Source organism: Xiphias gladius, chromosome 8 (assembly GCF_016859285.1).
Source record: "Xiphias gladius isolate SHS-SW01 ecotype Sanya breed wild chromosome 8, ASM1685928v1, whole genome shotgun sequence".
NCBI lineage: Eukaryota > Metazoa > Chordata > Actinopteri > Istiophoriformes > Xiphiidae > Xiphias > Xiphias gladius.
Genome location: NC_053407.1, coordinates 20,136,916 through 20,256,714, shown reverse-complemented (window position 1 = coordinate 20,256,714; position 119,799 = coordinate 20,136,916). Strand labels below are relative to the sequence as shown.

General features: G+C 41.5%; 3 protein-coding genes and 1 long non-coding RNA gene across 11 annotated transcripts in view; 3 read left to right on the top strand and 1 right to left on the bottom strand.

Annotated features, from left to right (window-relative positions):
- Window positions 1-15,489, top strand: part of cd82b (CD82 molecule b) — a 24,642-nt gene extending 9,153 nt beyond the window's left edge. Inside the window, exons 4-9 of the mRNA XM_040133898.1 lie at window positions 4,649-4,773; window positions 6,614-6,688; window positions 8,876-8,974; window positions 10,010-10,183; window positions 11,646-11,729; window positions 13,160-15,489. Of these exons, the coding sequence (XP_039989832.1) occupies window positions 4,649-4,773; window positions 6,614-6,688; window positions 8,876-8,974; window positions 10,010-10,183; window positions 11,646-11,729; window positions 13,160-13,237 (635 nt within the window). The 3' untranslated portion in view covers window positions 13,238-15,489. The remainder of the gene's footprint in view (window positions 1-4,648; window positions 4,774-6,613; window positions 6,689-8,875; window positions 8,975-10,009; window positions 10,184-11,645; window positions 11,730-13,159) is intronic.
- A 32,960-nt stretch (window positions 15,490-48,449) lies between these two features.
- On the top strand, window positions 48,450-81,067 carry tspan18b (tetraspanin 18b). 4 transcript variants are annotated; one of them, XM_040133928.1, is made up of 9 exons: window positions 48,450-48,772; window positions 67,389-67,472; window positions 75,406-75,501; window positions 76,670-76,864; window positions 77,138-77,212; window positions 77,780-77,878; window positions 78,114-78,290; window positions 78,975-79,058; window positions 80,109-81,067. In XM_040133928.1, exons 2-9 carry the CDS (start codon window positions 67,470-67,472, stop codon window positions 80,154-80,156), a joined length of 777 nt encoding a protein of 258 aa, XP_039989862.1. In that variant the 5' UTR covers window positions 48,450-48,772; window positions 67,389-67,469; the 3' UTR covers window positions 80,157-81,067. The 4 variants fall into 4 exon arrangements, with proteins under 4 accessions (XP_039989862.1, XP_039989863.1, XP_039989865.1 ...); XM_040133929.1 differs by lacking the exon at window positions 48,450-48,772 and adding an exon at window positions 49,305-49,603; XM_040133931.1 differs by lacking the exon at window positions 48,450-48,772 and adding an exon at window positions 58,199-58,221.
- A 1,315-nt stretch (window positions 81,068-82,382) lies between these two features.
- On the top strand, window positions 82,383-105,823 carry LOC120793732. Of its 5 annotated transcripts, none has more exons than XR_005708029.1 (5): window positions 82,383-82,467; window positions 87,640-87,771; window positions 93,345-93,550; window positions 95,728-95,810; window positions 104,336-105,823. It is a non-coding gene; the product is annotated as an uncharacterized LOC120793732 (long non-coding RNA). The 5 variants fall into 5 exon arrangements; XR_005708028.1 differs by lacking the exon at window positions 104,336-105,823 and adding an exon at window positions 96,947-98,150 and having other exon boundaries at window positions 95,731-95,810; XR_005708027.1 differs by lacking the exon at window positions 104,336-105,823 and adding an exon at window positions 97,935-98,150.
- Window positions 98,000-114,225, bottom strand: alx4b (ALX homeobox 4b). The gene is made up of 4 exons (XM_040134051.1): window positions 113,879-114,225; window positions 105,198-105,212; window positions 99,011-99,119; window positions 98,000-98,320 (listed from the first exon to the last, which is right to left on the bottom strand). Exons 1-4 carry the CDS (start codon window positions 114,223-114,225, stop codon window positions 98,000-98,002), a joined length of 792 nt encoding a protein of 263 aa, XP_039989985.1.
- Window positions 114,226-119,799: the final 5,574 nt, after the last annotated feature.

The following is a 119,799-nucleotide window of genomic DNA, read 5'->3' as shown; positions in this document are numbered from 1 at the left end:
CCCAGGTGGTCTGAGTGCAAATAGAAGTGGAAATAGAGATTGAGAGAATAGAGAGAGTATGCTTTTCAAATCCTACAACCCCTGGACTACTCTGCATGGCTTATGTGGATTTTATCCCCTAGGACTCATTCCCAAGGAACCACAAAAGGATGTTCACAACAAACCAAAAATACAACTCACAGATGAAATTTGATGACTTCCTCAGCCCATCAAAAGCTGCCCTGTAGACATAAAGACACACACTAACAGACACATCTGTTGAGCTGCAGGGGAGTATGTTAGTCAAGGGAGGTGACAGGTTCTTAATTATCAAGGTCTCATCGTATGTTAGAAAATAGCAGCTTAATTTCCTCGCAGTTTCCATAGAGTTGTGCTTTGAACTTGCATGTTCTCTCTGATCCCCAGATGTTAGAGGCACAGAGATAGAATCTCCCAGGCTCACAGATGTTGTCACAGATCTATTTGTAGACGCTGTGTACAGACACCAAGCCTCCAAATGGCATGCTGTAAAGGCAAAGTTATCAGTTTTGTGATAGATGATAACGTGTCTCACCTAGATTGTCTACTGTGAGGACACTAGAGAAAGCACAAGGAAACTCAGTTTCAGCCTTGTCAAAAAAGAACAGGGAACCAAGGACGGAAACTCTTAGTTGTCATAAATCTTGTTAAAAATGCTTTCAGTGTATTCTTCCACGATGGAGCATTGCCAAGAACAACAGTGAAGTTTTCTCCCAGTTTATAAAGAAGAATTCTTTTAGTTTATTATCTGGTAAGTTCATACTTGTTGCAAGTCAAATATAGCATTTCTTTCAATTGACTGTGATGCCCCTTTCCTATAGGAGGTGAACATTATGAAATGGGTCGCAGAGTTAGGAGTGCTAGGAGTGTTAACCGGTTCAGATCAACCTCAGATGTGCAGCATCACTGTGCCAATCTCAAAGGACTATGAGATTTACTGTTCTTATATAGACACTATTTGAACAAAACTGCATATTTTGGATTTATTTTGGATTATTGATCAGAAAAAACAAATTATCTGAAGACATCATCTCAAGCTCTTGGGTATCATTGTTGAGAGTTTTCACTATTTTCTGACAATTTATAGACAAAATGATTCATAACTAAGTAAAGTTTTTCGGAAAAAAGACCAATTTCTGGGTGCCGAACAGGGCTGAGGAAATTTATATTTAGGCTGGAGGTCTATGCTGCTTTGACTAATGAGTTGCGAAAAGGCTGGAGTTTGACGAAGACCAGTCAAAGTGAGTCCTGTCTTCCTACATCAACTCTCAATAGTCACTGCAAAGGGAGGAATAGTTCCAAGGTTATTATTGAGCTGAGTTTGCTTATCTCCAGCCAGGCATTCAGAACAAAAAGGCAGTACAGTATCCATCATCCCTGCAAGCCCCAGTCCTATTGTTATGATAATCCAGCTGTTCCTCCAGAGATAGCAGAGATCCTGCTTCACTGATACCCTTGCGAGGATATCCCTTCCTATGAGGGGCTTGATGACCTTCTCTCCTCCATGTCTTTTTGTTCCCTGTACCCAGGATGAGTCAACCTCAACTCCTCCCTGGGTCCAAGGACTTCTAACCTGACTGGAAATCTCTTACCACTCTGTAAAGGAACAAATACCAAAGCTTCAGACAGCTCTGTTTATTGACTCTATGTGTTCCCCTCAAAAGTTGTACCATTCCCTGACCATAAACAGGATCTCTGTGTTTTCAGTTTCCATTCTTTATGAGTGATATTAATAGAGGCCTCTGAAGTTGTCCCCATGATTCAAAGCAGGGGAACTTGGGAGAATGTTATGGTGTGAGACCTTCTATTTTTCAGCTAAAAGGCCATCTTCGCCTAAATGTATATCCCCCTCTACATCAATAAAAGTGCTGTTAATAGTTTGCCCTAGTGATATGCTGTCTTGAGATTATCTTGCTGGCACTTGCCAAAACACATCTTGCCTTGTTTAAACAAAAGCCAGCCTTGGAAAGGAGGTCTGTGAGCCAGAGAGTGTGCCAAAGCACAGTTTGGAAATATGCTGCAGATTAAGTCAGAAACTTTCCATAGTCCTGAACAGAGAAAAGTGACTTTGGTTGGAAAATTATTTTTCCTCAGACCTCTCAAACTCTAGAAATTCAGCACAGAGTCGATCCTCCTATGTTTACATTGTAAATCTGTACATAATGTAAACCGAGACTTTTTTCCAGCTGTATACAAGCTGAATATGTGTCTCTGGTCATGTTTAGAGACAACAGTCCTCCCTCCACCCTCAGCAGCTCTCTTGAAGGGACTCTTGCCTCTTTAAATGGGAAGTTCCATGGAAACCACCCGAGGAACTATTTTAGAATATGTAGCAGAGACCTACATGGAAACTATATGACATGTACATGACAGAACAGCCAGGCAACCACATGCTGACACCAGGAGAATTGTGTTTTAGTATTAGGGCAGAAGAACACAGATGTTAGCTTTACAGCTGGAAATTTGTCAAGTACAGTATCTATGCCCCTGCAACTTTAATACAGCTGGAAGTGGGCCTGAGAGGAAACACTTTTTGGAGTTTCCAAAGAGTGTCATTTTAAGAGTGTAGGATAGAAACTGTAGCTGAAATGCAAAAGTGCTGCCAAGAATATCAGAAAACTGCTCAGATGAAAACTTTAGAAGTCGTCACAGCAGAGAATTGTTTTGAGGTTGCATTAGTGTTGCATGACGTTCTCTCTAATTCCAGGGTGTATGTTTATACTGGAACAGGTGTTCATTGGGTTGCAGGGAAACCACACACAAACATCTGTCTCAGTTTTAGTTCCCACATTTACTAATCATAGAATACTGGCTTATGATCTACATGGAAGAAAATATGTTGATGGTCCACATTAGCTAGGTAAATATTTGTTTCATTGATTTAATGTTCCACAAGTGCATTGAAATAGCTCTTATCTTTTCACCAACCATTAAGCCTAACAATTTTAATGAAAATCATATTATCTAGCAGAAAGAACAATTAATTATGTATAATGCAGTGCCAGTTCAGCACTGAAACGTTGATGTCACTGTTCTCGCTGTTCTGTCTCAGCTATAGATATTGATCTTTTATGCCACAGCAGTCTCTTGCAAAAGTTTGGTTTGCTTTGTTTTGGTTTGGCAACACTCAACACGGTTAGTGTAGTTCAAAGTTTTCCCTCAGTTTCTTGACTGTTAGCAGTCACTGATAATTGTTTTTAAAGAATTTGATGCGTCCCCCCAAATTCTACAGGTAATTTATTTTCTTAAGGAATCTGTGGACAATTACACACACCACCTTTACACTCATTTGTTGCTTTTGCAGACACTGGTTGTGTGTATGTGGGCGGGTGTGTGTGTATAAGAGAGAGACTCGAATAACATGCTTCAACAGGGTGCTGGATGTAGAACATACAGTATGCTTGTCTGCTTCCCTTCAAATAATACCCTATAGCTACATAAACGCTGTGCATGTGTTGACCCAAGTACTTTTAGCTTTCAGTTATGCTCAAACCACCACAACTCTGGTAACCCACTTACAGTCAGACATGTACAATGCAATGTGCAAGCGTTTGTGCAAATTTATGTCAAGTACAGTCTTTCAGTAGTCTTACACTGCAACGTCTATACAAAATATGACATTCATGAAATTTGTTTTTCTTTGTATTAGGGCAAAATTGTTTTATGTCTTTGGAATAATTAATTTTCATTGTGCATCTGCCAGGTCGTATACTGTATATGATGGTTTCTACGTGAAGCATCAGCATCTACGATGAGAAGGGAAATTGGAATAACTATTCGTAACTATTTAGAGTCTTAGCAGACAAGCCAAGGAGCATCATAACATATTCATAGAGCAGTGGTGGAAGAGCTGTTGAGTCTGTCGTCTTCTTCATTATATTGATGGGACAGAGTTATCTGAAAGCTTTGGGAACCCAGGAATCTTTAGGAGCTGAAGCCATTTCACAACACTCAGATTCTGGTTTCATCTGCAGACTGAGCTCTGACTCTCTGGAGCTCCTCCAGCCCAGATAACACAGCCACATAATGGCTCCAGTTTATCTCCTCACCAGCCTTTCGATCTTCCATTTCAGTGCCAGCACCTCCTCCTCCTTATGGATCCCTCCCACTCTACATAGCAAAGAAGGAACTCAATTAATCTTGCTACATATTGGCTTTTCTTTGTCCAACTCTCTCTGATGGCCTATTTAAACATTTTTTTGTGGGAGAATACACGTAAGCAAAACTTAAACTTTTGCAACGATTAGACAATTAATCAATTAACAGAAAATTAATCTGCAACTTTGTTGATTATTGTTTCAGCCATTTAGCAAAAGTCCAACCACTCTCATTTGTTTGCAAGCACACACTGTGGTCAAAGCAGAAAAACAAGAGGAGAGATCAGGAGCCTGTTGCTTTTAATTTATCATGAAAAACCATATGGGTGTATTTTGTATGCTGAGTGGTTTTGTTTTTTGTTTTACAAAAAGATGTTAAGTTTAAAGGAAGAGCTGAATTGAACCACAAACTCTTGGTATAAAACTGTTGTAGCAGATGTGCAGTTTGCATTACCCATATAGGTTTCAGTACTTCTGTGTAAGTTGAACTGTTCCTGTGTTTCTTTTGTCTGTTTACATCGGTTTTCAACCAGAGGAATCATCAGACACGGTGAAAGTGGCTTCATACATCCTCATCGGAGTGGGTGCACTGTCAATGGCCATGGGCTTCTTCGGCTGCATAGGTGCCATCTACGAAATCCGTTGTCTGCTGGGTCTGGTGAGGAATCACATTCACTTTGAGCTCTAATGCTAACATGCTACAGCCTGGTTTCATTCTTTTAAAGGGGCAATTTGTAAGAATTTCAGTTGAAAACATTGAAAAATTAACGAAGGTTATCAACAGAATTTGAAGAAATAACAGTTTTGACGTTATGTCAAAGACGTCTGTGTATTGTGTTGCAGAGATAGCCACTGAAATTAGCATGCTAACCAGCTAGCCCCAACCTGTAATACCACTTCGTACCTCAAGAGGCAATAGTGAGTCAGTGTAGCGTCCAGTCTACCCTCTGTCCAACATGAGAGTGTATTTCCTTGTTTCTTATGATAGGGGTGGACACCCCCAACTTTCTGGTAATATCCTGCCCCCTATTTGTTTGGAGAATGAATTTGACAGTTGGCCAGTTCTTACATATTGCCCCTTTAAGAGGTAGACGTACTGTTAACACCCTCACCATGGAAGTTAAAAACTAAATGTGAGTCAAAAAAACATGTAAGATCACATAACCAGAGTTCATTCATGACCACACAGAAAACCCAATATTGTGTTACATGACAGAGAAAATAAATAGGTTTTAAACGTCAGTCTCAACCTCAACCTCATCTCTCTACAATTGAGTCAATAATAAAAACATAAAATACCCAAAAATAATACATTAAAAAATCCCAGTAATGTTTGCCTCTCTCATCAGGTGCGTATTAGTGTAATTGTACCTACAGGACCTCCCAATTGTGTATTAAAGAGCTAAATGCACCTGCTTGAAATGTCAAGCTTGACTAAGAACACCTGATGGATTCCTGTTGACCGTAAAGCCCTTCCACATTTCTGCTTATGTGTGGGCAGAGGGTTCGCAGCATGTGTGGATTTACAAAGAGGAGGAGACATGACGGGGATAAAGCCAGTGAGATGTAGGGGGTACAACAGGAGTGGGGATGGGTGAATGACCTCTACAGTGTTAAACCCGCTAGGTGTTAGCTGAAGAACTGATGTGACCTACTTCTCCCAGTGACAGTGACCAGCTGGCAGTAGACCCCCCATCACACACACACACACACACACACACACACACACACACACACACACACACACACAGACACAGACACACAGACACGCACATGCACACACACACCACCTTTACACGCAGAGAGGACATACATAAAGCTGTGGAAGGATCTTTAATGGCTTACAGTATTATTGCTGAAGGCTTCAGAGACTATGTTAAAGATGTACAGTATGTATCTGTAAACACAGTTGAAAATGAAAAAGTTAAAAAAAAAAGTAAAAATGTCTGCAGAAGAATGTTTTTCTTTTCTTGTTGTTTTATGCACTCTCTTCTCTTTTAGCTCTGTTTTTTGTCTCTACCAGCTCCTGGGGGAAATAGCTGGCTCTTTAGCTGCTAAACGCACCACTATGTTCACCAGCTAATTGCTAACTGTGTCTGTCTGTTGTTTGGTGCTGGGCAGCCAGTGTTCAGAGACTTTTTTTTTGCTGAAAACAGCTGCCTGCCGCAGCCAAACCTTCATTATGAGAGCAGTGAGAGTGAACCAGAACAGTACAGTTGTGGCCTGAGCAGCTAAACAATGGGCTGAAACTTGCTGTAAAGCTGCGCAGAGCCAAAGGGAGCTGCATACGGCCCCGTTCACCGTGTGACATTGTTTTCACATTGTCATTTGATACATTGTTATTATAAAAATAGTGATTACAGCTTCAAGAAATCTTTTCTTTTTTTAATTTTCCATAACTTGTAATAGGAGATTGTTGATTTCATGCAGTTTTGTCAGTGTTTTAAAAGTTTGGATTACAAATGTTGCTATTCTGACATTCCCCTTATCCCCCACAGTATTTCACCTGCCTCCTGCTCATCCTCATCGCCCAGGTCACTGCTGGAGTCCTCATTTACTTCCAAAGAGAGCCGGTAAACACCAGCGTACTTAATCAATCTACTTTTCTCCGTTCCTTTCTTTCTAAATGTCATGTCTTTATAACCTATCCTCCTGTTTCTAGTCTTTTTAGTGTTTCCCTTTTTATTCTCTCACCTAATTTAGCCTTCCTTCGCCCTTCTGTCCCTCCCACCACCCTTCCTCCCGCCGGTATAGCTGAAGCCTAATGGGTATTTGTGCCTCCACCCTTCTCAGCTGTGTCTGGGTACGTTTAGGTCTTAGCAAAACCTGTTAGTAAGCCCCGATGACACACAGTTTCATAGCACAACGAATGGAAAGTGACGGGGTGTCTGTTTCTGAGCAATGTGACGTTGGATGCTGGTAGAAAGCAGGTGGACTGTACGAGATGTGTGACAACTGCAGAGGAAGTAGCAAGCAGGCTCTTGCACTGAATGTCTCCATTGTCGTCTCATTTCCCCATCTGGGTTGTTGCTGTGTGTTGTGGTGTTGGGAGATAGGGCAAACAAATTCATGATGATTGTGCATCGCTAAAGCTGCAGTCATTTGCTGACTTATAAAATTGGTATGACTAACGTTGCCCCATCTAAGACAGTTAATAATCACTCGATGGACAGAAGCCACTTTCTACTGAAGTCTCTGATTATACAGTGCCCCCTATAGGCGGGATCACCATATCACCAGAGTTGATTGAATATGTTTCAGCCTTTGCTTTGAGTTGAGTGTAAGCCTGTTTTGAAAAAACAAACCAAACTGGATTAATGTTTAAAGCCTTTAACAGATGATAAATAAGACAAGGGGGGAATTTAGTCACCAATACTCATGAAAGGACAAATTACAAAACAAGTCATACAAGTCACAACAAGCCAACTATCATCAATGCTCAGTGAAAATCATGTGTCTCATAAATGGACAGAAGGCTGAAGTGTTCCTTTATGGGTTGAGGTTAAGATAAATAAAACCTGTTGGATTATATTTAATTTGTTATTTATTAATATTTTCAAAAGAAAATGGGTATTTTCTGAACTTGTGCGAAGTTTATGTTTTGATTATTCGCATGACAGCAGTATGACGTGTACTGACCCTACAACACTAACGCATTTCTAGAGGAAAGTTTTGCTCTTTTAACCAGTAAGTTAAAAGATATTTCACAAGTGATGCACCTATAGGAGTACCAATAAAATATGAAACAAAACCTTAGAAGAATTAAAAAGAAAAAGCATTAGAGTCAGATGCAGGTGGATGTCAAAAATACACCCATTACTACAGAATACATTCAAATATCACATGTCGTTTGTGATTTAATGGGTCACTCAGCACAATTTTTAAGTTACCAAATACACCATAAATGGTGGTGATAATCTGAACATTCCTCCTGTTTTTTTTTCTCTAAAATCTCTTCTATCAAACTGGCGATCAAACCAGTACTACATCCATCCTTAAATAATAGTACCAGCCTTGTGTGTCTTCACTGTGTGTTTGAAGGGAGTGTTGTGTTTGAACACACCAACCTCCGGGACCAGTTTCGTACTCTAACATAAAAAGCCTTTCCCTTGATACAACTCACCCCTGTAGGGCTCAGGATAGGTGGAGGCTGTTGTTGCCCTTTCAGCTGTTAGCCCTCCAGCATGTATGTATGTGTGCACGTGTGTGTTTGTGTGTATCTCTTACAGCATGTGTGTGTCTGTAGTCTAAGACTTGCTCCATGTGTTTAAGGCTCACCACAGGGCAGGGTGGTGCCCTTTCCCAGAATAGGATGAGGTTCTCGCTCATCTCCAGAAGAGCTCTGAAGTTACATCGCTGCCAGTTTTCTGTGGTCTTGCACACATAAACACAGAGTCATGCTCCTGCTTAGCTTTATTTGTGCAATTTCTCAGCCCAGCACAGGACTTCACAGGGCAAAACCACCTGAGGTGTTACCCGAAGAGACATTAAGTTCAGATGTTGCTCTATAATTTTAGAAAGAGATTTAGAGTGGGTGTGTTTGCTTCCTTTTCTTCAACACTGTCTCTCTGCTATGCACCAAAGATGATTTCTCTGTGGACATTCTGATGACTCTTTTTATGGCTTATAAACAAACATGCACACAAATTCCCTTTATGTACAGTTATCTATAGTATTTGTATCAACTATGACAAGCGATCAGTAACGGTGTGACGCTTAAACTTTGCATTGCTGATGATGTATTGTCATCTCATTTCTAGTTGAAATATGAGATGTCCAACATCATAAAGGGCATGATAATCAACTACACCGGCGAGAACAGGACCACAGAGCACACATGGGACTTCATTCAGAGGACGGTGAGTTGACTCTTTAACCAGCTGCAAATGCAACTCATAACCTTTGCAGTGCTAGTGTTAAAGAACCACTTGAAAAACGTAAAACTACTTGCTTAGTTTAGTTACTCTGGAGGTTTTAGGTATTTCAAGCGGTTCTTTAACAAATGACACCAGATACAAACTATATATAGCCCTTTTTAAATGAACTGAATCTCTTGAATTAGTGTTGGTGGTAGTTCTTGTCACCTAGTGGGAGGTTTCGTAGCTGTCAGCAATTCCTGATATCTCTGACTAGGAATCATAACTCAGGCCGAAGTTAAGTTTTTCCAACTTGCTTGCTTCTTATAACATCTAAAAGAAAAGATGTGAACTCGGCATAATGCGCAGGGCCATGCTACAGTGTCACTTCACCAAAGTTACAAGATGTTGAATCTTTTTACATATCCCTGGTGGTATTTAGCCATGCAAACAGTTTTGGTTTTATTTGCCTGGGTTCTGAAATCAGTCTTTAAATAGCTCAACAGTTACTTGTCAACTGACCTCACAATGAACACTTTTCATTGAAACTATTTTCTTTTGAAGCAATAGTCCCTATGAAACCTTTTGACTGCAAGGTCTTTGCATTATCCTGAATAACTGAGACATTGTTCAACAAAAGAAGTTGCTGTCGTGTTTTCAGATTTAAAGTGTTATTGCTTTGAGGAGCACAAACAAAATTCTATCATTTTGGTCTGACTTTTCTCGACACCATTAGGGATAAGTGAGAAAAAATAAAAAAACAAAAACGGGTCGGAAGCAAGCAGAAATCAGATTGCTTCACAGTGGGATAAAGTGTTTGCATTGTCTTCACTATCTCCTCACAGCCTCTCTCTCTCTTTCCTGCCAAATGTCTTTCCCCCTCATCTTCTGAGAACAGCAGCCAAGAAGAGACTGATCTCAAACACCACAATAGAAATGCTCATTCCCCGAGACAATCGAGACAATCCCGTTAGTTTCTGTCTCTGCTCTTTTTCATGTTTCCTTGTCTCACATCGTGCCTCTCTTTCATATCACCAGATGAAGTGCTGTGGATGGACTGGTCCAGGAAACTGGTCCGAGAACCTTTTGATCAAGAACAGCTCCAAGAACCTCTACCCATGTTCCTGTCGCAATGGGGAACTGCCTGGCACGGCCATCCAAGAAGTAGGCCTGTGTGAGCACACGTCCACAGAACCACCTGTCTATGAAACGGTACGTAACACTTCTGAAATCTGTCGTGCTGTTTCTGCACTAAGGATGAAAATCCTTTTGTAAAATCAGAAATCTGAATTCACTGATGAAGCCAACAGCTGTTTATCCAGTTTGTTCCACGTCATTTCTGTCATCTCAGTTCAGTATCAAGGCCAGAATGGCCAACATGAGTCAAGCAGTACGTGTTAATACATTTTAGTTATAGAGCAGCATAATTCTTCGATTGGTTGTAAAATTAAGTCGTTATGAAAGGGTTTGGTAAATAGGACAGTTAGTGAGTGCTCGAACATTTTGACAGTCAAAGGAAGTCTTTGAAAGTACGTTTAATACTTTTATATTCACCTTGCAGTGGTGAAAGAAGTAACAAGATCTTTAACTTGTGTACATTTTGCATAACCACAATATAAAAATACTTTGTTACAAGTATTTAAAAGTAATTAAAAGTCCAAAATATACTTAAAGTATCAAAAGTAAAAGTACTTATTATGCTAAATGGCCCCATGCAGAGTGTTACATTTATCATATAGGTATATATCATTGGAATATTATTACTTATCCATTGGTATATAAATGTAAAAAGCATTTAAATGTTGTTAAGGGACTGAGAGTTTTAACAACTATTTATACAGTTGGGTAGTTTCATCTATAACAATGCATATTATATAAACTGATCATATGTACAGTGCAAGATTATGATTTGAAAAGTAAATAGTAACTAATAGCTGTAGAATACATGTTGTAAGTTATACAGTTAAAGTATAAAGTTTTGTAAAATTGAGCTACTCCAAGTATAAAAACCTCAAAATTGTACTTAAATACAGTAAATGCACTTAGTTACTGCAGTATCATCTTGACATTTTCCTGAGACAATCCGAATTGTCGTCCGTGATAAATGCTACCCAGCCTTGCTGAAGTCTACGTGAAATGAAACATTTTATCTTTAGGTCCAGACCACGGTCAGTGTTACTTGGTGTTCCTTCAGCCGGGTGAAAAATGCTACAGCACGCCCGCATTGTTCTGATAGACCTCACACCTTTACTCATTACATAAATCAGTTAGACTTATGTTGTGTAACTCCGGGTGCCAGCTCAGCGTGGCACTGCGGTTGCTCTTAATCAGCACAGTGAATACTGAAAGCTGCGGCGTGTTGTTTGTGCTGTGTGATATGTTCAAATACCAGGAAAGCTCTACTGTTCTGTTGTTTGGTCTGCGTGTTTCAGGAACTTTACTCTCTCTCTACTGTTTTCCTCAGCTCGGCTAAGCTGTGTTATTCTTCCCCTCACTGACTCAGTCCAAAGCCAAAAGTTGTGTTTTGAAAAGGCTCTGGTCATGTCCGGCTGGGATCACGTAGTCATTCATCTCTTCTCTGCACGTCAGCTCACCGTACCCCCCCCCCTCCTTCCATGTCTTTCTCAGCCTCACTCTCTCTCTCTCCTTCTCCCTTTCTTGTTCTCTCCTTCAGGGCTGTATAGCCAGCGTGGAGAAATGGCTCCTGGACAACTGTGGGGTTATTCTGGGAATGTGTATCGGTGTGGCAGTCGTGGAGGTACAGTATTTATCCCTCCCTCACAATAGTCGTAAAGGATTAAGTTCAGATTTTTGTCGCGACTATCCTGATACCGTGCTCACATGCCATATGCATCAGTTGGGACATTGTTCCTCCCGTCCAAACTGATTGTGAATCTATTCCTGCCTGACACAACTCCATCGTAAAAGATGGAGGACAAAATCCCAAGTCACTATTCAAAAACTGCATTCTTATCGGTCTGAGTTAAAGGAACAGTTCACCATTTTGGAAAATGGTGAACTGTTCCTGTTGGCTTTCTTGATGAGAGTTAGATTAGAAGATTGATGCCACTCTCAACTACCCTATCTCTGTACATAAGCCCCTGTCAAACCACACTTTGAAGTTTTTAAACTTTGGTATTTGTATGGATTAAATGACAAAGATATAAGGTGTTAATTAGTGAGGTTTAGAGGGTACTGGTAGGCAGATTCCAGTCTTTATGCTAAGCTACACTAACTTCCTCCTGGCTCCATCTTCATTTTTAATGGAAAGACATGAGATTGGTTTCATTTTAGCAAAAATGCAAATAAGCAAATTACCCAAATGCCAAACTATTCATTTGACCAAATCAAAAGGGTATCTTCCAAAGCTGTTCTTTTAGAAGGAAATTTCCTCTCAGAGTTTACTAAGACAGTTTCTCCTTGCCGAGTCACTGTGAAAGGATATTTTATGGTAGTTGCATGTAGGTTTTGTTCACAGTACAAAATAGCGGCCGTAAACCTAAAACTACTAGGACCAAAAATACCAACGAGGTTTGTCGAAAATCTGACTCGTGCCACTCGTGTTGGCTTCGGCTGACCTTTGGAATGCATTTCTATACCGAACGAGTGTGGGTTTTTGTCCCCCATCTTTTACAGTGGAGTCATGTTAGGACGGGATCACTTCATTGCCAGTATGGAGAGGAGAGATCACAGCAGCCAATAACTCCTATGACTAGAGCTCAAACGATTACTTGATGAAATGATTAGTCGGTCAACAGCAAAATAATGAGCACCTATTTTAATTATCGAGTAATAGTTAAGTCTTTTTTCGAGCAAAAATGCTAAATATTCTCTTCTTCCTTGTTGCTTCCAAGATGTGAGGGTTTGCTGCTTTTCTATGTCTTATGTAATTGTAAACTGTATATATTTAGGTTTTGGAGTGGTCAGACTAAACAAGCAATTTGAGAACATCTAACTGGATCTTAGGAAATTGTGACGGGTATTTTTGATTATCTTCTGGCATTTAATAGACCAAGCAATTAGTCGAGAAAAACAATTGTCCGATTAATTGGTTGCAGCCCTACTTTCAACATGCAAAAATCGGTATATGTGATTTCATTCTTTGGTTCCGACACATGTATGTTTGAGTGATGCTCCGCTGGTCAGTTTCAACTCTGGTAACTAAGGTGACAACTTCACTTCCTCCAGCTCCTCGGGATGATTCTCTCCATGTGTCTGTGCAAGAGTGTCGTCCAGGAGGATTATACCAAAGTACCGAAGTACTGAGCTGAAGACAGAGCTTCACACCACACACAGATGGATGGACTCTTTCCCCCTCCCTCTCTCTCCCCAGTCTCACGTTCTTATGTACACACACACTTAAAATAAGACAGCTGTCGCCACCATTTGAGCTTCGGCTGCCTTGACAGCTGTGCAGATTTCTCACGCCCCACATGTCCCACACACACACACGCACCTCTCAGTCAAAGTTGACACACTTGTTGGACATCAGTTCAACAAGTGACCAGTGTTGTGTTGTCATTTGTGTTTTTTCTAAGGAGACATTTGTGATATTTTTTGGTGGAAGCCTGAGAATTTTGCCGTTTGATACGATGCAAATGTCCATTTATGTGTTGTTTTGTTTTCCTTGGCTGACCTCAAAGAAGCGCTTAATTAACGTAGTAGTAGAGAGAGCACTTTAGTGTCATTTGGTGAGCTGAGAGCCGGAGCATCTTCTGACTCCGGGGCAGGAGATGAGGGGGAGTCGGGAGGATGTGGGCGTGTGCGTGGTAGATGCTCTGAAGGATTAATGCCTCTCTGTGACCCTGCAGCTGGTATTTTTGGTGCAGAGGGTGGTGGAGAGGCCCAGGACAGGGGTGCTTTGGTGGAGGTTTTGGCTTCTGTCATCAGCTCCTTGTACCCAGTAGCCCTAATATTAACCTTCGTTTACACCCACCACCACCACCTCCTCCTTCTCCCTCCCAGTATCCATCATCTGTTAGCATCTCTAAATCACATCTCTGTCTTCCTCTCGGGTGTGGCTGACTGGTAACCAGTAGCTTTCCAAAATGACTAGTTTTGCATGAAGTAAGTGTGTGTATGATGTGTTGAGTGAGTATTTTATTTCCTTTTGTTCTTTTTTTATATTCTTGTGTCATCTCTGTTTTTCTTTTTTACAACTGTACATATGACTTTGGTAAGGCATTATGGCACTTCAGTGCTTGGTCAGCGTTTTATATGGGAAAGCTGTCACCCACATGCTCTTGTTTTTAGGGTCCTGTTCTTTGTTCTTTGTTCTTTGTTGCTGATGATGTACAGAATGTGGCTGCCACAGCAGCTCGTCATAACTATTTTGGTCTGAATCAGAGAAATTGGAACCCTTAGAGTGAGTCTGTCATCACTCTTGAAGCTATATTTTCATTTCTTTAGCATAGCATGAGTTGGTGAACAGACAGTCTGCCATAGCGCCTGCCCTGAAAAATCTTGTTTTTTACCATTGTAGCAGAAAACTAAAAACAGCAGCTGTGTGACCACAATGTATTTTCCCCCCTCTGCATGATTTCTTTCCGAGAAGTCATTTTGACTGGTTTATATTATCAGTAACAAGAGCAGAGAAAAAAGTTGGAAGCTAGCAGTGATTGCATATTTTCAGAGGCTGCTATGACCAGAAAATGACTGTTCATCAGCTCGTACTATCTTTGCTAAAAATGATTTACAAAAGTGAGTTTCCTCATCCTACTTATCCATGTCTTCATCTTTCGTCCTTCCACTTCATTTTGAACACAATATTATGGCAAAATTTCTGGTTAATTTAGGGGATAGACTGCACTTCTGTGTGGCTTGGGGTTTTTCATGCCATCTCATGAGTTGTTCCAAATCCTGTTCATCATGCTGTAATTTCATGAGAGAGAGGAAACTGGCCATTGTATAAAAAGAACAGCTGTGTCTTTCACAATTACAGTCAACCAGTCAATTGAAACATTAATTTAACTTAAGGAGAGATGAAGGCTTTTTATTGTGTTTTTAAGATATTTTTACACTTTTACAAATAATGAATGATTTTGTTTGGTAGAAAAAATATTTGTGGACCTGTAAGCCATGTTTAAAACATATTGTGCATTTTTATTATTATTATTATTATTATTGAGAACTATTAAACTTAAATTCACTAGACTCTGTCGAACACTGCTTTAATTTCATCTTATTTAAAAGCTAGTTTAACAGTGGTAACTGAATTTATATACATATAGACTGATATTTTGTCAGGCAGAGTACTATTTGATCTTTCAGATGTCAGGTTTTGTACCTAAAGCAACCAGAAGATGGCAGTATATACTGAACAGTGTAAGTGGCTCAGGCAGAAATCTATTTGAACAAGATGAGCAAAATTAGTGGGTTGATGTTTTAAGTGTAAAATGAAAGATGCTTCATCAGTGGATTAATTATGTTTTAAAATCCTGCTTTGTAAAAGCTGCAGGTTTGGTATGGGCCCTATGCAGATTCTTAAGAAATGAGTTATTTCACTACATTCCTATTTCTACACCTCAAAGCTAATTTCTTTTTTTTTTTTTTTTTTTTTTTTTGATTTCTCCCTAATTTCGTCTTTGTATTGTTTTGTTAATTTAGTCTGACTACCCTGTGGCTGAACAGAACAAAGAGCTCCACATCCATTCATTTCACTGCGATAACAGGATTTGTCCTCCCCAATAAATAAAAAAGAGCTCCTCTCACAAGATTTCAGTGCAATGACTCTTATCAAGGAAAGGGAGCCTCATGATGTAATACTGTGCCAGAAGCTAATAGCTCACCACTGACTCACCAGCACTGCTTTTAAACAAAGCAACACAATCAGAGCATGGACCTTGCTGCTCTAATCCACTATTGTCTAAGACACTTAACCTTAGTATAATGAGTACAGCTTAGTGTTCTCTCAGGAGACTGTTTTCAAGTAGCTGAGCAGAACCACATCTCCTCAGGGAGCTCTGTCCATGCTAATTAACATGTAATTTAAAATGGGATATTGAACTTAAGGTAACATTTCAACTCTACTGGATCTTCACCAGGCAAATGTCCAACATGACAAAGGAGCGGGTTTGTATAGGCACAAAACTGATTACATCCCGTCGACATCATAGTCCAGTGATCAAAACAGAAAATATGCAACAGTGGAGCGCCTTAGTAGCCGAATGGTTACGGTGTCCCTGGTTGGAGTCTGGCCTGGGACCTTTGTTGCATGTCATACCTGTCTCTCTCTCTGCAGAGGATTTGCTTCTTGTCTCTGCGTTAAATCGGCATAAATTGAATACCTTGGAGTTTGGATTGTTGATAGAACAAAGCAAACTGAAGACGCCACCTTGATATGATAGGTACTGTTTTTTTTTTAAATTTCCATTTTGAATGGATTATAGAGCTGCAACAATTACTCTATTAATCGATCTAGTTATTTGATTAATATAATTAATTGGCAACTATTTTGATAATGGAATAATAAACTCAGTCATTTCTTTTAAACAAAAATGCGAAACATTTGCTCTTTCCAGCCTCTCAAATGTGAGGACTGCTTTTCTTTGTCACACGACAGTCGACGGAACATGTTTGGGTGTTTGACTGTTGGTCGGTCAAAACAAGACATCTGAAGACGTCACCTTGGACTCAAAGATATTGTGATGGTAATTTTTCACGATTTTCTGACATTTCATTGACAAAAAAATGAATCGAGATAATAATTGGCAGATTAATCGATAATGAAAATAATCATTAAATGCAGCCCAAAGGGATTAACCAAAAAAACAAATCACAGGATTAATTGATAATGAAAAAAAAAAGTTGCAACTGTAGAGCACATGAGCTGGATTTTTATTCTTTGTATGTAGGCTGTGGAAAACTAAATGGGCCTATAGCCAAGATAGTCTGCTGGTGCTGCTGAACTCATCAGAGCATACACGCGCATGCACACACACACACACACACACACACACACACACAGGCCAGGCCAAACACAATGAGGAAGGAAAGCTTCCTCTGTCTTTTTCCACATAACTGTCAGTCAGTGAGTCCAGGGCAGAGGAAGTGAGACAGATGATGATCCCACTGAGACCGAATGAAATAAAAGGATGAATAATGAAGATGTCAAGTCCACGTGTTCAGTAAGCACAGAAGAACCTGGAGTGATTTAAAAGAATATACATATCTGAGAAACATCTCTCCTGAGCATGTGTGATAGGCAGGTAAAACTTTAGTAATACTGTTTGCGTTTTATGCAATTGCACTGAGCTCACGGTGTATGTTTACCAGGACGTTTGCTCTGTGTTACTATTTGTCTCCCTATCATTGTGTGTTTTGGGTCAGCTCTCCGCTCCATCGGTGCTCATCCAACATGTGAGGGGCTCTCTGTGGCCGCCCCCACTGCCCCCTGTGCCCTTCCCCTCAGCATCCTCTTCACACTGTGTCATGGACATGTTCAGATGGCACCCCCACATGCCCCTCAGTCACCCCTACAATGGACCCCATCTCCACCTGCAGACTGACCCCCCAGCCTTGTCCCTTCCTCCTGCTCTGGCTTTCCTGTTTTTAATTCCTCTGAGGGACCATACATAAACAAGCAGCGTGTACTCAGTCTGTTACACGTATCCGTCTGGTAGATATGTATAATAACATAACTAGCTGGGTCTATCCCCTGTCTGGTGCAGATTACTTTTAAGCCTGAGGAGCTCTAATCAGAAATGAGCAGTATGAGTCACAGTGCCCCTGTATTAGATGGAGAGAGGATCAGCCTAGTTCCATTAGCTGTTTAAATTGTTTCTGTGATAGGCTGAGAGGCAGCAAGTGGTTGCAGGTCAGTGGGTGTCCTCCGCCTCATTTCCTGCCCAGCGGCTTGTAGGATCCAGCTCCCGAGAAGAATAATACACTGACTCCCACTCAGAGCCACCTTCCTTTCCCTCTTCCTCTTTACCTCTCTCTCTCTTTCCTCTTGCGAGCTAATCCAGTTTGATAAGGGCAAGCTCTCCTCTCCATGCGGCCTCTGTGGCCCGCGGAGAGCGAAAGACCTCTGAAAACACTCTGGCGCAGCTCCACTGCCTTGCCAAACACCGGTGAACATCAGCAATATGATTCTGTGAAAACACACCGTTGCCACTCCAGTCCAGTGAGGTGGAGGCGAGAGAGAGAGAGAGAGAGAGAGAGAGGGAGCTGGACATAAAGACTGACAGAGATAGAAACTACAGCTGGGCGCCACAGACGCAGCAGGCTGCAAAGACCTGTTTTCAGTTGTAGAAAGTAACTGAGTACATTTATCCAGGTACTGTACTTAAGTACCATATTAAGGAACTTAATACCAGAACTTAGTACCTCAGTTGACTATTTCCATTTGATACAACTTTATACTGCATTTCAGAGGGACTTTCCCTATCTCTAATTTTGGACTTCACATTACATTTATCTGGCAGCATTACTAGTTACTATGCAAAAACATACGCTCTTATAATAATTAAGGCTGAGTATTGCATGTCAATACTTCGTGTCATTAGCATCAAGTATCAAAAACTGTCAAGTACCAACAACAGGAGTTGAATGCTTGGTCAGGTTTCTTGTTTACTCATTCTTAGATCAGATATTTCTTTATTCAAATTCCATTTTTTTTTTTTTGTTCATTTCAGAAACAGTTAGCCAGCTGGTGAGGTTACAGACAGCAGTGTATGTTGTGCTGTTTGCTAAGGATTGGTAGCTATGGAGACTCGGGTGGTTTGTGTTGCGGGCCAGGCTGCATGCTGCCGGGCCCCGCAAGACGCTAGTTAGCGAAACAGATTTAGCTGGTCGCTGGTAGCTAGCATTCACGCGAAAATATCTGCAGAATGGGGGGAACATGGAAACCTCATCTTATTCCTGTAGAAGTGTTCACGCATTATTCTATGACATTTATTAGCCTTGTAATCACATCATTTAAATAGCCTAAATTATTGTTAACGTTTGCAGTGTTATGTATTTGGAGTTTTTTTAACATATGAAGTCAGATACAAACAAATTATGTATTACTCTTTATAAATTAGCCGAATCCATTGTATGATAGATAGTGTGACACCATTCTTCCAACATTTTTTTTTTGACACTTCCTGTAGTTATTTTCACCGAGTGGGAGAAATTGTTGCATTCACAACATTTCCAACATGGAATTCCGATTCGGAGGCTAACTTGAACGGTTTTTCCAAATTGGTTGCTCAAAAATATGGTCGAAATGATATTAACGCTGCAGTATGATAGACAGAAATGTATGTTAACTGGCTGCTGGTAGCTAGCATGTTCCTAGGATGTTTGTAGCTGAATATGTTATCTGGTGATGTTATTGACAAGTGTATGTTTTGTTGCTTTCAAAGATAGATAGATAGATAGATAGAGTAGTTCATTATGAAAACCTTAAACTTAAACTTCATGTCTGACAAATCATATTTTGGCAGAGCAGATGGGTCTAAATACTACAATACCCATGAGCCGGGGTGCAGTTGCAAAGGCACGAATCGGAACGGTAGCGGATTCAACGCTTTGTCGTCGCAGTTGTTAACAAAATGTGGTGCCAAAGCTGCTATCAAGACTGACCCAGGATTGATGTTTCAGTTTCCTCAACAGCGTAATTTTTAGCTCTCATTCACCGTTAGCAACAGAATTCTAAGCTCTGTGATTGGATGTTTTTCTTGCTGAAATCCAGTCTCTGATAAAATTTTATGTACATAGCATTGTACCTTCAGCTTTTTTATCGTAGAGCCTGATATTTTGTAAAACAGTTTTTGAGCATTCGGACTGATGATTCAACCAGGACAGTTTCATGCTGAACCAAGCTGTCAAAGTGCTCCAACATGCAACACTGTCTATGGGAAAATAGCAACTAAACCAGTGAGAAGCCACAAAAACACAAATATCTCAAGCAAAAACTGAATTTGTTTGATGGAAATAGTTTATTTGTGTCCGACCCTGTAGCCGATAATAAACTGATTAGAAACAAATGTTTTCAGAGCCTTTAAGTAAATAATCTGAATACTTTTTCTCACCACTGTCTATTTCTACGGAGATCATAGACTCCAGTACCAGCTGTAGTCAACATCATTTTATGATCACAACTGAAGGCTGTGCTTGAGGTGCCAATTATCTCTCATTGTGCCCATAAATATCTCATAATCACACTGTAATCTTTTGTTCAAAATTGTGGCAACAATATTGTTGTATCACTGTACTCCACAAGCTATAATGAGCTCTGCAGTTAATACTTGAGGGTGTTTGTATGTGCGCCTGTGTTGGTATACTGTCTATACCAATGTGTGTTTGTTAGTTTGCTTGAGTGGGAGTTTATGTCGGATCTGATTGATGGTGGTGGTAGTGTAGACAGCACTCCCCTGATTGCAGCTACAGGCAGTAGTAGTCTTCTCATTAACCTATGATAATGCACCTGTCACCCTGATACGAAAGCCTCGCAACACATTTGTTGCGGTTGGCTGTTCTCGCTTCTTCTTCGGTCTCTCTTTTTTTTTTGTCGCCCGACTTCCCTCCCTGTTCCATCCATCTCCTTCTGTCTCTCTTTTCTCTCTAAATTTCTTCTGCACTTTTGTACATTAACACACACAAAGTAAGCTCTGCCATTTGGAGAGACTTGCTGACTCTGTGCCAAACCTGACCACAGCAGATGGAGGTTAGTGCATGTTTGCCCCCCTCCTCCTCTACTGAATGCAGCAGCAGCTACAGTATTTAATAGGATCTGTGTTCACTAACCCACTGGGACCAGCGTTGATATGGGATAAACTGTTCCAGTGTGCACGGCTGCATTTCTGTATGGACTACAAATGCGGCGCCCTCTCCAAAAGTGGCTAACAGTATGTGCTATCACACAACATAAGGCCTCTGAGATGACTCATTTGCTGGCTAACAAAGTGATCTCTCCTTCTGGTCAGTGGTTCATTTCAGCCTACTGTTTCAGCTTTTCGTTCCACGGCGAGCTTAGCATTTTGAAATAACTGGAAGTGTACCAACTGATCACTCTATTTTACCTAAAATTAATACATACAGTATGCAGGAAACGAACCGGAATTGCAGACCCTTAAAGTAAACATTACCGTAAATCCATTACTAAGTCAGTGTCCCTCCTAAGTTCTTAGTAATACTAACTAATTTCAAACAAGTGATTTACTAAATTGGGTTGTATTGTAATAGCTTAAGAAAAGTCTTAGCTAGTAAAGACTTCAGAAATGATAAAATGGTTGCTGCCTGTAATCTAATATGAAATTAGCTAAACAGTTACTGTAGCATAACTTCGAAAACCTGATTTTAGGATGGCAACTGATATATTAAACATAACCAATCTTTTGTAAATGTTGGTATGAGTTTGTTATATTTACATATACACAAACATAAAGAAATGTGTGTGTTATAAATGTGTAGTTAGTAGTATTGAAGCAGTTTCAAAAGAGTGTCAAATATGAGATTATGCTAACCTATCTGATGCTATTAGTTAGGGCATTTAGCAAAATGTCACTGATGTAACCTTTTGTAATTTGAGGTCTACTCTGTTATTTTTGTGAAAATCTCACTAGTTTACATTATCATTGATCACCATTTTATCAAGTGTTGGGTCAGATGTAGTGAGCATATTTCATATTCTTTTACACTACACTCTAAACGCAGTTAGCAGTTGCACCTGGCGGCAAGTATGCAGATAATTTACTCAAGTAAATTGTCAGTACCACAATGGGAAAATACTGCATCACAAGTAAAAATCCTGCATTGAAAATATTACTCAAGTAAAAGTAGGTAAATATTAGCAAAATGTACTCAAAATATCAAAAGCAAAAGTACTCAGGACGGATAAAAACTACCCATCTGAGTGTGTAATACAATAAATTCTATTCCACTACTATTTTATACATTATATTAATGGATTGTTATTACTGATGCATTCATGTATAAGTAGCATTTTATATTTCTAGCTTGTTCTGGTTTCTAGGTCAAGGTTGTTCTAATTTTAACTGTTGTAGATACTATCTAAATATTTTAAAATGCATCATATTTTCTAAGATGATCATATGTTTTGCACATAAATCTCAATCTGTAAACTAACTAGTAACTAAAGCTGTGAAATAAATGCAGTGGAGTAAGAAGTATAGCATTTGTCTACTAGATTTACAAAATTGGGTTGCATTGCATCGGCTTGTATTGTATTTCTGTTGTATTCTATTGTATTTCTTGTAAATCTAGGAATGCCAAATGACAGTACTTGAGTAAATCTAGCACAGTACATTACTTGAGTAAATTATGTACTTACTTACATTCCACCACCGGCAGGTATTGGGGGTAAATATGTAGTGACAACTAATTTAAGCAAACCTGTTATAACAGCTAAGGTTAAACTTATGAGGAGCTGGTGGAACTGGCTCCAGTAATCAGTGTCCTAACAGTGTCTTTCTATAACTCATTTCCTCCTCACCAGAAAGGCTCCAGCTCCTCCGCCAGATGTCTTCTTCATTCCCTGTAGCCCATTCCAGTAAGTTTCTCTGCTCTCCGGAGGGTCTGTAGGTGATTTATTTATCCTATCTGCTCATTCAGTGCCAGGAACACACCCTGAGAGCACACGGGGCTATGGGAAAGCTGCCTTGAGCTGCTGGAGAGTGTCGAGAAAGGGAGAAGACTTAGAGGACAGATAGTAAATCAGTCTGGACCTAAGGATTTGTGTCAGAACTGTGGTGTGTAAAGTCAAGGCTGTTTCAGAAGCGATAAAGGGAGAGACTCAGGGTCTATGTGTGTGTTGAGGGTGTTTAGGTTTGGGGTTTTGGGGGAGTGAAGCTTCAGTAGCTCCCATTAGTCACTCTGTCAGATGTTAGAGAGAGAGCGAGAGAGACAAAGCTGTGTTGGTCTCATTTGATGCCGTGCAGCTTTTGGAATTTAAATTTTCCAATACTGGCAGGAGTGGATCATGATTTAAGAATGAGCATTTGTGGTGTTGGGAATATTTCTCGCATCACTCTTCGCTTCCAACCTCTAATCTCCTCTGTTTCATCTTATGCCATGCAAATCTCTCTAAGGACAAAGGAATCAAATATTACTGTTTTGATGTCTCTGGACAATAGCTGGAGTTTGTTTGCACTCGATACCAGCTGCTCTCATTAACGAAAAGCAGAGGGCAAGTTAAAAAGAGAAACACAGCTTCATGGGGTCAGACCTTCCTGTTTAACAACCAGCCAGCTTCCTGTGGGGAATGACAGAGCAGGATGAGTGACACCTCGTTGTCCCTTTCAGGGGTAAAACCTGCACGACATTTTGGAAATGCAAACATTCTGCCATCCGTTTTCGGTTCGTCCACACATATACAGATCAAAAAAGCATCATAGAATTAAAAGCAATGCCATTAAGTGGTGTCAAAAAATTTGAAGAGATAAAAAGCAAGACAACTTTTGTCACAAAAAATTACTGTTACCCATATTTTTGCTATCACCACAAGCAACGTTTGGAAGTAATCTGGCTGCATTTATCCAGTAAGCTGTCATTCGGAAAAGGCAAGCTTTCAGCATGAGTGCCCACTTACTGAGTGGAGCTGAAGCTGAGCTGGTGGAAAACAAGCCTCTCCCGATGTGACGGGGGCAGAGCAGATATCTTTAATATGGCAACCTGCTGTGTTTCACATGTAAAGACCTTGTGGAGGCCACTGGACACAATGGAAGCAGAGAACAACATAGGAGTTTAAATTGGAACCCTTTAATAAAAAGAGAATAAAAGTAACGATAAATTTATGTATCAGTATAATCAAAATGAGAGGAAGGGGGTGGGGAGCAGAGCCGATGGCCTTCAGTGGAATATTCTCAAATGCTGATTAGAGAAGCCACGTTAATGAGATTCATTGACAGTCTAATACAGAGAACAGCATGCCCCCTGCTGTGGCTGTCTGTGCAGTCCCTTTCTCTCAGTCCCCTTCCTCATCTCATATTTTGCTCTTTTCCTCACTTTCTTCGGGAAACTATGTTTACACTGGACTAAGACAGCGGGGGATCTTTTCCGCTAAACTCTGTAATAATCGCAGTCGAGGAGTCCTACCTTTAACATCACATGCTTCTCATAGCCCTCCTGTCTCCTCTTCCTGAGGGGCTTTAAGCAAGAGGAGTAGCCTGCCAAGACAGACGTGCACACACACACACACACACACACACACACAAAGCACCCTGGGATTGGGGTACGGGTGGTGCCACGTGACAGGCAGGCAGCTGTGCCGCATTACCAGGAGTAATGACAAACGGGCCACTGCTGTTGGTTTCTTTACCTATAAGTAGTGTACTGCAGCTTCTTAGGTGCTGTCACTCAACATAGCGCTTCAGTATGTGTGTCTTTAAGTGTGTGTGTGTGTGTGTGTGTGTGTGTGTGTGTGTGTGTGTGTCTGTGTGTGTGTGTGTGTGCGCGCGCGTGCGTGCGTGCTGTGTGCGCGCATGCGCGTGTGCACGTGTGCGTGTGTTGTCCACCGGCCAAATCCTGAGGGATCCATCTCTGGGCTCAGTAGAAGGCTGTGCAGAGAAAGTAGGGGGCCCAGATGTTTTAGCTCAATAAGCTTAAGGGTGAGTTCATGGGGAGAACATCTGAGGCTTTCAGCTGTGTTGACCCCAGAAAGTAACTCTTAATCCAGCCAATTTTAGGACATACGTGTACATATCCATTCCATAAGAAAGAAAGCTGGAGATGCACTTATTGCCGAGTACTTTTGTTCAGATAAACTGTGACCTAATTACTTTTTTGGCATAATAGCGCTTAAAAACAAAGAGGGAAGAGTGAAACATTGTCCAGAAGCGGAAATAGAAACAAATGTGTTGAAGTGCCTGTGGATGTGTATGTAAAAGATTGTGTGTTTGTGAGAGGAAGATAGAGAGGGAGAAATGGGGGGGTCCTGCCGTCCGTGGTCAGGAAAGGGGACCGGAGGTGTTCGCAGCCAGACTGAAGTGGATCCTATTAAGCAGAAGTGTGTCTGTGTGCGTAGGTGATCCTATTTCAGTACAAACAAAAAAAAAGTCAGGCCGGTGCTAATGGCCTCCCTCAGGCCACACACTCCCTTAGCCGCGATAGCTGAGCGGCTGCAGCCTCAGCGTCGTGACAAAAAGGAAGAGGTTGGCCGAGGTCAGGTGGAGGGGGGATCCCGGGGCGCTGCGTTTGCACTCTGGTTACAATACTCAACCTCCCTCAGCTGAGGAAAAACAACATCTCCAAACCACAAGCAAACATGGAGGCAAAAGTCCCCCACATGTCACTGTACACAGCTTCTGCCCAGACTGCGCTGCTGCAGACTCTGTGGCCACATTCGGACTATTTCATCAAATTTGATATGTACCATCATTTGTAATGAGGCTGTTTACCTTTCCATACCTTTCCACGATAGTTTTTATAGTATTCTAAACTCAAGGCTCACATACTAGCTTCTACCAGCACTTTCAGCCATATAATTTTCAACCTGAGAAAGTTGCTTATGCTAAAAAAGGCTGCAAGATGTAGCAGAAAGCATTGGAAAAAGCTCAGAAGTCAACCTTTAGTGTAGAATATTAATCACAGATATGTGTTCCCAAAGTCAAGAGTGAACATCCATCCATCATCCACGCTCAAGTTCATGTCTTGTTTTATGAATTCATGGTTTTACTTTTATTTGCTTTCTTGTTTTAACTTTGTTTCCCCTGTCCACTACCATCTGTGTCTGTTTTTTGAAAGACCTCTATCTTACTCTAGATGAGTTCTCAAGGTTGTCTCACATGACAGTTATTTCATTACAGTTTTCTGCGACAAACAAACCTTGCACTTCTTACTTATCTATGCTTTAAACCCCACCTTCTTCTGTTTTTTCTTTTCTTTTCTTTTCTTTTTTTTTATGGTACCAATTTGCGCATCACCAAAAAGAAGGAACAACATAATCAGGCAACAAATACTATTTAATACACTACAATTTTCACCATAAGAACTTTGTTACGTGATTTCATGTCGATGTCTCACTCTCGCTAAGTGTACTAAAATATGAGGAGTTAATGTAGCTTCACAATCTTGACAATGCTCAACATTTTTTTGGCGACTTTTGTCTTCCAAACCTAAGGCCCAGCTGATGATTCCTACCACAGAGGAAGGGGCCCTCCTTCAGAGTGACCAGACAGCAGGACAGGATGAACCCATGTCTAAAGCTGTGAACCACTTTGTCCTTTACAGTCTAAAGCTGTCCAGTCACACCTATTGCTTCTGAGGGTTCAGCCAATGACTGCACCAGTGGAGAGAGGGGGTCATTTGAGACCAGTTAAGTATTTTATGAGGCCATACCAGACAGACTGGGGGGGAATGGGACAGAGGAACGCTGTCTTTTATGGACTATTGGGGATAGTGCACTTCCATCTCAAGGCTATTACAGGTCTCCCCAGCATGGAGACTCTCACAGCCTGAGGGGTGGGATAGGTTGCACCTGGGCACTGGCCAGAGAAAGAGGCTTAACCCCTTCTCTACTCGTCCCTGCCTTTCCTATTCTTTTTGTCTCCATCTCACCCCTTACATACTGAGCGTTATGCATTTTCGGTTAGTTTTCACTGCGCTCAGAGACTCCTGTATTCTTTGGACTAGAGGTTTCATAATAATATCATAAAGGCAGGAGAGTTGAAGGGGCACGCAAAAAAAGTCGTAATTTGTACTCCTTCTCAGAGTCACAACTCAGTCATCTGAACACATAGATGTAATACACACATTTTTGGATTCAGCATGACTTTCACTTTGCAGGGATATCATTATCTCTGATGTCCATTATGAATAAACGTGCATTACTCTGCTCAGGAATCATACAAAAAGACACTTGCCTGAGAATCATCGAGTTTTTCAATTTGCTTCAGGTAACTAAGTAATCCAGTGACAGTTGTCTGTACAACCATGGGCAGCACTGCAAACAGGAACTGCTAATAGCTAATTCGGCTTACCTCTAATGGTGCCAATTTGCTCAGTATGTGAACAAATGTAGACAAAAAAAAAAAAAACAAGGCTCAATTGTAGGCCAACGCCAACAAACCGACCCAATGGCAACATTGTGCTTCCTGTTTTCATCCCCCAAAGCCCCCAAGTTTTTTTCAGTTTTGTCTGAAGTGGGCCCACAGTGCCAGACTTTGAAACGCTCTGCTTTGGAAGTTGTGGTTTTGATTTGTTCAGAAAAATGAAACACCACAGAAAAAATTGACCTTTTACTTTTCCTTGTTCACATACTGATGACCTGCTGCATTCATGACGGTGATAGTTCTTTTAGAGGCAGCAAAATTAAACAGGGAAAGCAAGCAGTGTATAGTATACTCTACCCTCTTGAGCCTGGCTTGTGGTTCTGGTTAGATTTATACTCAACAGGCAGCTGCAGGGATAAGTGAACTCACTTGACTTTTACTGACCTTCCCTGTCTTTGCTGACAGGCCTTTATGATGCACATGGGCACCCTCAAAAAGCGAAAGCCTGTATCACTGGAAAGAATACTAGTCCCATAAACCAGGATTTGATTAACTCCACCCCAGGGAATAAGAGGTGGGGTTGTAGAGGCCGTACACCTAACTGAATTTGACTTTTTAAATTTAACTCACAGTTTACCCAGTCTGTGCTCCTGTATCCACCCATCCAGAGAGCCAAGCAGTTTACAGCCAGCAAGAGAAAATTTGTTGCTGGCATGGAGCAGATGACAACAGTGAGGAGCACATGATTGTGGATGTAACAGCCTCCTTTTCCCCTCTTGCCTTTTCTGACGTTAGATGATCAGCTGTCACAGGGCTTCTCTCACCCACCCTGGAAAGTGATAAAAACTGTCTACACAAAATAAGCGACATTACTTTCTCTAATGAACCCTTTACACCCCGTGATGAACCTCAAAATGTGTTTCATGTGCAGCCATCTATGTTGCTAAAACATGTCGTTACATGACATTAAAATATCGTGACATTTTGGAATATACGTTTATTTGCTTTCTTGCCGAGGGTTAGACGAGTAGCTTGATATCAATTTCGTGTCTGTAAATATGAAGCTACTGTCAGCAACCGGGTAATTTAGCTTGGCAGACTGGCAGTAAACAGAGGGAAACAGCTAGCCAGACTAGAGAAAATCACTGCTCTTGGCCAAGAAACAGAATCCCTTTTAAAATCGCCTGTCATTTATACACTTTTGCTTTTGCACATATTAAATAAACAAGATATAACATGTTACTTAATGAGCTTAAAAGTCTGGCAGGTTGATTACTTTACCTTTGGGAAGATCTTTATGCTTAGCTAATCGTCTGCTGGCAGTAGCTTCATACAGTATTTACCATACAGACACGAGAGTGATATCAATCTTCTCATCTAACTGTCTGCAAAAAAAGCGTTTCCTAAAACTATCCCTTTAACTCAGATAAATGTTGAGTCAAGAACCTCTGTCATTTAAAAAGATAATACATATATATACACTCAGCTATCTCCGTCCTTCTGCCCCTGTCCAGTTTATCTTTTCCCCTTACTTCCCTGCTCTGCTTCACTGCAGTCTGGACTTGAATGCCATGTGCTTCATGGCATGTGGATACTAGAGTGAAAGTGACAGTGCGGTACGGCAACCGTCCCCAGAGGGACGTGATGTCCTTCTTCCTCAGCAGTGAGTGAGAGTCAGCAAGTCCTGCATGAAAGGCTCAGCCCCAGCTCACTATGACAGAGTGGGCCGAGCCTCAGCTCAACCCTGATGGCGACTGGACAGGAGCCACGTTTACATGCAACAGTGCACCCATATGTTCTGAAAAAGTACCTTCAGGATCCTAGATATGTTGGAATTTCAAATCCATCCATAAAAAGAGAACATTATGTAAAACGGCTTTGGCACTGCACTATTCTCAACAGGTGCCACGAGTCTGGCTCCGAGCCACTGCACAATAGTCTGTGGTGGAGGAGATAGAAAATGGCAGCAGCAAAACGATCGAGTGTCATTATAAATCACTCATGGAGGAGTTTTACTGGCTCATCTGCTTTAGTGCATATGCAGACGTGCTGGTAAACCTCAGAAGTCTGCCCTGTGATTGGAGAGAGAAATGATGGACCTCTTGGTTAATGGGGAAAGCAACCGGCGGAGGAAGCCTGTGTTTTTCTAGTTCATCTGGCTTAGATTAGAGCACACCTGCACTTCACTGTCACAGTGAGAGAGGAGAGGAGATAGAGGCATTAAGAGATGAAGAGAGCAGAGAGAGGGAGACAGGGAGACAGGGGAGGGGAGGAGACAGAGAAGGAGGGAGTGAGTGAAAAACAATAATATAGACAGAGAACAGTGCGGAAGGAGAAAAAGTATTTGCAGAGGGTTTTAGGATTTGTGATGAGCTCTGGCACTGTCAACCCGAGTGCTTAGCACAAGTCAGAGGCATAAACCTTTTAGATAGGCATTGTGTAACAATGTGGAAGAAAAAGCTCTTAAGACGAAACCATGAATGAAAGAAGAAGCTTTCGGTGCAGTTAACTGAGCCAAACACCTCCTTACCCGCTAACAGAGAGCGCATGCCCGGCACAGGAGGACAACTTTCACCCTCTTCACCTTCAGAACAACTTTCTGCCTCAGCTGCCGCCCCCTCCTCCTCTGCTAATTCACTCAGCATAGCCCCCAAGACTCTGACAGTCGCTCCCTGCACTCCAAACGAAGGAAAGAAAAACACAGGGACAAGAGGGTATCCATATCACCCACTGCTGGTTAGTGTTGCGTACACGGTTTGTTACCTTTCTCACAACATGCTGTACCTGCACAGTGACAGAAACCAGTTACAGACATGCTGGAACTAATTGTCTCATTTGTTGACAACTACGCAGAAAGCTATCTCAAAAGCTTTAAATTGGTTTCCTAATTTCAGCGTTGGCATTCCTCCCGCATATGCTTTTTGTCCATGCAGTCTCTGCATCTGTAAATCAGTCTTGGGGTTGAAGAGATTTGTTTAAGTGGCTTTTTCTGTCTGCATTGTTTTTTGTCCAATAAATGTTTGTGCTTATATGTGTGTGAGTTAATCCAGGCTTTCAGACAGAGTGAAGGGATTTGTGTCTTGAACCCGTCTGTTTCGGTTTATTGTGTAGCCTTCGTGCAGACTTTCTAGGTCAGGCCTAATTGACGACCTGTATTCATAACAGTGAGTGGCATGTGTGTGTGTGTGTGTGTGTGGGTGTGAGTGTATTTATATGTGCATGTGTGTTCATGTCCTGGATTTTGCCGTCTCACTGTCCTCAGGCACAGCTGTGAACACCCTCCAAACAGCCCCCCAAAAAACCCACCCCGTGACTTTCCACCCTCTTCTCCTGCTCCCTGGGGTGCGATATCAGTGGCCCACGGAGGGTTGGGGTGTGTGTATGTGTGTGTGTGTTTGCGTATGGGAACGTCCTGCTGTCACTGCAGGCAGGCCGGTCGCCCTCGTCTATTTTGTCTCTACATGGGGTCTCTCTGCCCTCCTCCAACTCACACCAGAGTGGGCACGGTGGGGGTTGCAGTCTGAACAAATAACATCACATCTAATGGGAAGACCGTACAAGGCAGTGATAATTGGCAGGCAAGTGTTCCAGTGGACACTGGTTATAACTAAATCCTGAAATAGTGGGAAATAACGTAACTTCAAATAATAGCAAGAGTTACAGGTTTTATGTCTATACAAGATTCAAAGAACCTCATTGGCACATCCCCAGAATGAGGCTACTACAAGAACTAGAGCTGAGAATATTGGTTCTTAATTGGTAGTTTGGATCATCATTTCTATCGGCTAAAATAGTACTGCACTCGCAATAGTCTGGCCTAAAGGTTAAAGAATGGGCTTTTGACTGTAAGATCCACGGTTTGATCCCCAGATGGGTAGGATAAATCTACGTGTGCAAAATTTTAAAAAAGCAGTGCTTGTCCCTCCCTCATTGCCACCACTGAGGTGCCCATGAGCAAGGCCCTCAATCCTCAACTGCTCCAGTGGCCGACACATCAGACTGGTATGAATGTGTGTAAAGCAGGAACATGGTCAGGGCGCTGCTGCAAAAGAAAGCCTGGCTTTCCTGAATAAATAAAGGGTTTACAAAAAGTAATCGCTGACATCTGGGAACACGATATCAGTACAATGAAGTCTGATGGGGCGAGAAAAATGAGGGGTCAAACGACCAGGCAACACGCAAACAACTAAACCAGATTATCTAAACCATTCTATTTGGAAGTAAAAATGAAAGTGAACAAATCCTAAATGTCGGAAAGAAATTTTTTTGTGCACACTAGTACGCTAAATATGGGGGGGCCCTAGTTGAACCAAGAAGTTCTTGTGTTTCTTGGCAAGTCTGACTTTTTTTTTCAAACAGTGTTGCTACGTCACCTGATTTCAGTAGTTAACCTGGAGTACAGTCTTATTATTATCAATAGGACAAATAGCCGAAACTATGAAAATAAGGCTCAAGTTGTAATAAATTGGATTTGTCCTCTGAATCTTTACACTGGCTTCCATGTGGTTTATAGAACAGATTTTATAGAGCTGCTGCTAGTTTATAAATCAATTCACTGGTCAGGAGCCAAAATGCATTTCTAATATGCTTGAAGAGTATAAACTACGTAGGTCAGATCTCCAGGAATCATTCAACTACCTGAGTCTCAACTTTGAACCAGTGGTTAGAAATAATCTGCAGCCTCAGCACAAATAGAACCTACAGTATTTTGTAATAATATTAAATGTGCCCCAACTTCAGCCGCCTTCAAATCTTCAAAACTCTGCACTTTTATTTAGTTTATTGAACTTGAGGCAACTGCACTGTAACTGCACTAGAAAGCTTTCCCTTGATTTTTTTTATTTTGATTTTTTTTTAATTTATATTATTATTTCCCTGTCGACGTTTTTAATTGTTATCTAATGCTTTGTCTCATGTAAAGCATTTTGTATCGTCTCTGTGTTTGAAAGGAGCTATACAAATAAACTTGTGGCTTTGTCTCTGCTTCTCTCACGGGGTCATCTCTCGGTTGGAAAGTGAACGTCTTTGAGGACAGCTTGAGGGACAGACTCTTGTCATTACAGAGGAACTTCCTCAACGTGGGGAGAATGACTAACCTCACAATTGTTTTTTTTTTCTTTCACCCGGAAAAAGCTCAACTTTTCCGGCTCCATCCTCGGGTGGAGGATATTATGCCTTCTCCTCACACAATGAGAAAACTTCCTTGTTAATCTTGACACTTTGAGCCAGCGCGCGCGTGCACGCTGAGTCTGGAGGTGAAAGCTGTGTTACCTTGAAAGCACAAAGTCAGTAAGCTGTTCTCTCTGCTGTGAATCCCTCCTGCTGCTCAGCCTTCTAATCCCTCATGGAGCTGCTGTGTTCAACACAAACTCTAATAACCCTTTGCTTCTGTTTTCTGACACACGCCTCAGCTTTGTCTGTGCTTCCTGTCTTTCATTTGTCTTTCATCCCCTCTTCATTCTCCATCCATCTTCTGTCCCAGAACCGTCGCTGCTCCCGGTGCAAAGAGAAATCATGTCTGCGTTCACAAAACCTCAAAGTTGTGAAAGGCTAAAGCCGAGAACACCAAGAACAGCATGTGTGTGCTTAAGAGATGGAGAAAAGTGAGGTAAGGGGGAAATTACTTGTTTGTTTATAGGAAGGAGGGTTCATATGTGTAATAACTCTTTCAAAATTCCCCCATCAGCATCAACATCTGACCGGAGGGGGACAATAAATCTCTGGCTCCTTGTTAAGACAGTGTTTTGGACTTGGACTCATGCACACATTGGTCTGTGGAATGTGAATGTGATAGCTTGTAATTCCTCACATCTGCTTTCCTCATAAGCGTCCACATCTTTATATGGTCAAAGTATTCTGTGTGGCTCCTGCTATTTGGTAACAATGTCTAGAAATGGCCTGAGATCATCTAATCAAGCCCATATCCACTTTTTGACGTCTGCGGTATAGCCTGTTCTCAGAGGTAACACTGAAGTGTGTTGTGCGCTCTCTCCACTTCAAAAACACGTGTCCTTGTGATGTTTAAGTGGCTACAAATTAACATTAACATGCATATTGCTGCTGGAGCACCCTTAATGTGCACATTGTTCCCCCTCTCAATGAGAATCATGCCACTTTTGTCTGAGTAGACTGATGGGGCCAAGTCCTGCTCGGCTCGCTCACTGAACTCGGGTTGTCATGGCGACGGAGACGTCGTGGCAGCTGGAGTGCGCCTCCTTCGAAAATGAGACCAGCACAGAGCATTATGCCTCTTCTCGTGCTGCCTCTTTACTATTAATGGACATAAATATTTATATGGTTTGGAAGATATTTTGACGGTGGAGCAGAGCCGGTGGCCTGTGGTGAGCGGAGACATGACCTGATGAAGTGGTCTGTGTCAGACATTTGCGACTGTGTGCTCATGTGAGGATGTGCAAGTGCTTCTCTCAGCACCCCCTTAATCTCACACATGGGAATAATAATGTTGGGTTTCGATGTGACATATAAATTGAGCTTTTATTGTGTTTAATGTACATTTAAATCTCACTGTCATCTTCAGTGGTGCCTCAACTTTGAGTCATTAATCTCCGTTGCAGAGCCCTGATAACACAGTGTGTTCACAATATTCTTTGACTGCAGTGTTGTGACAATTGGTTGATTAATTTGATTGATTTGATCAGCAAAAACAAAAAAAATTTATTTAATTAGTCAGTTGGTTATGTAATTTATCCAGCCAAAATACCAATCAACTAATTTCAAGTTCTTCTCAAATTTTTGAGAATTTTCAGATTTACTGTTTTTCTGTTTTTAATCACTGTAAATTGAATATATTTGGGTTTTAGGGTTTTAAGTCAGACAAACCAAGCAGATGACGTTCTTGGACAGGTAATTAAAATTAATTATTTAAAAATAGCAGATACATTAACTGATAATGGATATACTGTAACAGATTGACTTGGCTAATAGATATAATTAGTTGACACATTCTTTTTTGTTACTTTTTCAATAAAAGTAAAAAAAAATTTAAACAGCAATAAAACATGTATTTAAAGGAATAGTTGTGTGGGAAATACACTGATTTGTTTTCTTGCTGAGAGTTCAACGGGAAGGTCGATACCACTCTCGTGTCTGTTAAATATGAAGCTAGCTGGTTAGTTTAGCTTAGCATGAAGGCTGAAGGAAGGGAACACAGCTAGTCTGATGAGAAACAGTCCGGCGGCACATAATCCCCCTAAATCCCTTGTAAAATCACAACATGTTGTTCTTACACTTTTGTTTTTAACGAGATATAAGATGTTAATTAGTTAGTTTTCAGAGGTGCTGGTGGGCAGATCTTGTTACCTTTGGACGGAGCCAGGCTAGCTGTGGTATCAATCGTCTCATCGATTAACTCTCAGCGAATGAATAAATAAATAAATGAAAGCGATAAGCATATTTTGCAATATATCAAACTATTCCTTATTCAACATGTTCCAGACCTATGATCAATATGTCTGGATGACGAAATTCTCACTGCACAAACTGGTACTATTTTCAAAACCGGACAGGGAAGTAGTTTCGCATTCACCTTGACAGGGATTTTACAGAGTCTGGACACAGTCCAGCCACCTTGCAAAATGCCCTAAACCAGACAATGTAGAGAGAGAAAGTCAGAGCAGGAAGAGTAAATTAGGCTTACATTTCATAAATACAGTCCAACCAAACTGCGTTTGCGTTTCTTAGCTTTTCATAAATGGCACATAGTGGCTACAAGGTCACCCTGTCACTTCAATGTGATGTTTGAGATCCATATTTCATCGGCTTCTGTGCTGCCAGTATTTCACGCTCTCACCTCGCTCCTCCATTTCTCTCTCAGGCTTTGTTCTCTAACACACACATCTTCTTTAGTCTCTCTTTTTGCTCTTAAGATTCTCTTGAATCTGTAACATTATTTCTGGTAAAAGTGCACGATAGAGGCTCCTGCCCAAGGGCTTTCCACAGTGGGCTCAGCTTTATGGCAGATTAAATCATAAGTAGAGCCTGTGGAATCTACAGGGAGAGAAGAAATATCATCCTTTTTATATTTCATTTGCATGCTTTCCTCATCTTTCCTCCAGGCCTTTTGGTTAACGTGACCCACCTCCCACGGCTGTCTCACAATCTATCCTCTCCATAATGACTAATTTAAATGGCTTTGATAATCCGTTAGTACTATGAATTAAACAGCCATTAGACGAGGGTTCCCAGGGAATGAGGTGAATGGAGGATGTGGCCTGAATCTCCTCTCAATCTCACCTTTCACGCTGCAGAAAAGTCTTTTTCGCTTATTTAAAACATTAGTTAAAAACAAAAGGAGCCACTGTTCTGATTTTGCCTTATCGTTCAGAGCTGGACTATTTATTCTTCAAAGACACGGTTACAATATCGCCATTTTGTACAGCCATTGACATTTGGTAGTAACAAGTCTTTTCAAACACAACAACGCCACAATTTACGTCCTATCATTCCAGTATTTATAGCCGCGGGTAAAACGTGACTGGAGTACAAAAGTCTGCCTTCATGTGGTCAGTAGTTTCAATCACTTTAGGATTTTATTTTGTTTTTCTAGTTTTTAGCAAACAGCAAGAATAGGCAAAGAAAACCATGCCTTTGGTCTTTATTGTTTGACTTTTAAGATAGTGCCTTATCTTGATAGATCACTGGAAGACAAAGCACACTGCCTTTGGAGCTTAGTAAAAGACATAAACTCCCTTCCTTCAAATAGCTGGTTGATTACAATCCACCCTGTCTCTACCTACCTCCCTCATACTGTAAGATGGGAGGAAGTTTATGTTACTGGCTTCTGACATGGCTCTCCTCCTCATCAGGCCATCAATGTATCAATTTTAGATATGCTTTACACTTCCAATAGTATAAATTATAGTCCCAGATCATAGGAAAAATGCCTGCGTGCTTGCAAAGAAAATTAGAATAGGCTCTATATTTTTTCCATCCCATTTACAATACCATGCAAAAGTTTTAGGCACTTTAGATTCTTATCCATCATGTAGCACCACGAGGGAGGCGCCTGAACAGTCCCAAATTCATTTTGCAGCAGGACAGCGAGTGCAAACACACAGCCAGAGTCATAAAGAACTGTCTTCAGAGACAAGAACAACAAGGAATCGCGTAACAGATGGTCTGGCCCCCACAGAGCCCTGATCTCAACATCATGGAGTCAGTCTGGGATTACAGGGAAAGACAGAAGACATCGAGACAGACTCAATCCACAGAAAAATCGAGGCAAGTTCTCCAAGATGCTGGAACAGCCTGCCTGCCAAGTACCTTGAAAAATAATGGCAAATGTACCTGAGAGAACTGGTGCTGTTTTAAAGGCAAGGAGTGGTCGCATCCAATACTGATTTGATTTAGTTTAGAGCACTTTATGTGATTTTAATTGATAAATAAAAATATTCATGGCTTTATTTTTTAAATCATCCCCACGCTGCTTAAAAACTTTTACACAGTACTCTTATCAGTGAGGGTAGACTAAATAACAGAAACATCTCTCTGTATAATGCAACACGATTCATCAGCACCACAAACGACATCCTCCAAAATGATACATAAAACTGAATCAACACCTCTCTAAAACAACCACAACAAAAACTGAACATAATAACCTTCATGAATACAGGATTTATTGCAACATATGCAAACATATGAGACAAGTCCCCATTCAGATCTGGATCTAGTGTAGTACATAGAAAATCTATTTAGATTCTGATCTAAGTAGTTTTTGATTCTCACCATCCCCTCTTCGTGGTTTTGTAATCTGGTTTATGGCACAGATTGAAATTGTCGAGCCTGGATAACCGGCTTCTAGAAAATTTCTTGCAGCAGATGACTTCATATCATTACGGCCCATGGCACTTTTTAAATGTACAAACGTGTGTCCTTACAGGTCAGCTTGTTTTAACAGTATTTTGAATCCCACACGGGCATGTGAGAAGGTACAGTAAATCACGCTGACAGATGTGCAGCTAAGGCACTGCCTGGTGTAATAGGCTTTGCCTATTGTGTGTAGTTTGCTTGTTTTCTTGGAATTCTCACAGAGAGAGAAGAGAAGCCGTCAGTGTAAAGTACAGACAAAACACACCCTGTAGTCAAAACATTTCTCTTCACGCCCATTTTGGACTCGTGGGTGATATCTTTTGACCAGTGTTGGCCTGAAAGAAAACAAGTGGTAATTTGTTCCAGTATACCAGTAGCGTGTAGTTTGTCACATCCCCTCCAGGAGAGAGGAAAGTGCTTTCATTATTAAACAAGGCCCTCCGGCGCCGAATGTGCGTGTCGTTAGCAGTAATTAACAAGGCACTTTCCTTCAGGATAAACAGTTTAATAAAGGAAGAACGGATGGCATGGAAAGAAGCTGAGCTGGAAACTCTTGACACAAGCTGAGCGGCTGGAGCAGATTTACAACGAGTCTTCCTGTAAAGCTCAAACGAGGGAAAACCGATGGAGGGGGCTTGCTTCTTTATATGAGAAGTATTGGATGAATCCACATCTCACGTTAAAGATTCATGTATCTGTCAGTTTCTGAGTGGTATCGTGGAGTCAGAGCAAATTGAACATTCATCCTGAAGGAATATAAATATCGCATCAAGGAATCAGATCCTTTTATTAAGAATATGTACACTGCTGACTGACAAAGGCATCATTTATCCCCTGATGGACTTGGGCTCATGGATTTATGATTTAAAAATGAGCTTTTATATGAAACTCAGCAGTCTCGTGTTTCCCCTGAAACTGCTGGCTGAGTTTTGACAAGAAAAGTCAAATAGGAGCCAACCTGTGCTGCTCTTCCTACCCTGTTTGCTTTTATTCCCTCATTGCTTTCCCCTTTTCATTAAGTCCTCCATCTCATATGGTTTGTGACATGTTTGACATTTATTTTTTGATGCTGCAACAGTGCAACAACAGCACTTTGACAATATTTCACAGCTGATACCCTGAGGTCGTTGGCTGAGCTCTGAATCTCGACTACTGATGGCGCTTCAAGGTTAAATGTTCAATCAGACTCTCCACCTTAACCTTGTCTTGTCCTTGTGTGGAAATAATTACACCATCGTGCAACAGTTTCTTGTGCAAGACCTTTCCAATCAATCACCTGGATTATCTTTGAACAGCTATCACATCTTCAAATAATGAGGCCGAGATCTTCAGTAAATTAATGTGTCACATCACTCAGAGATCATCTTTGCCCTGGTCGACAATGCATGTCCGTTTTTTGTCCATTGCCCCACTTTCTTTGACAGATTTGTTGGTGTTAGGACCTCTGCAGCCAATGTAGTTGACCAAGCTGTAATTATAGTTCTCATTTCAGTTTATTCATTCATTCATTATTCATTCCACAATCTTAAAGTGATTATTTATTACACATAATTATTTTTGATTTATTATTTATTAGTCATAAAGAATGATGCAGAGACAGGATGGTGTTGCGAGTGGAAAACCAGATTTAACACCTATGGAGAATAAAAAGGGCTAAAATGTCTTTATTATAACCTTTTATGTTGATAGGGAAAACATATTGGCAAACTGTTGCCTGTTTCCACATTCAGCAGATAAGGAGCAACAATAGCATCCATTTGCAGTTGGAGTGTCTGTGTCTATGTGATTAACGTAAGTCCATTATTCACTTTCCTTTTAGCTCTGTTTTGGTCTCCGCTCCCTCCCTGAGGGAAATAACTGGCTCTTTACCTGCTAAATGCTCCACTAGGTTCACCAGAACGTCTCTACCTGTGTATGTCCGCAGTTTGGTGCGGGACAAGTAGTGCAGAGTGGGTTTTTAGAGCTTTGTGTTTGCTGAAAACACCTGCCTGCTGCCGCTGAAAACTTCGCCATGAGAACGCTGAGAATGAACCAAAAGAGTGAAACTGAAAGATGCTACAAGACTCTGAGGGGAACTGCAGAGTCAGGTGATATTTGTCTGTGGGTTTGTTACTACGAGCAGCTCCTTTCACATTTACATATTTTGATCCACTTTTAATATAAAATATTGATCATAGTAGCTTTAAACAAACACCAGAAGCAGTCTGCACAGTCTCTAAATCAACCATACATGTTTCCAGATTTTGGTTTATACTTGGAAGCCTGTTATGGCACCACAATACTGAAGGCTACTGAGCACAATGTTTTTGGCAACAGAGATTTTCAGGAGATGAAAGTTTTTTTTGCTGACCTTGTATATCCAATGGGGGATGACTGTGGAACTCACTTACAGTAATGTGTGTATGAGGAGGGGGAAGATCAATAAAGAAATAGTGTTTATATTATATATCCACCAAGATTACCACTGATATTAATTTTGGAGCTAGTTGGATTAACAAACACTGCAATTTATTGTCTGATAGAGAAAACTATCCAAATCAAACATGTAATGTCAACGTTTCTCTTTAAGTACGGAATCACCTTTCCTCCATGCAAAGGTGTTTAGTCATTTACCCATGGAAACAGAACCAAAAAAAAACCCCATGCAGCGCAGTTTGTTTTTTTTTGGACATTGTTTTCGGTTATTCTCAGTCTTATTGTCAATGGAAGCATTGCTGCTGTCAACACACTGCTGTCACGGCAGGAGGACCCGATTTGTGTTTTATAATCTCCTAATGAAATTATGCATACGAGTTCTGGCACTTTGTTTGAGCAATTTTCATTTTTCTCAGTGAGTTGTGTTCACATCCTAATCTGATGAAATCTGGAGTGTGATGAGGAAGAAATGTTTTCTTTTTTATTGTATCCTGAGATTTCTGTTCAGAGTATTGGACAGGTGTTTCCAAAGGAGTGAGTCTGTTCTCCTTATTGGCCACACTGTGCACACACACACGTTAGTCCCTGGCGGTTTCCCTCGGGCCTGGTGAACCTCACATAGAGCAGACAGTAATGAGAAAAAGGATAACTGTGTTCCATCAACAGCTGAGCCCTGCAGCTCCTGTCACCATTAAATGCACATATATAGCCACTGGCCATGCAGTTGCTAAGGAAGTGTTGGTATCCAAGCAGGAGTTGGCAGGGAAACATCCCTGAAGTTGATTCAAGAGATTGGATGCTGCTGGAGTTGATTTCGAGCTGCATCCATATTTCATTTACGTATACAAGTTATCTGAAGGAAAGGAGGAAAATTACCTGGGCACTGTAAAATGGCTGCAGTGTAAACTGTAGCAGGTCCAAAATAAACTCTGGGAATGTCATTATCGGCTCATAGGACATTAAAAAGCAACCGTAGTAGTGGGATTAAAGAGTAGCAAGAGTTATGGTCCTGAAAGTCCCCAGCTCAAACTGTATTAACAGGTTTCCACATTAATCTTGGTCAGCAGGGTCTCCAACAGGCTGAGGGAGAAAAAAAGGAATTGACCACCATGACAGTGTTGTTTCCACAACCAGTTAACTGTTCTCCAGTTTAAAGCTCTCAAAACCAGACATCCAGTCCTCCACAAAAGTACACTGCAAAACATCATACAGGATTTTAGAAGGATCAACTAATTTTTTATTATTAACTTGTTGTAAAGATAAAATTTTCGTAAGTAAAATGATTCTACATAGACATAGGGAAGATACGGACACTAAAAATTATGAATTTTTCGCATCATTTTGGACCATCATCACCACAAGAATTTCTGCATCAATACTCAGACATTCAGACGTCTGTATGCAGATCATTTTCTCAGTGGGCGTAGCCACTAGCCAACTGACTGAAGTGCGTTGGCTCCTCTCTCACTCTCATTTCTCTCTCAGAATCATTTTATCTGACAGCGAGTATTTTTTGGACAGTCTTTTTGAGCTCATCATCTGTGACAGCTGCAATTCTTGTAATTCTCTTGTTTTCACTTGTCATTAATTTATTTCCCCTGTGGCGGAAAAACATGTCACACTAGCCTTCAAAAACTCGTGCAGATTAAACTGGGCTAACAAAACTCTTATAGGGCTGATTAACTCTGACACACTCGATATAAACGGACTTGAAAACACTCACTAGTCTAACAACATTAAGGCTACAAACAATCCATAATGCAACATTCAGTAAAAGAATGCAGTGGTGCTCTCTCCATTCAAAATGAATGTCTTATGTAACGAACACATAGTTGTTTCATCCCCAATTTTAAGATGACCCCCGCTTCTTCCAAACCTAATTTGGAAGAAGTTCTCTACTGCTGCAGAGCAGTAGAGAACTGTAAGCATAGTTTTTTCCATTAATTCAGCTTAGGCGATGCCCAAAGACACATAGGCGCTGCGCCTGAGCCTTATAATGATAAGGAAAACCCTGATCAGCAGATTAGCAGACTTCCAAGCATGCATTGTTGGGGGGCTAACACTTTGGATAAAAGAAAGTAATGTGTTGTCATATACGGGTGTAAATCAGATTTGTTAAGTCAGCAAAAGGGTGTGCCTCAGGGTTTGTCTGTAGGACCACTTCTGTTTTCTTTTTTTGTTCTTGTTTTGGTTTTGTCTTTATCTTAAAATAAATTGCACATGTTTAGAGTAATGAGAATCACTGATTGCGTCCCCCTAGTTTGATCATTGTCTATCCTGAGATTTGTATTTTTGTGTTTTGTATTGTCATTTTGTGTTTGTTCTTGTGAGTGCATGTTTTAGGGCAACCTTTAAAGCTAAATGATACATCTCAAGATGTTTTTCCCTGGTATAGTACATTTGAATATAGAGACTTCCGTCTTGTAATTTGAAGAAAACATACATGATGGGGACCTGCTATGTGCCCTTTAATACTATTTAAATTATTTCATGATTGTTTCCTTTGATAATAATGAAACCCATGCTGACTTTGGTGATGGTAATTGTTCATTTCAGTCCTGTCTGTAACCCCATACATTTCTAAGTTAACAAAGGCCCAGGGAGCCCTCTCACATGTTGTCTTTACAGTAGCTCTGGTTCAAGTGGCTCCAACAGGAACATCCATGGTTGTAGGGCCTTTGTAGCAAATTAAAGTTTCATTATTAGTGGAAAGCGAAGGTAACTGTAATGTATGTCAGTGTGACAAAACAAATATTGGTTGAACTTGTTTCTCTTTAGACGTGTAAATTACAAATCTCTTTAGTTAAAATATTAGTAGTCAATGACAATGCAATAAACAATAATCGTAATGTAGTATTCCAATTTTTTTCTAGTTTAAGCAGTTCAAATACATTTTAATATGTACAACAGTAAGTAAAAGCACTACTGTGACTTTCAGCACTGATTCCGACAGTCAGGTCAGAAGGCTGCTGGTTCAAGCTGTTATGTTCAGTAAACTAGTTCTATACAAGCACTGTCTGTAAGGTTAATAACTCAGCAGCCACCTATTTGTGACAGAGTTCAAGTTCAAGTTCTTTATTGTTACTTCCATGGTACACATTTGACATACATAGCAAAATATTGTTCTCCACAGTGCAACAGATACGACGGACGAGACACCACTGAAAGTCACTTAAAACCACTGAAAACAGATTTAAGCCGGTCAGCCATAGTCATTTCTTATGTTGGTACTGCTGGATATGTTTGAGTGCAATAATAATCCTTTCCTGCTGTACTTCACATTTTTGTGGTGTTTCCAAATAAGGCCTATTTACAACATGGGATCGGTACTGTGTGCCATGTAGGAATGATATTAATATGCGATACGGGGAGTGGAGCCTGTGTTTTTCCCGAGTGACCTGAAACCACCTTCCAGATATGGGGAGCACAGAGAGGTGGTGGGAGGGGTTTGAGGGGTCAGCTACAATGTCGGGGGCCTTCTGGACATAACAGGCTTTGCAGGTGTCAGCTATGATGGGGACAGAGACACCTACAGTATGATCCATTCCGTAGTGTTCACTATTCTCTGCAGGGACCTCTGACCTGAGACTTTGCAGTTCCCGCACCAGGCAGTGATGTCAGAGTTATCACATCGTGATTGTTTTTGTTGCTTTCTTCGTCTTTTAATAAGCTTTTAACAAGGATGTAATGTGCGTTGCATCAGTTTGACGGTTATCATATGTTTAAGTTTAATCAGCTCACAATGTTTTACAGTGTACCGGGTCACAGTGCCTCGCTCCACAGATTATAATTCTTTTTTAAAAATCTTTTATATCCCACAGTACCGTTTCCAAGACTCCCAGACCAGAAAATGTGTCTGGGCTAGACCAATAACCACAGAGCTCCATAATTGTGCTGCATATGCAACCACAGTCCTCTGACAGAAGAGGTGGCTCAGCTATAGACCTGTTTGTATTAAAATACAGAGTGACATCTTGTCAGAACACATGCAGAATGTATAGCACACCTAAAGCAACTGAGTGAATATAAAAGATAAATCTACACCATTAAAATGCATGATCCATCTGATATAAACAAAATCCCCAAATGTAACAGAGGAGAGATTCTGTGTGACAGACAAATGGATCGTTCGCTCCCGGTGAATCAGATTTCTGGAGAAGGAGGGGATGCAGCGGTGGCTGTCCTGGCCTACTTTCCTCCGTTCACCAGCCAATTCATCCTCCTGGGAACATTGGAGGTACAGTAAATGGAGGGAGTTCAGCCACGCTTGGTCTGTCACCACAAGACAGCAAAGAAATGGCTGTGCTCAGGGTGGAGAGGGGGGATGGAGGGAGAGTCAGCACACTTACTGTACATAAAGAGGGAGCAAGGGAAAAAATGGTCCAATCGTTCCTTGTTTCCACCTCTTCACTCTCCATTTCCTCTCGTCCCACAGCCTTGGTGCCTTGTGTGTGTTTTTTTGGGTTGTTGCTTGGTTAAGCTCAGACACAGCAGATGTTTCTGTTGTGTGAATTCCTGGAAGAAATGGTGTATAAAATATCTGGGCAGGTTGACATACATTGCCACACTTCCCCACTTTCTCTCCCACTCTTCCTGCCTCTCACTCTCTGGCGTCCTCAGGCTCCTGTCACTGACTGAGCTACAGCAGGTAGACATCTGTAATTATTAAGGTGGAGGAAAGCCTCACACCAGATTGCCTACAGGTGTTTTTTAAAGCAGAGGAATGCACATAGAAACAGTTCAAGTGAAACACAGTGCAAATCAGCCTCATTGCAAAAAGCATTAAAGATACTTCTAAATTCTTTCTAATTCTAGATTCAGCATGTTAATGATCTGATTTTGTTCTTCAAGCCTCTTCCTACGGATTTGTCCAATTACCCCTATAAACAGCGTCAGGAGCTTGTTGCTAGGTTACAGCCTGGTAACACCCAGTGTTGCCACAGGAGCTGTAAAGATGAAGGTTTTTCCGAATAAAGATGATTCGTTAACTTCCAGCTTGAGAGTGAAACAGTAATTTCTACTGTCACCTTCCACTACCCTTTCTCTGTCAGCTTGGCTGTGTGACAGACGCAGACAGGCTCACTAAGCCAGATGGAGGTGCATGAATTCACAGATGATTTCAAGTGAAATCGCACTGATTTTGAATGGTGTCGCAGACAAATTCTTAGGAGGAGAAATGTTTGCCAGTTGCCTGTTGAGGACAGTTGCTGTTTAAATATCTAGGTTAAGAAGAACAATTTTCCAAAGACGCTCACCTCATGACACCTACATGTTGAAGTTAAGTTCCGGAAAACCGAATTATGACTCAGACAATAAAATGGAAAATTAAAGACAGAAAGCCTGCTCAGGGGCAGTTCAGCCGATTGGAATGTATGTGTATGTGTATGTGTATGTGTATGCGTGTGTGTATGTGTATGCGTGTGTGGTTCCCCTACAGGGCATCCAGGAGATGAGTCTCGCCCATCTACACCCCGCCTCACAGTTTGATCCTGGTCCTGGAGTCATAGAGGGGGAAGGAAGCCGTGATGCGTGGCACGTTTCCCCTGAGTGCTGGCTGATGCCCCGTGACAGATTGAGGCTGCAGGGATGTGTTCAACTTCTACGTGTGTGCATTTGTGTTTATGTATGCCTGTCTGTGTCTTAAGGATGTTAAATACATCAGAATAATGGGAGGCAAACCGCAGAGTAGGGGAAAAGACCACTGCAGCTTTGTTTGTTTCTTCAAGTAAATGATATAAAAACTCAAAAATATATTTATCTTGAAACCAATCATCAGTGTTTTGTGTTTTGATGCTCCTACTGTGATTTCTGCTCTATTTCATTTTTTCAAAGTTGTCAGAAATCACTTCTTAATTGCCTTTTTGTGTAAGTAAGCCTGGTTCACACCGTTTATGTTCAACCACTGAGTCTGTTTCTGACGCTCAAAGCAAAGTTACATTTAAAGGAATAGTGTGACACAAAATTGTAAAAACAACAAGTTATGGTTTCACACGGGGTATCGTGCTGGAACAATTTCTTGGTGAACAGTAACTGTTGGCTACACTGACTTCCTAGAGTCAATGCAGCCGGTCTCTAAGATATAGTTCGAGCACATGCAACTGAAACTCTAACAGTTAAATCATTAGTCGCAGCCTTACTTAACACACAGACATGCTATCAATCTACTCATCTAAATCTCAGCAACAGAGCAAATAAACATATTTCCCAATATGTCAGACTATTATTTCACAGTACACATTACTGTATTCATCTCAGTGTCAACAGAAAAAAGGCTGCATGGTTGAAACAGAGGCTTGGATGTCATTTTAGATCTGCACAATGCCAAGAACCTGAGCCACATCTCATCCCGGGGAAGAGATGGTCTTATCTCTGTGCAACAACCACAGAACTGTGAAATTACACCTCTTGTGTTACAGGAGCCTCAGTATTTACATATTAAAAAAACATTTAAGACAAAACAATCCAGCATCAAATTACCACAGAATGAAATATTAAATTACTGATATGCTGTTGCCAGGGAAATTCCTTAAGACTAGCTCCCCTGTGTGTGTGCACATCGACGTGCACAACAATAAGGCCTACTTTGAGCGAGCTTGTGAAGCATAGCCATGGCCCTGTGTAATGAGATAGCATGTGGTATGATGCTATGTGTATAAAATTGAGGCGCGGGCTGTGTAAATTGAATTAAATGGGTTTGTGTGCGATAAGAATTTGCAAGTGAAGAACGGTGTGTGTGTGTGTGTGTGTGTGTGTGTGTGTGTGTTATGTGATTAACAACGACAGTAAATGTTATAGCCAGGAGCTTGGATGGAGGAGGAACAAGTAGATTGTACACTGAATCCTGCCTGAAAAAATGGGGTTTCCAATGATTTTGGTAGATGTAATGAACACAGCATGCAATCCAAATTCCCCGTGGTTTAACCTCCACATGGCTTAGTTGGAGGCTTTCACTGAAATAAACAGTTTCTTGAACTTGTTCCCTGAAGCAGCAAAACCTTCCATCACCTCATCTAAATGACCTCAAGCGTCATTAATTAACGTTTGGAAAATAAAAGGCATCCCGTGATTTCTCCTGCATCAGCCTCAGCTTTTGTAAAATCGTTTCTTGACTAAGTTTAAGATCTGAGTCACTTCAAAATGTTTCCTGCTAAGTGACTTAGACCATCACTGAAAGGCCAGAACGTGAGACTGCAGACTGATTTTTAAGCTGTGCATTGACTGGTGTACTACATCCCAAGGGCCACAGATCACTGCATTTGTTGATCAATCACTGATTGGCTAAGAAAAACAAATAATCACAGCACTGAACTGTGTCAGGGTCCGAAGAGAGGACTTCTCCCCAGCACCATTGATCCATGTGAGCACTCAAAGGCCGGGGGGAGGAGGCTGTTTAGTCAGTGATTCACCTCAGCCTTTCTTTACTTTCTGAGACCTCTGAAAATACCCAAGGAGCCAAAAAGAAAATACCTCACAGCTGTTCTCTCTGCAGCCAAGCCATTCCGGCGATGCTTTTCCTACACAGACAGAAACCCCTACGTCTGAACCGAACTCCCTACGAGACCTTTAATCCAACCGTTCTATAAATTAATCTCTGCCTTGTTTTAAGCTTCACTTTAAGCCGCTGGTTGTCGTTTATTCTTGACTTCAGAAATGCACTTAAAACTGCAGAGGGGTCCTGAGGGCCACTAAGAAAGGGATGAGGAGAAAACACAAGGAGACTGGGGGCTGGAAGTATCACATATGCCACTGGGAATGTCAGTGTCACGACCTTAGAGGAGAAGGCAAAAAGATCAGTCTCTGGAGCGCTTATCTTGCTCTCCATCTGTAGTAGATTTTGTGACACGAGGAGCACAGAGGGATAGAAATCACTTCAGACCCCCCTCTTACCCCCTCTAAACCCGAAATAAAAGCACTCCTCTTGTGTTCTGGCTGTGAGAGAGGCGCCCAGCATGAATAATTAACGTGGGACAAACAATAACTATCAGCTGCCTATCTGAGAGTTGGCGCTTATCAGTTGCGCGAATCAAAAACAGAGTTGAGACTGTTTGTCAAAAAAAGTAATTTTACTTTGACCCTTAGGATACTCACTGGAAGCAGCTATTTGTTGCATTTGTTGTGTTGCAGAACGTTTTCTAACACTCAGCGTCGAGACATTAAAGCAATTTCGGGAAATAGGCTTCTTTTCCTTCTTGTTGGGAGTTAGATGACAAAATTGATACCACTCTCATATCTGTCTGTTAAATATGAGGCTACAGAGAGCAGCCAGTTAGCTGGGCTTAGCTCAAAGACTGGAATCTCCCGGCCAAGAAATAATCTGGTACAAAAAAAACCATAAAACTGCAAACTGGTCATTTTCGCACTTCGGGATATGACCTGTCAACTGGTGAGCTTTAGAGTTGCTGGTAGGCAGAGCTTGTTCTAGTTAGACAGGGCGAGGCTAGGCGTTTCAACCCCCGTCTCCAGTCGATTAGCTTTATGCTAAGCTAAGCTAACCGGCTGCTGACATGAGCTGGCATGAGTGTGGCATTCTCGCCTAACTCTCCGCAAGAAAGTGAAGAAGCTCATTAAGGTCGTACTCCTTTCAACTGAAAAACCCATTTAATATGTCCCCATGGCGAATTAAACGAATCGAGAAGAATTCATTTTCTAGGTGAATCAATTTCAGTCGAAAATTCAGAGAGATTACACCTAATTTTGACAGGTAACAGACTGCTGTCGGTTAAGATGGTTAAAGGCGACATTTGAGTGTGTGTGTGTGTGTGTGTGTGTGTGTGTGTGTGTGTGTGTGTAACTTGATTTAGGACACTGTCACAGACAACAAGGGTGACATGACAACTACAAGACATCGATATCATCATTTTTAAGAGTAAAATACTCTTAAAAAAAAATAAGCGTACGAAAAGCTCAAACATTAGGACAAAGAATGTCTCTAAGAGCATCTATGGCAAAGTATAGAGAAGTCAAAAAGAAACTAAATAAATAAACAAATTGAGAATATGACAGTTATCTATCAGACTCACAGCTTAACTGTTGCATCTTTTCGTTTTTTGTTTTCATATAGCCGAATGATATCTCTGGCTTTCAACGTAACGCTGGGTTCGCGCCCGCCGCTTCCAATAATTCGGGAGCGACAATGGAGAAGGTGAACCGGGGGCGGGCACGTCGGCGGACAGTCCCCGCCCTCCGCGGCACAGCAGCTGCCGGACGAGCCGCTCAGCTCCCAGCGAGTTCACAAAACTGTTTGCATACCAGTCCCCCCCCCCCACCACCACCACCACCTCACCCCGCCACCCCCTCTCTCTTCTTCAACACTGCGCGCTTGTCCAAACTGGGATCGCAGATCTCGGAGCGGTGGATTTTTATTAGCTGGACGCTGCCGGGCACAATTCACCTCCGCGGACATCCCAACTGATCGGCAATTTTTTTTTTTTTTTTTTTTTTTTTTCTGAGCGTCTGTGCGTGTTTTTGTGTGTGTGTGTGTGTGTGTGTGTGTGCGGTTTATGTTAATGCTTACATCCAACAGTCTCAGGTTTGTCAGACAGGCTGCTCTAGTGACACTTTCGCAGGGAAACACGCTTGTCACAGCCGGAGGCTTCGGGCAACTGAGCTGCGTTTTGAGGTAAGAAAACGTGTCACTGCTCTTGGAAAAAGTGTCTCCAACTTAAATGCCGCGCGTCGAAACGAAATGAGCCCAGTTTGAATCCCTCGCCCGTGCTGTTTTCCGGCCGCCGTGCTGAACGAGCCCCTTGTTTACAGCGTCGCGTTTAACGGGCGATGTTGTGCGCAGTGTTCGATTCTCAGCTCACTTTGTTACGGCAAGTTACATTTCCTCCTCGGTCGAGTTGCAGGGAGAAAAAACATTAACACCCGGTAGGAGAAATTAAATGATGGGGAGAGAGGCGGAAAGCTCGGCCTAATTGTTTGAGTCGTTTATTAGGCTGTTACACCGTATAAACTTGAGTTAACCTCGGGTCAGGTCGCTGTTTCCCCCCCTTAAGGAACGAAAAGGGATCTCGCACATACAGCAAATATCCACTAGTGATTAAATGTGCCCGGAATCAGTCGGAAATGCGGTTTAATAAACAGGTGTTTTAATAGAAAGGTAGGTTAAACTATGGGAAGCCAGACAGCAGGGGCAATCCGGAGCGATGTGTGTCAGCCTCCAAGCTGGCGTCCTTCCCACGGGGGGGTCCAGCCACGACCGAGGAGGAGGCTGTCCTCGGAGATGTATGGGGCCACCACATGGATGTCTCTGGCGGCGCTACCTTTTGCCGCGGGGCAGGAGTCCACTGTCAGTGTGCATTAATCAGAGGGACGCATCCTCCCAAACCACCTCGTCCCTCTTCCTCCGTCTCATCTCCGCTGGAGCAAAGGCGACACATTCAGGAGCTCTGAAAAGGGGAACTCAGTACTTTTGAGGGGGCACAGCCGACTGCTGTATTGCGAAGAGGTGAGCGTGTGACTTTGCAGGGAATCCGGGCACATTTTTAGGGTGATTTTTGTCAGTGAAAAGTTTGCCGCTTGACTTGGACACCAACGGCTGAAAAAGTGAGCAAAAAGTTCAGTTTCGACTCAGGCAGACAAAACTCCCAACATTTGTCTGGTTCCAGTAACAGCTGGAAATCAGGTTCTAATCAGATTCTGCCCGAGGAGATTGGCTCCGAGGGACCCATTAACACACACCGGTGTCCAGGTGAGCGTGAAGAGCTGGAGCTTCTTGCCTCAAGTTAAAGCCACGACCCCTCGCTCTAGCTCTCCATCTCCCTGAGGCTGCCTCAGTTTGTCGGGAAAGAGGAGAAAAGAATCATATCACGCCCCCGCCAGCAAGGACTTACTGACAAATCAGTTTCTGTCATGATTAATGACTTCGGCTACCATATTGGTGCATCATGTAAAGATTTCTTCCTTTTCTTTGTCTGTCTCTTTGTTCCACCCTTTTCTGTTGTTTTTTTTCCCCAAACCTACGTGATCGGGAGATTTGTAGAGAGAGAAGCACACAAACTGAAAACAGAGGCGGGCTTGTTCGCCCTGTTGTGGGTGAACATTTGCCTTGTCAAAAAAAAAGAAAAAAAGAAAAAAAGGAAAAAAAGAAACAGTAGTATTGATGCTTTTGGAGCAGCTGCCAACACAAATGACTAAACTTCGCCCGAAGCCTTTCTCTCCTCAGCTTGATTCACATGAGTGTTGGGAAATAGTTTAGTTGCTCAGACACAGAAGTGATGTCTGCAGGATACACGTACAAATGCAAATAGCAGGGTTTGTAAACCTACAGTGTAATTTATGCAGGGAATAAAGGTCAGCAACAATGATTTGGTTTCCTCGGCGGACCGCGGAGGATAGCAATTAGGAGGGTACATGTTTGTGTGAATTCTCTCTCAAATCTCCACCGAGCCGGTATTTATTCCACCTACAGACACGGAGCACCTGGTGTGAGACCTGCCACTGGTGCTCAGTGCACTCATTTTAAATGTGCCCCTGACAACGTGTTGCTCTCAGTAAAACATTCAGAGTGCCAGCGAATAAAACCCAACAGCAGAAACAAAGGAACGGGAAAGGAAGTGTGAGATAGACAGAGTGTGTATGTGTGAGTTCACGGCTCCTCTGCCACCCAGGCCTTGGCAGGGATAGAAAAGTGTGAATTGCAGTGTGTGGCAGCTCCTGCTGAGAGGGTCCGGGTGACTGACTTGATGCTGCCTGGCCTGGCAAAGCGCAGCTCATTAAAGGCCTGAAATTAATCAGCCTGCAGTTCCACATGGTTGGGTGACTCCGATTTCTGTCTCTCTCTCTTGTTTCTTTCCATTGCTTCCTTTTTCTTTTTTGGCCTTTTTTGATCACTGGCCCTTATTTTACACCCCCACCCCACCCCCAATTCCAGCCTGCAGAGTGTGTCTGTATCTATATCGATGGTTTCAGAGCAGCAAAGCAGAGGGAAAACAAGGCTGGGTCATCACTCTAAACTCGCTTTCTCCTGTATCAGCTCCAGTGCGGCATCAACGGTCCGTAGAGAGCCCGGAACTAAATGGAGTATCTATTGGCTCAATGAGAAAATTGCTTTTTTCGATTGCTAGAGGACCCTTCATTTAATGTGTGTGACGCAGAGGCCTCAGCCAGTAATGGGTTCGGCATCTTTGTTGTCAGGAGACATGAGAAAATCAAATTTGATTTTAAGCTGGCAGAAATAATTTACCCTCAGAGAAGGTGCATTTTTCATCAGCTGTTTAAAAGCCGTGAAGGTGTATTTGATTATAGCCATGTGTCTGCGCCATGTTTTGTAAGCACAGAATTACCGAACGGTGCGGTTTGATGTTGTCCGCTGAAGACAGTTTCATGTCACAGCAAAACTCTGCTGCAATATAAGCCAGCCTGGCGTGGTGCCTGTTTAAAAAACTCAATTTTTAGTTCTTCGTTAAAGCGTTACGTTTAACCACAAAGCCGTAGCTGACATGCACCACCTGAAAAATGTGACCGCATTTTGGGCCTTTGGCGACGAAATGTTGCAGATATTTTTTTTTAAGCTTGGTAATGTGCAAAAGTTGGTGTATTGATAAAAGCAAAAAGCGACAAAAAGCAATGGAAACAGAGTGAGCAAATTAATCATGATAAACACGATTAATGTCCACTGAAGCTTCTGCTCCTTTGAGGGGCTGAAAAATTGCAGCCGAAGAAAACATCAGATCCGTGTGGAGTAATGAGGAGAGTGTAATGTTTCGAATTTATACACGAAACTAACATAAATGGCTCATTTCCATGTCATTTTCCACACGATTTTCATTTGTTTGAGGTTTGACTGGTGCTCTTTTAATTATGTCATCTTGTTCCAGCCTCCTCTTCTGCAGTGGTTTCCTTGCATCCGAATGGAGAATATTTACCTCAATGCACCCAGCTCCTAATATTTGCATAGCATTAGTGGATGGAAACATGCATTATTCTTTTTTTTACTTTTGAGGGTGGCGGGTAAATCCAGATAAAACTTGGACTTGTGATTAGTCGGCTTGTGCTAATTACGTCTAAATATCTGATGCTGGTGGAGACTGTCGAGAATGAAGACAGTGCAAGGAAGCGGGAAAAATGTTCTTCTCCTTTTCAGTAACACACAGCTAGCAAAGCCATGTCCACTGGAACCCCCCCTGCTCCTCACGTTCGTCGCTCTGTCAGTGAATTTGAGAACAAAACACAGGAACTGCATGGCAGAGTCTCATATTCCATAAAGAGGCGAGGTGAACCTTCCCGTCCTCGCTCTGTGACACAGATGATGTTACTGTCGAGAGTGTAGCTAAAGAGCGGTGCAGCCCGGACATCCATGGTTGTGTTAATGCTATGAAGGGGTGAAATCCGATGTTGCAATGGTAAAATTTTACTTTAACTGCCCCATGTGTCATTTGTAAGTATAAAAATATAATACATTGTTTTGTAACACATTGTAATGTCGGTACAAGCACTGAGGACTTGTATAGTTTTTCCAACAATTATAACCTCTCTTATAAAGGCATATTTATATTATACTGTTATTCATTATCTGTCTATATACCAGCCTCTACTTATGAATTCTTCACTGCAGTTAAAGCTGACAACTGTATCAATGAACATTTTGAAAAACCCTTATAAAGAAAATGCTTTATAATCCAGTAGTATTCACACATTCACGCATTCCTTTGCCCCTTGCGTGCCTCCCTATGGGCCAGGAAGTGGTGGGTGACCCAAGCTTGGGGCAGCTGGCTGCCCCAGAGTTCACCGAGAGCAGGAAGCTGAGGGGCCTCTGTCCACTGACGCTTCCTTTTTATCGGGAGGAAGCAGGCCGGCTGTTTGTGCTCAACCCAAGAATTCTTTGTGGTTATCTCGCCTTCACGCCATTTCCCTTAATAATGGCCGAGCAGGTAATGAGGTAGAAGGTATGTATTTGACAAGCTGGGCTCGGCAGATAGCAGGCTCTCAAACGGGCTCACGGCTTGGTGGGCGCTTAGTTGAAGGTACACTCAGACCCATCTCAGGATGTTCAAATCACATCCATCTTGAAATCCTGCCAGCCACCTTTTCCTCTGCATGATGTTTTTCAGAACTCAGGTGTCCATTAGAAGCTGCTGGCGAGGACCCACTGGTCATTACACAGAGCGAGCACACTCAGTAAATCCCCCTGCCTTTGCCAGCAGGTTTCTTCATCACTTTGTGCTCTTTTTATCCCCCAGATGTAGTCAAAGCTCAGAGAGGGGCTTAGGCTGGCCAGGAGTCTGGGCCTGATAGGTATGTGACACAGGGTTAATGTGTGGGGAGATTACTCGCCGGGCTTCAGAGAGACTGGAGCACAACTCCGATCCACTGAATGATGCTGAAGTTTAAGCACACTGCCGTCTCAGACAGCATTGCACAAAAGAAATAGCTCTATGCTTTCTGTGTATAAAATGGAGGCATCTGTTTGCCGGATGAACAACAAGTTCTTTGGTCAAATTTACACAATAGTACTGGGGTTGACTCACATGAGGTTCAGTGCTGCTGGCACACTGGGCAGGAAGAAGCTGGGTGCTAATCGAGTAGCACCAAGGAGGAGGAGCTCATTTTATGGATGTGATTGTTCCCCACGCTCACCGCCTCACACTGGAGTTTTTCACTATAGATAATATTTGGGGAAAATTTTAACATTTTATGCATAAAGAGCTCTTGTGAGACTCGCTCGTTGCCTTTTTTCTTGCTTAAATAACTTGGTTCCTGTCATGGATTTTGATAAAGACCCAATGTTCAGATTATTTATCAACACAAATGGAGGATTGTATGCTCAGCGTGAGGAGATGTGTGCTGGATAAAGAATATCACAGTTGTCACGCTGTGAATTGACTCCATGTTAGGGCTGGTAAATGCTTCTCCCTCTGCACATAAGCTAGCGTGCATGGGTGTCAGATTTTGTGTATGGTATTAATATGTCCACTTCAGGACACATTAATATCATACTCAAAAAGCTGGCAAAGCAGTTTCGAACGTGCTTTGCCATTTTATCAGACAGAGCTGAAATGATAAGTTGAATAATCAGTGTTGATCACCAGAAAATTAATCTGCAACTGGATTTCTTTCTTCAATTTTCTAGCAAAAATGTCAAATATTACCTAGTTCTAGTTTACCAGTGGTGAGGATTTGCTGTTTTTTTTGTTTTTTGTTTTTTTTTACTGCACGTTGAATGTCTTTGGGTCATAGGCTCCTCTGCAACCTATGGTTACCCATAACAATTTTTTTTTTTTTTTACATAAACATATAAAACAAACATTAAATGTTGATACAGACCCCTTAGATTTAATTTCATTATTTTTTAAAATTGTGACCAAGATACTGAGCAGAACATTTTATAGTGTAAATGTCTACTTGTCTGTGCTCTCTGGTGGCCAAACTATGACTATGACTAACTGACCTCAAAGCCATTGTGGCATTTCTGTTCTGCAATTTTTTGTTATACTTTTTTACATACACCCATACTGATATACCTGCAATAAGCTAGTATCAGTGGATTTATTGGTCTAACTACAGTTTACATGTATGTATGACATTAGTCATGCTTGCTCCAAAAACGATTTCACTTCATTGTGGGCCACTGTTCTGCTGTTGGTGGTACTGTGAGCCAAGCTCAGCCCAGATCTGTTTTTACAGCCTCTCTCTGTGACTCATTGGGCCTAATGTTTCTCCCGTCTCCTGACTCAGGCATTTTTGTAATGAGATGGGACTCTCTCCCAGCTTCTGGGCTTTCTGGTGCCCTAGCCACAACTGTGTCCCAACTCTCCTCTACTCCACCCCTCTCTCTCCTCTCTCTCCTTCTCTTCTCCGAGGTTCTCCTCCTTGAGTGCTCCTGCTCTTTCCATCCAGCTTTCTGGAATAAGAGAATATGGCTTTACAAGGATACTCATTAGTCATCTGGGCCTTTTTATAACGTGCCCTATTTTATTAAATACTCAGCTCTGCTTTTTTTTTTTTTTTTTAAATTTCCTCTGCCTAAAGGGGATCTGAGTCCCTGTAAATATCCTGTTTATTTTTAATCACTGACGATGGGCTAAGTGTAATGTGATATGATAATTGTTGCTCGCAAGTACAAACACTTGCTCGCACCACAAATTGATTTGGTAATTTAGAGGGCACAAATTATTTCAGGGATGGACAGTAGGTTGTTAATGATGACCCAGATAATTAGCCAATTATCATTTTATACAAATTAAATGCGTGTTGGGTGCTGAATCTAGATGTTAGCTCATTAACTCGCTTTGGCCTGTTTAGATGATGGCTGGAAGTCTCGATATGAAGCCCAGATGGTGCGGTTACATCAGATTTATGGACACAGGGAGGACTGTTGGTTGGTTAGTATGACGTAGTCTTGTTTGCTGTCTCGGCTTTTCCAGCATGGATGAATTATAGAGTGCCTCTAAGAGATTTATTTTGAGCGTGATTTGGGTTTGCATCCCAATCTGCTGTCTGCAGTCAGTGATAACCGTACAAACCTCAAATACACAAACACATATGAACATGTAGCTCTCCCACACATACACCCCTGCAGCCTGGGTGCTTCTGGCAGAACTCAACAGGAAATGGCTTTGTTTTTTATTTACTCTATATGGATCTCATATCTGCTTGAATCTAGGCTAAATGTTTTTCTTTCAAGTAGTAAATATGGCACAGAGAAACCTTAGCTAAGCAGAGATTTCTTTATTTTAACTTGGAAGTGAATGTTGTAGTAGACGTAACTGGGCTAATGTGATTCTCCTTCTTCCTTCTTGCAATCTGATTATGTTCATTTCTATTCAAATAAAATGCCAGTATGAGGGTAAGTACTTTTAAAAAGCCCCTGCGTTTTTCTTTCCGCTAGACTGGCTGCTTTCTGCTGCCTTTGAAACCCACACACCTTGTCCACAGCGCTGCTCCCTGCAGCTCCCGTGGGATAACAGCAATGTTACAGTCCCTCCCACAGGGCAAGATTCTTCACAGGTCTAATTAGAAAATATGGGCTCCTTGTCAGTCTTCACAGCATCAGGGGGACAGATCAGTGTTTGATTTCAAAAAAAAAAAAAAAAAAAGCATTTCCACAGCGGGTTTAGGCCTCTACCTGGGGAAACTTGGAGGAAGGGCCGGCTAATGATCTCTCTCCTGCCAGGATCACAAGCTTCAGAGATACTGTAGACGCTTGTGTATCACTTCAGCTTTTTAAAGAAAATATACTGAAAATATTTAAACTAGTAGCAGTCGAGGTGAGGGTCATCTGTCTATTTGCATTTAGAACCTCTCGTGGTTAAGTTATGTTATCTCACCTGAGGTTAAGCCTTATAACGTCCTGTTGTGTGATACAGGTGTGCTTTTTGCAGGGTTCTCTGCTGGTGTTTCTTCCCTGTCATTCTGTTTATTGCCCACAATCACACCGTTATATCACATGTGTTTGAAAACTGAAGCACAAAGGGGTGCTGAACTGTGGCTTACAGCATAGCAATACAGCCAGCGGAGGTCGTTCAAGCAACCCAGCATCCTTCAGCAGTTCAGAGCATCTTTTGTGAAGGTTGCAGATGTGGCTCTTGGACAATTTCCTTACATGTTTCTTACAGTGATGAATTTACTTGTCTGAACAGCCTCTGCATATCCGACTGAATAATTGGCTTTTAACAGCAGATCGAATGTACACGTCGTACACGGTTATTTTTACTCCTCAAAGGGGAAAACAATTAGACAGCGAAGACTGAGCGCCTCACTGCCTCATGATTTTTTGATGGTGCTTTATGAAATTTTTAGCCGACCGCTACTTTAAAAGCGCGCTACGCGAGACAGCATTCATGGGTCACTGCACTAAAACACGACCTCTGTCCGTTGGGCAAATAGTCGGTCAATGCCAGCCGATGCGTTACGGCCACAAGCAAACTGCGCTGCCGTGCTGTGAAGGGAATGTGCTGCGTTTAATAAATTCAGGGGATCAACTTCCACAAGGAATTCTTAAGAAATATGGTTTTCTAAGAAGGGAGAGAAAAATAGACATATCCTTTTGAGTTAAAGAGCTATTTTCCTCACTGTACATTTCTTTGCTAATAGTTATTAGGGTAAACACATGCACACCATGAAGCATAATTCCTTTTTTCCGTAATCTGTGCGTCGCTGCATCTTCCTTTCTTTGAAGCTTAGGGAGAAAATCAGAATCCACTGCATAGGAGAGCTGGCCACTGTTTAACCGTTTTAAGTATATTAAAGGAGTTGGATATTTTTATGAAAATATATTTCAGTCCTAACATTTCTGACAGCAGAATCCAGGGATCACCTTCACATATGTTTGTCGGAGATAGCACAGGCTCGGCAAGCGTTTCCAGTATGTGAAAATAAATTGGCTGCAGTGTTCATTGATTTAAGTGTTTAAAAAAAAGAGTCCAGACATTTGGAGGGATTTTTTTTTTTTTTTTTTTTTCACTGGAACATCGGGTAACTTTGGATGGCTTCCCACTGATTTGTCACCTGTTCACTTCAGGACAACAGGACAAGTCTTCCAACCTTATATTGACCACCTGCGTGTGATGCTAAAAACTGTGAAGTGTTTGAGGACAGAACAGACAGCTCAGGCAGTGTGCACCCTGGAGAAACGGGCTCAGATCATCTTTCCCAATAACACTTAGCAGGAGTCAGATCCCATGTGAAATGCGTCAGCACCAAAGCTGAAGCCAAAGTAATTTTGTGGGTGTCTCTGAAAGCCCCTGGATGTGTAAAGGTTCTTTTGGCTTAATATGTCAAGCCATAAAAAAAACAACATCATTTCTTCAACTGGCTGCTCAGCTGGTGGCTCGAAACTGCTGTTTTAACTGGACAGATGACAAAGCAGCTTTTAGCTTTTAGAGTCCTTCTTTGATACATAAATAAAATTTAGTCTCAGACAATAACCGGACATGATCTCATTTGATCTCACAACATTGAAATGTTGCACAATGAAGAAACAATGAAGCAGGAGAAAGCCAATGTTGTGAGCAATTACCAAAACCACTTTTGCTTATCTCTGCAGGCAGTTTGGAATTGGACGAGCTGTTTTTTTATTTAATAGGGAACAGATGTCCAAGCCTTTCTTACTCAAAACATCTCTGGGTAAGCTTTCCATATATTTGCCACATCTAGAGTAACCCCCCACCTCGCCCGCCCCTGATAATCCAGTCTGTACTGTGAGCTGTTAAAACACCCCCCCCTTTAAATATTTGTATATTTACTGTGTTGCTTTTGGCCTGAACCAAAGGTCTGTTGTGTTTACATTAATCTTGAGAATTTGCAGACTGCTGGAGATTTTGAAAAATTAAATAAAAATAAAAACCCATTTAAAGTCTCCTACTGTAACTCCGCAGCTCATTATACTGAATATCTTCTGTAATCTCCTCCGGCTTTGTTCATATCTTCACCATTTGGTGGCTGGTATCGACACAAGTCTCATGCCGTGAAAATGAATGAGTTTAATTTTTCCTTTTGTTCTGTAGGCTCATACGTTGTGATTCAGTCTGGGTTTTTTTTATTTATTTTTCTTATAGAGACTTTATAAAAGAATTCCTGAACAGATTCTGGCTTTTTGCATAGACTTCCTTTAACAATCGACAATATTCTTCTATGGCAATTTGATAAAAGCTTCTTTGGTTACATTTACCACCGCTGTGGTCCGCTGTATGTGCATCTTCAAGACAAGTGGAAGAATTTTTTGTAGTTTTTTTTTTCATTTTAACCTCAAGTCACATACAAATGTTTAAATAAACAGAAGAGTAGTAATGTGTTTCACCATACATATCCCAGCTGTGGGCACTCCGGTGGTCCTGTTACAGAAGTTGAGAGAACTAAATGGGCTGTTTATTTGTAACTGTTAGGCTGTGGCGGGCTGATGGAGATACGCTACCCTAATAACGCTGCAGTGCACGCTTGGGCGCATTGCTCACAATGTCACCACTACCCCCAATTAATGCGCAAGACAGCATCAATAGTATCTGCTCGAGCGAGACAGTTGTCATCAGTTCCCTAGAGTTGAGGAAATTGAAAGTAAGCTCAGCAGTGGTGTCATTGCTGTTCTGAACTTCTTAACTGCATGTGCTCCATGGGCTGGTTCATCGAGAAGCTTCTGCATTATAACTATGGCTGTTGTCATACTTTTGTGTTTTTAGTCTTGAATCAGAACCAATAATTTTTGATAGGTTTGACCTGGTCGTCTTGACAGCGTTTCCCTGAACACGTTCATCCCTCGCACAATTGTCTCAGATCCATCATGTTTTGTGGTGTAAACCTATTGACTTGTGTTTCTTCAGGGACCTAATGTTGGACCGCCTCCAAGCAGCTCAGTTTCCATCCTCTCCCCCGATCTTTCCTCTGTCCCATAAATCAATGTGATGTAATTGCATAAACTCCCTTTCCCACAGCACGGGCCTGAAGGCAGAGTACTCTCAGAGAGAAAGTATTTCAGTGTGGCAAGTTAACCTTAACCCCCTGATTTCCACAACTGCGAAGTCCCTGGCTTGTGAAAGTTTTGTTATGGCCTTTAAATATCTGTGTTTGCATGGTTTCTGTCGTTGTTAATGTCTGATGTTTCGTGCATTGTTTTTCCAAGCAGAAGGGCTGTGGAAGTTAACTTTCTCACAGCTGGGACTGACTGTTTACATCTGGCTAATACACTCTAAGCTCAGCAGATTAGATCTCATTTCTCTGAGTGCTTTTTGTGTTGAGCCAAGCATGATTTCTCCTGACGTCTCTCCGCTTGTGGCTCCCTCAGCCGATCACAGGAATGTTTCTTAAAGAGCTCCTGCATTTTCACGAGACTGGAAAATGTCCATCCTCCTTCTTCCACATTTCGGTCCCACTTGGCTTCCTCTTGGGACTCACTCAGAGGCAGGATATCTCCTCAAAGGACATCTTTCAACTCTTTGTCCAGGGAGTACCGAGGTTAGAGTGAAACAGTGTGGAAAAGAGTTTAGCCTAAGGTTTTTGCAGGGGGTGAGTCTTACTCACATAGTTGAGAATTCTTTATCCTGGTTGTATCTTCCGCTGCTCCAGTAATCCTCCTGCCATCAGTCACACCCTCTGCTCTGCCGAAGAGCGATAAAACAATTTTTTGCCCCTCACACAGAAACACATTTTCAGGCTCTTTGGCCATTAGTGCGAGCATATTAGACAGTGTGAGAGACAAAAAGCATGAGTCATTTTTAACTGCTCGCTTCCTCTCTGTGATGTTGTAAGTTTGTCACAGCTTGTTACTTGCTATCACCACAGCCACCACATACAGCCGGACATAGATGGTGGATTCGGAGGGATTTGGGGTTCTTATACACATGTGCAGCTTTACGAGAAGGTCCCACTGTGGAGGCCCTCTGGGCTGAGGAAATGATCCAGATGCAAAGCTTCTGGCTCTCATAACCCAGTGGGACACCTGCCCTGCTGCTCCTGTACAGCCCTCTGCCAAATCCACAAAGACACAGACTACCATCTCCCTGTAAGGAGGAACTTTGTGACATGCTGTTGCATTGTGATTTTCTCTGCAGCTTGTTTAATATTTGTGTCTTGGTTTTCATTCTTGTAATGAAGTTCTGCCCTATGTTTCAGTAGAGCACAATTATTGCTAAGCTCAAGTCAAACAGTGTTTGTTCTCAAATAGTCTGTTGCCTCAGTTAATCTTAAATTCCATAACAAGTTAGGCGTTGCTACAGTTTGAATTGCTTCTCAAAAGTTAACAGCTCTGAAATAGACATATTTTACTTCTACTATCCAACTTACCATAAAATGTTTATGTTTCAAATGTCCGTTCATCCTTAGACTGTTGAGATACAAAATCAGCTAGTGCTGCTCATGTCTAATTACAGTATGTTGGATAACAAGCATTTGCTTACATCTGGGGATAATTAGACTGGCCTTATATAAGTAATTCATTTCAGTATGCACATAATAGTAAGATCAAAACATTATTACCTGATTTTTTTTGAAGGTCTCTATATAGTCAAATGTACCTTTTTAAATAGGGACTGGAATCATGATATGATATGATATATGATATTGATTCTTAAGGTGCTGATTCCATATGTAATGTGTGACAAGTATTACAGTTAAAGAGTATTACACTGTCAGTTAGAGTAATGTTGCCCTTCAATATTTACAATTTCTTCTTGTAATCAATTTATTTAGTCGTTAATGGACTGAATAACCACTCTCATTATATGTATGGTATTTGTTGTGTAAAATGGGGCTTCTGCTATTTTCCTCTGAAGGTTAATGTTTTATTTCGTAACTAGTTATGTCAACTGTTGTTGACATTACCATGACAGAGTTGTGCAATAAAATAGCACCAGTTGCTTGGATATAAATGGTGCAGCGATCCTGCCATCTTTCTTCATGGTTGTTTATATTTTTGTCTAGTAATGTAAGTCACATGTTTATATGCATAAACAGCAAGTGCATTGTTTCAATCCAGCCTTTTCAGCGCCGTGTGACCTTGTTTGAGTCTAGTTTAAAACAACAATCCTTTGCCTCAAATATGCCAAATGAAAATATTTATTCTGGAGTCAATAAATCATAGATACTCACAATCATCATCCGAGTTTCAGAACAGTGTCTGAATATAGTAGTTAGTTTTTCAGGGTGTGGTCTCTAAGGAATGCAGTGAAAACCGACAGCGATTGGAACCAGACCCACTAGAGGCCCCAATGAGTCGGGACTGAACTGATGTTGTAACTACCAGGCAGAGATCCAAGTGACCCTCAGCCCAATTTTGGATTATATTTTCTTTATTGAGATTTATATTGTATACTAACCCTGCTTGTGTCAAAGGTTTTGTTTTTCATGTGCATTATTATGTAATGTACAGAAAATGGCCATGGAGCAAGGATGAAATTAACAAAAGCAAAACATCACTGCTTTGGCAAAGTTTTCGTGCATATGAGCACAATTGGCTACTTCAGAAAAGAGGTTTTGCTTGTGGTGGAGTCCAACCTAGAATTCACTCCACTGTTTTAATTTTGAAAACAAGTTGCATCTGGTCCCATTGTGCAAAGACACTGTTTCCACTTCTTGTGTATCTTCTGCATTGAGATGTTTACCACATTGTTTGTCAGAACACTAAACAGTTTCATGAGTCTTAAACAGGCAGGGGGGTCAAGGTGAGGGCATATTAAGGACAGATCTTCCCAATTAGAGCTGACGTTCCAGGTAAAAGACAGTTGCCTCTGCTAAAGACTTTGTGGTAGTGATCATTGCTGAAATGTTCTTTGCTACAGAATCTGATTTCCACAAATATAAAGGACAACCTACTGCTCTGTGGTATTTTAGCAAAATTGAAATGAGGCCTAGAAATGGTTAGCAGATGTGTTCTTCACACATGTTTGAGAGGCTGGTTTGACTTATGGGACAACAGTGGCCACGTATTTCTACATTTAATGTCTTGTGGAAAATATTATACAGGACACCATATGTTTTAGTACAGATTACTATTGAATCTCATGGTGTGTTTAGTTGTAGTAACATACAAAAATATCAAATACAGTAAATCATTAATTGTGCTACATGCTCTATAACTGCCATACTTTGGTAGACATACTAGGAGGCTATTTTTGTTAGCAGTAAGTAGGTTTGGGACCAGTTTTGTATGTGCAGCTTGATTGAAAATTTGGCATTAATCGATTTGTAATGTGACCAAATGATAGATCTTGTAACTGACAAAATAATCAGCAGATTCATCAATAATGAAAACAATCTATGCTGCAGGTCTAGCTATTACTATAAGTTTTTTATAAAAACATTTCATTGCACTGTCAGTCTTCTAATTTTACAAATCCGGGGTGTTGCTTTTTGTGCACTGGTAATGTTTTAGCTGAGGAAAACATCCTGAGGGAAGACTCTGTGCAAACTTCCTCTTTGTACAGGCAGCCTGGATCTTCTTCATCTCAATTCCTGTCTGGGTTGGAGGCTCTGTGAGCTGTAAGCTGCATGATTCTCAAGCTTTACTGGGCTTTAGGATTTAACTGGGATGGAAATGGTTATCATGTGGCTGTTCATCAGCTCGCAGGACATTAGGTTGGGGGAGCTGGTGAACAAACTGGCGAGAGTTTAAAAGCCCCAACCCCCTCTGTGTATGTATTAATGAACTCTTACCTTGGCTTGGAAGGCTGCAATGCTGGTATCCTTACTGTGTTTTTGTAACCCTCACTAAAAAAGCCTTGCTCCTAATTGTGTCCCACGGGGCCCTGAGCTCTCAGTATTCACAGCCTTTCCTGTCCCTCGCACTGATCCTCCCCCTCTCCCAACCTTAGCCCCATCATCCCAATTCGACAGGTCTTTCCTCTTTAATCGCTCGACTTCAAAGCGATATTCTGATGCCCCCCTGGCCCCTCGCTCCTCAGAGACAGGGGGCTAGCCTTGGGGGCCTGGGAAGTAGGGTGAAAGTGTGGTGGTGTACGAGGTGGTTAGTAAAGTTAGACAGGCATGGGTTAAAGAAATTAACAACAAGTAGTTCAGTTCCTGTTCTTCATCATGTTGTCACTAGAGAGACGTTGGTGCTGTGTAATCATAGAAGCAGGTTGCAGATGTTTGAAAGGGTCTGTGTAAGACACTCTGCACAGTTCTTTGATGAGAGCATCTTTGCAGAGGTGAGAGATACGGGCTGCTGCCTGAGGAGCCTGCTACAAAGAGAAGAGGCCTGGCTAATGTTTGCCTCTGATTTACTAAAGCGGTGGACAGTGTCGGCTTTCATCAGCATCAAAATAGCACCCTCTGCACACATTTCCAGAGGCTGCATTCTTATCAGGTTTCCATTTAGTCCAAAACGATTAACACTGAGAAAACAGAGGACTGCGTAATGAGTTCAGTCTGCATCTTTTAGCTGAAATAATTGTGTTCTTCAAATGAGAGACTACACCCTTGCCCGTGAGCACATACTGGGGTGCGGAGAACAAAGAGAACAGTGGGTTAGCTGTGGCCGGAGAGAGGAGAGTGAGGGATTGGCTGTGCGATGGCCCCTGATCAGAGTGGGGATTGTTTCTCCATCCTGGTGGTTTATCTTTATCTCTGGTGGTTAACTCACACCGTCAGATCGATAAATCCAGATGGGGTAAGGCGATAATTCTGCCTCAGTATTGCCCTCATTAAAGTAGATGTTCAGGAGATATATGGCAGCTGGCAATTGCCCTCTTTCTCATTTCTATGATATCAGAACAGGATGTAAATGGACTCTCTCAGAAGCTGGCTGGAGATCACAAGGGAGAGCTGACATCCAGAGCCGTAGATTTTTCCTTTTATTAAGTGTTTTTCAGCTTAAAGGCCCCATAGGCAATGTTCTCTAAATTTGGTGTTGCCTTTAAAGCTCAGATGTTTGCTTTTGTCAACACTGGTGAGAAATTGAGGTCAAACCCAGCTGCAATTTGTAAATGGAAGAATTGTCACTTCCTCCCTCATTTTCCTGTCCGCTTCCTCTCCCCAGAGGAAGCGTCGCTGATCGCTGTTGTCTGACCTGTGACATTATAGCCAAGGTTGCCCGTCTGATTGACAGGATGAGGTGACTTATGGAGGCAAAGAAAAAAAAACACAATGAGTCCCTAGCCAATAGTACACAAATAGTAAAGGCTTTGCTTAGGACATTTTGTTATCAAGGGGCATTCGTGGTGTTGCCCTCAGTTGGGAACACGAAAAGTAACATTCAAGGGTTGTGTGAACAATGAAAAAGAACTCCTCCGCACACCTAGCCAATCAACGTGGTCAGATGCAGTTTGATGTTTCGAGAAGCGCCTTATTTTAGGCAGTCTGACCCCGTAAGGCATAAGTATGCTTGAAAAGAACTAGTTTGTACGACATGACGTCTGACCGTGTCAGCAGTAAACACATGCTAAAGTGTTTACTGCTGTTCCTAATGACCAGAATTGAAGGTGGGGTGAAAAGTCGATAGAGAGAGGAGAGACATGTTTCATGTAAATTGGGGGTTAAAGGTGCACATTGTCCAATAGTCTGGCACTTGTGGCATTACACTTGTTTGTTTAACATGCAAAGTGACAGAAATAGTTGAGTAAAGATTGGAAAAAGAGCTTGAGAGAGAAGTTTAAACCCTGCTTACTCTGTAACATCCACATAGCTGGCCAATCCCTGCGTGAAGTGGGCAAGAATTTTGCATTGTCAGTTTTAAGAGTTACAGAAATTCTCACATTGGAAAGGTGTAGGGGAAGGGGAAGTGAGACACTGTTGACACTTGTCCAACAGGCACTTCTGTTGGAGTCTACCGGTGCCTTTTAATACCTCTTATTCTTTTACGGCTACTGCAGTTTCCTCTGCTACCTCTATTGTGAATTGAACTGTACCCCACATTTCAACTCATGAATTAATACTACAGTACATACTGTAAGTAGAAGGGCATAATTTATAATGTGCCACTGTCTTGCACACAGGATATTTGTTGGTGATGCAATAATATTGTCAGAGCCTGAAATATCAGCAGAAGCTAATCAATTAGTGACTGCCTTGATGTTTAAAAATTGCCCACAGTGCTTATGAGCTTAAATTTAAATGACAAGTTGGCGAGAGAGATTTGTTTAAAAGGAAAGCCATTGAGTGGATGTAAATGATACCTTTTCTCTAGTGTTGAGTCGTTCCCTGCTTTGTTGGACCCTCAGTGGCCTGGCCTTTCTAGTCTCCCTCGAGGGTTCGTCCTATTGTTGTGCCTTCTCAGCCGTCTGCGCTGATCTCTCTTCTCACCCCCATAACCGATTCAATGAGGCTCTGCGATCCTATTGGTGCTCCACTTTCCCGTGAAAAGGGTTCCATGGAAACCAAATCATAATGCAGACCCTCAACACTGTTGCTCTCCACCAGCTAATAGCTCTCTAAACAGCGGTTCCGGAGAGACTACCTCTGCAACAGGCTTCAGTACTAGATTACAGACATGATGATGATGATTCTGTACCTATCTGCTGCTGTTGTAATGTAGACTGACGCATAATGAGAAGGGATTGCAGTGTTGTATTGCTTGGGGATATGTTTGCTAAGCCATATGGTTAATATTTTGTAAATGGCTCTTTCAACGAGCTGCTCATCCTTTGACTCCCCACGCATGTGTCGCCACGGTGGAGATTTTATTGATTCCCTGAGCATGTGCTTTGTAGTGTCTGAATTCAGGGCTCTTTGATAAGGGAGTGTATCATTCCAGTGCATCTCTCCACTAAGATTTTGCCGTTTACTTACTCAGACTTTGATTGCCTTTTCTAGATGTAATCAGAGCTGTGGATTCTGTATGAGGGAGGGTGCGCGGCTGCCACTGTCAGTCGGGTTCTGCGTCCTGGTGAGTCTGATGTATGCTGGCAATATGGCGTGTCGGCATGATGATGTGGCTGGCTCTATCAGCCAGAATACTCCTGGGATATTCTCCTTCCCCAGCCCCTGTCAAAATGAGAATACCCTGCCTGTATTTCACCATCTAATGTGGCGAGAGCTCACGCTGTTCATGCTTCCATTGGCAGCTCTCGCCATATTTGACGCTGTAGTTGTCAGTGCCAGTGCTTTGAAACCGGCTCAAAAGTATTGTCAGTCAAAACTGTGGCGATGACTATTTTCGCACATAGATGCTGGAATACCAGCAGTTTAATTGGCTCTCATTGCTTTATCATTATTTTCAGGTGGGAGACACTCCAGAGCAGTTTAGAAACAGGAAAAAGTTTAAAGCATTTATGCTCATTAGACACGCAAGGTTGGAGATGTACCATACAAGCCAGTAACATGTGGTAAGAAAACAAGGTATTCTACTTCCAGTGAATAATGCATGAGTTCAGATGCTCACCAAGGTCACATCAGAAGCTGTATGAGGAGACTGGTGTGCTCGGTCTTCTAATAAATGATAATTAACTGAGCGAGAAAGTACACAGATTCTAAAACCTTTTTAAAATTAAAATCTTACCTGCCCAGAACACAGGCCTGGACTTCTACTATGAAAGGCAGTAGATTATTTTTATTCTGTCCTTGTTAATTTTGCCTTCCATCTGAGAAGTGAAATATTCACAGAGATAAAACACTGTTGCAGTTTTAGATTAGCTCACTGCTGGGAGCGAGTACCTCATACATAATAAATGCAAACTCTGTCATTTTAAGTGTCCTACAATTTTATTTTCTGTGTTTTTCAAGCTCCCAGTCTTATTCTGCGTAAATGAATTACACATACCAAGACAAATGTGCCACTTTTCTCTCTCCTTGCCGTTGCCTCACTGTTTTTTCATCTCATTAGCTCAGTCCTGACCTTTTTCTTCTTCCCTTGTGTTTCTGTCCAACAGCCCATGAAAACAGGAGAGGAGGGAAAACAGAGAGAAGACATCAGCTTCATCCGAACATAGACGAGGCACAAGCAGATACACATGGTACGTTAGCATTTTATCCACAAGTGAAGCACGTATGGCCTTGAAAAAACCCCACAACTTTTATCTTCAGCACATATTCCTGCATGAACCATGTTTTTCCCCTTAGTTTTCCCTCAGCATCTATAATGTGGTGGTGTTGCCACAAAGGATTTTCACCAAATCCAGCAGTGATTCCACTCCACCAGACACATGTTAAATCAGAGAGAGAAAGAGCAGAAAGACCTTGTTGACAGCCTCTTTTCAGTCAGATGCTGACAGTACAGGTGCAAAGCCATTGTTGCTGTCAACAGAAGGCACGATGCTGGCAAGAGCCGGTGCTTGAAGCTGGTCTTGCAAACAGGCAGACAAGTGCTTTTGTTCCTTTACCATCGCAGCAGGCCAGCACTGGTCTTTGTTAGCCCCTGATTTGCATTGGTATTTGTAACATTAGCATTCCAGGCACGGCTGAGCAGCAGACACGTATAGATTGAGAGGTTAAAGGAGAACTTAGACCCAGACACAAAAGCTGTAATCAGTCGTAAACATTACGAATAAAAGCAGCCAACCAGACAAATAAAGGTGTTTGACATGTAAGATTATAACCAGAATCCTGAGCCGTATTCAATTTTGTAAATATTGTCTTCAAAAATAATTCTAGTTTATTACAGTTTGGGTCTTATTTTCTGTGTTTTAGACATCATTTTTAGTACTTAGCTAATGAATCGCTGAGACCTATGAACACTGCAACATTACTGAAAAACAGACAGGGTAAGAAGCACAAGCAGTAAGTGGACCATACCGGTTTGAAACAGAGGTTAACAAAATTCCAGATTTCCAAATTTCATAATAATTTGGGTTATAATTTGAAATTTGTAATGAACTAGAAAATTAAACGATGTATAACAAGCACTGTAAATGATTGAGACTGGAAGTTCGTTCTTGAAATTGACAAATTTCAAATGGACAAATCAGTCTCACCACGAGGTCTGTCTAGTAGCTGTTCTGGAGCTTTCGGTCATGTAAATCTTCCTCAACAGATTGAGTTTGCACAGTTCTTGTTCCTGCTGGCTTCAAAGCAGAGACTGAAGTTCATTCTTTATCTTAGAAACAGTAGTTGACAAAGCAATCTCTTCAGAGGGAAATTCAAATCTTAACATCAACAATTGCAACTGGGCAAATTCCATCTTCTGAGAAAGATTGTGATACGACTGAAAGCTCCAGAAAAGCTTCTAAATAAACCTTGTGTTGAGATTGTTCTGTCAAATATAAATGAAAATAAGACCAGTTAAGACTTTAAGACAAATTGTAATAAACCGCAGTTATCCTCTAAGTTCTGTGATTAATCCTTTAAGCAATCATGACCTCAACCAAGTGCTCCAGTATCACAAAGTTAGTTATATTAATCACCACAAACAGTACAAGGTGCTTCTGCTGCAGCAAATTACAAGGTACGATAAAAGAATCATGAATTTTCTGCTTCACTGTTCATGAAAAGGCATTAATCCACATTTGGTTCATTTCTATGAAAATGTTATTTGCAGTGGGGCCTCCAACATACGTAGGTATCTCTTTCATCTGAGGCTCCCATGAAAAGCACAAACATTCACGCGCTCTATCCTCAAGGCTTGGTGTTGAATCTTTGCATTTCACTTGAAACCCCAGCCTTTAACACATAGTAGGTAACACTGTTGTTTTTTCTGTTTTGCTTTTTCGTTACGCTGAACTTTAGCTTAGTGTATGAATGTTCAGATGTGTGTGCGTGTGTGTGTGTGTGTGTCCGTGCTGCACAGAGTCATCGGTAAGTGATAAAACAGCTTTTAGGTCCTCTACACGGGGGATACTTGCTGTAGTCAAACTAGCGTATGGCCTTGCAACAGGGTGTGAGTGATTGCTCATTAGACAAATGGCTGGCCAAGCTGTCCCCCTGTCGTAAAGTGCTTGGCTCTGCTCCCCTTTGTTTTCTAACAGGAACTAGTGCTAAGTGGAGACGCCAAACACTGCTCTGCAGAGAAAGGCCACTCTCACCCCATATCCGGGTTGCCGTGGAGACCAGCGTCCTTATTTGAGGGCTGAAAAGATTCCAGCATGTACTAAAAACAACCCCAGTGGTTTTCATAAAATTTTGTATTTGTATTGGAGCCATAAGCAAGTCAAGGTTTTGAGTATTTGTTTCGTTTATCTGTTCTTTGTCAGAATTTAGTGATGTAAGCACATTTGTGTGTGTGCGTGTGTGTGTGTGTGCGTGTGTGTTTGTGAGACAGTGTGTGTTTTGTGTTCCTGCACGTTTATGCTCCTCAGTGTCCTTTTGTGTTTAGTCCCCTGAGGCTGAAAGTGTTGTCTTTCCTTAAATCTCCCTCTGTTTACTTCTGCCAAGGCCATCTGTGATGTAAACTCTCTTTGTATGGAGATTTGACAAAGGCAGCGACTTGAACAGTATTTAAAACAAGGTCCACAGAGAACTTGACCAACATTTTAATTTTCTCTTGCCTTAGGGTCAAACACTGCTCAAAGCAGAGTTGGTGAGCTTATTTACTGGGTTTTTCATCATTTTTTTTTTTCAAGCAAGGAACTGATATTGATTCCACTCCTTAATGACTCTGACATAACAAGAAGATTTTGGCGAAGAATATAGGAACTTGCAGAAAAAAACCCACTTAAGAAAGAATAAGGCAAGAGGGCAGAACTAAAAGTAGAAGTGCAGTAAATAAAGCCCCCCTCATGTCGTCGCAGTAATTGTTGAGCATGTAGTTTTGAATTGAGTTGTAACCCATTTTTGTGGAAAGCCCCCACGGCAATGTGTCATCCTCCAAAGTACCCTGTGGGAAAAGCCCGGGCTGAGTCCTAACAGGCGGCAGTGAAAAAGTGTTTATGTGTTCATTGTGTGCTGCTACCACATGCCCTCACTATCAGACAACACAGCAGACTAAGAGCTGAAACTCCAGGGGATCAATGCATCATTGACCATGTGCCTGGGCCTGGTATTGATCCAGCACTGCGCAGCCAGTTTGTATCCCCACTCAGCCAGATAGAGGTGCCGACACAATTAAGTGAGAATCTGTGCCTCGAGAGGGTGAGGTTCACGCACACAGTAGTGTCCGATAGAAGCCAAAATCTGCTCATCTCAATCACATCCTCTGCTCAAGTTAACCAAGAAGCTATCAACACCCTTGCCCTTTCCGATCTTTCTTATCTAAGAGGCCTGAGAATAAATTTCCCCATAGGAGTATGAGCAACTGTAAGTACTGAACCAACAGCTGGATGCGCGCCCAGTTGGGAAGTCAAGAATGTGGCCTGCAGTGCTGTTGACAACACATGGTCAGTGTGTTTCTGACTGCGTTTGTTCATTCTGGGAGTCTTCTCTAGTTAATCACCCTGTTGTTCAGGAGTGTGTCAGCTGCCTGGTCAGAGGACTTCTGCCCTCGGGGATTCATGCAATCTCATTTCCAAACAGAATGGGTCAGGAGAGCGCCACTCACAGGCTTAGATAAGAACTGCTTTAGATTCACAGCACGTTTTGGGACAATGGACTTAAGTGATAAATGGCTTTGCAAGGTAGAGTGAATTCATCAGTGACTGCCCGTTTTTTTTTTTGTTTTGTTTTTTTGGTGAACTAGCAATTCACATAATGTGCAGATGCTGCTAATGTTCACCAATCCTGTATGCGTACTGTGAAAACTAATTAAGCCAAGCTAGCCTGAGGGCAGAGTATTTGTATGTCTCCACCTGAGCATCTAACCAGCATTAGGACCTCCACAACAAGCCTTGCAGTTTCCTGAACTCCCTAACCCGGCTGAGTTTGGATGCTCTGTTCTCTGTGTGAACTACACCCACACACACTGAGCTGGGTTGCCTTTTGAGCTACTTTTGTACACTCTCTCTCTGTGGTTGTTCACTGTTGTCTGCAAGATGTATGCCCTCTAAAGCGGCATACAGTGCTAAAGCTGTTTAGCATTCAGTACACTTCAAAGCTCCTCAGTGTGACAGCACAGCCCAGGGCTCATTCTCTCCTAATTGGAGGTTCATTAAGGGACATGGTGTGCCTCAGGAGAGCCCTGCTCACTGCCAGAGGAGCCGGTCTTTATTTGGATTTTGGGGTGTTTACTTGCTGTTGCTGATTCAGGAAATAATGGAAAAATATGAAAATGGGTTTTTAATTGAGATAAAGGGTGATGCGGCACGTGTGTGTGGTCCCTTAGTGTCATTGTCAGAGGGCATTAGCACACTCCGGAGAGAGTTTTACATTGGCATACAGTAGATTGAAAAACACACCTGCTCCAGCTGCATCAGGGAGTCATAGGACGATTCGCACCATCCCCAGGGTTCAATTACAGGTGATCATTTAGCGGGTCAGTCACATTTAAAGGGGTCAAACTCCAACGCTTAAAATCTCAACAGGGTTTCCAGATAAATGATTATTTGTCATGCAGGCTCACGCTCAAGATGAAGTGAACTGGCTGGTTATTGGGGGGTGTGGAGGGGGGCGACAGTTTGGCAAGGAGCAGACACAGTGTCCTTGTTGTGCTGCTCGATTTGTCCAGCGCAGTGGCTAGTGGGAATATGGACTCCCTTCATTAATCATGCCAAAAGTGTCAACTTCAAGGAGAACTACCCAAGGGTGTGCTATTTCTATATGGAGCATAGTGGGTCTATGTGGGTCTATGTCTTACTTATCTTTTAATTATAGTGAATTGACATGACCACCACAGTTGATCGTGTAGATGCTGGTCAAACAGACCTTTGGTTTTCTGACTTAAGCTTGAAAAAGAAGGCCCTTAGCAATGTTTCAGAATTCCTCATCCTTATACTGAGAAGAATGTAGGCCAGATGGGTTTGCCCTCATTACTGGGCTCTGGCTTCTGCCGGCACTGTGAGGTTGATTTAGGATCAGTTCTCATTAATCCACTATCAAACCTAACCATGCTGAGCTCCGCAGCCCAAGCTGGTTGTGGATCAGTCTTTGCCTAGAGTAAACAATGGGATCCTATGGTATTTCATGATGTCAGTAACGGGAGACGCTGCAGACGTAGATGGAGCTGGCATTTACTGAATACTTCAGGGCAAAGACTTCCACCTAGATTGTCAGATTGAGGACATACATATAGTATTTCCTGCTAACAAACACATTGTCAGCAATGACAGTGGTGCAGTATTCCTTGTTGCTATGTGTGTCGTGTTTGTTTATAATGAGTGCTTATTTTGCTGTTCTATACAAACAGAATGCCACATGACTCCGTATCTTGGCACATGGCTAGCTTAGCAAAGCAGCCCACCTGAGGAGGATCTGCCTTCAGTCTGTTAGTACTTTGTTGATTTTGTTGCAAGGCTGCAGCTCCTGGGTTGTGAACCGCGTTTTCCTTGTCTCCATAATGTACTCTGCAGAATATTCAGAGAAACTTAGTGATCTGACCTATATGACTGGACTGTGATCGATGAAGACCTGCGATCTCATGGGAATCATGGGAAAGACCAGTTTGTTTACAGTGCACTTTCTCTGGGGTCTCTGTGGCAGTTTAATTTATACTATACTGGTTTGCTCCATAGGCTTGGAAATCGGCTAGGCCCAATGGATTTGAATGCATAAAAGAAAATTGGCTCCAGATCTGATAGTTGGTTTCACCCTGAGATGGGAACGAAGACCAAGAGGGTGAAGCTGGGAGAGAAATTAGACCTTTTGTTTGGTGGATGAGATGTGAGCTGTGCTCTGAGAGTTTTTCCAGCCTTCCCCTTCCTCCCCCTCCTCGTTCCACCTCTTCATACCCTGCCCCAATAAATACAGTCTGCACTCTTCATAGGGGCCCAGGACTAAGAGAGGAGAGCAGGAGTGATGAGAAAGGGTCCTTTCTGATGCTTCTCTGCAAGACTGTAATGTATGCAAATCTCAATTAAGTCCTCCTGTGCCCTCATTAGGCCTTTCAGGGGGGCTTAGGAGAGGGAGGGGTTAATTAAAACCCATCTTGGTCAATGAGGCCATTGGTTGCTCTCAGAGTACCACTAGGAGGGTGATCAATACCTAAGCATATCATTATGATTTAGAGGAGGTGTTTAACCATAGCTCTAAATCAATTTCCCTGGGTCTGCGGAGGAAAGAGGGAGAGGAAAAAATAATAAGCCCTCAGGCTGGTGAGGGGAGGAAATGTTCTCATTCTATGTTAACTTGCTCCCACAGCATACAAAGACTGCCTTCACATTTTTAGTATTGTTCAATTTTATTGTCATGGCAACTTACACAAGCCTACAGTGAGAGGGAAAAAAAAAATTTAAATTAAGAGCAGAATGAAAAACAAACCAGCGCAAGCATACCACAGTAAAAGAAGAACGGACTAGGAAAAGATATGGGTTGTGGCTTTCTTACTGCCACAGTTTCCATATTTCTGTGTAAAATATCTAATGACCAGTTGAACAGCGCTTGTTTAAGACAGTGGTTTGGTGAGGTTATGGTTTGTTTCACCTGAAAATGCGAATTTTTCTGAGTCGATGGTGTGCAGGCAGGGTGACAGGGTCAAGGCTGAATCCCATTTGAGTGGCAGCAGAGCCCCTTCAATGACAGACAGGAATCAAAGCTGGCGTCGATCATAACCCGGGCTTCACTGCTGCCTCAGAGAAACAGAGAGATCAGCCAGAGGAGTCCTCTGACAGCACATCAGGCAGCAGAAAGACTGCCTAAAGATTATGAGATTACATCTGACGAACGTGCTGCTAAATAATGACAAAAGAAGTGAAAGGAAAGCCATTTTAACTTTTTTTTTCTTTCTTTTTTCAATTTGGAGGTGGCAGTGTGTAGTTGCCTAGTTGTGTAAACCTATTTATAATTCTTCGGAAAAATCACTTTTTAATCCACTTGTTACCCATCCTCAATCCTGGCTATCACTATGGGAGACCAAATTAATAATCATAACTACAAAGCAAAGAGTGCCGGTTCATTTCTGGAAAATAATTAATTTTCTTCTTTCACCGAGACTGCAATTATAGCTGCCCAACAGATTGTTTCCTCTTCAGTTTTTGCAGAATGTGTAGAGATGAAACTAACAAATAAACAATTTCTATCCTCCCCGAGGGGAAAATCTTGTTCAGTTGCAGCTTGGCAGGTTAATGCTTCAATGAAGGTTTTTTGGTGCACCAGATATAAATAGGTGTACAGGGTCATGGTTCCTGAGACATCCATGCGGTCTCCTAATACAGGAGAGGCATTCTTCATTAACCAGGAGTGCTTCCATGGCGGGCCTTCATCAGGGAAAGTGTGTTTATGTCAGATAGAGGGCTGCCTGATGGGAGCACAGGGCTCCCGCCTCTCATTACATTAAGAAGAAGACGCTCCATAGTAAAGGCCATACATTGTCAGTTAATGCGCATGGAGCCCTAGTCAGGACTCATATCTTTAAAATGCCCTGAGATAGACAGCCCCTTGAGTCACGCTGAAGGCACGAACCCCATCTGTCCAGAGATAGGAAGTGCTGATAGGGAATCAGGCTATCTGACGGTGAAAGTGCATTTTAAAATTATATAAGTTGTCATGTTGTGTGGCAAGATGAGTTGTGTCAGGTTGGGTTGACATGGTGTGGCCCAGACTTCTAGTTACTTAGGGATTGCTTAGAAACTATAGCTCGTACACTGTGCCTGAGGAGATAATACAACGATTTTCTGCTGAAATTTGACCAAATGAACTGACAGGCCTTTGTGTGTGTGTGTGTGTGTGTGTGTGTGTGTGTGTGTGTGTGTGTGTGTGTGTGTGTGTGTGTGTGTGTGTGTGTGTGTGTGTGTACTGTGTGTTTACTGTGTGTTTACTGTGTGTGTTCTGTGTGTTTGACAGGCAGAACTCATTAAAAATGTGAGCAGGTTCTTGCAGAGTATTGTTTTCTTGGCAGTTTCATCTAAATGCCTATCCAGAGTGCAGGAGAATGGGATACTGTGAGCATTTTGCAGGATTCATTAAGTGGAACGTTTTATTTTCTCGCAGGGGCAGGGAGAGGCTTCAGCACGAGGAACAACCATGGAGGGGGACTGTCTCAGCTGCATCAAGTACCTCATGTTTGTCTTCAATTTTCTCATCTTTGTAAGTATTTTTCTTCTCTCCCTCAAGGACACTTAATTTAGCTATCTCTGAAGTCAGTGTCAATCTAACGGTTTAAGATGGGCTTCTGGCTGCCCCCCGTGCGACCGACTAATGGAGCCACATTTGCATTTCATTAGATGGAGGCAATCTTGTTTTATATCAAATTCTCTTTTGATTAGATTTTAGTGTGCTGACAGACATCTGAGGCACAGTGTGCCATGTGGAGTTTCTGACTGGCACATGACTTTGTCAGTCTTGATCAAACAATCAAGGGTAATCCTGTTAGTCTGAGCCTGTGTGTGTGTGTGTGTGTGTGTGTGTGTGTGTGTGTGTGTGTGTGTGTGTGTGCCGGGGGGGGGGGGCGTCGTCAGAGTAAGAAGGTTTGTCTGCTTTCCTGCTTTATTAAGCACAACCAAACCATTTAGAGACTATTCAGACGTGGTTGTTCAAGGCTGAAGTAATAATGCAACCAGCTGAGCAAAGAACGAGCTTGGCTGTTAGAATCACTCAATAACAACCACTGTTTTTCACTGCCTTGTCCTTCTATGGCCATTTCACACTCATGTAACATAACAGCCTTTTCAAGCCTAGTGAGTTTTCAAAATGGCTACCTCCTCTCCTCATACCACAACCTCTGCCTCTGAGCTGATTTGGTGTTCATTTGCCATTTGCAGAAGCCCAGGTCTCTTCCTGTGACAGGAAGAAGGGGATTGTGGTAGAAGTGTGTGTGGCCCCGAACCCCCTCCCCAAACCTTCTTTTCCTAATCACATGAGTCACCCCACAGTGGCTGCACATAGGGTTTTAGTGAAAGGGAGGATGGGAGAGGATGGAGACTGCAGTGCTTTGCATTTCTTTAACAGGTTGGGGGGTTGGTTGAAGCAGGGTAGATATCTCCACCCACCCTCCCAACCAAGGCATTGTGGCTCTGTAGATACCCAGCCTTTTATCTCTCCCTCGACTCTCACCCCAACCTTTCAGAGATTTGCATCACCAGCATGTTGTCCTTTTAAAAAAGCACAAATTTATTTTCCATTATGTGACATCTTGTTGAATGTTTCATGTGCCACTCGGGACACTGAGCTATCCTCTGAGTTTCAATTAATTTTTAAAATGCTGCCAATTCCTTTTTTGTCTAACTAGTGTCTTCTTTTCCTTTTCTTTCCTCAGCTAGGGGGCTCTTTCCTCCTGGGAGTGGGAGTGTGGGTACTGGTGGACCCCACAGGGTTCAGGGAAATTGTAGCGGCCAACCCCCTGTTATTCACCGGTGTCTACATCATCCTGGGCATGGGAGGCATGCTCTTTCTTCTGGGCTTCCTGGGCTGCTGCGGAGCTATCCGTGAAAACAAGTGTCTGCTCCTCTTTGTGAGTCGGCCGACAAATTTAAAATGTTGTTCTCTTACTTATCGTTATTGTCTCTGTCAGTTTTTGGACTGTGTCATGCTTGAAACAGAAAGCCTAAAGAGCAAAATACCCTATTTGCCTTCGTGCCTCGAGCCTCATGCATAGTTAATGCTGAGTGAAGTGGGCACAGCCGGAATGTGATTTTTAGTGACTAACATGCACTTTTTCTGATACTCATCCGCCTTGTCCTACTCTATCTCTCAGTCTTTGCCTTTTGTCGTTTCTTTTTTGCAGTTCTTCATGCTCATCCTCCTCATCTTCTTAGCAGAGCTGGCTGCTGCCATCCTGGCCTTCATATTCCGGGAACATGTAAGTTGCCGTCAGTTTCTCTCCACCTTTGATCACCAGTGCTCAAGTAGGGCTGACTGTCAAAATGTAAGACTAAAATTTGTCCGTAGCATATATCAGATTAGTAAAATCTGGTATTTATTGCCTGCTTGGATTCATACAACTTATTTTTTGACCAGACAGTTTCTCATTCAACTCCTAATCTTGTTTATTTAGGCATCAATATTGCATGACTGTTTGAGATTCAACAACATTAAAAGTTCTCCACAGGTTTAACATAGCATCCAGATAACATTGTCACCCTCACGATGGACAGTTTAAAAAAATAATTAAAAAAAGGATCAAAACTGATGCAGCAGAAACAGAGATGTCATCCAACTTGACCAGTCACAAAGACTTTATGTATTTTTTTTAATAACGTATGACGTAGTACTACCCAAGACCTGGAAACAGCCTTTGATGTGTATAATCAGTGCAGTTCCCCATTGAAATGACACCCAGCCCTTGTGTCCAGTGATGTTCCCAGAAAGACACAGATATTATCTTTGTGGTGACACTAACCTCTGCTCTTTCTGGCTGTCGCTTTAGCTGACCAGAGAGTACTTCACCAAGGAGCTGAAGAGACACTATCAGGGCTACAACAACACTGACGTCTTCACCTCCACATGGAATGCCATCATGACTACAGTAAGGCCACAGCGCACATGGCAAAGAGCTCACATACTGTAGCTTTTACCAACTCATCAAGTGGGTTTTGCAGTCTGGCGTCATGGGGATATATTTTATAGATAAAATCCAAGACATTTAGGTCAATCTTCATGCTGGATTGTTGCGGACACGCAGTGGAACACAGGCCAGTGCACAAATAGGCACTCAGCAATAAGAGTTTCTTTTCTCCTATTCACTACTCTCCTCCCTTCAGTTTGACTGCTGCGGCGTGAACAGCCCAGAGGATTTTAAGGACAGCCTGTTCAGGCTGATCAACCAAAATCATATGGTGCCAGAAGCCTGCTGCCAGCGTGCCAGTCAGACCGGGGAGTTGGCCTATAATAGCCAGGAGCAGTGCTTATCAGGCAATATGATGTTCCGCAATAACAAGGTAACTTCTGACGTCTATTGTGTAAACCCCTCTCTCTCACTCTCCCTCCTTCCAAACCCCCTCCAGGCTTAATTGGAGCAGGAGTGAGTTGAGGGATGACATCCAGGGACTAGCAGACTCCTCCATGGCTGATTAGTGCTTTTCCATGTTTGTGTTCGTGTCATGGGAGACCATCTTACTATGTGGAATACTGTGGAGACACCACTGTACAGTGTGTAGGCGTCTGAGCGTGTGTGTACGTGTTTGTGTACTGGAATTTTTGTGTAGCATACATGTGTGCAAAACCAAAGGATAATGAGTATATGAATGTGTGAAAATAAGGTGTGCTTCAAAGTTACACACATGCATCTCTGCCGCGTGAGTATAAAGAGAGCCTCGGTGTGAAATGTAATTACAGTGAAAGCTGATAGGACGAGATTTTTACTGCACTCTCCACCTGTTGTTTTTCAAGCCACTATAACAATGTGAGATATCCACAATGTGTGTATGCCTGCTCATTCACACAAAGAACCCTCATTGAAAGGCAGTGAGGCTGGAGGCCCTGTTTCCCCACTCATTCAGCCAGGCCTTTGTTCAGAGCCTCACTCAATTAAAGCTGTGATGTTACTTTAATTGTCTCTGTAATTCTGCAAGTTTATAGCCTATTGATTCTCTGCTGAGCACCACATTTTTGTGTGTCCACAGGGCTGTTACTCTGCAGTAGTTGACTACTTTGAACTGTACATCTATGTGGCTGGAGCTCTTGCCATTGTGGTGCTGACCATTGAGGTATGAAGGTTTTTCATTCTAGTCAAATCATGACACATGCTGCTTTTTCTTTCCCTCCCCAGTAATGCGGATCTTCACTTTAGAAATGGAGAATTCTGCATTAAGCTGAAGATATTTGCCAGAGCATGTCTAGTGTTATTTGAAAGCTCTTTGTATGGCAAGACCTCCATCTAGTGGTGAGACCTGGTGTTACAGGAACAGCCTTTTTTTTTTTTTTTTTTTTTTTTACTATTGGCAGCATGGACTGTATGTATCTATACTGAGTTCCCCTTTCAGAACTCCTCAGGCAGTTCTCTTTAGCAACACACAGCTCAGCACAGCAGTAAATCCCCCATCCATAATGGACTAATGCAAACACTTCATACATAACCTTAGGATCACCTCCTGTACCAAGAACTGACCATCTCCCAACAAGAAAAGTTTATCACTCATAATGATGCCCTAAAGAATTACATTACATCATGTATCACTGTTTTAAAGTAGCTTTTATTAGCTTTTTAAAAAATAATTGAGTATAAACTAACATTTCATTATGAAAAATTGAATGGAACCTCGTTACCATATGGATCGTGCTATAGATCCAGATGTGAGTTGGTGCTAGTCAACCATGGCTTCTGCATTTGGCCAAGAGTTCTCATCCACAGCACACCTTATGACCTACCCGTGTTTTCCAATGCCCCCTTTTCTCTCCTGGCAAAAGTCTTTCACAGAGGTCATCTAGGAATTAAATGAGGCGTTCAATGTTGTATGGACCAATTAGTATTTATTTTTATTTTTCTATTTTTTTTTTTAGATGTAGATGTAGCAGAATGCAGCAATTCGGTGAGAATGTGGTCACTGAATGCATCTTATGTCAAACCAATGACAGGTTATCCACAGCTAATTCCACACTGACTGCTGTTGAGTTTTGAAAAAGCAAACTGAGTATTTAGAAAATGTGTGTAGCCAGTTGTGAGTTGCGAGTTGTACACTGCAGCTCTAGAATCACTTTTGTCATAAATTTGTAAACATTTTTGTTTGTTAATAGTTTATTTTCCTTCTTTTCCTCAGCTCTTTGCCATGGTCTTCGCAATGTGTCTCTTCAGGGGAATCCAGTAGAGCTGCCCCATCTGTGAACTTCTTTTTTGAAAAAAGGGATTTCAGGAGATAAGAATAAAACAGACACTTGTAAATTTGCTGATCTTTTTTTCTATTGGCTAAGAGGTAGAAAAACAAACTTACAAACTCTTGTACTTCACAGCTGGACTTTTGAGGTACTGGGTGGCAAAAAAACACACACCCACACACACACACACACACACACACACACACACACACACACACACACACACACACACACACACACACGCATACACACACACAAACCATAGAGAAAATGGGAGATCAGAGACAAAACTGATGTAAAAAGATTTGTGTCTAAAGTGGAAATAGTAATTTGTGGACCAGGTCTAGCACAGACTGGGTGTAAAGTGGACCGGGCATGAGGACCAGGTGAAGCCTGAGCAGAAGGCACTGCACTGACTTTTTGGATGAAGAATATTTATATTAAGTAAAGTTGGCTTAACTGTAAAAATGTTTTATGTACACTTTGGCTGTTACCCTTTTCCCCTACAGACTGTATACTGTAACACACGCCCTCCCTCCACATGCCTTTTTTACAGCCACTCTTCTTTAATGCTGTATTATATAAGCTCTCTGTTTGTGTGTTTGTGTGTGGGTGTGTGTTTGTGTGTGTTTGGGAGCATGTGTGTGTGTGTGTGTGTGTGTGGGAACGTGTACATACTGAATGCTCTTTTTGAATGTGTTTGAACTAGTTTGTGAGCATGTGAGCTTTGTGGTTCTTCATGACCGGTTCCAAGCTTGAAAGCCGACTTCTGATACTTTTTCTAATCGTATGGTGATGTTTATTGCAGTAGTGGTTTTATGTGGTTTTAGGTGGTGAAATGTATGCGTATGCATTTGTATTAGATTCTTGAAAAGTCAATGACATAAATGGCATTCTAAATGACTGTCCTTGTGTTTTTCTTAAACTGGTTGCACATTTTCAGATCACTTCATTTTTTTTTAGATATTTACAGTTTGGTAAGAAAGACAGTAGCTTTGCTTAATGTTCTGAAAGAGTTTAAGATTTTTATTTAATCAGGCCCTATGAATAAATCGATGTTCTCAAAAAGTAAAGCTAAGATATTTGTCAGAAATCTCAAATTTTCTGTGTGGGTGATTGGTGTCTTTCACTATCAAATTATTCTTCTCTGCTACATCTTTTTGACATTTGAAGTATTGAAACATGAAGGATGGTTTCATTTATTGATGAGCCAAATGATGATAAATGCAGACAGGATCCACATTCGGCTCTTAGTGTTATTGTGGTAATGAGATTGATTTCACCTTGAATGCATGGTGTATTGATTTTTTTTTTTTCCTGCAAGATAAGACACAGCAAAGAAAAAAAAATAATGAAAGTGAATCAAACAAGGAGCATTAAACAACAATAAGAACAATAACGGTGTTAAAACGGCACCAAGAATGAAAATGAAAAGCACCATTTGTGAAATTTGTGTGAACATTAGTAGAGCATACTGAGACAAAAAAAAATAATGGAAATATCTGACACACAAAAATCTATAACTGAATCTATAGCTGAAGAAGTGGTTGTGCACATACAGAACATGATGATGATGATGATGTAAGTTTTTGTCAAGTACAAAATATGCCCTGTATTTGTCTTAACAAGGAGTGGTTTCACAAAAGAAACACTTTCAGCCTGGCTTAGCGCCGACACATGAGTGAGACTTCAGGTAGGCCTCTCAGATTGTTGTTGTACAAACCTGTCTAGTTCTTGAATATCTTAAGCTGCAGTAATTGTGTAAATTAAGACACTAAAGTTTAAACTAAAACCCATTCGACGGAGCTTCAGCTCCAGCTTTGTTCACGTCAGCAGGGACATTTGAGACTTGTCCAAAAATTTAACGCTTACAAAGATATTTTGACAAGTGAAGAAAAAACAGGAAAAATATAAATATAGGTCCCTGTGGTCTACACCAACTTTTGTCCTTCTCATCAGTTTCTCCAAAACACTTGCACATTAGCAACCCTCCTGTTTTTTTTTGTCAGCAGATGACTGATTGTCAGGTGTGACGGATTGCCCTTGACTCAGAAATAGCCTGTGAATCTTTATTTTTTTGTGCAGCCGAAAAAATTCCAAACTAATTCCGGCTCAACACCGCAGAGCAGTCAAGATTCATTTGAAGCCGACGGACTCTTGGGTCGCTAGGGGGCAGAAACACGTCAAAAGAAGATGGCTACTGCACGTGAACCTGTCGGCGAACAAGTGCTCGTATTCACAGTCGGTACGCACGGAGCAACACGAACATCACTTTGGAGTCCCCGTCTGTGGCACCTGATCAATGTAAGTTCAGTGTCCCGCTCCACCTTTGGCCTTGTTTCGGTTTTATCTCCTGTCGCCGGTTTGCTAGGTGTTCCAACGGCCATATTTGTCACGTTACGTCAGAATTCAAATGTCACGAGCGGAACGTTCAACAGCGTACCACCGTGTTGCTTAGTAACAACAGCTAGTGCCGGACGTTCGAACCCTTTTTTTTTTACCTTCGTTATATACCGGCTGCAGACTCACCTATCAGGCCACAAGAGTACAGCACACTAACGCGATATGCCTTCTTCAAGTGGAAATTAAGAATATGCTTCATTATCCTCCCGAAATACAAAAGTTGCAGGTAACATAAATCACTGTGATAATACCGCGTTGATGCTACTTGTGTGCTGTTACACAAGTACATAAGCAAATCTCTGCCAACCCTCTATGTATGTTGTACCATGAAAGTAGCAGAAAGAAGAAATGACCTGGGTGTGATTAAAACTATTAAAATCAAAATGCAAAACAGTTATTACCACTAACAGACACCAAAGGTCGTGTAACTAAAACCAAAATCCACAGGCTAAACAAGATATGAAGGGAGCGGAGTCGGGTAGATGGTGCGTTTGGGGTTTGTAGCCCTCTCAGCATCGGGGGCACACAGCTACAGGCTGTCAGTCACTAAGCAAGCTAACCTTTGTCACACGGCACTAAAGTGAGCTTTTTATCCAAGCTCTATTTAAGGTTGTACATGCTCTCATTGATAAGACTGTGGCGGTCAGTTTGAAAGCCGAACAGGCGGTGAACAGGGAATGAATGCTTTCGTCAATGTAAGACTCTAGAAAACGGATATGGCTGTTTCCCGCGGGCAGTTCGTTCCAGCGTAAACTCGAGTGGCATCAAACTTGCAAATAATACCCCAAAAAATTGGTTCCGTCATTTTGGGCTAGCCCTAGTAACAGCAGGTTAATATGGCTGACTGCTGTTTGATGAGAGTGGCTCACGCTCAACCGTACGGCAGTTGTGCCTGTCTCTGACCAAAACAAGTTAAAAGAAGTGGGATTTTTGACACCGTTAAAGAGCCCGTTTCACACTCAGTTGATTTCATGTAAACATAAAAACTAATGAAGGTGAATCATGGATAGATTGCTACACAGGCCTACTGGGCACAGGCCCATTGGGTCAGGGGGCCCTGTGCTACGGCATCCCTTCGAATTGACGCAGAACCACCAGAAAAGAGAGACGAAACAACCGCAAAATACAACAACAAAGAAATGCAGTAACTTTTCGCTGTATGCATCAACTCCCAACAATATTTCAGCATTTTTTTTTTCAAAATTTCAACATGTCATTTATTAAGAAAAAAAATACCAAACTTTCCAAGATTTCAGCTTTTAATTTTTGAGGATTGATGCTCATGTTAGGTCATTGTAAATAAAATATCTTTGGATTTTGGACTGTATTTTTTGCCATTTTATACACTAAAGTATTAATTGATTTGTTTTATGTTATTGATGCCCTGATATTTGAATTGGGGAGGAGAGCATGAAGTCCATCAAGTGTTTAATATGCAGCCATATCAACCTCTGTAATGTACCACATCACTTCCACTCCCACTGTAGACAATGAGGACATTACGGCATCCGTTCTTTGGAAAAGAGCACCCTCATCAGGCTAAAGAATGGGTTTAAGATGTACTGGTGAGCCTGTGTTAGCCGACTATTAAAATGCTATTAAAGGCTCTCAGAATTCAGCACGGCTTCCTGCATTGCCTCTGTGGAGCCTCCCCAGCTTTATTCTTACACGTGAGAGACAGATGAGGGGTTTCGGGTGGGCAAAGTGGCTGGAGTGTAACATCAAAATTGTGAGAGTGTAGTGTACTATCCCAGGGGCTTGACATATCTGGATATCTGGACTTCGGTTCCCCAGTCAAGCACAACAGATGTTACTCATTCACTCTTTCCATGTTGCCCCCCAGAATTTGCTATGGCTGCTTACAGACAGAGATTTGTGCCATCCTTCTCCACACCTCCCTCTACCTTACTGTTGGAGCTTGTTTCCACTCATCTCTCTGGAAGTGTTCTTTCCATCTTTAGTTTTATTCAGCTCCCTCTGGGACTGGTTTCTCAAAGGCACACACAGAGTCTGGCTTATATCTAACAATTAGTAAATCTCCACATAGACATCTCAACCTCAACAGTTGCACAAAGCTGTGTTGTTTTTGGCTCATTTGCTCTGCACTCTGGCTAAATTGGGGCTCATTTCAAACAAACAACACAGAGTGAGCTAAAGCTTCCCTCTGCTCAGCACTGTTGACGAGTGAAGAAACGGCAGGAAAGAAATTCAGTGGTTACTTACTGTATGTCTGTAATAACTCTGTCTCTTATCACAGTTTATCTGTTACATTGTTGGTAAACCACTTGTTGAGCTATGTATTTATCTGTTCGGCAGCAGGTGAATGATTGTTACAATGTAAACAGCTATTTTTTTCAGAGATAGCTTGGCTGCGAGAGACTTTGGTGGCTAACCTTCGAGGCTTGCAATTGAATAACCTTTTTGCGTAACTCGCATTAGATCGTTTCTGAGAGCAAAACTAACAGCAGTTTAATATAGGATGGATGTCATGGAGGGTTTGTTATATATTAGGTCCAAGAAAAGGACATCACTCTCATTCCTTCTGCTTCTTTTTAACACTTCATCTTGGGAAATACAAACCCAGATGAAGGTTTTTTTTAAATTTGCGTTTTAGACAGGAGTACTTTATTCTGTAGCCACATGAACATTACTGTATAAGCTCTGCAAATATTCTTCAGTATGGCCCAGTAATTCTCTTTTACAATTGAATTATTTTTATATTATATGGCAGTGCATATATAAAGATACTTTTTATTATCATTCATTATTTAAAGTACTATTCACAAGGTAATTTAAAGTACTTAGTTGATTAAGTAGTTTAACCTCCTTTAAGGTAAAATAACAATTATTACTGCACTTTCAAACTAAACTCCTGAATACTTACATTCATTACATTTTATATCTCAAGGAGTATATTTACATGGGTTTTGTTTTTTTTGTTTTTTAAATATGTAATGTTTTAACCTGTTGGTTGCTAACATTGTGACGGTGAAGTGGCTGAAATAATCTACACAACAGAACATATGATTACAGTTTTCCTAAGAGGCTTATTAAGAACATTTTTAGACTTTGGAAATCTGTGAATGCTTGTTAAGTGCAAGGTGAACCAAAAACAGTCAGCTGACTTCTTTTTAGTTTCCCTGCATCATTACCATATACTGGAGCTCATTACTGTCACCTCAAATAAAACGAGAAATATGCAGCTCTGTTTCTTGTAGTATGCTGTGGGCAATCGAGAATGGTCCCAAAGCAGTAACCACTGGTATTAAGTGAGTTGTAACCAAACTGAATCATAAATATAGAAAATCCAACTGCAGCATCTCACAAAACTACATATTCTTCTGACCTGCTCAGAAACTAACAATAACGTCTATCAGTGTCTTCACTCTTACTATTACTTATTAGCTTGCGGTAAATGCCCTGACATTCTTACTTCTTACAACTGGTTGCTTGAAATGTTAATATTCACCAGCCAACACTGAAGGTAACAGCCAGTAATTATTTCACTCACCACATGAGGGCAGCAGCATTCCTACTACTCCTCCATCTACCACTTGTAGATGTATATTTTCTAAGCCTTAACAAGAAGGGACGACTGTATTTATGACTGTTTCTGACATAAACACGAGGATTTAAACAAGTATTTATTCGTAATTATTTTAAATGTAGGTGATGTGTTTTGCATAATGAAAAAATGAAGTGTATTTGCACTTTCATAGATAAAAAAATGAGAAATGAATGTCACTTCTTGCCACGCTGATATAACATAACACCATCTGTATACATATGTTACATGGTGCCCTTTCATTTACTCTGTAAGCCTTTAGGTCCAATGCAATGACTCTCAGGAGGGCTGAAATTTTCATCCTACAAACTCCAAGTGTTGACTGAAGCAAATTTGACATGACTATAAGGCCAGACCCTCAAATTAAAACAGTGTGTCTTTGGTATTTTAGGCACATTTTGTGTTTGACCTGCTGATCAGAAAGTAAGCACCAGTAGCAGTCGGCATGTCAGTGCCCCCCTCCCTACCCTCCCGTTTGAAGTGTCTGCAATGGTGCAGGTCAAGATCTCACTGAGCATTTAACAGCTGCTAAGTGTTACTGGTGGCCAGAACGAGCAGCTCCTGATCCTGGTGGTTTACCCACTCCAGCACGCTCGTGTCACATCACATATAAGGGGTATTAACACTAGCTTGAAGAGCAGCCCTCCCAGTGGCATCATAGCGGGCAATATACTGTAATAGCCATTTTGTAAGACTGCGGCCATTGCTTGTGTCTCTTGGTTGATGAAGTCTGAATCAAATTTGGACCCATGCAATCAAACTGAAAGCAGCTGAGTTTCAAAATCTGGCAAAAATCCATCTAACGCAAACATTGTTTTGACATACTGTGGGAATCTTTTCTGTTTGTCATATCATACACAGTAGAGGTCACTGTCATTTTGCTGAAGAACACCAAAAATAACGAAATAAATCTGCTTAGAATTAGTGATATAAATTGACAGTTAGTGGTAAAACTCCTTTCAGAGCATCATGTCAACATTTTCTGTCTTAATTGTGGCCACGAGAAAAATAATTGAAAAAGCTATTGGATCTTCTGTATGTAACAAATCTTAACAGAAGAACAAAAACAGAACAACATACATTCAAGAACACTCCTTTGTTCTCAATGTGTTACCAGTTACAGTAGTAGGATTTGTAGCCCTACTGCTGTTAGAAAAACCTCTGTAAAAGCCCTTAAAATAATGTTTGATTTTTTTTTTGTAGTTTGGGGTCACTGCAAACGATTGATGTTGCAGTATTTACCTCTTTGCTCCAGTGTAGTCTTGCACACTACATCTCTTCTTTCCTCATAAAAATTCCTCCCAGGAAAAAGGGAGAAGAGAGTGAGGGATGGGGGAGAGGTGGGGCTCCGTGTTCAGTTTGTTTTAGCCCCCTGTTTGGAGAGGAAACTTTCATTGCTTGATGATTTATGCGTGCTGAGGGGAGTTAGAGAGTCCCTTTTTCCTGCATGTAATACCCCATCCTCTAACATAAAACCTACGTTTCTCCTTTGTGTTGTGTTTATCCAGTTTGAAAAGTGTTAGGTCCGGTGGGAAGTTAAAGGGCCTGGAGAAGCCCCTGAGGACCGTTCAACAGAAACCATACCAGGGCCAGACAATTCACATCTGCTGCGATGAGACCACAGAACCCAGTGTGAAAATGTGAGAATCTAAAAATATACTCAACAACACAGTTTGATATACAGGACGCGCACCAAGCCAAATAATGCTGCAGCCCACTGTAACAGCCAGGCCTTGTTGCTGTGGTAAAGAACCACTGAATTGTCCTACAGCTACCAAGTCCCACAGAACCAGTGGCCTTGGACTCGACCAGACAGCCTTTGTGACGCAGTGCGGTGCCCATGACCCAGTGTGAAACAGGAAGTTAGCTGAAAAGGCCAGGAAATTAGTCTTTAGGGATGGGTCGTTTCTCAGGCCAAGCATCACCACTGTCTTGAGAGATCTCTTGTGCTCTGTGACTCACTTGTGGAGCATGTGTTTTCAGTCCACAGGACTTGGATTTAGCTGAATACTACAAATAGATGGCCTGAGCTATCCCACGTGAGAAGACCGCAAAGTGCTCTACGGTTACAAAGGAGAAGAATAAAGTTTAGTAGCCAGCCTTTAGCCAAATGATACTGACTGTAAGAGGCCACTTCATCTTTCCTCATTAGTTATCTCTTTGTTTTGCTTTTTTGTTTCTTTTTCCACTTTCTCTGTTCGCCCTATGTTTCTGTGTTGCCAAGTTTCCTCACAGCTGGAGACTAATGCAGTGCTTAGTTCCTCATTGCACACCAGATTTTCTCACCCTGTGGCCTTCACCGTTGAGCTGCCATTTCTGCCTGTCAATCAGGTTCATGGTGATCCAGTGCACATGAGTCCATGAGAGGTCAACTGTTGTGTATGTCTGACCTTTGAGCTCTGCAGCAGGAGGGCTTCGTGTGCACATGCACAAAACAAGGCCGGACTTGAGTGCACAATAAATCAGAAGGATGCCTCACCGCCCCCATATTCACAAGATTCATAATTGGAAGCATATTGCCAAGAGAAGAGACAAAATGCTGCTCTGGAGCTGAGAGGTTGAGGGGGTTAGACACATAGGCTGATAAAAAAAAATTGAAGAGTGTGAGGAGGGAATAAGCGGACAGGCTGCTGGTTTCAGTATGTTGACTCCTAAATTTTAAAAGGCTGCACATGGGCAAAGTTTAAAAAAAAAAAAAAAAAAAAAAAAGCATCAACAGGGTGAGTCTTTTCATTGCTACAGCATGCCAACTGACAGTTGAAGCATGTTTTATCAGTCACATTATTTATGTCTACCATATGTGTCCAGTAAATACAAAAAGAAAGCTGCTTTTATAAACTTAACCAACCTAGTCTTGTATATAATGCTTTTGAGAATATGCACGTTTATATTTGCCTGTTACTTTAAGAATGCTGCTGTTCTGCAGCAATACATGAGTGCTGATTTAACCCACTGACCCAGTGGTTACATCCACGCCATTCACCTCTTTTAGCCTGGCCAAACTTACTCCCATGTGTCAGTACCACTTTAAATCCTTTCCCTCTCTGTTTATGTTTGCATGTCAGAAAGCCACACTAGACATTTCCACACTCTAATAAACTGAAGTTTTATTAGTGGGAGTCGGTGAATGATGTGAGCTCTCCTCAGGCTGTTTCCATGGTAACAGACCACAGAGATGCCTCTCAGGCAGCTGGCAGGGCATCAGCTGTTTGGTGGCCACTGTCAGCTGATGGGAAAATAGAGGAGAGGCAGTATACTGACCACAGATTAACAAAGTGAGCTGATACCTTCTCAGACATGGGAAGATGCTCGCTCTGATGGACTCACTTGGGGCTTGCCCAGGGGCTGCTAACCTTTTTTGCACCGTAGCCAGTTTTTTTTTTTTTCTTCTTCTTATTTATTGACAACTATTTTTGCTCTGTATTTCATTGTGGATTACTTACTAAGTTAAAAAAACAGAAAAGACTACTCAGCAACACTAAGATAGTGGCCTCACAACACTTTTATGTACTGCTGAATGGTGAAAGCTGGTGATGACAGACTGGTTACTTAGTTCAGAATCAGTATATTTCTGCTCAGGACATGACAGGGAGGGATGAGGAAATTTACAGCACAGACAGACTGTGCCATACCAAGGTAATACTCTAAAAAAATAAATAAATTGCCACATCATGTTATTTCCTTATGGTCTGGTAAAGTACAGAATGTTCCTGATGGTCCAGCAATGGTCCTCTTAAGTCTTTTAAACAGTAACTCCTTAGCGCACCTCAGTATTAAGTGAAGAAGGAGAGGACCACTTATTCTGCCAACTTTAATGTCCCTCACTCATTCTTACTTACAAGTAAACCATCTAGTAAGAACACACACATGCATTTTGATTAGGCATGACCTATTTATTTTCAAATTTACAGCTCTGCACATATCCTCGATAGTATGAGCATCAGAAGAGATGAAAGTGATAGAGTGGAGCTGTAGATAAGTTGATAGGAAAGGCTAACCCAGAGCCAGAGACACCATAAGAAGGGACTTTGGGAAGTGAGGTATCCATGCTCCTCTCCACAAAGCCGTGCAGAGGAGCTGTAGTGCTGACTTATGGCCACAGCAGGAGACTGAGCTGCCTTTTATGTCCCTTAGAACAGCATCAATATATCAAGCTTCTGTTGGCTATTTTGACTTACAACAAGATGGCACTTGAAGTTATTTGGATGAGGTTGACTTTGGTTTCAGAGTAGCAAACATGGCCTGTATGAATTTACACGTCTGAGTGTGTTAGAGGTTTTTTTTACTGTTGAGTGTGCTTGTCATTTTCCTTTGGCTCCAGTCTTCTTTAGTTCATAGGAGTCATTTTATGGGTCCATAGGTGAATGGATAAATTTGATTTACAGTGCAAGCAGCTATTTTATTTTCCAACTAGTCATTTAATAGTGTAAGCCAAAGTGTCAGCTCTAAAATATGATCTTTAAGAATTTTTTTTGCTGTAAGCTGATATAAGTGCTGATTTACAGCCTTGGCCTTGCTAACGATGGCCCTTAATGAGCAGCTCAAGCATCCACTTGTTTATGGAGCAGACTGATTGACAGGCCAACTGATGGAAAAATAAAGTAGTGAATGAGGAATTGGATCTGTCCCCTCTTTGCCATATCAGCAGGGCCCTAATGTGGCGGGGTGAACTTTGAAGTGCCCTAATGGTCTTCATGGTCCCTTAACCATGCAGGCTTCTATTAAGGGTGTCAGTGGAGCCTGGCTGGAGCAGCGTGACCTATTAGGGTTAATGAGTGCTGTTCAGGGCACAGTGGGCTGCTCTTCCTCCCTGCAAGTGTTTATTTATCTCATCTACCCGTGTTTTAGACAGATGGGGAGTCCAGAGGCTGGGGGAATGTCTCTTTAACTAGTGCTCCATTTTGTCCTTTGGGTTTCTGATTTTATCGCTCTTGTGACCACCAAACTCTGTCAGCTGTAGTAAGATGGTCTCGAAAGGGTCACAGTTGGTGTGTTCCAGATGATTTATCATCAATTATTAAAGAATAAGTCTGCCTAGTGATATTCTGTATTTTTCGTACTCTCAACAAATCCAATGAAAATACCAACAATGAATTTGTCCTAAAAAGTATCATCTCCGTAACTGAAGCCTGATAAAATTTATTCCTCTGACCCATAGAGCTCCATTGTTTTCCAAAAACTATTAAAAACATATCAGTAACAGCCACACTTCTGCACCAGCTGACATGCACCTTCATTAATATTGTCATGGGCACCATACTTTATTTTGAGGGAATCCAACATAATACTGTCCTGCTGCTGCAAATACTCCTCAACAAATGCACAATTTACTCCTGTTAGAGTAAAATTTACTAAAAACTGCAGTGCCAAGCTGTTTTAGGAAATGATTTTGCCATTTTAAAAATTAAAAGGATATGTATTTTGGACTGTGTTTTAAAGATTTACATCTTCAGGAGGAACCAGTGAGCTTAGGGTTGAGAACCACAGACAAGCCAGGGAAGTCAGAGAGCAGTGACAGACGGACTAACATACAGTTGAGGCCATAAATATTTGGACACAATTTTCATAATTTTGTATACGACCACAATGTATGTGAAATCAAGCCATCAAGATGTGATTGAAGTGAAGACTTTTAGCTTTAATTCAAGGCATTTAACAAAAATATCGCATTAACCATTGAGGAATTAAAGCCATTTTTATATATAGACCCTCATTTTCAGAGGCTCAAAAGTAATTGGACAGTTGACTGACAATCAGTTTCATGGCCAGATGTGGCCTGTTCCCACGTTATTTCATGACAAATTAAGCATTTAAAATGTCTGTTTTTGATTCCAAGTTTTTACTTTCCATTTGGTAGCTGTTCATGGGAATTCTCAATATGCGGTCCACAAAGGTGACGATGCAAATGAAGGAGGCCATCATTAGGCTGAAAAACAATACAAACCTGTCAGACAGATGGCTGAAACTTTTGGAGTGGCCAAATCAACAATTTGGTACATTCTTAAAAAGCAGGATTCACTGATAAGCTCAGCAATACCAAAATGCGGAAGCAATTTTGGTAATACCAAAATTTTCAGCAATACCAAAACAGAAGACAACTAAAGTGGATGATCACAGGATTCTTTCCTTGGTGAAGAAAAACCCTTCAAAACATCGAGCCAGGTCAAAAACACTCTCGATGAGGTAGGTGTATCAAAGTCAAAGTCTACAATCAAGTGATACCTTCATGAATGTAAATACAGAGGGTTTACCACAAGGTGCAAACCATTGGTAACACTCAAGAACAGAAAGGCCAGATTAAACTTTGCCAGAAAACATATAAAAAAAGCCTTGTACCAGATTCACTTGTAGTATGTAGAAGGAAAGGAACAGCTCATGATCCAAAGCATACCACATCATCTGTCAAACATGGTGGAGGCAGTGTTATGGCTTTGGCATGTATGGCTGTCAGTGGAACCGGGTAACAGTTGTTTATTGATGATGCAACTGCTGATAGAAGTAGCAGGATGAATTCTGAAGTGTCTAGGGCTATACTATCTGCTCAGGTTCAGCCAAATGCTGCAAAACTGATGGGACAGTGCTTCACACTTCAGATGGATAATGACCCAAAACATACTGCGAAAGCAACCCAAGAGCTTCTCAAGGCAGGGAAATTGAATATTCTTCAATGGCCAAGTCAGTCACCTGACCTCACCCCAATGGAGCATGCATTTCACTTACTGAAGACAGAAGAAAATTTGGGGCAGAAAGACCCACAATCAAGCACCAACTGAGGGCAGCTACAGTAATGGCCTGGCAAAGCATCTCAAGGAAGGAAAATTGGCAATTGTGGATGTCCATGAATTAAAGCTAAAAGTCTGCACTTCAGTCACATCCTAATGGCTGAGTTTCAAATCCATCGTGGTGGTGTACAGAGGCAAAATTATGAAACTTGTGTCACTGCCCAAATACTTATGTACCCATCTGTATTGTTGGTTTTGGTCTTTTCTTGGGAGTTTTTGAATTCAAAATAGAAGAATATCGCCAGCGGTTTTGTAATAGTGCAATTTTATAATGCTGTTTTGTAGGGTTCTATGTAATTTAAGTTTATTGTTATTACCATTGTTGCCATTAAAAGCACATAACAGAGGAAATGGGTGTTTTTATGATAAGTATTTCATCTGACATGTACAATCCTGTGCCGAAGCAGTTCCTCTCTCCCCTTCCATTGCAGTCCTATTGATGATCTCCAGTTCCTCAACTAGAGCTGGAGGCTTAAGTGGGTGACAGCAGGCTTCTCTTGAGTTTTCACATTCTCATGCGATCAGAGTGCTCCAGTTAAACTCTTGCACAACTGTGGAAAAGACAGCAATTGTTGCTGGGAGCGAGCAGAGATGGGAGGGCTCCAACATTCTTTGCAGGGCAAAGACCACAGCAATGGTAAGATGTGAATTGGCACACGTTATCTTTTTTTTTTTTTTTTTTTTTTCCTGGCCATGCCTTCCCTTTGTCTTACGTGAGAGTTGTCCTAAGTGGTTGTTCCTTCTGTGGATGATATTCAGCACAAACTTTGAAATAAAGGGTGGATTGATTACAGATAGTTTTTGTTGTGTAGGAAAAGTTTTTGAAGTGCTTATGAAAATGTTTTTCTGAAGACTGTTTTGTTGCATGATAGAGCTCGTTTTGCAGAAACAAAGAACATCTGTGTAAAATGATGTTGCATACTGTATTGCATGACAGCTTTCTCTCACCCCGGCCATTGCTAGACTGTTAGCCAAAGACCACCTGGAGGTATTTAAGGCCCATTCAGACTATTAGGCTTAACTTTCGGCCTAATGGCTCGGGCAGAGCATCCCATCTGGAAGCTGCTGATGCGAGAAAAAAGATGAGATCACATATCATCCAAGTTTAACCACACACACACACACACACACACACACAGTGACGCACGCACATACATTCATCTTGAGTCGGTGATATATTAAGTATTTTGGTAATTTGTCAGTGCATTTTTTGTATTAAGCTCTTTATGTCACTTCCTCTCAGTTGTTGGGGTATCTGTGTAATAATCGCTGGTCTTATTCTGTTGGTTAGCAGTTCATAAGGCATAGACTATATAAAGTCTGTAGATCACTATTGCGACCATGCAATATATCAGTATTTTTAAGGAAAAACATCTTCAAGACTAATTAAGTAACAGTCAAAGTTTTTATAATTTACTCAAGGAATAGTTAAAATTTCTTCAAACATGCCTATTCTAAGATTGATTTCTCACATCTGTCCATTACATATGAAGCTACAGCCCACAGCCATTAACTTAGCTTAGCACAAAGACTGAAAACAGGGGTAAAGAGCTAGCCTTGCTCAGTCCAAAGATAACAAAATCTGCCTACCAGCACCTCTAAAGCTCACTTTTTAACACATTATATCTTGTTTGCTCATTCTGGTCAAAAACTGATCTTTAAAATTGAAAAAAATTTATTTCACAGGGGATTATGTGCTGAAAACAGTCACAATTTACTATATAATCTACTATATTTACCCTCAGCTATTTTTTTTGAGTGTCAAAATGTGAATGTGAAATTGCATTTTACATATGTGAAAATTACATTGTGTGACACTACACTTCTTAGTGACGACGGAAATTGATGAAGAATCATAAGTATCCGAAATATCAGTGTTACGCTCACTGCATTATTAAGTGTCTATCATAGAGCATAATATAGTCTGTTTCACAAGACTGTGTTGGTGTGGTTTAATCAGATGTGATTGAGACCTGCATACAACTCAACAACTGTCATTGAGTGATTCAAAAATTGCTAAATCCTGACGTGTAAAAGGATGTGAAATCACCTTTTCCCAATTAAGCCCAAAAACGCAAACACAGAAACCTCTCATGACAAATAACCAAAACTGTTCCAATTTACACTGGTTTGATCCTTTAGAACCCCCATCGGTTAAAGTAAGAGACTGATTGAGAACCTCTAAAGAAGAAACTATCTGAACTCATTTAACCATTGGAGGTTCATTTATTTCAAAATCACTTCAAAACCATCAACAACAGACAGAGCAAGTTACTTCTGTACAAACAAAGGTCCAGCACCTTAAAAAGATGTCAGTGATGCTTGTGATGTTCATGGCGCTAAATGTGGACGGACTCAGGGGACAGTTCTTGACTGTTGGGGCCCAAAACCAAACGGCTCTGGCTTTAGCAAAGACACTACTGTCCCACTGAAATTAAAATAAAAACAAAAACAAAAAAACAACTTCTCACACACTGTAAGTGCAATAACTTATTGCAACGGCACATTATAAAGTCACAATCAGAAGTAGAAATACTTGATTAATATACAAAAAGCTGCTTGAAGCCATAAGAAAATTAGAAAGCAATTTCAACCTCGGTAAAAGTCAAGAGCAACTTCTTCAGAATAACACACAGAACATAATTTTACAATTCTTGGCAATATTACTGTAATACTTCATTGATTTATCTCTGGAGATTCTTTATTTGACAAATAAGCAAAACAAATGTACAAGAAAAAGAACAATATCGTTTATATTGTTCACATTCACACAATACGACATTATAACCATGGATTTCAATTGCTTTATTTCAGTAGTATCAACATGGACGGAGCTGCTGAGGAGTGGAGCACTGAGGGAGGACCAGCGAGGAGACAAACACAGTCAACTCGACAGAGTAGGAATTCAGTCACACATGATGTCATGCATATATTTATTTTTGACCACATCCGGTTTTTATCTTGAAATTTTGAGGTTTTTGATTTTTGGCCCTCACATCCAACAAAATCTATATCAAAGTAATCGTCACGTTATCACCTAACTTACTTGCTGTTGTCAGGAAAGGACTTGAACACCAATCAATTTTCCCAAGGAATTTTGGATGCCTGTAGGAATTAGTAAATGTTTTTTCCTTTGCTTGTAAAGAAGGAAAACTTTGAAACAAAATCTTTATACGTTAGGAATTATTAAAAATACCGAACTCTCATATTCATTTTAAGTCATTTTTCAAGCAAAAATGCCAAACATTTGGTCGAGTCTTTGACTTTTTTTTTTTTTATCTTATCTGATAGAAAAACCAAATATCTTTGGGTTTTAGGCAGCAAAGCAAGACATTTGAAGAGGTCACACTGGGTTTTAGGAGACTGTCCTTGAGAAATTGTCATTTTTAAATATTCCATGGCATTTTTTGGCCAAACAATTAATTGTATAATCGAGAAAACAATCTGTAGATGAATCAATACTGAAAATGCTCGTTAGTTGCAGTCCTACGCTCAAGTAGGAGGGCTGTAATGTTACAATGATCAATCAGCTATGAGGAGCAGAAACAGACTTTCCTGCCATCATCCACACAGGGGAAAGAAAATGGATATTTATCCCAGCAGTCATCATAGAGGGATCAGCCAATAAACTAATGAAGTCTGTCTCTAGCCTCAGCCTGCAGCCCAACTCTGGTGACCAGCTTATTCCAGCGGGGTAACACACAGAGACACCCCTGCAATCACTGGACATACTAACCACATTCCTGCAGTCCAGCTGTAATGTCATCACATTACCTAAACATTACAGAATGCTCCTCAGGGCCATTAGGGCCACTGATTCGGCCTGCAGTCTCTGGCATGCAATGGATTCTGTGAGAAAGCTACGAATCCGAGATTCATCTCTGCTGAGCCCTTGTCTTACAATTAATTGATTATTACAGCTTTGTGCACTATGTCCTCATGTACCCTGTGATGTACTGTGGTGTTCGCAGTGCGGGACAGGTAACTTTGATGCTAATTAAGTGTGTCTATCCCTGTTGGTTGCTGATTGGAGCTGGCGTGGTTAGTCGGTGTTGACGGCTGCTGCTGTGCGTTGCTGTGCCTCGTCTGCCACTGGACACACTGTTTCCTGTAACCTGAGGCCTGAGCCTAGCAGGGGAACCTGTGGAAGCAGCCCTGGGGGAGGAAATGACACGTTGGTTTGAAATTGCTGCCAATCCCATGCCTGCCCTCCTCCCAGACTAAACTGGCACAGGTCATGTCTGTTCTTGCTCAGTCAGACTCTGTTCACTTACTGGATTCAATTTCTGTCCTTCTTTGCGGGGACATAAACCAGCCACCACAGGCTTAAGACAGAGTTAATCTTTTCTTTAGTAACCAATTATTGTTTTTACTATATTGGACAGTTTGCACTGAAAAGTGACAAAAAAGAATCTCTTGGCACTTCGTATGAATCTGAGTTTGCTCTCATGGAATAGCCTTGTTTTTTAAATTGCTTTTAAAATGCAAATACTTAATGTTCAGAATTGTATTTGAACTCATTTATACAGTATGCCCCACTCATAAAGAATGTGAGTGGGGCAGGATGGGTGTTATAGAAAAAATAAGCTACAGGAAGTAAATAGTATGAATCAAGCTTAATAATGTAAATGAAAATACTGTATGATATGGCTAGATTTGGCATTGAATTCCTGTATTCTATGAAAGTATTTTGTAAACCATGTTTAGTATATTGCTTATTTAACTGAAATGTATCACTAATGTGAATGATACTCAGTTTATCGGGGAATAAACCCCTTATTTTAATGAGACCTGAGAGATCAAAGGAATCAAGAATGAAAACAATATCTAAGTAACCTCTTCTTCTAAGTCACACCTCTGTATTTTTCTCAATTTCAGCATCTGCTGATTTTCACAGTCACAGTTGTTATCTTGGTTGCTTTGGCCGCTGTTAAGGCCTCTGTTATCTCCATAGTCTCTCCCTGTTCATTTGACCTGTGTTATCATTAGTGCTCTCAGGAAAAGTCCCTCCTCCCCCGCAGCGCTGGCTGATGGCTGCTCCGGAGAAGGGGGCCCTATGGGGGCAGGGTGGAACTGGTCTGGGACATCATGTAGCCCAAGAGATGGCTGCACTGTGTTCCTTGGCCTTCATACGCAGTGCAGCTATGCTGGAGGACTTGCGATCTGGATCAACATTGAGATCATAGCCATTGATTCCCCCGCCCATCCCGGGACCCCCAAACAGGCTGCCCATATGTGTCTGTCCCATGTGGCTGCTGCCTGGACTGGGCACGCCCAGGAAGTCGGAGACACCTCCGGGACCGTGAGGGTGAGGGGGCATGCAGGAGGGGACAGAGTCACAAGGCACGACGCAGCCCGGCACTGGAGAAGCTCCACTACTGCTCCCGATCCACGAAGGGTTCTGGATCTGGAGGATAAGAGCAACAATATGACGAAAACAAACTTTACTCATTAAAGCAAACAAGGTGTTCGTTGTTTTCACCCTTGACATTCATGATTGTGAAACCCGATGTAGTATCGTGAGTACCTGTGCATAGTAATATTCAAGCTGTGTCTCAAATCCATACTACATACTCATTCTATACAGTATTTACTACTTACCAACTGTCATAGCATACTGTTTTAGCTGTTAGTATGCAAAAATAGCAACATACTTTACAATTTTATACTAAAGGGAAACAGATACCTAACGGATTCAGTATGTGTGATGTTGGATGTGAATCAAACTGTGACTTTGTAAAGTTGCTGCCAATTAAACTTCACAAGAAGTTTAGTAGTTACTAGTTGTAGTTACTTTTTTTTTTGTTTTGTTTTGCAATTTTTTTTGGAGCATTTTCCTCACCATCCACAAGTTATTTTAATTTTTTCTATCTATGAGCAGCTCCACCCTTTCCTTTGTGCTTTGCATTGTGGGATAATCGAGTCCATGGACAGCAACCTCAAAAGTTGAATGTATTTAGTCTGCAGTCTTTCTGCTTTGACTGTACTTTGTTCTGTCCCATGTGCAGTGCAAACAAACTTCATACTGTAAAACCTGTTAGAAGCAGTATGTAGCATGGATTGGTATTTGTTTTTTTTTTTGTTTTTGTTTTTTTACCTGTGCATAGTTCTCGGGCCGAGTCAGTAGAGGCAGCTCGTAAGCAGTAGAGAAGTGTGTCCGGACCTGTTGCATCTGGCCAAAACGCTCCCTCTTCCTCCACTTGGCTCTGCGATTCTGAAACCACACCTGCAAAGAAAACAGTCAGGAAACATCAGGAAAATACTTCAAAATACAGACCAGCCACTACCAAACAAAACTTAAATGTCATCTTAACATAAATAAATATCTCTCACATACAGTAGAACCCCCAGTAATTTTTTTTGTTTTTTTTTAAACAAATCAGGGGCCCTCCTCTCTGTTCAGCAAGACAAAGTTAGAAACTGAACCACATAAAATGAAGATAGTGAAGCAAATAAATTCTGCAGTACATGAAAGTCCAGGCCCAGGTTTTAAGACTTGACGTGTCTTTAAAGTGCCGTCCACACGGAGCTATTGATGTGAAAATGGTGAGTCTCCCCTGGTGCTGCGTGTTTCAGCTCCTCCCTTTGATACACAGGCGTCTGTCTCCCTTAAGGCTGCCAGTGTCGACTGATCCACATCTGGGCCTGTAGCCATTCATAAATCACTCTGAGAAAGGTGTGCTCTCCCCCACATGTCAGCGCAGTGGGGAATCCCTCTGTATAATCCATGAAACAAAAGTTCAACTTTGACCAAGAATATGCTTTTTTGGCTTGGTCTTTGGGTGTATTAAGTATTGTATGTCGCATATGAGGTGGATTTTTCTGGGTAATTTGTCCTCTTGAGATTGAGAAACACGCTACTTTGCAGAAAGGGTGCGTTTTCAGTACCTGCTGACAGACTAAGTACAGCCTACGTAGGCCACTTCTACTTAACTGTGGAAGATACTGGAGGAAAGCAGGACTGAAGGTTGAAAGAGGGTTATGAGCAGAAAAGTTTAGTTTTACAGGCTGACTGAAATCCACAGGAATATTTTTTTTTATCAAGTTTTATTATTAACTGTGAATGCTGTGTCATGCAGTTATCCAGGATATTCTAAGTTAAATCTGTCTACTCTGTACACACGTCTGTTGCATTTCTGTCCATCCTGGAGTTGAGATCCTAGCTGTTGCTCTTCCTTTTTTTCCACATTAAAGGTTTTTTCTTATCAAGGGCCCAAGGATAGAGGTTGTTATATGCAGAGTTTGTAGAGTTTGTAAATCTGTAAAAATTGACTAGACTTGATGAATGCAGATTGAAAAATGACTAACATTGTTTTTACTATTATAAAGTAACAGCCATTGGATATTGACTATAGAAATATACCCACCTTGTAGAGCATTTTCATCCTTTGGCATGAGCCATTTCTTTTGTTTCAGTTCTACTTTAACTTTCTCATCTTTTCATAATTGGTTAAATTTGAACACCTGCCTGGCCTCTTAGATGAGAAATAGCACAAACATGTCTGCATGCTCCTGTTTTATATAGATTAGAGCTGAAACAATTTGTCAATCAGCAGAAAATGTATTTAAATTCACAGGTTACAGGGAATATTTTCTGATTAACTTAGTCTTTATGAAAGTAATTTGAATCCTTTTGGGGTTTGGACTGTCTATTCTGACAGTTTATTGATCAAATAGTTTAAAGGCATCAAAATATTTGTCAAATTAATTGATAATGGATATAATTGTTAGTTGTAGCCCAAGGCAAGATGCAAGGTACCTGGATAACAACATTTTAGGGGTAATGTCAGACTAAAAGCAACATCTAGCCTGTTAGAAAATGATTTGCAAATACTAATATGATTTAATATACCTGGTTAACCCAAATTAAGAGTGTTTAATCAAAAATATTACTGATTACCTTTTTAGTCCTCATTACATTTATTTTATTTTTCTGCAAGCCAGTGGTAGTCACCTTTCTTTTCTCCTTTCCTAAGCATAGATCTATGTGTTCCTGAACATAATTAGCTGGAACTTATGTTGTTCTGTTTTGATTTTTTGTTTTTTAAGAGAATTTTCTCACATCTCCATGCAAGAGAATAGACGAGCAGAGGGAGGTACTGGGAGGCTCCACATGTTTATCTGTATCTATTTGTTGGTTGTCTGAATCTTATCCTCCCAGGAGGGAAGGGGGAAACTTCTTCAAAGAGAAAAGAGAGAGCGATCCAGCCTCGGCACAGGGGTTTGAACTTGGATTGTGGGTTGATTCCCAGCCCAATCAGCTTGTGGTTTTCACAGTCCCTGACATGCAATTTCCCCTCAGTCAACCTATTCAGACCCCCCACGTCTCTTTCTCTGACCATTTCTTTCTGTCAACTTAAACACAATAGAGTTTAGTGACAAAAATTAGCTGTGCCAGACAAAGATGTGGATACCACAAAGTCACGTGTATGATTTTATAAACCCATACTGGAGTGGATTTTTTAATCAAGAGATAAAACGAGCTGTAAGCGCTGTGTTGTTCATACAAACCTGTAATTTTTCAGACAGGACACAACTACTAGTTGGTTCATTTTCAAAGACAAGACCACATATGGCCTCTTGCGGTACATATAGCTGTTGCTATGTGTTTTTGCGAGAAGCTGACGTAAAGAAATGTCGTCTGTCTCCGACATTCCTCAGGTCAGCTGGAGAGATTAGACGACAGCTCACCCTTGCAGAGTGGTAAGCTGATATCTTAGGTTGTGGCTGAAACCCAATGTCAAGGTGAGGGGTTGTTGCCCTTTGAATTATATCATATGTTTGGTAGGGGGGAGTTGAGTCTGTTATATTCCCCTGAGGATTTGGCGTCTATCAGGTTTGTCATGTCTTTACTTTGGTGGGTCTTTGGGTTTGTGAGCTCAAAACATCACGGGTTTCCAAATAAAATCCTCAACACAAGAAATTGATAAACCAAAAGCGGGCACACAGTTATAGTTTGAGTTTCTAGAAAGTTATCCCACTGTTTTATTTGTCAGAGGTTAATGCAGCCCTCTCATGTATTACCTAAATTACTGAGCATCCGATTTTAAAACTTTTTCAGTCCATTGCAAGTTATAAAATTTTTCCTAAACCAACCAAAGATGGTCTTCTTGCTCAACATGAACCAGTTTGGAAATTTTATCATGAGTTTTATTGATATATATTGATGTTTGTTTACAATATTTTACATTTTCATACAAAATAACATGTTGGTATTTTACTTGTGTTTTAAAAAAAGAGATTTCCAGTTTTGTCGATTAGGAGATGCAGATGCACGCAAACTTGAGAGACAAAAATCTTTTTTATTATGTAGCTCATGGAATATGTTTAATCACTTCATTACAAGACTTTTATTATTCTTTAAATACTTTTGGAACAGTGTTAGTGTTGTTAAATTACCTTCTGGGTTTTTCATAGATTGCAGGGTATATATTTTATGGAAAATTGGATTCTTAGCTGTATGACATGAATATAATGGTAGCACATGAACGGCATAAGTTATGACAAAAGGTTGATGTCTGTAAGGTTAATGTTGTACAAGTATTCCAAAGCTCCACTATCCTTTTTTAAAATATAAAGTTTTATCAGTTCTGGAGCCGTCATCTTAATTGTGATGGATCAAGATAACTCCAACTTTCCTCCTGTACTCATCTTAATATCTTTGTCGTACTCCTGCCCTTTTGTTGAAGTTCGGCCTCTTCTCTTCCACTCGGGCCCCCCTCCCCAATCCCCTCTCTCCATGTCTCTCTCCTCCCTCCTCCCTTTTAAGTCGGCGAGGGGAAGTGGGGATATTGGAAAGTGAGATGGGAGAATGTTCAAACTGGAGCTTGTTTTCATTTCATGTTTAATTTCCTGACGCCTAAGCCCTTGGCTTTCCGCAGCTAACCCCTCTGACCTTTCAGAGGCGTGCAGACAAGAGCGGGCGCACACACATACACACACGCAGAAACACACACAGGATACACACACATTTACATACTATGTTATATACATAATTCAAAGGCAGTCACTAACGAATGCGTTCTAACGCGGACTCTTTCAAACACTTACTGGAACTTTTTATAAACAAACAAACAATGTCTGAAGACATATATGCCCCTTGTCATGGTTTCTGGGTACTGAGTGTGTCATGTTTCACAGACGGTTTGCTCTACGTAGCTCTGCCTTTGAACGGCAGTAGGAATGAGACCCAAGCCAAATAGTTTGGCAGAGAGATCATTCAGGGAACATTATGAAGTCAGATGTGTCCTTTGCTGCTTGTGTCTCCTATTCCCCAACTTATAAACTTTTAAGTTTGTTAGAAAGGAAGGCTAGTGGTGTCTTTGCACAAGCCGAATCAAAATTAACTCGAACCATTTTTATTATTTCTCAAAATGAACAACAGTGACCCATTATATATACAGTATGATGCCCAAAAGTATATTTACCAACTGCAAACACTTACTACTCTCGGTTATTTTATCTAGCAGACATCTGCAAGGAAGGTGGCTCAGTCCTCTTGGAGCTCAAAGTGCTTGGCGGTGATACAGTAATTGCTAAAGACGTTGACAGCAAAAGGCTGCTTACAGAGCCATTAAAGAGCTTTATTTATGCTCCAGAGCCAACAGGCAGAGAGAGAGGAAGAGGGAGAGAGGGAGGGCAGAGTGCACTACTCCAAAAGCAGCTTTGAAGTCTAGCCGTCTCACCTCATCTCCGTCATCCAGGACCATGGCGATTGATAGACTGCCTCAGCAGTCACTCGCACACAGCCTCCTCCTCCAGAAAGAGTAGGCAGTGTGGTGAAGTTCAAGTCTGAGGTTGAGAGCTAATTGTACTAAATAAACTAGTGGCAGCAGAAGTCACAGATGTGATTAGGGGAAACTGCAGCTAAATTTTTGAAGATATCCATCACCAAACTGAGGATGAAACTGTAGGACCCTGACATTGGCATTTTGGTAGAAAACATCTGTACTCTGGATTTCAATGGCTGTTCTTTTGGAGATGAAAAAGATTCTCCAGTCGCTTGCCAAGCTTCGAGTGCCCCTTGGTATTCAACAATTGGATATCCCTGGACTTTGTCTTGATAGACCTTCAGTTGAAATTGTGGGGTTTAGTCTTGATTGCGTGCATATTTAGGGTCTGATTTTTAGAAGTATGGGTCAAACCTCACAGTGACTCAACAGAGTCTGCTGTGTGCCTGTCAGATGAGGAAGTTAATTATATTCATCTGGGGAATAGATGGGTCTGTGTGAACGCAACATGAATGTACTTATTTTACTGTACCACCACAAGGACCACGCCAGGTTCTCTGTCCCTGACTATGTCTTGGACTTTGCGTGGAAATTGAAACTGGCATCTCAAATTGTTTTTTATATCCTTGCCAAATAGCTTCGATGACTTTTCTTTTTTTTTTTTTCCATGTGTTTTCCTTTCCTGCCTCCAGAGTGGTGTGGTGAAGAAGTTTGAACATGGTAGTGCTGGGGAGAAACCCCTTGGCCTCTGACCCCTCTGCAGAGCCTGCAGCATGTAAGAGCTAAGTGCAGAGTATTCCCTTAGTCCCACCCATCCTACTCTGATGTAAAACTGGCAGGCAGAAAGAGAGATGGAGAACAATAGGCCTTGCTGTCTGCTGTTCCGAACAATCTTTGTCAACATGCCAGTCTTAACTCTCCCAGCCCTCTCTCCCAGCTCCCTGAGTGATTATTAGCATGCAAACATGGATGACTGCACTCGTACGACACAGCTCAAGCTCATGGAGACCATCTTCCCAGTAAGGAGTGACAGCATCAGTCATTTCAACAAGTGCCTCAAAACAACACAAGTTTACGTTCAAGTGCTGTTTGTTTCCTCTTTCAAATCAACAATCAGCTGTTTTTGATTGTTGCCAAACCTTAACTATGTGTTCTATGTGTTGTTCTAGAGGTCATGGACAAACAACGTATTATGTTCTTTAATTTGAAGGGGTTTTTTTTTTTGTTTTTGTTTTTTTGCATGTAACCTGGTGTTATTCCCCCGTCCTCACCTGTACACGAGCCTCCGTCAAGTCTGTCCTCAGTGCCAGCTGCTCGCGGGCATAAACATCTGGGTAGTGTGTCTTCTGGAAAACTTTCTCCAGCTCCTCCAGCTGATAGCTGGTGAATGTGGTGCGATTGCGTCTCTTCTTGCCTTTGTTGCTCTCAGCCTCACTTTTGTCCAGAGGGCTGGAAAGATCAGAGCCCGGTTGCTCGTTCGGTCCCTTTATGCCGGGCTCCTTCAGGTTCAGGTAGCTGCCTTCCATTCCAGGAGGGTCGACACTCGGGGGCAACTCAGACTCTGTCAGGCTGCTGTTGTCTTTTCCTGTATGTATGAAATTAAGGAGACGGAAAGAAGCATGAAAGATTATGATCAATAGTATTTTGTTCTTTTAAAGGAGCACCCCACGAATTTTACACATGAAGTTCAGTTTACTCATCAGGAGGTGTAATACTCGCTTTATGAAAACTGTTGCATGTTTTCTGTGGCTCTGGAGGGACTGTAGTTTGAAAAAATGCCTCAGCTTGTCCTCAAGTTTTCACTTTTTATTAACAGAAAGGCTGCATTACAAACTGACAAATTGAAAGTGTGAGGTTTGAAAGAATTGGGCCTAATGAAAGCTGTGAGCTTGTTATGTTATGAGAATTTTAGGATCCAGGTCTTTTGGAGCTTGACTTTTGCTAGAAAATAAAAGTCAGGACATGTCAGCCTCTGTTTTTTCTATTTTTACTGCTCTTTAAAGTTGTGTCTTTTGTTAAACCCTAACTTTATACCTCAATTTATGTTGAGGTATAACATTAAATGACTGGAGTACCTCTTTAATTCTGTGATGTGAATTGACGACACTGCTCAAAAACTTAATAAAACAAAATGAAGATTTTAAAGTTCATATGTTACACTGTGGTTATAATAAAATACTTTTGAGCAATTTTGGTTTCCGTTTTGGCTGAAGTGCACCATTCATACAATTTTCATATTAAACATCAAAGAGCAAAAGAGCCTTCACAATTGTGGCTTCACACATAATACAAATCATTTTCTTAATGTAATAATATTATTATCAAACAAACTATTTCAACCAACTTTTAACCCTTTTTCGAGCTGAGCGCAGAGGGCCACATGCTGTGAATAATAGTCATCTAATTGTAGCTACTAATCTGTAATTAGAATATTCAGCAGAGCAATACTTTCTTTAAAATGTGTGTGAATAAAACCATGGTGCCTCACATTCAAGTCAGTGAGTGTGTCCGCTCATCAATATGTCCATCGTCCACATTAAATGACACTTACTTTAAGCTTACATCACCTCTGTAATGCTTTATTTTAAGGTTCAAAGGCCTTGTCTGCGTGCAGCAAGTCTAAAAGTGGCAGGGAGGAAATGTCCTTTTCTGTTTGAAAGGTATGTCACTACACATTGGCGTGACCTCTGACACAACCGTTGCAGCCCTCTCCCTCGCATCTCTCAATCACGCCACTTGAAATCTGAGCCACGCAAAAGCTGCGCCATCTCGACGCTGTGTATGGTGTGCTTTGTGTACGCTTACCCTACAGCCTTGCCCGTCAGATGTAAACAACATTGTGTTTGTCACCTTCAATTTTGAGAGCGCCCATTTTGTGACAGACCATGCTCTGTTCCTGTCAGTGCATGCCAGCTTTTTTGTTTCCTTTTAGGAGATGAAGAAAGCTGTCCCTTCTCCTTCAATAAACAAACAGCTGTGGGAATAAATAAGCTGAAGGGCTCTGGTTGCGGGCCAGTGAGAACAGTGTGCTCTGTCAGGCTCTCTGTTTGCCTTGCCTGCGTATGGGCACGGGGAGCGCCCCGTCCCAACTCTATAGGTCCGAAAGCAGCGCATAATGGTCTCCCCCACATAAACAGATTTAGGAGTCTTGTACAACACCAGCATTACTTTAGTCCAAATACATTTGTCTCAGAGGTAGATCAAGTTAAGGATGATTAACCTAGTAGTTACGTGCTAATGTGCGTCACTTTGCATTTTTGCTACGACTGATGTCAGTAATGGCCTACTGTCATTCCCTGAAACCCAGTGCAGTGGGCCAAAAAGAGTTGACACCTTATGGCACTAGTGACTCTGAGCCAAGCGTTTTAGTGGTTAGTTAGATGACTGAATAGCTTTAGAGTGATGAAACTAGGCGGTGGCTGTCTGCAGCATGCATGTTTGTTTTCATGGATTATTACGTCTTTGGCTAGAGTGTCTCATAATGAGATGTTACCCCCTAGAAACTGCAGCAGCCCCCCCTTCTCTCAGGCTCAGACTTGCCCCGACCGAGATGCTAATGGAACAACACAGCTTGCCCAGCTGGAGTTCATGACCTCATATTGCTGTGGCCCACCTGTCAGACCCTCTTACAGTCTCCACACAGGCAGATGTTCTGACATCACCAACCCCTCCAATGGCCTCTTATGCTCCAGCACTGTGCAATATTTTCATTCAACCCCTGGGCAGGAGCGTGGATGCAATGTTAAGAAGCAAGGCGGGTCAACTCCAGGTTCCTGTTTGGCATTTGCATCTGTGAGAAAAAATTCAATTATGCCCCTGAGCAAGGTATATATCCTTTTAGGAAGAGGGTCCAGCTGGGTGCACAGATGAGGTGATGGGAAGATGGTTGGATAGTGGGTGGAATTGTCTGAGGTTTTCAGCCTTATGTAGAACTGGTTCGCCAACATTTACAACGGCATCTGTATTAATCAGGCTAACAGTTCTACCTTCAGGGAACAGTTTGACATTTTGGGAAATGCGCTTTTTTGCGTTCCTACCAACAATTACGTGAGAGGGTCGATGCACCTTCAATGTCTGTGCAGGAAATATGAAGCTATTGCGAACAGCCAGTTAGGTTAGAATAAAGACTGGAAACAGTTTAAACAATTTACACTGGAATCCGCACTAATTAGAGCAATTCTACCTTAATCGACATCTTTTCTCTGTCTAGTATTCCAAACTCCAAACTCATCTGTCTTTTCTCTGTCATGCTAACCACACAGAATCCTTCGCCACAAACATCTTCCAATATTCCCGAATGCTGAGCTTTCTCTTCTGCACGCTGTTCTGGAGAACACTGCCATCACACACGGCTTTCTTTTGGGAGCCAAGATTCCACTGCAGTGGCTCCAGGTTTTTTTTTTTTTTTTTGGCATTCAGAGGAATGTGTTTTTTTACTGTTGTTCTCGTTTCAGTATTCATCAACGTACAGTGTATATGATCGCTCCAGATATCGCCGGCTGATCCTACAGTTTGCCGGAGTTACTCTGTGAGAAGCTGCAGACCTCTTCAGTTAGGCGAGGTCATATGTTTACTAGGGTCAGCAATTTAATCACTGCTGAAAACAGAGAGAAAACATCAAAGTGTAATTTAACTGGTTGTAAAGCAACAGGGCACCCTCTCAGTTTTTATGGAATGGGACGGGGAGGGTCAAGTGAAGCCAAATAAAAGAAACACTATAAATTAGTAACCTGGGGAAGGGTTAATGACCAAACACTAAATAGGGAAGGGAATGCTTTTAAACAGAGTGCTCTAAAATGTTCTCTCAAAACACTTAAAGCTGATAGCAGTCTGCCACAATGGCTCTCCACTTATCACACCTTTTATATGGACCAAATAAAGTGAAATATTCCATTGGCTTTGGTCGTCAACAGGTGACTATTAATTTTGCATTCCATGTCGGTTCGCAGACATGCTTTGGGCTGGATTATGTTTTTTCCCGCAGCACAGTTTAAGACCTGATGCTGACTGTTGTTTCCTCAGCGGAAGGGAGGCTCCCAGATGTTCCTGAGGAGAGATCTATGTCAGCGGCTCACGCAGGAATGCAGATTCCCTGGGAAACCCAAAAGTCTTTCTGCGAAGCCTCAGTTCCTGATAAATTGACACGATCATGACCTCACTACTGTCATACCTTGGGCCATGGCTGTCACTGTCTCATATCATAGTCCACAGAAATAGGTTGAGATTTTGTGTGGGGTTTTTTTTTTTTTTTTTTTGCAATGTCATTAATGGAGGGGAGTACACAGGTTTTCTCCTTAAGGGAAAAACTTGTACAACATCTTTATAAAATAGTATTTTGGTAAAATCTTTGGATTTAAATGGAGAGTTTTTAATTATTTGCAGTGAACTTCATGAGCCAAAATTAAAAGTACATGTTCAACGTAATGTTCCATATCGGTGCAGAGAAATTATCCACAAGCGAAGCATTAACCTCTCAAGGTCAAAATGAAGTTGACCGTTTGTTGTCGTCTGTTGAAGTTGATGTAATCACCCATCTGTAACCTCTCCCTGTCTTCTAGAAGTTCAAGATGCATTCCACTATCGCCTTTATACCGTCTAGATCACATTGAAATCACATTTTTATGAAGTGTCTTTGCCTCTTTGCAATCACAGAGCAGCATAAAGAAAATGTTTGGCGCAGGCAGTGTCACTTGATGATGATTTGGGTTACTTCCCACTCCTGAATTTTATTTTAAAAAAATATATCAAAACAAAATGAGCTGTGTCTCTCTGCTGAAAGCAAGCTGAGAAACAGGAAAGCTGATAGTCCATTGATAAGAATCGAGGGAGTTGAGGTAAAGACACGACGCCAGCCTCATTAAAGGTGCAGTTAAAAAGGCACGCCAGATGGTTAAAGTTTCCAAATCATCACTATAATCTGGCCTGCATACAGATCTCAGGTAGGCGGTGGGGAATTACCTTCCCCTGCTAGCGATGCGTCTGAAGGTAAAGGCCAAAGCGTGCTGTGTTAGCTGCACAACAGCATGAGAGAAAATCATTTTGAGTGGTGATGAGAGGAGATTTCAATCCAGCTCTTGAGAAAAACAACACCTCATGAAACACAAGTTTTCAGTTTTCAGAGTTATATGAATGTCTAAACTTTCTTTTCCTTTCATGGCAGGCAAATTGCTGTTGCTTCACCTCCTGAGTCACACATTTATATAAGCCATTACATTTTAACAAGTCAGGAATTCATCCTTTCAAGCGTTCACTCATCATATATTCTAATTTATTCTGGTTCACAGGCACATGCCGGCACGATCACAGGTGTCACTCGCATTTGCTTATTGTTAACATCTACCCAATGTGTTAGTCATCAGCACATGCATATCCTGTGACATCACTTCCCCGAGCCTTTTAACATGTACTTAGAGTACTATATTTTGACAGGATGCTTTTAAAACGCTGCCAGGATTTTTTGGAGTCTTGTTTTGGTTTTCATACGCTGATAAAAATGTTTTACATATCACAGGATGCTTCGACGTCCCACTGAAGGGAGGATGGGTTGTTTGAAAATACAAAGATTGACAGAGCTGTATTTTATAAATGTATAATTTGCTTTTAAATGGTTACTTGGTTAAAAGACAAAAACGATGAAGCACAAACAGCCTTTAGTAAGTACCAGTATTCCCACAAACACTTCCATTGTGTATCAGCAATGCAGAATCCAACCTCAGTATCAACCACAAGCCTATAAACACCATGATTTTTCAGATTTAGCTCCACTTACGTTCTCTTAAATTTATAAAGAGAGTGTAGTAATACTTTCATGTACATTTGTATTCACAAAACCTTATGGTCTCTCTGTTTCAGCTGCCAATCTGCAACAAGCATCAAAAATTGAAAATTAGTTCAAAACAAGAAAGGAAACTACACTACTACTATATGCACTGCATCTCAAAGCCATAGCGTTCAGCAAAGTACGGGCATGTAAACAGTCTCTCCCATACGTGCGCGGGTTTCCGAGAAACCCTCTCATTTCTCTAAAATCATTACCTAATCTCAATGTCCATTCTTGACTTGTTGCTTATTTATGCAAGGTATTGTTGAGGCAGGGTTATGTAAACCAGTCCCGCTTTGTCATCTCAGGGACTAATGTTTGGGGAGTATGAATAACAAGTATAGGAGCCAGTAATGCACATCTGCCTTATATTAATGCGGACCTCTCCTGCAGTGCTGACCTGCATTCCTCAGCACTCCATCAGCTCCGGGGGTTTTATTTCATTCATCGCCGTGTGAGCAGGTAGACGGCTCAATCACTGTCCTCACTGTGGGACAGTCTCACTGATTAGCATGCACTTAAATGAATTAACCTGCCAGTCCGAGGTACTACTGTGCAGAAAAACGTCGAATTGCTCTTTAAGAGACAATATTGTGTTTCGGTGAATGTGATTTTATAACTCTGGTTGGGACTATTTTTATCCCATGCGAAACAAACCGAAGCCTTTGCAAAACACTGTCCTGAGAGTTTAGAGATTAGACGGCAAAAATGTAAAAGAATAACTGAGTATGAATTTTACAATCGCTTTTTAACATCTTTTACCACAGTTAAATGATACTTAGTGGCACTGAAATAAAGGGATTTTAAAGAAATGATTTTTCAAAATGTTTGGAAGTGTCCTGAATTAAAAGTGTGAATATCATGCAGCATAAGACAAAAATATTTCACATTATGTTTCCTAATTTTAACAGAATCTATGCAGTAAATCTACACCTTCAGCTTTGCTTCTCTTTACATTCTTGTAATTGTACTATATATATACAGAGAGATTACTGCATAGCTGGTGAGACGTTTTTCGTCCTTTTTTTTTTTTTTTTTTTTTTTTGCTGTATCTTGGTGTACCCAGACACTGTTTGCATGTAACGTCCTCAGAGTGACACTCCATGTAAACACTGTTACGTTTGTAGCCCCAGTTGCCACACACAAAACTCCCTTTGGATACGAGAGGAGCTTTTGTCATCATGATGGAGATAAAGCATCAGCATTGAGCAATATATCTGCCATTGAGGACCACACATAACAACACAAGCCTGTTGACGCCTGAGGCTTTGGCAGGACCCCAGAGTATCCTCCCCAGAGCCACGATGCCTTCATCTGGCTTCAACATTTTCAATAATAACACTGCAGAGCTCTCCTCGAGGGAAGGCATGTTGCATTTAATGACGGTGTTTAAATGGCTATGTCAATGCACTTGCCAAATCAATTCACTTCAATGCCGGGTTGATCCAATCTGTTGGAGGCATTGCTCTCACACTCCCGAAAAAAGTGACAGGTCGGCCTGAGACAAAAGAGTGACTCCAGTTGTTTCTCGGGAAAACCGATTACTTTGCACTTCGTGGATGTATTTTGGCAAAGTGTGGCACTAGCTACGGCGAAAAAACAAAAAAAAAAAGAGTGATACTGCAGGCCCAGTTGTGATTGGTCCCACTGAGCAGAATTAGGGTAGTTCAGTTTCATTTGTTACACCTAATATTTAAATGTACTCTCACGCGATTAAGCGTTTAGTGTATTGACATTTGTTTTGGCCATTTTTTTTCGATCAACCTGCGTCAAATTTCAGCCTTGATCGCACGAGATGTTTTCTTCTGTGGCATCAGCATAAACATCTGGATGGGAGATATGTAGTCGCCATAGGGTCTATACTGTAAAATAAATTTACCTCCAAAATATCATTTTTAAAGTAGTTTTTTAAAGTATGTTATAATATACAAATATTATATCCACATAGTATATTAAATAAAATCCATTACTGTATTTAATGGAGCCTTTTTCGGCCATCGACCCCGTTTGACCTGTTGTCACACACAGTGGGTTGAATCCATTTCGTTTGCTCAGTAAGAGGCTTTTATCTTTTTAATTTTAAAGCTCTGCTTCTCATAAAAGGGACCGTAAACTGGATTGTTTTCTTTAAACGGCCTTAAGATACATTTGTTTAGTGCAGCGAATTGTCAGCAAGACTCCGTAAAGCTTTCTTTTAAAATTAATGATATTTGTCAGGATTTCAAGATGGTCTCTAAATGCTTACATTTGTTATTGAATCGACTGTTTTTAATTATGGTCAGCAAACGGTGAGATTCTGGTCTAACTGGGGCTGCCCTGTTGAATAAATACATATAATAATATGTTCTCTAATCCATGAAGTAGCTGTGAAGTTGCGCCAGTTGTCACTCAGTTACTCTATTTGTCATTAAAGAATCCCCTGTGCTGAAAAAAAAAGAAAAAAAAAATTGCAGTGAAAATAACGGACGTCGTGTCAGAATTGGTCTTAAAACCGTCCGGCTGTATTTCTTCATTTTTACCACCTAGAGCTTGAAGTTTCCGTTCGTGCGGGTGTGTGAGCAGACGTGCCCCGGTGACCCGTGGTCGATATTTGAATATCAGAAATTTTAAATTCCTTTCCGTGCCCACGTTTGTCAGAGACGAGGAGAGTTTTATGTAGAAAATAAGTGCAGTTGTAGGCCGGCGAGATCTGTGAAAGTGATGCTGCGGTTTACGAGGGGGATGAAGTTGTCGAATGTAGGGATGTGGTGGTAAAAGCGGAGGAGAAAAAAAAAAAAACTGTGACTTGTCGCCACAAAATGACAAACACCCATTTAAAAAAAAAAAAAAAAGCCTAAATGATCAGAATCAAATCTCAGTCAATACACACAGTCCACGTTGGTGGATGCAAGGCTTCAATTGTAGCTCACCTTGCAAACTCACTGCCTGAAAAATATTTTTTAAATTGACTCCGCGTTTGCCTTTTATCAGTTGCAGATCCAACCGGGTAGCATTTATAGTGTCTTATCCCACGCACATTTAACTGATTTTCCTACAGGCTCGGGGTATCCTACCACTGGATTTCGCTCCCATACACAAAGGAAAGTGGGATGTTTTTCGGAAAATTTTCTATTTTCCCCCGGTAGCTCTCGGTTACCTGTATCGAGGTGATAAGCCACTGCTCTATATTGTTGAATTGAAGATGAATTTATGGCAGAGACACACGGTTCTCTTCGGTCAAAGTAGAAGGAGTGCTGGCTGGTGCCCCCCCCCTCCCCTCTGCTCTTCGTGCACAGATTACTGACTTTCGGATGCTGCATTTGGCTTTACAGTAAATGTCCATCCTTGCTTGCAAAATGCCCCCCCTTGTCACACATGTCCGTTAAACCCGGGGCCAGCGTGTCGCCTCATACAGTCCCCCCCCCCCCATGCGCACTCACCGTAGCAGGGAATGAGCGTCCCGTTGTGTCCGCTGTCCGGGTGCAGCTTGCTGCCCTCGGGCGGAGTTTTGCAGTTCGGTCGCTGCATGAAGAGCTGGTATTTGCTGAAGGTGCCCTCCTCGGCGCCATCCAACGACTGGCACTCCGACTGGAAAGGGCTCCGGGACTTCTCTCCGTAAGCCTGCCCTTTACCCGGTATGAACGTGGGGCTGTATTTGGTTTCAGCGCTCGGGAAAGTCCTGAACGGGTTCGCCTGGTGATCCCTACCTTGCGCAGTAGACGTGCTATAATATGAATCCATCGATGTCATATCGCAGTATGAGACGCACGTATCTGCGTTCATACTTAAAAAGTTATATTCAAAAAAAAAAAAAAAAAAAAAAAAAAAAAAATCCACACGGTTCTTCTTTCCCTCCCCTTCTCTAGACAGCAGATATTCTCCCCAAATTCTCATGCACTGACAAACTCACACTGACGCGCTCATGCACACACACTCTCGCACTGCCGCATCTGGGACTGGTTAAAAAATGAATCAGATGTTTTCCAGAGACTGCGGATTGAACAAATGCTAAAAGCCCCCTGAAGGTTTGTCGGAGTAAAGAGAAATGCCTTGCTCAAACTGATGCCGCCTCAGCAGCCTACCAGTGTAGCTGACACACACTCACACACACACACGCACACACACAAGCGCGCACGCACGAACACACGCACACACATACAGACGCGCGGAGGGAGAGAGAGAGAGAGAGAGAGAGAGCAGTCCGACCTTCAGGCTCCACATACATCTGAAGTAGGGCCCACACCGAGCTTCAGCCTGCGCTATTATGCCGCCAGTAGAAATGGGAGGTCAAGCTCAGAAGGGGGAGAGCTTTTTTGGTAAACACGCGGGAGACACAACACATGACATTAATGTAATTAGAGGATGAATATAACGGCTTTGATTCCTGCTGTTGCGTGGCTGAAGACCTTTACCCCTCACTTTAAAAAAAAAAAACAAAAAAAACAAAAAAACAAAACAAAAAAACCCCCAAACAAAGTAGTTCTTTATTTCCAACTTTAAAGGTTCGTGGCCTTGTCTCCATCCCTGTCAGGGCAGCCACGCTGGCTTATTAATGTGTGTTGGTGGAGAATCAAACTGGTGCTTTTCCCCCCTTTCCGACGCGCAGAACGAGGATCTTAACAATGAAGTGCAAATGTAGGGATCAAGCCGGGAATTTAGAGCAACAACAGCGCACGCAGTCAGCCCACGTTAAGCTGAAATCTCGCATAAATATTTCCTCTGTGTATTTATTTATTTTTATTTTTTTTTAGAGACTTATATTGAACCGAACGACGTGGAGCGTTTGGCCAGGATCTGGTGTGAGAAGTCAGGAGTCTGCCATCGCGGATACATTCACTTACAGTGATGGCGAATTGGAGCCCATCATCGCAAACAACTCTCAGCCCTTCCATTTGAAAACCGGCTACTTCTTAATATTAAATTCATTATAAACCATTAAGCCTGTGAGGCTCATTGGAATACTTGACGCCACGCCAACAATTAGCCCTTTCTTGGCTATAAAAATCTGAATTAAAGCGGTTAAAGCGCACTTTAAGGAAACAAGATGGGCCTTTATGCCAGTTAATAGTCACACAGGATAAGCTTGAATAACAGCAGTTTGAATCAATAAGGAAAAATATATCATTCTAATCTGACCCAACAAAGTTTCTGATTAGTATACAAGGCAATATTTTTATAAGTGTAGCCTATAATAAATCTTAGTTTAATAATTAAGAACCAAATACTATTATAATTAATAATAATAATAATAATAATATCATAGTTGTTGGTGTTGTTGTAAGTTTCCATGCCTGATTTTTATTTTAAAGGAATGACTCGAATAGCGTCTGAACCTCGGCTGTCAGGATGAACGCCGATCCTCCCTCTTTCCCTCTGTCTGTCTTTCTTTCTTTCCGTCACAATCAACGGATTAAGAATAACTCGTGTCTTGCTGCCATTACACAACATGATATCGGCCACATCTGCAGTCCAGCTCATCCAGGAGGAGAATTCGTTTCGTCTCTTAAAAATAGCCTTAAAAGACGATACAACCACAAACGACTCAAATCGTCAGCTCTGGCTGGTTTTCTGACTCCGAATCCAAAGGCCCTCCCCAAAAACAATAACCTTCTAGCATCTAATAAGTTTCTTGCTGTTAGGAGGTCACATTATGAAATTTGACAATTTAATTGCCCAGTAAAAAATATATAAATATAAAATATATATATATTTATATATATATTTGTGTGTGTATATATATATATATATATATATATATATATATACACATAGGTATACAGGTATTGGTTAATTCGACTTTTGACTGCTCTTCATTGGTTTATTAGTAAATGTGTCCTGTAAAGAGCTATTTCCAAACCAACCTAATGAGTTTAACTTCGGCCGCACACCACAACGTTTGTTCACTTATTTCTTTCTTTCTTATGTTGCCTCTTTTAAGACGGGGACAAATGAAACCTCAGTCCTCAGGTTATTGCGGGTGTTTTGTTTTTTGTTTTTTCGCCTTCAGTGCCGCAGTTTATCTCCGTCGATTTTTGTGATTTCATGTCTGTGATGAAAAAGTCCCGAGAGCAGCTCTTTCTCCAGTGATAAACAAGCATCTGAAAGCTCTTTGACTGCGTGTATCTGCATGTCAGTATCATTATCAACTATATGTGGTTGACACAAAAAAATAGACGAGAAAAATGTCAGCTCTTTATTTGAACACCGATTTCTTCTACAATCTTTACTTAATTTGGACATTTTATACTGTTTTCAAAGGACTTTAGTGTATCATCTATATTTGTTTGCTAAAACAGCAAATCACTGTTGCCTTTGACTTCTAAATAATCTCTTAGTCTTGAGAGGTTTATTCTGATTTTTGTCAGCATTGAAATGAAAACAGGTTTCATAATTTTGCCATAAACATCTAGTTTAGAAATATAGAGATTTATTTGCAGTTCATTGAGGTATTACTTGTATGCACAAAGTAGTGTGGGCATGTAAAAAAAAAAAAAAGAGAGAAACACATGCACGTACACACACACAAACATTTGCACATGCCTGATTTTTGTGTCCTTATGAGAACAATACAAAGTAAAGAGGAGCCTATGATGGAAGATAAATGGAGGGTGAATGTTTGGTTACATCTCTTTTATGTTTCCAATTTTGTTTTCTTTTTTAAATTTTTTTAGCTCAGCACTGTCCTGGGAGAAAAAGCTGATGCAGAATTTCGAGATAAAAGTGTCCTAGTAAAGAAACTAGAAATGAGAAATTCACGTTTGTCACACAGCTAAACAAACAGCATTGGCAGTCTCCTACTTTGAGTGCAGCGTATATGCAAGCCTCCCTTAATATAAACCATTCCCCTGCCGCAGGCTAAAGTCTCAGCTGTCACAGATATACATCACTCAAGCGTGGCATTCTCTCTAAAAGGTTTCCACTAAACGGTGACTAGTCTGTTTAACTTCCAGCGGGAACCATGTCCAGGTATTCTCTGCTGAGGGGACGGGCTCTGCACTGATGCAGCAGCTCAGAGCCTCTGGGGTTTATATTGGCACTGGCCTTCTGTGTATCAGCAGCAGGGTCCCCGAAAACCCGTCTGACTGCCGGTTTTCTTGTGTGGGAGGCGTGGCAGTGCGAGTAATGGTTAGACTTCATGTCTCAGCAATGCCATGCTCAGTTTGGCTGTGGGAAAAGGCCTGGGCATGGCTGATAGGAAACACATCCTACATCACGGCCAACGTTTTGTTGCTATGCTTCATGGCGACCTTTTTTTTCAGCATACCGATGATGTGTCTCACAGGGCTGTTCATGTATGGAAACTTCATGGCATGATGACAATCAAAGTCCTTAGCAGTCTGTGTACAATTTTAATTTGGTCGTCCGGATGCTCTCGTGTCATTCATCAACAACACACTTGAGACTGGAGTTGAACTTGAACCTGTTTCCTGTAATCCCTTGCTCACTCAAAGATGGGAATTTTACCTAATTAGAGGAATTGAGGGAATTCATTAGCCAGCAGGGCCTCCACAGCTGGGACTGTCACACCACGGCTGCAGATTAAAATCCCACAGTGTCTTGCTTTCATTTGTCCTGCTGTCTATTTTAGGGGTGACATTTCTCTGTGGCTGCAGTCATCCCTTTTGCGACATAGTCCTTTGTCTTCTGTTTCTGCAGGTTATATACGAGTCACCCTTCGCTCGGAAATGTGTATGTTTTGTTTTTTTTAATTATTGCTTCACTTGGATGTTTTACCTTAACTGTGCAGACCGATGTACAGTACTGTGCAAAAGTTTTAGTCGATAAAAGTAAAGAGAGGATACTTTCAAAAATAATGTCATAAATTGTTTCTACTTATCATGTGGCTTCAGTAAAACAGAAGAAATCTAAATAAAATCAATATTTGGTGTGACCATCCTTGGTCTTTAAAACAGCCCCAGTTCTCAGTTGTTCCAAGCGTCTTGGAGAACTTGCCGCAGTTCCTCTGTGCATTGAGCCTGTCTCAGTGTCTCCTGTCTCTTCATGTAGTCCCAGACTGACTCCATGATGTTGAGATCAGGGCTCTGTGGGGGCCAGACCATCTGTTGCGGGACTCCTTGTTCTCGTTGTTGAAGATGGTTCTTTATGACTCTGGCTGTATGTTTGGGGTCGTGGTCCTGCTGCAGAATGAATTGGGACCCATCGGACGCCTCCCTTATGGTACTGGTCGATGGATAAGAATCTAAACATCCAAAGTGCCCAGAACATTGGGACAGTACTGCATGTGCAGAGTTTGAAGGCTGTTTTCAAATTCATCTGCTGAAGAGGAGAAAGTTTCTCTGTCCTCACCTTACATCTGAGTTTAAAACGCACATGTGCAAGCATGATTTTGTCACAATACAACTCGTTCGGAAGCCATTCCCTGTCCAGTGTGGAAACCTGAAAGCTCTGCATATACTGAATGGACAACACAGGGATGTAAGAGTCATCTTGTGCCCAGAGGTTAAACTTTTGTAAAGAAAAATATTTGCATATTCATAGAGACTTTTTTTTTTCAATGAGGGGGAAGGAGTTGATGCAATTTTAAGAATTCTTGACAAGGAAACTGAACTTTTGTTATGTGGAAAAACCATATCAGACACAAATTATTACAGCTGGGTAACTTTAATGCCGCTATGCTTGAAGAATTTAAAACACAAGGATATGACTGCTGTAACGGATTGCTACAGCACTTGGTTCTCATTTATCCAAGGGGGAAGTGTTGGATTTGTTGAGTCTTTTGTTCGTGTCACTTCACAGGTAGATGAGAAGAACAGAATATGAGTTAAGTTCTCGTGTTAATAAGATGAGGATAGGTTGCACCACAGTTACATCTCCGGTCACAGCTTGTGAATTGCTTTTCTCTGTCCACAAAACTGTTGCCGTTGCAACAAGATGATGAGCCTTGGTGATGTTGCCCCCGTATTTATCTGCATGTTGTACAAATAGACAATCTTTCAAACCCCATACATTTGTTGAACATTGCTCCAGTCACAATCATTTCCACATATTTCTATATACTGCTTTGGTGTCCAGGAAACACACCCTCAGCTGCTGTTCCCTGCTGAGATTCATACAGGCAGATTATTACTAGAAGGGGGTATCTCCATCTTTGACAAACGGCACACACCACACCCTCTGTGTGTGTGTCCGTGTGTGTGTGTGTGTGTGTGTGTGTGTGTGTGTGTGTGTGTGTGTGTGTGTGTGTGTGTGTGTGTGTGTGTGTGTGTGTGTGTGTCTGTGTGTGAGAGAGAGAGAGAGAGTGAGAAAGAGAGAGCAAAAGAGACACCAGATTTCTATGTGTAGCTTTAAATTGGTTTCACATGAGCCGGGCACACACTGCATCAGCAGATTCTCTGA

Excerpts from the sequence above, each read along its gene's own strand:
- alx4b (XM_040134051.1), bottom strand. The coding sequence starts at position 114,225 with ATGAACGCAGATACGTGCGTCTCATACTGCGATATGACATCGATGGAT. Across the intron at positions 98,321-99,010 it reads GGCCCGAGAACTATGCACAG|ATCCAGAACCCTTCGTGGAT; the intron begins GTAAAAAAACAA and ends CTTATCCTCCAG.
- tspan18b (XM_040133928.1), top strand. Across the intron at positions 75,502-76,669 it reads TCTTCAATTTTCTCATCTTT|CTAGGGGGCTCTTTCCTCCT; the intron begins GTAAGTATTTTT and ends TTCTTTCCTCAG. Across the intron at positions 77,879-78,113 it reads GGAATGCCATCATGACTACA|TTTGACTGCTGCGGCGTGAA; the intron begins GTAAGGCCACAG and ends TCCTCCCTTCAG.